The sequence below is a fragment of the Grampus griseus genome (genome assembly GCF_964374135.1).
Source record: "Grampus griseus genome assembly, chromosome: X".
NCBI lineage: Eukaryota > Metazoa > Chordata > Mammalia > Artiodactyla > Delphinidae > Grampus > Grampus griseus.
In genome coordinates, this window is record NC_138999.1 from 2,073,433 (window position 1) to 2,217,611 (window position 144,179).

The following is a 144,179-nucleotide window of genomic DNA, read 5'->3' on the forward strand; positions in this document are numbered from 1 at the left end:
GTAAACCGCACAGATGAGGACAGAGCACCGGTAAGCACGCTGTAAACCGCACAGATGAGGACAGAGCACCGGTAAGCATGCTGTAAACCGCACAGATGAGGACAGAGCACCAGTAAGCACGCCGTAAACCGCACAGATGAGGACACAGCACCGGTAAGCATGCTGTAAACTGCACCGATGAACCAGAAGGCTAGTGTGCGCCGTGGTGAACAACGGAAATGAAGGGGTAGAAAAGAGGATCAACTTCTAAGTTCACAGACATGATGGGAAAGAGAGCCGCAGCTTTTCTTCTAACCCCTCCCTAGTATTCGGTCCCTCGTGAAATCAGCAACACAGAGCTTGGAGTTCATGTGAGGAAAAAAAAAGCGGGATTCAGAGCAGTCACCTATGGGCTTCCCACAAAAGACCCAAGCCTGAAATGTGGTTTCATTTCTGGATGGTTCTGCTAAACATGCCAAATAGGTTTCCCACCATGACCACAGTAAAGGCTTGAAAAGCACGAATTAGGGGATCTCTGCTAAAGCCCAATTCTTTAAGATGACATTCTGAAAGTGGCATAAATTCCCCCGAATAGGTCACGGGGGCTCCCTCCCTTAGGAAGGAAAAGACAACAGATTCTCAAGAAAAAGCCAAGGATCTAAACATCCGGCCAGGGACTTCCTGGTGGTGCAGTGGTTAAGCATCCGCCTGCCAATGCAGGGGACACGGGTGCGAGCCCTGGTCGGGGAAGATCCCACATGCCGCGGAGCCACTAAGCCCGTGCGCCACAGCTACTGAGCCTGTGCTCTAGAGCCCGCGAGCCACAACTACTGAGCTCACGAGCCACAGCTACTGAAGCCCGTGCTCTGCAACGAGAAGCCACCACAATGAGAAGCCCGCGCGCAGCAACGAAGACCCAACGCAGCCAAAAATAAATCATAAATTTTTTTTTAATAAAAGGATATCAGTTTAAGAAAATAAATAACCATCTGGCCACCGGGAAATGGAGAGTTCTCGGGTATTAGAATGTACTCTGCACAAGGCCAATCCTCCCCCTTTGCCTTTTAGGCATTGGGTCGTGCTTCTCCACCCTGACAAAAATAAGCACAGTGGATAAGAACTGCCCAAATTCCGACCTCCGTGGGCCAAATTAACCTTTGTTCTTTCCCACTTACTGGAAGGACGTCCCTTTAAAAACTCTGCCTTTTGTGGATTTTTTATTTTTCGCTTTCTCTAAGGCACTGGTTTTAAACAGCCTGCACACAAATTCTGATTCATGAGAAAGAAGCATTGTTCAGCCAGTGGCTTTCCGAGACATCGCCCTCCCCGGGGGACTATAAAAGCTGACTGTGCAGCGGGCTCCAAGCCAGACCTTTCTAACCAGATACCAAAGCCAGTCTATTCTCCAGGATGTTCTTGAGAACTGGAAACATTTCGGGTGAAATTCGAGACCCAGCCCCAAAGGCGGCTGCCAGGGGCCAAGGGCAGTGGGGACAGAGGAGCGGTGGGAGGCAGTCACTCACTGTTCAACGGGGATAGAGTTCGGTTACGTGAGAGCAATACAGCCTAGGGAGCTGCTGGACTTGACGGTGCCTACGTAACAGGGGAAACCAGTTACCTGTTCCTTCGACCTCTGTGCTCTGTCGCCTGTGCTCAGTGATGCTGGCTCTGCACCTTTTGTAAAAGAATGTTGCCTGTGGCCTGAAATATACATAACGGCACATGCTCCGGGCTCTGACCTTTACCGGTAAAACACTTTTCGGTTCATATAGAGATAAAAGGTTGCAGAACAGAGAATAACATGTGTCTTGTTGGAGGCTTACGTGAACGCGGTGACCTGACCTACATGGACAGATGCAAGAGCAAAGAATTCCAGCATCCAGAAGGTGCCACAACCCCAGCCCGCCCTCCCCTTGCCTTTAAAAACGCTTTGCTGAAACCCTTCAGGGAGTATGGGATTTTCTGAGCACGGTCTCCTGGCAAGCCCTGCAATAAACCTTTCTCTGCCGCAAACTCCGACGTTCCGGTTTGTTCCGCCTCACTGTACGTCGGGCACACGAACGTGCGTCCAGTAACATCTATACTTGACGATACTGCACTTTGCACTTAAAATTTTATTGAGGGTAGATCTCCCGTGATGCACTTTTTAACCACCATTTAAAAATAAAAGTTTATCTGTGCTCGTAGCTTCACAGGTCTACAAAAGAGTCTCTCGCCTGCATTTCTGGAAGGTAATTTGCCTGTTAATAACTCTGACTTTCAAAAGGGTTCAAGTAGATCATGGTTTCCTGCCTTAAGACAAAGCAAAGCATGCAATTGTCAATGCTCTTATCAATCCACTGACCGGAGGTCTTCAGCATTTGACAGTTTGCCCGGCAACCAATGTTTTCCTCCAAATATAGAGAACCTGGTTCTTTCTTTCTTCAATGACGGTCCTAATATTTTTATTACTGAGATGTCATGTGGTGCACTGGAATGAGCTGGAGTCAGGTGGAGTTTGAATCTCAGCTCCATGATTTATTAACTAGGAGACTGTGGTGAATCACTTAGTTTTTCTCGGCCTCAATTTTGTTACCTTTAAAGGAGGGGGCGGATATCTCCTATTTTTAAATGTTAAATGGTAGCCACGCCCAGGAGTGGGATTGCTGGATCATTTGGTAATTCTACTTTTACTTTCTGAGGAACCTCACCTCCATGTGGCTTTCCATAGTGGCTGCACCAGTTTATATCCCACCCACAGTGTAGGAGGGTTCTCTCTTCTCCACACTCTCTCTGGCATTTGTTGTTTGTTATCTTTTTGATAATAGCCATTCTGACAGGTGTGAGGTCGTATCTCACTGTGGTTCTGATTTGCATTTTGAAGAGGTATCTGCACCCCCAGATTCACAGCATCATTATTCACGACAGTCGAGACACGGAAACCACCTCAGTGTCTGTCAACAGAGGAATGAATAAAGGAGATGTGGCGTACAGATACATACGACGGAATATTACTTGGCCATCAAAGAGGAAATCCTGCCATTCTTGACAACACAGATGGGCCGAGAGGGTATTATGCTTAGTGAAATAAGCCAGACAGAGAAAGACAAATAGGGTATGATATCACTTATCTGCAGAATCTAAGAAAGTCACATTCATAGAAACAGAGTTAAAAGGTGGTTACTGGGGCTGCGGGGTGGAGGGGTAATAGGAGAGATGTTGATCAGGGTATAAAGTTGCAACTAGTAGGTAAATAAGTCCTGGAGATTTAATGCAGAGCACGGTGACTACAGACAATAATATTGTATAATAAACGTCACCCTTACTAAGAGACTAGTGCTTAATTATCCCCACCACATACACACACACAGAAATGATAATTAGGTAACCTGATAGAGATGACAGCTATCGCTACAAGGGCAATCATACTGCAATACATAAATGTATCAACCAACACGTGGAACACCTATCAGAATGTTATATGCCAACTATATTACAATAATAATTTAAAAAACAAACCCTGTAAAGCAGGTATCTTACTGTCCTGTATGGAGGGGAGCTCCAAAAACAGAAGAAAGATTTTTTTTCTGCAGGCAATACCTGAGGCAGCCTGGACTGAGACCACACCTGTTCTTCCTTAACTTCTTGAGACAAGGTTGTTGGATTCTTTAACAAGAACGCAAAATGAGACTGGCTTCCAGACTTCCATGAACAGAGTATGGTTACGGAAAAAAAAGGAGAAAGAAAAGAAAAGAAGCCAATGAGGGCAACCAAAACGGCAGAGGAGACAGAAGAACTTAGCTGCTTCGCAACACAGACTCCGTGGACCATCTCCAGCAGTCCCTCAAAAACCCTTTCTCATTTTCTCCCGAAATATGCATGGATGTGCAGTGCATGTACACACTCACGTACACCACACACACACGTACACGCACGTACGCACACACACTCACTCTCTCTCTCTCTCCCAAACCAGAATGTCACCCCCTAAGCACCTACTCTATAGAAATTCTAGACCGTCACTCCCAGAAGGTTTGCAGCCAGACCCTGAGTTGCCGTGCCTGTCTGTGGAGACGTTCCCAAAGGAATTCCATGAGCAGAGGTGGACAAGGGTGGCCACCAAGTAATAAACAGGCTCGTACGGGACCCTCGTTTTGGTGTGATGCTTGTTACCTGGCTGTAGCAGTGACGTGAATGCTATAAATCACACACGGGTTGACTTACAGTGAGGAAGGGCGCATGTTTCAGCAAACTGCAGAGGTAGCGTGGAAAGCCGGGCGCCAAGCTACGTGACGGATGAGAATGAAATTTTAAAATAGTTCAGTTTTTGATGACAACGATGGAGGTACATTTTGAACAAACCGCAAAGGCGACTGGCAAAGACACCCTCGGGTACTAGACGAGAGGTTGGCAAAGCATGGCCAAATCCAGCCCCCCAGCCTCTCTTTATAAATAAAACTTTATTGGAACACAGCCATGCCCCTTCATTTACATACAGTCTAGGGCTGCTTTTGCACACAGCTTGTCCTGCAGTGCCAAAAATATTAACCATCTGGCCCTCTGCAGAAGAAAATACAATAATACTGTATCATATGTTTGAAACTTGTTTTAAGGGAGAATTTGAAAGTTCTCAGCACAAGAAAAACATGTTATAACTATGTAAGGGGACGGATGTTAAATAGATATACTGGGGTGTTTTTCTGCTACGTATACATATATAGCATCGTTATGCTGTAAACCTGAAACAAACAAAATTTTTTGGTCAATTATATCTCAGTAAAATATAAAAAATTAAAAAGAAAGACTTCCGACACCTAGGCTCGATGAAAGCAGAAAACCTACAGCTTTCCCTGTGAGCAAAGAACCAGACCGGAGACAGACTTTACCTTAAAAGATACAAAGTTTTATTAAACAAACCTGGAATCAATAGTATTATTCCATAAATTAGACAGCAGTAAAATTTTCCTAGGGTATATATACAAATCACAGTGATTTTCATTGTGCAAGGAATTGACAGGGTTTTTTAATCCACATGAGAAGCTGGGATGACCCGGCGGGGCTCCCAGTGTGACTCACTGGGGACGTGCCACGCTGGCCCAGGAACTTCATCCCGCAAGAAAGAAGGAAGCTCTGACGGCCCTGCAGAGCTGGAAAAGCATCTCAGGGAACCAGGAAAGACGGCCTGCGAGCAGAAAGGCTTCACATCCCCGTTGCAAAAACAAACGTGTAATGACTTGTACTTAAATAACAAAAGTCCACCATGGAAGATCAACAGGACATCTTAAGACACAATAATTTAGAGGAAACCGATACAGAGTATTTCCTTTTGATTATGAAGCACTGCTCCTTGGATGCAACCCCACAGGGTCTGCAAAAACAAGCTTGATATGAAAACATTATGCTTGGTGAAAGCATCCCCCCCCATTCCACCTCCAACAAGACAGACAGACACACACACACACACACACAACTACTCAAACACATTAAGACAACTGTGCATGTGTTTTTCTCTTTGTTTTTGGTAACTCAACAACATCCAGGGAAGTGGAACTAATTAGTCAGAAACAGGGCTAGAGGGTACATACAGTGCGTAGGATGTGCCCAACAGGTGTAAAATACACGCCAGGGAGACGGACCCCTGGAGAAAGAATAATGCAGGCATGTGTCCCTTCAAATCTTAATTGGGAGCCATCAAGGGCTCCTGTGATGGTGTAAATTTCGCGATGCAAAATCAAAGGGCTGGGAAAAAAAAATCCAATCTTTCCTGCACCTGCAGCTAACGTGAGGAATTTGATGTTCTGATGGGACCTGCTGCAGCCTGCAGCGTTCACCTGGGTGGGCGGCCCTCGGTGCCTACGGGGCGGTGCGTCGGGGTCTCGCGGGAACAGGATGGAGCTGTATTTCACAGTTCAAGTGGTTCCGAACTGAGAGGCAACTTAGGTTGTACGTAGACAGGGCAAATGTGTGTCACATCACCCAACTGCTCAGCGCTACTGGTGACGCTGTGGCTGGCAGCAGGGGAGTCCCGACATACAGACGGACAGAAGGAAACAAAACACTGCACGAGACCTTTATAAACAGCTGATGGTGCAGCTGCCTTAAAGCATCGTGATGGTGTGACGTGGACACCTGTTACCTGGTGACTGGAGTTTCTTTTGCGTATTTTGACATGTGGAGAGCATAAATCACGATTTTTCCATTGCTGGCACACGATACATTTCTGCTGAGGGGGATTCCAACTTCTGTGACCATGAACATTATGCCGTATGGTCAGCTGTGATTTCATCTCCTTCTCAGCTTTACAGATGCCTATCAAAGCAGGCTGGCGACAATCCCCTTAGGAAAACAAGACCCGCCTCAATCCACCTCTTGCAATACATGTGTGTCCTAAAGACTTTTTAAATAGCATTGTCATTTACCAACTTGTCAAAATTGCAGAAAACAAAAATCAATCTGTCCTTTTCCGGCTCTGAATGTTGTGCTGATGGATGTGAATTTTCTCCAAAACTTTGCACCCTGATTATTTTTGATCCGATATGTGAACGCGGCAGAAGGCCTCCAGGGAGGGAACAATTTTTCGGTTATACACGGGGAGCATGCCATGTGCTTAAGACTCACTTTGATCACACCCATCTTTGCATTACGTCAGACCATGTAATTTATGCCCTGGTCACCGGCAGGTAACGCTTTGTGTAATTAAATGGGCCCGAGGGTCTGGAAGGTGAGACAAACACCATGTGGTACTCTTGGAATTCCTCTTCACTTTCAATGTTTTGCGTGGCTGACGGTCAATGACAACGTTTTTAAAGAACCAAGTCATCAATGCATTTGAACTTTTGTCTTCCCTGCATATTTGTTCAAAATTAAGGCAGTGTGTGTTCATGCATTCTTGGACTCTTTTCATCTCATAAATTAAATCCTGGACAGGAAGCGCGAACCCAAAAAAACACGCATAGGGATCGTGTGTGTGTACAATTTTGCATTGTGTTCAAGAAAGGTGTTTCATTTATTTTGTATTTTTTTAAGCATAAACCTCCAAATAATAATTTTTTTTTTTTTTTTGCGGCACGCGGGCCTCTCACTGCTGCGGCCTCTCCCGCTGCGGAGCACAGGCTCCGATGCGCAGGCTCAGCGGCCATGGCTCACGGGCCCAGCCGCTCCGCGGCACGTGGGATCTTCCCAGACCGGGGCACGAACCCGCGTCCCCTGCATCGGCAGGCGGACTCTCAACCACTGCGCCACCAGGGAAGCCCTAATTGTTTATCTTTATAGTCAGAAGACACAGGACATGTTTTTCCTCGTGTGTCTACACCTCCGTGCAGGTTTGCTTTGCTCATTTATCCTTCTGACGTTCAACGATGAAACAGTGCAGAAATTACATGGTAAAATTTTAGCCCCTGTTGGCCCATGGCTTCATCCAAAGAGCACGGCGCCCGAAAAGTACAGACTGAAAACACAGTTCTGTGGGAACATTTATCCAAGCGCACCCTCGGAAAATAAATTTTTATTGAGCTACTCATTGTAACGGGTTTCTTTTACTAAATTTTGGACTCACTCTCACCTATGGAGTTGGTTTTTGAAGACGAGGTCATTTATGAGAAGGGGGTGATTTAGTGTCTTCAATTTAAAGCTCTTATAGGTGTAAGCTGCCTTCATGTCACCTTCAAACACACACAGCCCTCGTCTTTGGATTCGTGAGTGGAAACTGGCCAAATGTGAGAGGTGACTGCATCTCCTTGGACATTTTTTGCTGCGGTAAAAAAGATGTATGATTTTTTTGCAAATGGCAGCTCTCCACACCCCCAGATGTGCCTGCAGAAGAGATAGAGGTAGGAAGGGGCTATAGGAAGAAAAGCCTTCCTGGCCCAGCCCAGGAAAAACAGTGTTGATGGCAAAGAACCTGCCCGGTAACCCAAGAACACATGAGCTGCAGAGGCCGGGGAGGGGGCTGAGAGCTCAGGGGGCGCCCAACGCTTGACACCAACACACCTGTGGGGCATACTCTGCCCCATGCCGGCTGCCCAAGGAGCTGGACCTTTCTTGGCAGGAAAAGGGAGGATGCAGGAGAGGCGATCTCGGAGATCTATCGGGTGCATCCCTGCCGCCACTGAAGGCTCTGGAACCTACTTCTTAAACACACAGACCTCCACGGAGAAGGCCGTGGTTGGGCCCTAAGATCGGATAACAGGTTTGAGCAATGCTGTGTTTTCAGCTGACTCACAGCCAACAGAGTATGGGCGGCGCCATTAGATTTTCACAGCAAAGTTTGGAATCAGAAAGCAGAAGCAGAGAGGAGAGGAGGAAACGCACGAGGGACCAGACAGACACCAAGGCCCTCCGCCCAGGCACTGCTTCTGGGAAGACCCCTATTTACACAGCAACACACTCATGGCGACCCACTCAGCACGTGGCTTTCAAGATCAGTGCTAAGGGGAAGGCACAGCAGAGCACTCCTCAGGGGACCCTCACCATCACGTCCAAAGAGAAACGAATCTCACCCAACGGTTATGCTGCACAAGCCAACCAGGTCTATGACACCAGATGGACTGAACATTGACAAGAAGAAGCAAAACTAAGCAGAAACGAGGGAGGTTCAAACACTTCCATCGTACCCGTTTTGTTTCTTACTTTTCCTAAAACCAAAGGGAAAAGAAAACATTTGCATAACTTCATTGAGCCAATACAGAAAGCTACGAGTTTGCTTTGGGAGATGCCGTTTGGTCCACGGATTTAACCTGGAATATTAATAGATAGCCATCCCCCTACAGAGTATGAGATTTTTTAATGCAATAGAGAAAATTCCTTGAATAACAGTCATGGCCAATGGCTAGCCTTGCACTAAAGTCCAAAGCCACATCTCCTTCCCTGTCGTCCTGGATTCATGACCCAAGGCTACCAGACACAAAGTGTTGAAGATATTGGATATAGACCGTCGTATGATACTTTCTTCACATATAACCATAAAATGCACATAAGATGGTAAAAAATGCACATATCATACTTTCAAAATTTGTCCCCAAGAGAATAGATGCTTGAAAAAAAACCGGAAACATACAACACCATAGGCTCTGGAAAGTAGGAACATTTACTTCACTGCACAATTTCCCTGATCCAGGCGCACCGTCCTTTTTATACACACACAGACACACGCACAGGCACACACACGCAATTTGTGGTTGTATCTGAACAAGTTCAGCTCAAACTTGTAAAGTCGATGAGAAAAAAAACCCCAGGATATCCCAGTAGGAACACAAGCCTAAAAAGATAAAATCTACAACCAAACAATTTTTCAAAACGTCCTACTGTGCAGTCGATTTCCAGTTGCTTAAATAATTCTAGGTCCACAACTGTCAGCGGCTCTGCCATCTCTTCATACACATCCGGGTGCAGATAAATGTGGAAAAGTCCTTATCCCAGTAAGAAGATGCTTCTTCAGGTCCGCCTGGGGGCAGCCATCTGTCCCAGGCAGGCTCAAATCACCCTGTTTCTGGCATGAAATCAGACAAAGGATTTTGTTAGTTTTTAAACACCTGGGTAGAGTTTGTCATCCTAAGAACAACAGCAACAATAATAGCACGAAAGAAACCCAACTTTCCTTTGGAATTCTTACTGCAAAGACGCACAAGCCTGAATTCTAAGGAGAGAAGATGCCTAATAAGAGACATGGAACAATATTTGAAAGGTGGGTTTTTAATGTTCTACAGTGTTGACATGCACAGAACTAGCCTCTCCTCACCCACGATGAGAAGGGAGATTCATCACTCAAGCAAAAACAGATCCTAGGGCTTCCCTGGTGGCACAGCGGTTGAGAGTCCGCCTGCCGATGCAGGGGACATGGGTTCGTGCCCCGGTCCGGGAAGATCCCACATGCCGCGGAGCGGCTGGGCCCGTGAGCCATGGCCGCTGAGCCTGCGCGTCCGGAGCCTGTGCTCCGCAGCGGGAGAGGCCACAACAGTGAGAGGCCCGCGTACCGCAAAAAAAACAAAACAAAACAAAAACAGATCCTAGTTTCAATGTGCTTTGCTGTAGGATTATACAACCAGAAAAAAACATTTTATGATGAAGAGAACTACAAGGCACAGAGAGCCGAGAGGTCCGCTGCCAGCTGTCTTAACATCCATCTCCACCTGCTGAGAAGCAGGAGTCCACACACAGAGGCACGAGTAAGTCCCACAGCTGCAGAACAGAGCTCCGAATCCTGTAACGAAGCTGAACTCGGGTCTCACCTGTGGGATGAGATTTCGCTTCATGAAAGAATATCTTTTCGCATAGCATCATCACACCTGATCGCTCAGCGGACAATACCAGCCAGTAAGATGACTGAGAGAGATTCAAATATGAAAGTGTCTGGCTTTTAGAAGAGCACAATGCAAGCTGGTTGCATGAACAGGAAGCAATGAGATCATGAAATGGTCTCCTGACTTCCAAAGGGTCACCAAGAATGTCATCAAATACGGCCCCTGCCATTGGCCAAAGTACATTAAAAATAACTCCACTATAAATCTGGAAAAAAAAAATGATACAAATGAACTTCTTTACAAAACGGAAACAGACTCACAGACACAGAAAACAAACTTATGGTTACCGATGGGGAAAAACGGGGAGGGAATATATTAGGAGTTCGGGGTGAACAGATTCACATTACTAGGTATAACATAGACAAGCAACAAGGACCTACTGTACAGCACAGGGAACTATACTCAGTAGATTGCAAAAACCTACAATGGAAAACAATCTGAAAAAAAATCTATACATATATACAATGGAATCACTTTGCTACCCCTGAAACTAACACAATATTGCAAATCAACTATACTTCAATAAAAAATAAAAAAGAAAATAAAAACCAACCCCTAGATACCAGAGAGAAAAATAAAAGGCAATTAAACTAACTCAATAACTAACTAAATAAACTAGACCTTCAAAGTCAGACAGTCATATAGACCTTCAAAGGTTCGTGGAAATAAGGGGCTCAAAGTCATTTCTTTTCAATCTCAAACTGACTTTAGCAAATTTCCCACAAGGTGTTCTCAGGTGATTCCTTTCTAACAAAAAGAGACCCAAGAGCCCTTCTGAAAATCCTTGGGAAGTACTGTGGTCTGGACCTCGGGGATTCCAGGAAGCGGCCACAAGAGCCATGCTTCTCCAATGTGCAGGCGCACCGGTCTCCTGGGAGCCGTATGTGTTGGTACAGACCCTGCCCCGGCAGGTCGGTCCGGGGAGTGAGATCCTGGTGGTGAGGCTGCTGCTCTGGCCGTGCGGCCCACACACACCGGCTGTTTCTTCTGCTGCCCTGGAAGGGACTAGGGCTGGTTCTGCTCCATCGCTCGTGCCCGAAGCGGGGAGAGAAGCCCCACTCGGTCTATGCAAGACCTCCTGCACATGAGGTTCTGTCAACCTCGTTGATTTTTTTTTTTTTTTTTTTTGCGGTACGCGGGCCTCTCACTGCTGTGGCCTCTCCCGTTGCGGGGCACAGGCTCCGGATGCGCAGGCTCAGCGGCCATGGCTCACGGGCCCAGCCGCTCCGCGGCATGTGGGATCTTCCCGGACCGGGGCACGAACCCGTGTCCCCTGCATCGGCAGGCGGACTCTCAACCGCTGCGCCACCAGGGAAGCCCCCTCGCTGATTTTTAACTACTAAAAATAAAGATACACCTTGTCGTTTACCCATTTTAAATACAGCAGTGTGGACGTATCAATCCCGAACTCCCAATGTATCCCTCCCCACTCCCCCCCGACCCTCCCCGCCTCGTAACCATAAGTTCGTTCTCTGAGTCTATGAGTCTGTTTCTGTTTTGTAAATAAGTTCAACCAACGAGGACCTTCTGTAGAGCACAGGGAACTGGGCACAGTGTTATGTAACAACCTAAATGGGAAAAGAATTTGAAAAAGAATAGCTACATATATATGTTAAAAAAAAAGAAAGAAAGAAAGAAACAGAATTCAACTGATAAAATTAAGGCATGAAATGAGATTCCTTGGTATTTAAAAAAAAAAAAAAGATATACCTTCCAGGTGGGGAGCCCATGCTCAGAAATTCTTGAAGACTTCCAGATCTTTCTGTGACACCGGAGGGGCCATGTTCCAGTCGTTCTCGGGATAAGCTTCGAAGTTGGAGGTGTCGCCCTCGCTGCACACTTTGGGCACGATGGGAGGCTGGGGGATCAACAAGACCCAACACCGTGTTACAGAGGAACAGCGCGCGCCAGGATGTTATTACGCTCAGGGCACATTACTGCACTTTGCACAGACTGTGTTTTTTACAAATGGAAGCTTTGCAGCAACCCTACCCTGAGCAAGTCTACTGGGATCCTTTTTCCAACCACACTGGCCCCCTTCGGGTCTGTGTCACATTTTGACAATTCTCACAGTTCAAACTTTTCCACTATGATTATATCTGTTATGTTGATCTGTGACCAGGGATCTTTGATGTTACTACTGAAATTGTGTTTGTTTTGTTTTCTTTTGTACTTTGGAATTAAGGTACGGACACTTATTTTTAGACATAGTGTGACTGTATGCTTAATAGATTACAGGATAGTATATATTGTACATAACTTAATTTTTCTTTTTTTTTTTTTTAATTTTTGGCCACGCCTTGGGTTGCGGGAATCTTAGCTCCCGGACCAGGGGTCGAACCCTCACCCTTGGTAGTGAAAGCACACAGTCCTAACCACTGGACCACCAGGGAATTCCCTATACATAACTTTTATATGTGCTGCGAAACCAAAAAATTAGTGTGACTCACTTTATTGTGGTACTCTGGAACCAAGCTTACAGTATCTCCGAGGTCTACCCATACATCCCTCTATGTCTACAGCTTTCTGTGAAAATGTAAAAAGAACTGGAAAACAACAGAGTTGCTTTTCTTTGTTTATGAACAGGAAAAGCTTGGAATTAAAGATATTGCAAGTGAGGTGTCAACTATCAGATTGATGAATGCTTACACAGTTTGAAGAATTTAGGGAAGAAGGAAGGTACCCAGCACTTGCTTCTTAAATTCTAGAATTGAGGACCACCTGGACTGCTTGTTAAATTGAGATTCCCAGGCCGGGGACTTTCTGATGTAGCTGGTCCTGTAGCCATACTTTGGAAAATTCCAGAAAGATGGAAAGAGCTCCAGACTTGGGTTTTATTATCTCAAGAGGCCATACCACAATCCTGCATTGATAAAAATGAAGGCACTGGGATTGAGAAGAGGGTCAGCGAACTTTTCCCATAAAGGGCCAGTTAGTAAAACATTTTGTTTTTCAGGCCATACAACTTCTGTTGCGACTACTCAGTGCTGCCATTGCAGTGGGAAAGCAGCCATCGACAATCTTTAAACAAATGGATGTGGCTATGTGCCAATAAAACTTTATTTATAAAAACAAGCAAGGGGCCAGATTTGGCCCACAGGTTGTACTTTGCTGATTCCTGCATACATCCAACTCCAAGATTCTGTCACACACACAGACACCAACTAGTTTTCTCTAATCCTATGAAACTGTTATGCTTTGTCCAGAGCCTTTAACACACGTGGTGAGCACCACCCCTCTCTCCCTTCCTCTGCAGGATGGATCCTAACCTGGATGTTTCACAAGACACTTGAGGCTCATGATGCTAGAATCCTCAAGTCAAGTCCAGGATGAGGACCTAGATTTGTCCCTGTCCCAAAGCTCCGTGCTTCCTAACAGACCACAGCAAAGCAGATGCAGCTGGAGAATCCTGACAGAGCATGTGCTCATACGTGGATCCCAGGGGGAACATTTTAACCGCTATGTGGACACAGAAATGAGTCAAGTAAATTAAAAATTATTCATGTAAAAAAAAAAAAAGAAAAGAAAACCCTCTTGTCACTTGTATATTTCGGTGAGTGTATCAAAGTGCAAAGAGCATGGAGTGGTCAGCATCTCAGAAACATCAAGGAACTTCAGGTGAAGGTGCCACGTTCCTCATCTGACTCAGAAGTTCCGTGCCAGAAAGTCTAATTAGTGAGGTTCACGCTGTATACGCACAGCAGACAACTCCCATCCCCAAATGGGCCAAGCCACACGTGAATAGATCTTGGGTTGGCTCCATGAAAGAGGTTGAGGATTTACAAAGATTTTAAAAGTCACAGAGTAAGTTTAATGGTGACTTTTCCTTCATTCTTTCTCACTGCATTCAATAAATGAGCTATTTCTATAAACCAGGCACCACGTGGACAGAAGGTGCATGATTCTGGCTTTCAGAAACCTTCTAGCCCAGTCAATGGCTCCAGGGGAGTATCTCTATCCGGGTGGCATATTTGGAATCACTTGATGAGCTTTGAAAAAGCTATAAAAATAAAGTTACACAGAGATACCTCTTTTTAACCATCAGTTAGGCAAAACTGCAAAAGTTGTATAACTCACCACTCTTGAGCTGGGGGAAAAGAGGCATTTTTCAGAACGAGTCCCCTGGGAGCACAAAAGGATGCCATTTCTACAGGGACGTATGCTGCAAAAGTACCTAGATTTCAAACGCATTTACCCTCTGACCCAAGGATCTCACTTCTGGAAAGTCATCTTCAACACAAAAGAAATGTACGCAATTATTCCTTTTAGGAGACTGGAATCGGCATTAAGGGTCTGTCAGTTGAGGTCTGGTTAAGTAAACGATGGTAGAGACATGTAAAGGAGTTCCATGCGGTTTAAAAAGAATGAGAAAGCTATTCAGGCATATGGGAAGATCTCGAGGTTGTATCGTTAAATGAAAAAAGCAAAATTAGAATAGTGCATGTATAACTGTAGGTTTTCTGTTTTTAAAAAAGGAAGAAGGACTTCCCCGGTGGTCCAGTGGCTAAGCATCTGCCTTCCAATGCAGGGGACATGGGTTCGAGCCCTGGTCAGGGAACTAAGATCCCACGTGCCACGGGGCAACTAAGCCCGTGTGCTCTAGAGCCTGCGTGCCACAACTAGAGAGCCCGTGTGCCACAACTACTGAGCCCAAGTGCTCTGGAGCCCTCGCACCACAACTAGAGAGCCTGCGTGCCACAACTAAAGACCCGACACAGCCAAATAAATAAATAAAAACAAATACATTTTTTAAAAAAGGGAGAAAATAAGAATATGTGTATCCACCTGGGTTTACATTAACCTAAAGAAACTTTTAAAGGATACACAGAAGAATCTAATAAAAGTGGTTACCTATAGCCAGCTGGGAGGGGACAGCCTGGCCATGTATACCTATTAATATTGATTTGGTTTTTGAACAATGCGAATATGTTACTTAGGCAATTTTGTAAGTCAGTGTAATAGAATAAAATACATAAAAGTTAAAACCTTGAACAAAATGAATATCGGTTCCACCCCTAGAGTCTGGGCTGGGGGCGAGGCATTAGCATTTTTTAAGTCTCTCCACTGGCGCCCAAGTGCAACGTTGAAAACATTGCTGTTGAGGATACCCGTCAATCACATATTAAATTCAAAGATGGGCCTCAGAATACTTTCCATCTAAGCTACCACCATCACTGTGCCATATCCGTCCATAAGTATGAGACATGCGTCCTACCTGTGTTATTCCCCCTTAGAAAGGGAACAGATGAGATTCATCATCGTCTCAGAGCCAGGGACGGATGGAGCCAGTTCTCCAAAAACCCAACTGCAAAAGTGGGGTCTGAAGCCCCCATTAGGTGACTCTTTAGCTGAGCTCCCCCCTCAATAGGGAACTTGGCTTGTTAATGATTTGGGATGGTTGCCTGTACCGAATCAATTCATTATGTGTCCATCCTAAGTGAATGAGAGCTCAGGAGAGCTCCAGGCTGCCCAGGGACGAACTGCCCATTTAAATATGTTGTACCTTCAGTTTCCTTTCTGGGACAGTCTCCCAGTCCATGGTCCGGAACCACCGATGCCGTTTCACATCCTCTGCTCCATTCTGCAAAAGAAACATGCATCATCAGTGAACAGAAGGTAGACAGGATAGGAAAGAAAATATTCCAAGAGAACCTCTACGTGATGCCCTACGGAGAAAAACAAGAGTTTGCTACGTTTGCAGTCACTGTGCCCAGAGTGTGAGCTATTAGGGAAAACTACAGATGAAGGCATTTGAGTTTCATTTGCTTTCCTTTGTCGTAGAAAGAAATCCGGGCACGAGGTTCACGTGTATGCCGCTCTGGACCAAAGACCGAAGTATAATTATGATTCAGCCTCTTGACACAAAATTAGACTGACGCGCGGTCAGGTCTGAGTTTGACACCTGTTTTCATCTTGACAATTTCCTCAGGTGAAATGACGCTCATTTTAGGAATGTATAAACTGAGATTCATTAAATGATGTCATTTGCTCTGTACTGCCCAGCGAGTAAGTCTATAACTCAAACTGAGCATGTCAAACTTCAGAGACTTTAACAACTACCCAACGTTGCCTCTCAATTAACAATGTGTACAGCACAGGGAATGCTACCCTATGCTCCGTCATAACCTACATGGGAATAGAACCTAAAAAAGAGTGGATACATGCATATGCGCTCACTTTGCCGTACAACTGAAACTAACACAACACTGTAAATCAACTCTACCCCCCCAAAAATTTTAAAAAAACAAAACACAAAAACCAATGTGTACTAAGGTCTGTCTAGTTCATCCTCAGCTGTGGTGTCAATAGCTGGACGGGAGGCACCACCAGTACCAGGACCTCTGAAAATCCCTTCCAAGTTCTCAGCCTTCAGCTGCACCCTTCTTCTCCTTTTTTACGACACTTGTAGCAACTTTTTAATCAATTAAATGCATGAAGTTATAAGACAGAAACATGTGATGTCTGTGACACAGGAGCCAGTGCATCTGAAGTTAACTTTTTAAAACGTGTATCAGTTCATATTTTTTAAAGTTTTAAATGATTTATCCTCAAAAAAGAAAATTCTCTGTAACCATATCTCCAAAAGGTAGGAGATGGGGTGTCAATGTTTTCTAGTTTTTTTCTAGTCCTATTATTTTGAAAACTCTTTTTCTTTTCCTATTTCTTTCCATCCATATGTAAGTCAAATAATGACATCTTATGAGTGTTACCTTGAGGGATGCTGAGAGAAGGTAAATGGGACTGAAGGTTTACTCCCTAAAAGTTCAAACTCAGTATGGATACTAAGGTTTTATGGTATCTAGATAGATGACAGAGAGATAGATGTAGATGACGGTAGAGGACAGATGATGAGCTATTTAGATAGATACATTTATAGATGATAGATGAAAGTTAGGTAGATAGGTGTTCAATAGACAACAGACATATGATAGATGATGGAAGATAACAGATGATAGGTGATAGATACATAGGCAGATAGATGATAGATAAATTGATAGATAATGGAGAGATAGATGGATGAGATATCTAGATAGATGATTGATAGATGACGGATATATAGGTAGATAGATGATGGAATATGACAGACATATAGACAGACATAGATGATAGATAAATACAACAAATAGACAAAGAAGTGAAGGAGAAAGTAAGTGCTAGAAACTTCCCAAGTGTGGAGGACAGAGCAGTGTCCACAGAGGATGAAGGAGTTAAACACAATGGTCTGTTTGGGAAATAAAAAGAGAAACACTGCAAATGAAGGAGCGCCAGGAGGAGAAACACAGCCCGTTACTGGATGAACAACCATCCCGTTTCACAGATCTGTTCCTTTCACCAGTGATATCCAACCACTCAGCGTTTATTCCCCTCCCTTAAGGACCTCAACACGAGCCAATCTCCATGAGGAGCCTTAACTAGCCAACCGATTTAACTCGTTATGTATTGAGCTGTGCTCCCCACGAAAGGACATGTTGAGGCCCTAATTCTCAGCACCTGTGAATGTAACTTTATTTGGAAACAAGGTTTCTGTAGATGTAAACAAGTCAAGATGAAGCCATTGGGGTGGACCCTAAATGCAATGACAGTGTCCTTACAAGACACAGAAGAGGAGAGACACAGACACAGAGGAGAAGCCCCGGGAAGACAGAGGCAGAGACAGGAGGGAGGCGGCCACAAGCCCAGGGACGCCTGGAGCCCCCAGAAGCTGGAAGAGGCAGGAAGGACCCTCCGCTGGAGCCCCTGGAGGGAGCACGGCTCTGGGACATCTGGACCTCAGACGTCTGGTCTCCAGGATGGGGGAGGATGGATTCCTGTGGCTTTAAGCTCACCGTTTGTGGTCCTTTGTTACAGCCGCCCCAGGAAATGAACACACCCACATAAACAGAGGGCCCCACGAGACCTGCGGGGTTCAAGTCTCACACACAGGTCTCCTTTGTCCCTCAAGACTGCAACTGACAGGGTCAATGCACTGGTCCGCGTCTAAGTTTATCCACAGACGTCCAGAGCTAGAAACAGCTAAGAAGATGTCCCTGGTTTGTCTCAAATTCAGCAGTGCCAAAACAGAACCAAGACAGGCATACACAATATCACAGTTTATACAAGTCAGTTCCTTCCACGTGTCTCCCTCCAGATGAAAAGTTTGACAAAAGCACACATGGTGTACAGCTTCTAAAATGACGATGAATTCACACACCAACCTGCACATGCATGTTTATAGCAGCACTATTCATAACAGCCAAAAAGTGGCAACAGCCCAAGTGTCCACGGACGGATGGACGGATACACAGCACGGGGTCCATCCACACAGTAGAAGAGGACTCAGCCAGGACAAGGAGAAAAGCTCTGACCCAGGCTACCACGTGGATGGACCCTGAACACACGATGCTCAGTGAGAGAAGCAGACACAAAAGGTCATGTTGTGTATGATTCCATTTTCATGAGAGCTCAGAATAAGACAATCTATAGAGACAGAAAGTAGCCCAGTGGTTGCCTACCACCAGGAGGGATAGAAGGATAGAGAGGTGACAGACACAGGATACAGGATATGGGTTTCTTTTGGAAAGGATGAGCAGGTTCTTTAAAACTGTGGTGATGGTCGCCCAATTTTGCAAATACATTACAAGCCATCGGACCGTCCACTTTAAAACGGGGAAACTGGATGGTATGTGAATTATACCTCAACAACGTTGTTTAAAAATACAAAAGTAAATAACGTCATGATTCGTAACCTACAGATCACTGCTGAGTCACTAGCTCCTTTGGAGAGACAAGGAGATGGGGTGTAGACCCAGTTTGATTCTGCAGGCCCCAGAAACCCAGATTTGGAATCTGACCAATGACTGAATACGAATGTTCTGCCTTTGCTGAAGGGTGTGAAGTCAAATGACAGGCACTTATAACGAATACCACTTCACACGTACGGACGGAAACACTCACCTTCATGTTTCCCAATCTCCTGGTTCTGTCGACAACAAGCAATTTCTTAATGAGGTCTCTGTTTGGGAGACGGAGACAAAAACACAGACGTGTTGATACGGACCCAGGCAAACACAGCAGGTCAACAGTACTAAAATCCACACCGTACAATGTGGACAACGGGCGCAGCGGTTCACACTGGCTGAACGCTTTCTAACGCTTCTTTCTAACCATGATCTGTTCCTCAATACTTTCTGCGGCGCAGAGCTGCGAAAGGGACCTAGCTAAGGGGAAGAGGTTGATTAGATCATCGTAGAGAAGAACAGCCCCGGAGCCAGAGAAAATGTGCCTGCCCTGGGGATGGGGAGGCTTCATTTCAGACATACGAGTCCGGCCATCCCCGCCGACTACACGACATGCGCTTTCACCAAAATCGATGCTCTCGCTTTGCCCTGTGAGTCTGTTTATCTGTGAGATTCTTGTCTGGCCATCCTTGCCTTCCCGTAAGCACGTAAACTTATTGGATCCCTTTCGTGTGTGCCGGTTCACTGAGATCCTCCCTCTAGATAGCAGACGGGGGACTTCCCTGGTGGTCCAGTGGTAAAGAATCCCCCTTCCAGTGCAGGGGACACGGGTTTGATCCCTGGTCAGGGAACTAAGATCCCACAGGCCGCGGAGCAACTAAGCCTGCATGCCGCAACTACTGAGCTCACACGCCTCAACTAGAGAGCCTACGCCCTTTGGAACCTGCGCGCTACAACGACAGAGCCCACGCGCCCTGGAGCCTGCACGCCACAACTAGAGAAGAGGAAATCCGCACGCCACAACTAGAGAGAAGCCTGCACGCTGCAACGAAGAGCCCGCGCACTTCAACAAAAGATCCCGCGTGACGCAACTAAGACCCGACACAGCCAAAAATAAATTAAATAATAAATAATCTTGTTTAAAAATAAATAAATAAATTGCAGGCAGTACCAGAATACAGCAGGATGGTCAATTATGATGGGAAACTGGAGATGGTTTTCAAGACTTCCAGAAGATGGGCTAGCTCTCAGAGTAACAGTTAAGGAAATAAAAAGTATAATGTGTGTGTTTAAGTATCTAATACGCTGACCATGTTGTGTATACGTTAATATCCAAGGACTTCAAGCATATGAGGATGTTTTCCAGGACAATCAAACACCCCCGACTCAGCTTTAAGCATCTCAGCTTTCCTGAATCCAACGATGCCCCGGGGTAAGCAGCACAAACGCAGGCTCCAGCTACGCCCTGGGCGCTGTGGGACCCGCTAAGGAGGCTCAGCTGCGTCAGGTGATAAATGAGGGACCGGGGACCCAGGGCTCCTCACATCTGCACTGTGAAATCCCCCAGGTTCCTACTGATCCAACTCTGTTAAGGTATAACTGTAACACAGTTTCCCCACACTGTGTACCTTAAGTAGCACGGGAGTCCTTCTAGACGTTCTCCCAAATCCATCTCAAAGAGAAAACCCAAGAACACTGGCTCACCTAAGGCTAGCATGTAGCCTTAAGGCTAGGATGTTGATGTGTCCATCGAAAACAGAGGAAATGTACTCTTGTGCAAGGCACAGGGATACAGAGCACTGAGAAATGAAGGTACCTTTCCCATACTTAGTGAGTCTCCCCTTCATTATTTTGACATACCAAAGGAACACACTAAAAAACACAAGGTCACCAAACACCACACTCCCAAAACATCCCCAAACCCATGTGTTTTTTTCTTCTTCTTCCCTATTATTTACAGCACCCTTAGCCCTATGAGTGCATATCCTTAAAGCTGCCATTCCCAGGATTACAAGAAAATCAAAGATTTATTTAATATATAAAATCAGATCTTTGCGAAACAGCTCGATCCTGCAGGCAAAAGGTGCAAAGGAAAATGGGCCACCCGATATGGCAGCGCCACACAGGAACTCTGCAGGCATCCAAGACGCGGCAGGTGGGCACCTCCATCCTGGAATGCCTGTGAGTCCACTGGCAGGCCCTTCATTCACCGAGGCTGAAACTCTGAATCCTGCTGACTCCCCGGGTGCCAGCTGGCTTCTCCTCGACACTTTCAGACACAGAGAAACACTTGTAAATAAATATGAGTTCTACCCAGTCGGCACCAAGCCCCCAAGCTTCTACTTCCTTTTCCATGAAACATATTCCTGCAAGGAAACCCGAAACTTCATCCAAAGAGACATGTGCCCAGGCCAACACGCTGACACGGTCCAGCGCTGAGGTTGCAGGAACCCACCAAGGACCTGAACAACTTCAGTCAAAATTCTACCCTCAGGGCCACCTGGTGACAGTCTCTTGGGTAGGAAATCACTCCCTCGGGCTCTGCTTCTCAGCCAGCTCATGAAGATCTAGGCTCAAACGTGAAGAAGTAAAGCTTTACTCAACTATGGTCTGCCATCACCAAGGGCAGCAAAGGGTCCCAGGTTCCTGCCCTTGGTGAGCCCCTCACTGGGGACGTGAGAGGAAGCGCCTGGAGCTGCGCACGTGAGCCCTCGCCCTCGCCCTCACCCTCACCCTAACCAAGGATTCCAGAACAGCCTCTGCTGCTTCTCTCTTGAAAGTAAACTAGGAGAAAAAGACGGGGAGTTGGCAGCAGACCGGACGGAGATTACGTTTAGGTCTGTTCTCTTTCTATAACATCTTCTTGTTCACGAAATGTTGGAAACGTACTCTATATACGAACGTGAGTGTAAAAGAGAATGAAACTGTGCCGTTTGCAGTAACGTGGATGGACCTGGAGGGGATCATACTAAGTGACGTCAGTCAGAAGAGAAAGACAAATATCATATGATGTCACTTGTATGTGGCATCTAAAAAATGATACAGGGACTTCCCTTCCAGTGGTCAGGGCTCCGCACTTCCAATGCAGGGGGCATGGGTTCAATCCCTGGTCGGGGAACTAAGATCCTACATGCTGCGCTCATGGCCAGAAAAAAAAAAAAAAGATACAAGTGAACTTATCTGTGAAACAGAAACAGACTCACAGACACAGAAAACAGACTTATTGGGAAAGGGGGTGGGGGGAGATAAATTAGGAGTTTGGGATTAGCAGATACACACTCCTGTATATAAAATAAACAACAAGGACCTACTATATAGCATAGGGAATTATATTCAATATCTTGTAATAACCTATAATGGGAAAGAATCTGAAAAAGAATTTATATGTATATATAATATACATATATATAATATATATATACATATATATGTACATATATGTGTATATGTACATATATTATATATATACATATATATGTACATATATGTGTATATGTATAACCTAATCACTGCTGTACACCTGAAACTAACACAATACTGTGAAGCAACTACGCTTCAATAAAACAGAATGGATAAAAAAATGGGGGTAAAACAGAAATAAAATTTACTATTTTAACCATTACAAATACATACATTAACATAAGCAAATAAATGACCTAAGATTTATGGATCTTCCCTTCTCCTGGGGAAACACCTCCTGGAAGAATTTAAGTCCTTCCTTGAAAGAGGAAGGGGATCCAGTCTGATGATCTGTGTTGCCTGAGACCGTCACAAGTTTACCAAAGAAAGCAGCAGGCTATGAGGACACAGGAGGTAGTTCATCTTTATCTTGCTTGGAGCACGTGCACCCACGGCAGCAGTGACGTCACACCCATCACGGGCGGGTCCCGCCAACATGCAGCGGGTGTTTACAAGCCGCAGGTGTACCAGGAGAATTCCAGGGAGTCTACAGGGGCCGTCAAGTAGCAGCGCCCATGGGTGTGAGTAGGCGCTACTCTGATCATATCATCGGTCAATCGTTGATATATTTATAACTCAACTTTACTTTTTTCTCTTTATTTTGTCTTCTCTTAATACCCTCCCCCGATCCTTCCTCATCCCTCCCCACCCCTCCCCTATAACTCAATTTGTAAAGTGTTTTGCCATCCATTCGAAACATTGTTTCGAATGGATGGCAAATCTCAATGATCAAAAATAACTGGCAAATCTAAATGATCAAAAATAATTCTCGTGCTGATTCCAAATCAACTCCTCGCATCAACACTGATGGGATCTGGAGCCTGGGAGAGAAATCCTAGACCATATTTCTTCATTTCTTTCTAGAGCAATAGACTTTTGAGTGCTGTATGCATTCCCCTTGTCACCTTACTGTCGGCCCATTCAGGACTCAGAAGTCTCCCTTTCGGATAATTTACGTCTAACTGGAGCCTCCTTTTCTTGCTAAAATCTTTTGAAACCTAGCTGGCGGGTCAAACACGACACAAGCTGCAGCCACACGAACCAAGAAGAACACCATCCTTGGTCCATACTGAACATCGCTGTTTAAGGTGAAACAAAACTAGATGCAGCCAGTGGCCCCAGGATCACAGCTGATCACTGTCATGAAAGAAGTTTTCCCTGAACTTAACAGGTTCCTTTAAAAATACGTAGCAAAACAAGAGAGAAAAGTGTAGTTCTCAACTAAACACAATTAAACCCCATTTGGGGATCAGAAGAGGTTGGAAGCACCTATCAACGTATCTGGGAAATACAGTAAAACGGCTAGAAATTAGGACTCACAACGGTGCCAATGGCTAAAAGCTGACACACAGAGCAAGGTCGTTGGAAAAATCGTTGGAAAACCTAAAGCGTTCTTATCTTTTAAAAAATTTAGCTTTTCCTCCCACTGACACAAAAATGCACACCCAAAGTTTAACAATGAAGCAATGCGACAGTTCTTGAAACAACGAGGGCGTAACTCAACATTCTAGCAGGAGAAAGGACTTTAAGAAAGAAAATAATTTAAGCAGGAGAGAAAAGATAAACTCTGCTAAAGCCATCAACGCTTGTGCCAACCGCAACACTAGCTGGGAGGAAGGACACCCTCCTTGTCAAATAACAAAACGGCTCTCGTATTAAATATGATAACAAACGCCTTTATTCGCTAATTGTAAGTGTCATTTATTTTAAATGATATAAAATAGGGCTGAGAATCGTTAAAAGGTGAAGTCTCATCCCAGCAGAGTCATGAAAACCTCTTCCCTTTTGGTGGAAAAAAGGACCGGTCAAGACGGCTTCAGCCCAGCACAGAGAATAACACAGGATGGTACCCCGCTCGGCAGATGCCATAACTGGGGTTTCTTAGATGCTTTAAAAACAAACACACCCGACGAGGAGGGAACGGTTTACTTACTTGACACTGAAGTCCAAATGCCTGGGGAAATCGATCTTGCCTGCAAGAATTTTTTGGTAAATGCCAAATGCATTGTCATCAAAAAACGGAGGAAACCTGTTAGAAACATAAACATCTATTTTTAGTGCCGAGCAAGTGTGGAAAACATCCCTGCTGGGTAAGGAGGACTCTTTCCGCCTGACCCGGGCAGAACAGAATTTATTTCACGGCCGCTCTTTCCTCGCATCCTGGAGTCCATGGATGGCTCGAGACCAGCTTCGAAGACATGGTTGCGAGAGGCCAAGCGTGAAGCACTGCAGCCCGAGGACAGAGGATGGGCCGGCAAAGAAAAGGCAATGACCGTGAGGCCATCTGACCAACTCTGAGGTCACTAGAGTGCCATTAAAAATGTCTCCCCAACTGGACCATGAGTGGACCTCTTTGTATCCCTCCTGCGTACGGGAGTGTGGAGCATACAGTAGGTGCTCAATAAGTGTACACAGGCCAAATGTAAGAGGAGAGGTTACACTGGATCCTATTTTTTTTGGCTCAAGTACTTCATAACTTTACAGAAGCCAATATGTAGATCTCCACGGTCGATGAATTCACCTCCATCCTACTTTGGGAGGTGAGTGACAGCAGGGCTGGTTTCCAGTTTGCGATTTTAGGCACAAAGATCTACACTAGGGGTTGGCCAATGATGGCCCACAGCCTCTTTTGGTCAATAAAGTTGTACTGGTACACGCATGCCATACACGTATGTATCCTCTGCAGCAGTGTTACCACAATTAAAGACTATAGTCTAGTTAGAGAAACTAACAGACCTATCCTTTCTAACATCTGGAAATAGAAAAACAACACAACGTGACATAAGCTAAAGAAGAAATATACTTCCAACTGTGCGGACCACGAAAAATCCAAGAAACTCTAGAAGTAAACCACTAAATGCATACCAGATAGCCACACGTCCCTGGGCATGAGGTATACTTCTGATACTTCCTCAGAGTGTTCAAGGCAAAGACCTACTCGAAAGCAAAACCTCTATTTAGTTTCTTTAGAAGGAGGTCTTCTAATTCAGTAGAATAAGCAGTGGAAATAAGAAGGGGAGGTTTCAAATGATGGTCTGATTGATGGCAAATCTCAATGATCACCAATAATTCTCGTGCTGATTCCAAATCAACTCCTCATGCCTTTTTAGAGAAACAGTGTATCACGGGTGGAATGGTGGCCTCCAGAGTTACACCCGTGTCCTCACCCCGACTACCTAAATGGGACCTTATACGGAAACAGAGTTTTTGCAGATGGGATGAAGTGAAGGGTCTGAGATGAGGTCCTCAGGGAGAAAATGTGTCATACATACCTACCCACGTGCGTGGAGAATGTGGCACGCAGTACTCTGGGGGAGCTGGCATTACACGACACTATCATGGGAAAGGCATGTTAGCAGTAGTTTAGCGAGCGGAAAAAACAATAATAAGGGAGAGCACTAACACATCTTGCCTGAAGGAAAAAGCACGGAGAGGGCGTATCGGAGAACTCGGCGTGTGCAAAGCGGCCAGAGAAAGTGCCCTCAAGGCTCTGCCTTTAATCCAACAGAATCCTTCCAATTCTTAATAAACGGGTGCTTGTCATACAGAAGTGGGCGTTATGTGCACCTTGCGTTGTCCATGGTGAGATGTAGTCAGAAGGACAAGCTGCCCATCCCCGTGAAGGCAGGCTCGAGACTTTCGTCTGAAAAATTCATGCCAATTTTGCCATTTTCTCCATCATCTATCTGGATTCTTTGTATAGATACCGTCGACCTACCTAAATCTCCCAGTAAAAAAAATGGATTGTCCAGAAACAGGCGCCATTGTTGTGACCTTGCGTTTCTCATCAGACCCCAGAGACCCGTTACAAAATGATGCTCCTGGGACGGCCCCAGTGGTCCAGTGCTTAAGAATCCATGCTTTGGACTTCCCTGGTGGCGCAGTGGTTAAGAATCCACCTGCCAATGCAGGGGACACGGGTTCGAGCCCTGGTCCGGGAAGATCCCTCATGCCGCGGAGCCACGAAGCCCGTGCGCCACAACTGCTGAGCCTGCGCTCTAGAGCCCGTGAGTCACAAGTACTGAGCCTGCAAACCTACAGGCCGTGCTCCCAACAAGAGAAGCCACCGCAACGAGAAGCCCGCGCACCACAACCAAGAGTAGCCCCCGCTAGCCGCAACTAGAGAAAGCCCGCGCACAGCAACGAAGACCCAACGCAGCCACAAATAAACAAACAAATACACAAATTTATCTCAAAAAAAAAAAAAAAAAAGACTCCGTGCTTTCACTGCAGGGGGCACGGGGGGTTTGATCCCCGGTCCGGGAAGTTCTGCATGCCACAGGATGTGGCCAGAAAACAAAAACAAAATGATGGTCCCACACTATGAGCCCATTGTAACAGGGAAAGTACCTTGGAAGGCAGGTACTTTGGAAATGGCTTCAAGGAAAAGAAGAGTTTCTGGAGAGAGAAGTGAGAGATGGCCTGCTATAGTATCGCCCTATTTTGACTTCTCCCTCCAAGGTCCTCGGCCTCATACGTTCCTATAAGACAAATACCTGAGATCCTCAGAAAAAGGGGCAAGAACAAAGTACTGGGCCAGGAAACACCCGGGCAGACTGGAGCGTGAGAGAGAGCCCCGGGGCACCCTATCTTTGGCATGGCAGCCGTGATTCTCAAAGTGGGGTCCCAGGGAACCCTCGGGTTCCTCGAGGCCTTTTCAGGAGATCTGTGACACCCTTTTTCTGACTATAAATCTGAATATGGCTGCATTTTCGTCACATACCTCAACCAAAACAACGAATCACACCAGACAGAGTGTGAGACAAGGGAAGGACGCAGTGGCCCGCAATGAAGCTGGACATAAAATAGTGAACATGTGTACAACGTCACTGTTTTCTCTAACTATTTTTAATACTAGGAAATAGTTATTGTTTTCATTAAAAATTTGATTTATGTTCATCATTAGTCTATCACCTTATGCTTTTACGTATAAACTTATATACTTATATATACAACCTCAGTTTAACTTCCAAATGTGGTAAACGTTGACAGATAGAACCTGCATCCGTGAGAGCTCTTCGGGGTCGATACTAACGTTTAGGGGCGTTTTCATAACTTTTAGGAAGGGAGTCACTTTTAGGACAGATGGTTACTGAAAACTTTTAGGGTCCTGCGGCTGAAATGTTTTGAGAACCACTGCACCGCAGCTAATGTTCTACATGGAGGCAACTCCAAATGCAGACTAGTTCCATCTTCCTGAAAAACAGGCATGCGACTGAAACTCTCCACATGGGTGGACATGAAAGGAACAGATGATGGAAGACATCAGGGCTGAGTTGGGCGCTCCTGGAAAAGCCCATGAATGGTCCACCTGTTTTCAATCCAACCGAAACATTTCTTACTCGATGAAAATAAAATCCCAGTTAGGACATGCTCTCATACCTAATCACGGGGCTGGTTGTACCCAGCAAATGTACTTCTTGTACTTCATGAAACATTTCACCCACCAATGAAAGCAATAAGCAAACAGACAAGGCAGAGTCTAGCCTGATCTTGCTAAAGGTGCCAAAACAGAAGATGGAAATCCAACAGGCACGCGGGAGACGGGAACTTGGAAGAAAAGGCCACCTCCGCCATCTGTATGAGAACTCCCTCCCACTGGCCACCAAAGGCGTCTGGGTTCAAGGGGGTGAGAAGAGCAGCTTGCACCATCCAGTGATCTCGTGGGCAACGAACACACGGAACCAGATGGTTTCAGATCCACTGAGCGCTCCAGAGAGAACAGAAAGGGGTGCTAGGGCGGAGCGTGGCTGGAAGCAGCGGAGGAGGGCTCTGAGGGCAGGTTACAGGTGAGCCTGAATCGTGAGGACTGGAAGCGAAGGGACCGGCCGGGGGGATGCCCTCAGGCGGCTGGCAGAGAGAGGGACAGCAGTGCCGCATCGGGGGCTGGAGGCGCAGCAGGAAGGCCCGCGATCCCAGGAGAGGGGCCAGGCCTCCGTCTAAGGTGGGCAGATCTTCTACAGACCGACTCAGAGCCTCCTATAACGAGGAGCTCCGGGTCTGTCCCCTCGAGGGCTGCTAGGGAGAAGGACGTGGCCTGGCGGGTGTCGGTGAGGGACCCCTTCGGTGGCTGCCAGGGGAACGTGCCACGGGCAGGGGCAGCTGGAGGAGACATGAGGACACTCGGGACGGGTCCAGGCGAGAGCAGAGGCTGGCCAGACTTCAGGGGCAGCCCCGGGGCAGCCAGGCGTGCGGTGTGGGCAAGGACGGGTGTCTCTGGAAATACCACCCAGACAAGCCTGACTCTAACTGAAATGTGGAAAACAAAAATATGCCGACTGTGAACTAACAGTTCCCTCTTATGAAACGCAAAGTTCAGCTTACGGGGTTCTGGGTTAGGAGAGGGTTTGAATTATTAACCTCCAATTATTCTAATAATAGGACCTAGTAATAGATTCTAATTACACTATTTTCTACTGAATTCCTAATATTCTCTGAGAATACTAGAACTACCGTATGGCTAACCTTCTACTGGAACAGAATATTTTCTATTTTCTAATATTCTAATATACTACATGCCAATAGTAATGAGAATATTATTTTAATATATTATATCCTAATAGTATCTTAGTTACTATTAAAATAGCATATTAAATTATTAGAATTCTAATAATTATGTTTATATAATAACCCTCATAATAATTCTAGTATTTCCTAATATTATATTCTAATTCTACCCTATCCTACTCTATTTTAATAATTTTCTATTATGGTCTATCCACACTGTGTTCTAACAGTGTATTATATTCCAACCTTGCCTCTCCTAATGATATTCCGCATTACTGTGTTCTGTACTATTAGAGTCCAACCGAACAATAAAGACAAAACAGAGGACACGTGGACCCCATTCTGCTCAACATGACTGGGCGCCGGGATTCAATTCTCCTCGGACAAGGCTGCCCTCTCGTGGTCAGCAATGCACAGGAGGGAAGGTATGTTGCTGGCTTGAGCGTCGAAGCTGATCAAGTACAGGTGCAGAAAGATGTACAGTTTCTATACCTTCTTGGTGGATCGACCGTACATGCCATTTATTTCAGCGTGCTGCTTTGATGAGGACTTCCTGGGCTAGGGTGCATATGAAGAAACTTGGGTCTATGTGATTTGCTAGAGGTGTCTGACTAAAGAGCAATGGAAAACTGAAAAGATTTGATAGATTGATAGATATTGATCTATGATTGATAGATGTTGATCTATGATTGACAGATATTGATCTATGATTGATAGATGTTGATCTATGATTGACAGATATTGATCTATGATTGACAGATATTGATCTATGATTGATAGAAAGGCAGATAGCTAAAAATTAATAGATATACAGTTAGAGATAGATATAAATAGACGATAGGTAGATAAAAATAAATAGAGAGTTAGAGATCGATACAGGTAGATGATAGAATAGGTAGATGACAGATGATAGATACATAGAATAGATGACATACAGATGATAGATAGCAGATATACAGTTAGAGATAAATAGGTACAGATAGTAAGACAGACAAATAGGTAGACAGATGATGGATAAAAATGATAAACTAGATGATAGGTAAATATGATGATAAACAGGTGACAAGAGTGGGCAGATAGGTACATTATGTAAATAGATACCAGAGCTGACAACAGATACAACAGAGAAGATATACAAAGACGACAGATAGATACAGATGACAGATACACAGACGGTAACTAGATATAAACGACAGACAGATCATAGGTAGACGATGAAGAGATGGACGACTGATAGATGAATACGGACAGGTTTGCAGAGATTGCCCCCTGGTTGCTCACACACTCAATGCAGGAGAAGGCCTCTTTCCATCTTTCTTTCCAACTGAAAGCTGTGGACCAGCCCTGCAGGGAATCACACAGGCATGGAACAGGCTCCGGGTTTTATTAAAACCAGAGCAAACTCAGTGTCTGCAAAACTTACCAGCAAAAAGCACAGCCGCCAATGAAGGCAGGACACAGGGAAGGGGCGGGAGTGTGGACGGAAGGCTGCACGTCAGACAGAAGAGCCTCGCGTTCACAGGACGGGGAAGAATCCCCAGGTCCACAGTTTCTACGAGGGGGATGCCTGCTTTCTGTGTCCACCCTGCACGTCTCACGCAGAAGCCACACACTTCACTATTTAATCATGCCGACCCCTTGAGAAACAGTCCGGCTCTCGGCTATCTGGACGAGGGGCAGCGTGACTCCTAACCTCCCCCGAGGCACGTTTGGGATTCCAGGGAAGAACACCCTCTTTCCCTTCCGGCACACTCTCCGTTCATAACGTCCTCAGTTGCGTGATCCGACACGTACGTTACCCAGCTCCGGGAATCACTCCAGAGCGTCCGTGCGGGAGATGAACAGCATTTTCTTGGGAGACAGGGACACTTACAGACAGGACAGAAGACCTCGACAGCCGTGCCCTGCTGGTCCTTCAAGCCTCCGCTTTTGCTCTTTGGAAATCAAGCCGGACAGTCCGTTCATATCACCGTCACCAGCAGCGGGAAACTGCCGTGCGACCCGACCCCGAGAAGCTGCCCCCGACCCCCGGTGCCCCATCCTGGGGGCGGGCTGGGCACCCCAGGGCCAGCGAGGGGGGCAGGGACTCGCCGCAGACTTCTCCACGGAAACCCGACTCACCCCGAGAGCATCTCGAATATGAGGATGCCGAGCGCCCACCAGTCCACGGCTCTCCCGTGGCCCTTGCTCTGGATGACTTCGGGGGCCAGGTACTCGGGGGTCCCGCAAAGGGTCCACGTCCTGTGGGCAGAGAAAGGGGTCCACAAAACTCAGCTGTGCTTGGCCAGTGCATGCGTCTCAGAAGCACTGAAGGTTAGTCACTGAATTGATCAACAAGATGCCTTAAACCCTCGCCCGGTAGATAAAGACAGTAACCTCGGCTTCCCTGACGTTTGTCCTTTATAGCAAACACTCTGTAACCAAGAAAGAATCTGAGTAACGGCCCTGTTATCACGGCTGTGTCTTCTTCTTGGTGCTTACCTTTGCTGCTCAGAAGCAAAACCCCCCGTCCCTGTTTTCCCATAAAATGATGGAAAAAAGGATTCAAGGATTGACTCAAGGGAACGACCCTCAGAAACCCAGACGTCTGCTTTATGAATAAATGAGCTGGTTCTGTGCCCCCAGAGGAAACACCAAGCGACAGCTAAGTGCCTTTTCCACCTGCTCTGCAAAAGGCCTGAAGTGTTTTTGTGGGTTCGCGGTCATTTTAGTATCCGTGGTGGCTTTTGGAAATCCTCAGGTTAAGGGGCTCTGGGATGTTTGGGGTTTAAATGGGGCGGACAGCTTGGGAAAGGATTTTCTCCCCAGGAGTTGAGACTTCCAAAATATTTAGCTTTTAGCGCCACCTAGAGGACAGCTGGCTGAAAGCAAGAGATTCCAACCAGCCAAGCCGGACCCAGCGCAGAAAGCGGAGATTTCTGATCGCGTGGGTGGTTGTTTTTTATTTGGGTCGTCCCTTCCTTGTGCTCCCACAACAGATGGGAGAAGCAGTCTTCTTCTCCTTTTAAGAGAATTCTATTTATACTTTAAAAAGCCCCAATGTTTAATTAAAACTTATAATTTGTAACATTTCTGCTGAAATATCTAAATTTTTATGCCCTATGGAAAATAAAGAATGATTTTCCTAATTTTCTCTTTATTTGTATATCTCAGTATGGAGGATTTTGCTAACAAAAATTCACCCGTGAAAAGATAAAAACAATACAAACTTCCAGCTGAAAGATTAGGTCCTGGGGTTGTAACATATGTCGTGGTGACTATATAGTTAATAATACTGTATTGTACATTTGGAAGTTGCTAAGAGAATAGATGTTAAAAGTTCTCATCAAGAGTAAAAAATTGTAGGGCTTCCCTGGTGGCGCAGTGGTTGAGAGTCTGCCTGCTGATGCAGGGGACGTGGGTTCGTGCCCCGGTCCGGGAAGATCCCACATGCCACGGAGCGGCTGGGCCCGTGAGCCATGGCTGCTGAGCCTGCGCGTCCGGAGCCTGTGCTCTGCAACGGGAGAGGCCACAGCAGTGAGAGGCCCGCGTACCGCAAAAAAACCCCCAAAAAAACAAAACAAAACCCTGTGTCCAAAGCATAGGAAAATAACACGCTATGGTCATGTTCACGTTTTATATGACAGATCAGCGATAGTGATTAATATCCAAATAGGGAAACCACGGACTTCCCTGGCGGCCCAGTGGTTCTTTGCCTTCCTATGCAGGGGGTGCAGGTTCCATCCCCGGTCGGGGAGCTAAGATTCCACAGGCCTGGTGGCCAAAAAAACCAAAACATAAACCGGAAGCAATATTGTAACAAATTCAATGAAGACTTCAAAAAGGGTCCACATCAAAAAAATCTTAAAAAAAAAAAAAAGGGCAACCAAAGGAGATGCCGGGGAAAACACTGCTGTGACACATGAGCTATGAGCTCCATCGGCGCCTTCAGCCAAAGTCTGAACGGTGACTTTCTCTTCCCCAAAGTGCAACTGACACAGCTAGGCTGTTAAACCACTAAGAAGATCTGGAAACCGTCTGGTTCCAGCCCACGTTCTTACGTTGGGTAAACGTCCAAGGCAATCAATGTCATCTGCCTGTTTTGTGTTTTTGGTGTGTGTTTGTCATCATGATATACGCTAGATCCCCAGAACATATTTATCATATAACTGGAAGTTTGTACCTTCACCCATTTCCCCTTCCGCTCATCCCCTGCCCCTGGCAACCACCATTCTACCCTCTGGTTCTATGAGTTCAGCTGTTTTTTTAAAAAATTAAAGTACAGTTGATTCACAATGTTGTGTTTGTTTCAGGTGTACAGCAAAGTGATCCAATTTAACACATTTTTTTTCAGATTCTTTTCCATTATGGTTTATCATAGGATATTGGATATAGTTCCCTGTGCTCTACAGTAGGTCCTTGTTGGTTATCTATACAGTAGTGTGTATCTGTTAATCCCAAACTCCTAATTTATCCCTCCCCCACCCTTTCCCCTTTGGTAATCATAAGTTTGTTTTCTAAGTCTGTGAGTTCGTTTCTGTTTTGTAAATAAGATCATTTGTATTATTTATTTAGATTCCACATATAACTGATATCATATGACATCTGTCTTTCTCTGTCTTACTTTGCTTAGTACGATAATCTCTAGGTCCACTCATGTTGCTGCAAATGGCATTACTTCATTCTTTTTCATGGCTGAGTAATATTCCATTGTATACATGTACCACATCTTCTTTACCCATTCATCTGTCAATGGACACTGAGGTTGCTTCCATGTCTTGGCTACTGTAAACAGTGCTGCTAGTAACACAGGGGCACATGTATCTTCTCAAATTAGAGTTTTCGTCTTTTCTGGATATATGCCCAGGAGTGGGATCTCCAATTCAGCTTTTTTAGATTCCACACGTTAAGTGAGATGCCACAGTATGCGTCCTTCTGTGGCTGACTTATCTCACTTTAACGCCCCCAAGGTCCAACCATGTTGTCCCAAATGGCAAGATTTCCTTCTTTTTAATGGCCGAATAATATTCCATTTTATACACATCTCCTAGCTTCTTTATCTACAAGCCAAGAAACACGTGAGGCTACCAAAAGCTAGGAGAGGGGCACAGAACAGATGGTTTTCTAGAGCCTTTGCAAGGAACATTGCCCTGGCAACACCTTGATTTCCTACACTGGCCCCCAGAACTGTGAGGCTGTAACATTGTTGGGTTAAGCCCCTTCGTTTGTGGTACTTTGTTATGACGGTCTCAGAAGCCAAACACCCACCCCTTGTGGGCCATATCACATCAGCCCTCACCCAGTTCACCTCTGCTTCTAAAGCACCTGGGGTTTTCACACTCCACACTGGGTATTATAACTTGTGCTACGTGACGGGCTACAAGCTAAATGATGGCCAGGGAAACAAAACATTTGGAAACACAGCTTTGGAGGTCCAGAAAATTGTCATAATGATGTCCACGTTTATCTCTTTAAAGAGGCTGACCACCCAGTTGCCCCCTCAGGCTTGGAGAGATGACATCATGTCACGTAGACAAGGAGCTACAGCTCAGAAAGGGGATGCGATGGGGTTTCCATGAGGAAGAACTTCAGGTTCTCCTTGTGACTTTGCCCTGGGCTCGGCGAGAGGAAAGAGTCGAAAGTGCAGAGGCGACCACTTCACCCCATGCAGATGGCGACCATCAAAAAAACAGAGAACAAGTGGTGACGGGATGTGGAGAGAAGGGAGCCCCCCTGCACTGTAGGTGGGAATGTAAAATGGTGCGGCCACTGTGGAGGGGCCTCAAAAAACTAAAAATAGAATCACCGTTACGATCCAGCAATCCCACTCCTGGGCATATACCCACGGGACATGAAAGCAGGGTCTTGAAGAGATATCTGCACACGTGTGTTCATTACAGCACTGTTCACAACAGCCAAAAGGGAGAAGCAACCCCAGTGTCCCTCATGGATGAATAAACAAAAAGGAATATATCCAGACTATGGAGTATTATTCGGCCTTGAAAAGGAAGGGGACTCTGACACCTGCTACAACGTGGAAGAACCCTGAAGACATTATGCTCAGTGAAAAGGAAAACTACCTAATGATTCCACTTACATGAGGCCCCTAGAGGAGTCATATTCATAGAGACAGAAAGTAGATGGTGGGTCCAGGGGCTGAGGGTGAGGCAGTAGGGGAGCTGGCATGTTTTAACGGGGACAGAGTTTCAGTTCTGCAAGAAGAAAAGAGTTCTGGAGACGGATGGTGGGGATGGCTGTACCACGTACTGAATGTAATTCATACGCTGAATTTTACGCTTAAAATTGGTTAAGGTGGTATCTTGGATGCTATCTATATTTTGCCACAATTAAAATTTTATAAAGTGCAGAGACAGAAGAGGCTAAGAAAGGAGGGTGTCCCCGTGGGCGGGAGATCCAGGAACAGGTGTCTGATACCCAGAGTCAAGGTAAGGTAGCCTCGGCAGAAGCTGGACCAAGGGCGGGTTTGGAAAGGATCCGGGACCAGTAAGTCCAGACAGAGCTGTGTGGGACCCACGTCCAGCTGGCACGCTTCTGCCAACGAGCATGTCTCTGGGGCAGCCACTTAAAAACTCTGGGCTGCAGCCCAGGTCCAGACCACGTGTGCCCGGGTTGCCTAGTGTTGCCGTTGTGTCTGGCACCTGTCTGTAGACAGGGAGAAAGGAACGGCATCTTAGGAGGGAGAAAATACCCTTTGCAAAGAACTCCTCCAACAAGAGATGCAATGATGAAGCACTGATAGAAGAAACCCCTATCTTGCAGGTTTCATGTAAAGAAAGTAACAGTGTCTGCTCACTGATACGTCTGTCCACTCTCTCTGTTTCTCTGCCCATCATCGAGCTCACGCTGACCCTGCTGTGTAAGCAGTGCATCTGGTCCGAGCCCTCCACAGGTCCACTGGAGTGTTGGGGGTCTTGGGCGGGAGTGTTCAGCTCTCTCCAGGAACCCACCCAAAGGTGCTCTTGGGTCCCTGCTTCCCTTCTCCATGACACCTCTCCATTCCCAATCTCTGATTCTTTTTTCACATGACAGACTCTTTCCCATTTCCCTAGGACCCCCTGTGATACAAAGTACCATTCCACTTTCAAATCCTATGGAAGGAATGGAAGGTCACGTTACGTTGGTGCAGATAGAAATTGTATGGTCTGGTAACCAGCCAGGAATTTGGGTGCAGAAGGTGGCCGTAAGTTCAAGGAAGGAAAGGAGATGGGAGACGTGGGTTCTTCCCACACGGAGTCGAGCGGGAAGGGGCTCACACTACCTGCTGGGCTTTTTCAAGTGGCAACCCGTCAGGGTGCACAGAACCACCTGGCGGTCCAGCTGGGAGTTTCTTGTCCCCAAGATTTAAGCTTAGGAGCATCTTTCTTCCCGCCACACCCAGCTGAGTCAACTCAAAGTCAACCCTCGTCGCTCTGGCTCATGAAATTCATTAATTCTGCTGAGAGATCCAGGTACTGGCCCGTGAATGCTGTATTCCCAGGTGGGGCACATCCACGGTGGCCTGAATCTAGCTGGAAGCCTGGCGCTTAGCTGATGTCCTCACCAGGTGCAGGTGGGTGCAGATAATTGTATCTGTGTTAGGTGCGGTGTCTCCGCTTACATGTGGAAAGGTGAGTCTCTCCCTGGCTTCATCCTGGGGTATGGGGCACAGGTGGAAGGCTGTATGACTTTCTAGTTTCTCAGTAAACTCAGGTAGCCTGACCCCCTCATTCAAGGAAAAGCTTTCTCCAAAAAGCCCCCAGGCTTCTTGGATGTAGAGAGGCATAAACTGCTAGAAAGAGCTTCAGACTGCAGTGAACGTCCTTAAAGCCCTAGATTTCAAACAGTACTGCAGTTCCCTAAAAAGTTAAAGAGAACTTCCGTAAGTCCCAGAAACCTCAGTCCTTGGTTAAGGCCCCCAAAGAACTGAAAGCAGGGACTCTAACAGACATGTGTACACCCAGGTGCATAGCAGATGATTACTGTGCAAGGTGGAAGCAGTCTTCTCCTTTTAAGAGAATTCTCTTTACACTTAAAAAAGCTTCCTGCAAAAAGCCCCCATGCTTCTCGGACGTAGAGAGTCACAAATTGCTAGAAAGAGCTCCAGACTGCAGTAAATGTGTTACGACAAGACAGACAGTGGGGGATGTTACTGGGAGAGTGTGCCGGTCCAGGCTGTGAATTATCGATGCCCCTGATCTTATCGTTTCTGCTCACTGGCTCTTGAAGAGAGGGCCAAGTGACACCCGCCGTTCTCAGTTTTCTCACTGTTATCAGGTCCACCACAACTGGGGGTGGGAGACCGTTATCCAAGTATGCTCTGTGAAACAGACGTCCAATTGCTCATGTGTTCCGACTCCCCCACTGCCTTCCATGGCATCCCCACTGAGTTGAATTGTGTTCCCCCCCAAAAGTCCTAGACTCCGGTACCTGTGAATGTATTTGGAAATAGGGTCTTGCAGATGTAATCAGGTTAAGACTGGGACTAATCCAATGACTCGTGTACTTAAAAGAAGAGGAAGAGAGAGAGATCTCTCTACTGTATTAGAAGGAGGCCATCTACAAGCCAGGAAGAGGCCTCACCGGGAACCAACTCAGCCAGCATCCTGACCATGGACTTCCAGAACTGGGAGAAATACATTTCTCATAAGGTCACCAATCCTATGGGATTAGGACCCCACTGTCATGACCTCATTTGACCTTAATTACTTCTTAACAACATGATCTCCAAATACAGCCACACAGTGGGGGTTAGAGCTTCAAGACATGAATTTTGGAGGAATACAAGTTCAGTCCAGAGCAATGAAGGTGATGGTGATGGTGGTGATGGAGGTGATAATTATGGAGATGATGGTGGTGATGATGATGATGGAGATGGTGGTGATGATGATGATAGTGGTGATGATGGTGATGATGATAATGGTGATAATGAGGGTGATAATGAGGGTGATGATGACGGTGGTGATGGTGATGAAGGTGATATCTATGGGATGATGATGGTGATGACAGTGGTGGCGATGGTGGTGGTGACGATGACGTGAGGGTGGGCATGATAAAGTCAGAAGCACCTACAGTCTACTCAATGCTTACTACATGAGAGGAACCGTTCTTAGGAAATACTTTGCATCGAGCAGACCCATCCATTGTTACCAATCACCCTGCAGGGTAGGAACAATTCTCATTACACAGACGAGCAAAACCAAGGCACACGGGGTGACGACAACATACAACGTACTCAATCTCTCCAGCTGGAGAGCGGCAGACACAGGGGTCCAGCAGAGGCAAGTGGTCCCCATATCCACTCTTCATTCCTAACTGCCCCTCTGAGGTGCTTCCGTGAACAGAGGCTCTTGGTAAGGGAAACAAATTTAACCCGGAAGCCGTAAGGTACTACCACTTGGCAATTGTGGGGATACACGCAAACTGCCTTACCTCTCAGGGCCTCAGATTTCTCAGCTGTAAAATGATGACGGTTGGCCAAACTTATCACCGAGTGCATTTGTGAAACACTTTATTGGTTGTTTGTTTGAATCAGGGCTTCCAAATAAAATGATTAAAAAAACCCCAAAAAACTAGCAGGTGGACTATATACCACACGTTACCAATAGGGGGCAGCACCAATGCCATAAACCAATTTTTAAAACTATATAAAGTCCTCACACTCTTCTACGTAAAACCATCCCATTTTATTCTCAGCCATGAAATAGATGAAATTCTATAGGGGAAAATCAGATTGCATTTAACAGCAGCCTAGAACGAAACTGGGTCATTTGTAGAGACATGGATGGACCTAGAGACTCATACAGAGTGAAGAAAGTCAGGAAAACAAACATCGTATATTAATGCATATATGTGGAACCTAGAAAAATGGTACAGATGAACTTACCTGCAAAGCAGAAATAGAGACACAGACGTAGAGAACAAATGTATGGATACCAAGGGGGAAGGAGGGGTGGTGGGATGAATTGGGAGATTGGGATGGACATATATACACTATTGATACTATGTATAAAATAGATAACTGGGCTTCCCTGGTGGCACAGTGGTTGAGAGTCCACCTGCCGACGCAGGGGACACGGGTTCGTGCCCCAGTCCGGGAGGATCCCACGTGCCGCGGAGCGGCTGGGCCCGTGAGCCATGGTCGCTGAGCCTGCGCGTCCAGAGCCTGTGCTCCGCAATGGGAGAGGCCACAGCAGTGAGAGGCCTGTGTACCACAAAAAATAAAAATAAAAAAAGAAAGACAAGCTGTAATATGAGTTGGTGACGGTGTGGAGAAAAGGGAAAGCACGTCCACTGTTGGTGGGAATGTAAACTGGTGCAGCCACTATGGAGAACAGGATGGAGGGTCCTCAAAAAACTAAAAATAGAGCTACCATGTGATCCAGCAATCCCACTCCTGGGTATATATCTGGAGAAAACTCTAATTCGAAAAGATACATGCACTCCAATGTTCATTGCAGCACTATTTACAATAGCCAAGACATGGAAGCAACCTAAGTGTCCATCGACAGAGGAATGGATAAAGATGTGGTGTGTATATATATATACATATATATATATACACATATATACACAATGGAATATTACACAGCCATCAAAATGAATGAAATCATGCCATCTGCAGCACCGTGCATGGACCTGGAGATTGTCATACTGAGTGAAGTGAGTCAGACAGAGAGAGACAAATACCATACGATGTCACTTCTGTGTGGAATCTAAAGAAAAAGGACGTCACAGCGCAGAGGACGCAGAGCACGCTGCCAGAGGCAGGGGGCGGGAAGATGGGAAAACGGGGGAAACGCTCACGTACTTGTCCACCAGTTTCTTGGCGAACCCGAAGTCAGTGAGCTTGATGTGACCGTCTCTATCCAGCAGGATGTTCTCCGGCTTGAGGTCCCTGTAGACGATCTCCTTGGAGTGCAGGTACTCAATGGCACAGACGATCTCCGCGGCGTAGAAGAGCCCGGTGGAGCTGGGGAAGCGGCCCTGGTTGCGCAGGTAGCTGAAGAGCTCACCACCCGGCACGAACTCCATCAGCATGTACAGGAAGCGGGCATCGTGCCCCGTCCAGAACCTGCGGGGCCAGAGCGGGAGTGAGGGCTGCGCCTCGGAGGGACAGGAAGGGACAGGGACGGACGGATGCTGGGATGGCGCTTAGACGGAGGTCGTGTTCCATGAACAGGTCACGTTAAGATATATCTCTCGGTAAGACATGATCATACGAAGTGAAGTGAGTCAGACAGAGAAAGACAAATACCATATGATGTCACTTCTATGTGGAATCTAAAATGAGACACAAATGAACTTATCTACACAACAGAAACAGACTCACAGACACAGAGAACAGACTGGTGGTTGCCAAGGCGGAGGGGGTGGGGGAGGGAAGGACTGGGAGCTTGGGGTTAGCAGACGCCAACTATTATATAGAGAATGGATAAACAACAAGGTCCTACTGTAGAGCACAGGGAACTGTATTCACTCTCCTGCGATAAACCATATGGAAAAGAATATGATAAAGAATGCATATATACGTATAAGGGAATAACTCTGCTGTGCAGCAGAAATTAACACGACATTGCAAATCAACTATACTTCATTTAAATCTTTAAATCTCTAGGTCCATGTTAGGATACTCATATACATGGACAGATGCAAGACGTGTGTGGACAGATGTTAAGATTTGGTAGAGGGCTTCCCTGGTGGCGCAGTGGTTGGGAGTCCACCTGCCGATGCAGGGGACACGGGTTCGTGCCCCGGTCTGGGAAGATCCCACGTGCCGTGGAGCGGCTGGGCCCGTGAGCCATGGCCGCTGAGCCTGTGCGCCCGGAGCCTGTGCTCCGCAACGGGAGAGGCCACAACAGTGAGAGGCCCGCGTACTGCAAAAAAAACAAAACAAAACAAAAAAAACGATTTGGTAGAGATCGATGTTAAGATATGTCTATAGGTATTAGAACAGAAAAACCAACACATAAGCAGATGATTATTTTGTAAGAAAAGATACATCCCTAGGTAGATGTTAAGATACTCATACAGATGGACCGATGCCCACATTTGTGTGTGCGGCGATGCTAAGATTTGGTAGAGAGCGATGTTATTGGTACAGATACATGTTAAGACATGGCATAGACAGATGTCACGTTATGTGTATAAATACACGTTAAGATCGATCTCTAGGTGGATGTTAAGATACTCGTATAGGTGAACAGATGTTGAGATATGTGTGTGGACACATGTTAAGGTTTGGCAGAGATCCATGTTATGGGTACAGGTACCCATTCGATGTGCTAAGATGTGGCACAGATGATGTTAACGTTACGTGTACAGACACACGTTTGGACACGTATAGGCAGACGTTAAGATTCAGGTGCACGCAGATGTTAGGATACAGGGAGACACAATGCTAAGGGATGGCTATCCTGTCGACGTGCAAAGGTCTCAGAATGGCCAAGAGTAAATACCAACTTCTGACGATAAACTGGTGAAAGGCTTGTTATGGGCTGAACTGTGTCCCCAACCCCCAAATTCATATGTTAAGTCCTCACCCCAGGACCTCAGGAGGTGATTCGATTAGGAAATACGGTCTTTAAAGAGGGGATGAAGGTAAATGAGGTCACTAGGGTGGGCCCTGATCCCATAGAACAGGTGGCCCTATAAGAAGAGGAGATCAGGACACAGACACACACAGAGGGACGACCCTGGGAGGACACAGGGAGGAGACGGCCGTCTCCACAGTCTCAAAGGGCACCCACAAGGCCGACATCCTGACCTCAGACTTGCAACCTCCCCAAACATGCACCAATAACTCTGCTGCTACAGCCGTGCCATCTGGGGCGCTTGTCTCACAGCCTGAGCAGACTCACACGGGGTGGGCACACCTCAGGGATTACACCTGGTTCAGTGGCCCCAGGGTCGTCATCAAGACTGCAAATTTCCAGTCCATTCATGATGGCCTCCCAGACACCTGCTGGGAAAGGTGGCCATTAACAAAACCCCAAAGCAAGAGACTTCTAAGCAACGACGGGTAGGAGATGTCCCCAGAGAGTCAGAAGAGACGCGTCACCTTTAGAAAGGCGCTGACTGGCTCTGTTCACGGGAGCAAAGGCAGCAGCGAGAAACTGAGGAGAAGAGAAGAATCTAGATGCGAGAAGAGACAGAGTCCTGAATGAATTTTAGAGGTCACGGCAAAGAGGAAAAGCAACAGCTACATCCTGGGGAGATAAGCACTGATGGAGAGGAAAGTTTGCCTGTAAAGGAGATGTACCTACGTATGGCTGATTCACTTCGTGATACAGCAGAAACTCATACACCATTGTAAAGCAACTGTACTCCAATAAAGATGTTAAAAAAAAAAAAAAAAGATGTAGAAAAAAAGAGAAACGCTCTTTGGAAGTAAGGGCTCTGTTTCTGAGCGGATTAGGACACAGACGTGTGACTCACGCACAAGCATATAAAGGTCCCCCCGCAGGATCGGGACACACAGACGACGATGTGAAGCAACGCGAGGCTACTGTGCCAGCGGTGCCTGATCCCCGAACCCCCGGGCCGGGCATCTTCTCTGCTCAGGACACTGTGCTCCCCTCCAAGGCTGGTCCCAAAGAGCTGCGTCCCTCTGGGCTTCCATGAAAACAAAGGATGCTCGGAGGAGCCGGCGTCCTTGGGTGAGGATGCGCAGGGCACCATGCACCAGATGGTCCTGGCTGCTGGGAGGGGCTGTTCCAATAAAATAAAGAAAAAAACAGGCACGCCTCGTTTCAGTGTGTTTTGCACACACCGCATTTGTAACAAATGGAAGGTCTGTCACAACCCTGTTTTGCAAGCAACTCTACGGGCACCATGTTTGCCACAGCATTCGCTCACTTTGTGTGTCTGGGTCCCCTTTTGGTAATTCTCGCGATAAGGTCCCCTTTTGGTAATTCTCGCGATACTTCAAACCTTTTCGTTATTGTGGCGACCTGTGATTTGGGGTGTTTCTATTGCAAAAAAGCAAGTCACGGAAGGCTCCGAGGTTGGTGAGCAATTTTAACCAATAAAGTGTTTTTCACTGTGGCACCCACACTGCTTTTCTTTAGACACAATGGTACTGCACACTTAACAGACTACAGTCCAGCGTAAACGTAACTTTCAGATGCGCTGGGAAACCAAAAGCTTCGTGTGACTCGCTTTACGGCGATATTTACTTTACTGTGGTGCTGTGGAACGGAACCCACCGTTATCTCTGAGATCTGCCTGTAATCAACCGTATCGATATATACACAAAGCACTGGAGGAGATAGTTTGCAATGACCCAAAAACTAGCTGGAAGGAAAATCACGAAGCAATAACCGAGTGTGGCAGTGGTCAGGAAGGTGTAAGTTTATGCAATAAACAAAAAGATGGGGGACCTCCTGGGCGGTCCAGTGGTCAGGACTTGGTGCTTTCACTGCCGAGGGCACGGATTCAATTCCTGGTTGGGGAACTAAGATCCCCGTAAGCCTTGCGGTGCGTGCGGTCAAATTTGAAAAAAAAAAAAAAAAAAAAAAAGATGGGCTGCAGAGAGGAAAAACGCCCCCCGTTGTGGATGTGAAAAACTTTTCTATGCCCAAGCGAAGCCTTTTAAAAAGAAAAAAGGACAACATACTCTTCTGATGTTCAAATGAATGGCTTTTTTGTTAAGCACTATGGTTTTTATGTCTTTGCACAATATGGGCCACGCGTTACGAAAGGGTTTCTCTACATGCGCGTTTCCACGTGCAGACTCTTTGCACGACGGGTGCGGTTGGGGGATGACGGCTACCCTCCGATAGGGTTGCCATACATGCCATTCTTTCTCGGTGTTCCCCGTTGATTTCTGTCTCTCAGAGTGAGAGACGGCCCGGGGTCCTGTCTGTAAGAAGCACAGTGGCAGCCCCGTCTAGGCGTTGCTTTTCCCCCAGTTCCTGATAGCCGTGCATCTCTGGCCTGTTCCCCTTCTCACATCTGACAGTTCAAAGGCTCGAGATTTGCAGTGTTGAAACTTGAGGGAACACAGGACGCAGGAAGAGTGCTTTGGGGTTGTGGGTTGTGGCTATTGCTACTGGAGTGGAACACAACTTTGCTCCCCCCCGCAAAGTATCTCTTGGCATGCGGATTATTTCGACTTGAAAACAATCAAAGACTCAAAAGAGAAACTTTGACCTTCTCGCTAATAGCCTAAAAGAATTTAGACGGAGGAGCTGTTCCTGGGACCCCTATCCTCACCAGAGATGTCTGCCCGTGATATGGGCCACCCGTGGTGGGGAAACAGCAGGGCCTGGAGATCAGGGTCCACTCCGTGTCCCATTGTCTCTGCAGGCTCAGCAAACACTTGTCTACCAACTTTTTCTTTTCCGTCTCCATGTCGACGGCCTTCCTCCCCTTTGAAGTCCCAAGCCACTACCCCAACAGGCTCTTTTGTCTTTAGCTGAAGATGATAGCATTTAAGATGAGGGTTTGGACCATGTCTGTGAGTGACTCCGTTTTCCTGGGTCTCTCCCGTGTGTCCAGGGGATTCAACTTTCGTGTGACTTTCTCCTGTTCATCTGTCTCACGTCCATTTCATTCTCAGACCAGCCAGAAGAGCCTGGAAGGATAAGGAAAATGTCTTCCTCCCCGACATGGCTTTCTGGAGAAATCGTCTGAGCAGACGCCCATCCTCCTTCCATCATTTAAAATCGAGATGAGTCGTTATCTTTGGGCCGCCCGCCCTCCTTCTCCGATCCACATACCTACGTGTATGGCAAGGATGTTCCGTGCCGTGACGCTTGCATAGAAGCGCACGGTACCCCAAACGCATGACAGCCTCGCTGTGTTTTGCGGGCGAGCTTAGAACCCAGCAAGGGCTTTGCGGTTCTGACGGGGAGATGTGTTCTAGGGCAGGGGTCCCCAACCCCCAGGCCACGGTACTGGTCCGCGTCCAGTTAGGAACCGGGTCGCACAGCAGGCGATGAGCCGCCGTTCCGCCCCGCCCCCCCACCGCTCTCATTACCACCTGAAGCCCACCATAGACACACACCTTCCGTGGAAAAACTGTCTTCCACAAAACCGGCCCCCGGGGCCAAAAAGCTTCGGGACCACTGTTGTAGGATCCTGACACCTGACTGGTGAACTTGTACACCGAACCTCTACGTAAACTGGTGACTTGCTGAATTTCTCTGGGGCAGGGCGGATGGCCAATCTAGTTAGCACTCATCTGGGAAGGCCTGGTATTCTGGGATTTTGGGGCCGAACTGAGCCCTTAAGAAGACGTGAAACAGTCAATAATATCTAAGCAAGGGCACGACCATTTTCTACAGCTGTGAATTGGGTTGAAAAGGTAGGAGAAATATATATAAGCCTATCTCTCTGCTGCTCCAATGCACGCACGCACGCACACACACACACACACGCACCTGGAGGGCATCAGTGAGCTGCTAGGCAACTCACTCTTTGCGTAACTTCTGTAACTGCTCCCACAGACCCACTACCAGGCTAAGAAGCTGCCCTGACGTATTCCCAGCTCCGGCAAACAATGGATCACAAGGTTCCAAGGCAAACTCATCTCAAGTCTCAGGAGCATCAGATAATGAACAACGTGGGGAGGTGAGGACAGAACCCAGATGGGGTTAGGAGCGAGGAATGAGACGACTTTCAGGGTTGAGCAAGTAGGTGGAGTGCGTCAGTCCCCAAAAATAGCGTGGCTGGACACCAGGTGATTCGGGAAGGAGGCCGGGGTCACAGTCTCTCTTTCCGTCCCCTGGGCTCCAGGGGAACTGCAGTTTCATCCACGGGTAGGTCGACCGACACAGGAAGCAACTGAGGGTGAAGTGTCTGTTATCCGGCTCCCAATTCCTCACACGTCAAGCCCTTCTCGGATACCAGCTGGGTGTCCTAGAATTCAACTCAGTTCTGGTACTATGCACCCAGAGGTACCATCAGACCCCATGGGGTAAGGGCTCAGTCCCACAAGACCCCAACGGCAAGTCCAGGGGGCCACCTGTGCTTCTGACCGACCGGCTGCAGGTGGAAGGTTGCCACGACCTCTCCTTGGGTTTCATCTGCTAGAACGGCTCACAGAAGTCAGGAACGTTTACGCGCTAGATCGCCTGTTTATTATAAGAGGAGCTAACTCAGGAACAGCCAGATGGGACCAATGCAGAGGGTGAGATTTGGGGAGGGGGCAGGCTGCACTCTCCCCAAATCTCTACATGTTCACCGACACGGAAGCTCTCTGAACCCTACCTTCTTGGGGTTTTATAGAGGCTTCATTACGTAGGTCTGATGAACTCACTGGCCACTGGGAAGTGAACTCAACCTCCAGCCCCCCTCCGCTTCCCAAGGTCAGGGTGGGACTGACAGTTCCAACCCTCTAAGGGTTGGTTCCCCTATAACCAGCCCCCAGCCACAGGTGACCCGGGGGCTTTCCAAGACACCTTTATGGCTCTCGACACTTAGGAAATTGCAAGGGTTTTAGGAACTCTGTGCCAGGAACTGAGAAGAAGACCAAATAAATATTTCCTAGGGTAAATCACCGTATCACAATCTCAAATGTCACAAACAAGGGATCGAGTGGGGAGAACTATACCGACCGACCAAGCTGGATGAAGATGTTCGTTCCACAAATATCTAATGAAATCAAACAAACCTTCAACCAACCGCCATACCTACGAAAGCCACCGTATATTAAGCGGATAAGTCATTTTTGCCTTTGTAGATCACACGCAGAAGTGATCCGTCATCAGCTTGCTTAAGAAGCAATACTTTTCAAATAAAGGCCCCCATAACGAATAGAACTTACGGCTATAAAACAAACAAAAGTCCTGAGGGCCCTGACGCCACTTTCCTCCTCCAAATCACGAAAATCAGATACATTATCGAAAGGAAGAAAACAAATTCCTCCGATACATCTTTGCTTCAAAGCTCCACCAGTTAAGAGGTTTCTTGTATGGAAAGAAGTTGTAAAAAGTTGGGTATTATTAACGATCGGAAGTAAACGAATATTCAAACAGTTCCTGACATCACGACTCCAAGAACAGTTACAGTCATCGCTTGGTGCTTGTGGCTGACAGGAGGCAGTCCACGTGACCACAGAGGAATTCAACTCTTGAGTTTAGAGAATCAGAAGCGGGATGAACTGCAGGAGCTAATCTGTTCATCCCGTCATTCTCATCAACTGCAGGACCGAGTCTATAAAAAAAATAGAAGTTCGAGGGCCAAAAGCAAGGTTTATCACGTCGCTACGAGAAAAGCACGCATGTAGTGGATCTAAAAGGCGTGGGACCCACGGTTAGCATCACCAAGCAGCATCTCCAGTAACTCATGATCGCCCGTCTTTATTGACCTCACCACCCACTGGTTTTCTCTGTTTAGTGGATACATCTGGACAAGGACCCACTTCGGGGACTTCCCTGGTGGTCCAGTGGTTGAGACTTCGCCTTCCAGTGCAGGGGGTGAGGGTTCGAGCCCTGGTCGGGGAAACTAAGATCCCACATGCCTCACAGCCGAAACACCAAAACACATAAAGCAGAAGCAATATTGTCACAAACTCAATAACGACTTAAAAAATGGTCCACATCAAAAAAAAAAAAAAAGAAATCTTAAAAAAAACCCAACAAAGGACTCACTTCAAACCTGGCAATGTCCTATCTTGGACACACTGGAAAGGGCATCTCCCGTTTGGCCTGTCATGAGCCTTGTGGGAAGCAGGGGAACCAGCTCTAAACACCGAACACAGAAGGGGGTGTGTGTCCCAGCAAGATGGGAAGGGTTGCCCAGGTGTATCTGTGGTCGAAGGAGGCTGGGGACAGACATACAGGGAAGTTGGAAACTGAGGCACCAGTCAAACCCTAGAGCTGTGGATGCACCGTAGGGAGTCTGCATTTTGTTGACGGCAGGAAGGAAAGTCATTGACGGGACTGGAAAACAAAGGATGACAGTTGGGTTTTCATGTCAGAAAGAAGCCCCCGTCTCCAATCAAGAGTGGATAAGCCCTGGGGAGGTGACTGAGAAGAAAGAGAGGGGACCCAGATGAACAAAGGTGGACGGACTTTGGAGATGTGACTTACAAGAGGAAAGGGCAGGTCTGGAAAAGATGAAAACTCTAACTTGAAAAGATCCATGCACCCCTGTGTGCACAGCAGCAGTAGTCACTACAGCCAAGACATGGAAGCAACAGAAGTGTCCATCGGCAGAGGACTGGAAAAAGAAGACGTGGTACGTGTACATACAGTGGAATACCACTGAGCCATGAAAAAGAATGAAACAATGCCGCCTGCAGCGGCATGGATGGACCTGGAGATGATCATGCTACGTGGGGTCAGTCAGACAGAGAAAGACAAACGTTATACAGTATCACTCATATGTGAAATCTAAAAAGTAACAGAAATGCATCTACGTACAAAACAGAAACAGACTCACAGACCTAGAGATTATCATACTGAGTGAAGTAAGCCAGAAAGAGAAAGACAAATGCCATATGATGTCACTTAGATGTGGAATCTAAAATATGATACAAACGAACTTACTTACACAACAGAAATAGACTCACTGACACAGAAAATAAACTTATGGTCACCAAAGGGGAAGCGGGGGGAGGGGTTAAAAAGTAGGGGTTTGGGGTTAACATATACACACCACTACATATAAAATAACCAACAAGGACCTACTGTACAGCACAGGGAACTGTACTCAATAGCTTATAATAATCTATAATGGAAAAGAATAGGAAAAAAGTTTTATATAAATATATAAAACGGAATCACTTTGCTGTACACATGAAACGAGCACAATATTGTAATTCAACTATAGTTCAAAGAATTAAAAAAAAGGAAGAGGAAAGGGCAGAAGCCCTGGTGAGAGTGAACACAGCAGCAAAGAAAAGGAAATCAAAAACAGTGCCCGGGGGGTGGGGGGGTGGGGGGGGACCCAGGAGCTGGAAGGGCCATTTGGGGGGAGTCCAAAGGAGGAACTGATTGGAGGTGTGGGGCAAAGAGGAAGGTCAAGAATTCCTTTCCAACATGAGGACCCTGAACTGCCTGCAGAGACATCCGGGCAGAAGGGACCAGGCGCCAGGTGGGTGGATGAGTCTAGCTTGGAAGGAGCAGGTGTGAGTGAGAAGCTGAGCTTAGGAGTCTAGAGTGTCTAGTGTGCAGCAAGTGTGACTACAGTGCATGGTTTTGGGAGCACGTGCACACGTTCACACACGTCCGTCCCCTATACCACGTCCGCTCCCTGGTCCTCACACCTCTACCTTGCACGGCCCATGGCCCAGCTTCTCTCCAAGGAAAAGCTAAGAGACCTCCCTCCCTTTCTGTACGCCCTCACCCCTGCCCGGCCTCCTGGAAAGCGTCCACCCAAAATGCCCAGGAGGGATCTCTACGAAGCAGAGTTAAAAACAGTGAGAGGCAAAAAAATAATATGCTGTAAGAATGCCACACTCTGCATGTGTGTGTGCGCGCGCGCACAGAGCTCTTTAAGCACGGGGAGAAGGACAGAAGGCATCATACCAAACTGTCCACGTGGTGACCTGGTGATGATGGAGGGACAAAGGAAGAAAGAAAAGGGAATGAGGCAAGCCGAGGAAAAAAAATAAAAAAGAAAGAAAAGCAGAGAAGAGAAGAGAAAATGCTTAAGCACTCTCCACGGGCAGGAAAGAGAAAGAGATGTTGAAAATGCACTCAAGGAGTTGAGGCTGGGACTGAGACGCCTGTACACCTGTGTTCACAGCAGCATTACAACAGCCAAGAGGTGGAGGCAAACCAAGTGTCCGTGGATGCATGATGGATATAAACAAATGTGTTCCAGTCACACAATGGAATATTACTCAGCCACGAAAAAGGAAGGACCTTGTGATACAGGCTACAATGTGGACAGGCCTTGAGAACATGATGCTTGGTGAGAGAAGCCAGCCCCCAAAGGACACACAGTGTGGGATTCCACTCAGAGGAGGTCCCTAGGGTTGTCACACTCATCAGAAAGTAGATGGTGCGGCTGGGGGAGGGGGAGGGGGACGCAGTGTTTCATGGGCACCATGAGTTCCAACTTTGCAAGATGAAAAGGTTCTGGAGATGATGGTTGGGATGGCTGCACGATGTGGATGGACTTAATGTCACTGAAGTATACACTTAAAAATGGTCAAGATGGCAGACGAATGGATAAAGAAGATGTGGCACATGTATACAACGCAATATTGCTCGGCCATAAAAAGAAACGAAGTTAAGTTAGTTGTAGTGAGGTGGATGGACCTAGAGTCTGTCATACAGAGTGAAGTAAGTCAGAAAGAGAAAAACAAATACCATATGCTAACACATATATATGGAATCAAAAAAAAAAAAAGGTTCTGAAGAACCTAGGGGCAGGACAGGAATAAAGACACAGATGTAGAGAATGGACTTGAGGACACGGGGAGGGGGAAGGGTAAGCTGGGACGAAGTGACAGTGGCATGGACATATATACAGTACCAAATGTAAAATAGGTAGCTAGTGGGAAGCAGCCGCATAGCACAGGGAGATCAGCTCGGTGCTTTGTGACCACCTAGAGGGGTGGGATAGGGAGGGTGGGAGGGAGAGATGCAAGAGGGAGGGGATATGGAGATATATGTATATGTATGGCTGGTTCACTTTGTTATAAAGCAGAAACTAACACACCACTCTAAAGCAATTATACTCCAATAAAGATGTTTAAAAAAAAGTCAAGATGGTAAATTTTATGTGAGGTACATTTTACCACGATTAAAAAATTAAAATTGAAAAAATGCATTGGAGAGAACATATTAATCAATTATTCCATAAACAGCAAAAAAAAAAAAAAGTGGCCGTCATTGACAATGAGTAGGAACACACTGGCAGAGACGTCAGCTCTGAGCTCAAAGAAGCACTTTCCACCTTTGATTATTGTCTTTTATTTGCAAAGTCTGCAGTGAGCACCTCCCTTGTGGCATTTTAATTAACTTAAAAGGCAGCCTCATCTAGCTGGAGACACCTAACTTTAAAGTTGGTCACAATTTCTCCAGATGCTGCCGTAAAGCTGGACTCTGCCGTTCAAAAGGAGAAAACAGAAAGCCGCTCACGTCACCCTTTCTTGAGCCCCATCGCCCGGCGCAATCTGAGGTTCTGGAACATCCCTTCCAGTTTCCGAACCGGCTCCACGGTAACCAGTGCCCCCCGCCCGCACCGCCGAGGGGACCTGAACTTGTTTCCCCGTCCCCAGCCCAGGCTCCCCTTGTTGTGGATCCCAGGGGTCCCAACGCTCGGTGGCTACATCTGATGCCTTCCCAAGGACGACCGTTCGCTCTCTCTCTCTTCCCAGATGGCTCCCTGGAAACTGCCCCACCTGGAACCCTGTCTCTCCCGTCCAACTTCCCAGGCGTGTGCCAGGCCAGTACGCCGCTGTGGAAGGCGGGGACGGGGTGACCTCGTGCTCTGTCCTCGCACCCAAGTCCCCAGCTGAACGCACAGGGAAGCGCACCCTCCGAGGTGCCCGGGCGCACAGTGTGTCCATCTAACCTCCCCAGAAGCGCCCTGGGGGCCCGTTCCCATCTCCTACCCCCGCTCCTGAGTTACACACCAGCATCGATGCTGGAGCTCCCCCCCACGTCCAGCCTTGCGTCCAAGGCGGACTCAGATCCCTCCCCATGTCCCAGCCTCCTGGCTGACCCGTGGCCCCTGCACCAAGCATTCCCCCCACCTGTCAGCCACCAAATGCCTTCTCCTTCTGCGAGATTCTGCCGCAGCATCCTCAGCGGCTTAGGATCTCCGGCCCCGAAGGGCTGACGATTCCGTCCTTACCAACCACGCTGGCATCTACCAGAGCCTCATCGGGAACGTCACAGTTTCCCTCCATCAGGAGAATTCAAACCTCCCTTTTACAAGCATCCACCTTGCCAGACACCCCAAAATTCAAAATGGACATTTCGTTACGTTCGGACAAAGCACAGAACAAGGAATTGGGAAGTGGCCGTGTTCCTTCTGTCACAGCCGTCCCTTGCAGGCGATGGTGAAAGAGGAAGGAGAGCTATTTCTGGACTTTTGCTTCTGAAACTCAAGTGCAGAGGGGTCAAGGGAAGTCTGAACAGGGTGTTCTTTCCTCCTTAACTACCAGAAAAGCCAAGGAACAGGTTTACTAACTACCCGTCCATGTGCCATGGAGATGCACACGAGACTCAAGTCTGTGGGCAGGAAGAAAGACCTTTCCTTTAGGCTATGGGCTCGTCCTCTCCAGACTAAGACCCAAGTTCCTCTATGTGGAGATCCAAGCTGTCATTTCGCCAATAATGAGAAGGATGTGCCCCATGGGTGATGGACCTCTGAGTTCTTTCATACCCAGATCTGTAGCGGAAAGCCAATGAAACATGGCTGGCTAGCTGGGTCTTCTACTGCGCAATGAGCGACACAGCACTGGGACTGTTATTGGGTCCACAGGCTCATCACCAAGACGAAATGATGGAACTCCACGTGCAGGGGCTGGGACAGGAAAGTGAGAATGCACCCACACCCACCTAGTCTCTGTGTGTGCCCCTATCACAGGTGTTATCAACCAACCTTCCATCCATCATTCAACCCATCCATCCATCCGTCAACCTATCTAATCATTTGTCTACCATCTGTGTATCCATCCATCCATCCACCCACCCATCCATCTACCCAAATATCTACCTATCGATCTATTTATCTCACTATCTATTTCTATATCACCTGCCTATTCATCCTGTCTTCCTTTCTTCCTTCCATCCATCCATCCACACATTCTTTCTTTCTTTCTACCTACCTATCTATCTATCTAGGCAGTGGTCTGTAATCAGGACTATTTCACTCCCTGGGACATTTTCTGTCAACGTCTAAAGACATTTTTTGCCATCACACCACGGAGGGAGTGTGCTCCTGGCATCGAGTGGGTAGACACCAGGGATGCTGCTAGACCTCCTCTACTACACAGAAGAGCCGCCACCACAAAGAATTTCCCGTCCCCAATGTCAGTGGCGCCCAGGTGAGAACGCCTGTCCTGGATCCCACCAACTCTAAGATGCCATAGATTTCTATATGCACAAAGGGCAGGGAGCAGACACAGGGTCCCGGTCTGGGGGGGGACACAAGCCTTCCTCCCCGGGACACCTTGACTGTAACACAATCCTTCTACACTGAGTTTGTCAGCTCTTCTGAAATTATCTCTACGCTGGCTGAACCGGCCTTCAGGATGGCTTTATCCCAGAACAGAATGTATTCTCTGATGTGGACGTAATGAACGTCCTGGCCGACTTTCAACAACGCAGCCAGTAGCACTTCAAATACCGCACGCTAATGACACCGTGGGCGAACGTGCCAAACCGTTCACGTGGAAGTTGAAACTTGAGTCTTTGTTCGGCGTGATACCCGGGGTCATCGGTATTCCATGTGGCTTCACGGGAACATGAGTAAGGCTCACTCAACACTTCTGGATGGTATGAAAGGCAGATGTTGGGAGAAGCAACTCATTTCCAAGAGAAACTGCACAGCTGGGGGGATTCGATACCTGCTTCCCTCGTGGTCTCTTCCCACTAAATCTGGTGCCCCATCCAGTGGCCCTGGGCACCCCACTCCCCCTGTTCACGGGGCTGGTCAGATACAGCGCTCTCCCCATTACGTGTGGGGCACCTCTAGAGTCTGCTGACCCTGGATCAATTCAATCCCAGTTTTCAAACACCGCCAGGCCCCTCAAGTGATAATGCACAGAAAACTTCCAAAGGCTACAAGTACTTTATAATAAGACCCCTGTGCACTGAAAGACCTGCACTTAGCAAGTCACTAAGTAGTAGTGTCCACCCCAAAATCTCTATGCTGAAGTCCTAACCCCCAGGACCTCAGCATGTGGCTGGATTTAGAGATGGGGTCTTTAAAAAGGGGATGAACGTGAAATGAGGTCACTAGGCTGGGTCCTGATCCCGTAGGGCTGGGGTCCTTATAGGAAGACGAGGCCAGGACACAGACATGCAGAGGACAGCCTTGTGGACTAAAGGACCAGGAAACGTTCCTGCCTGTTGGCCGTAGCACAGTTGGACCTGACATATAAAAAGACTACACTGAGGTGTGCCTGCACCCAGTGAGCTGTATGGCAACAGGAATATCAAGGTAGCAAAGAGACTGTCAGATTACAGAGCCACCACAGTGCAGAGAGATCACACTCTTTAAAATTAGAGAAAACCCGATTTAGATAACCTGGGGTCAAATTGCATCCCACTGAAACTAGGGCTTACAGCCTTTGTGATGGAAACAATTCAGGTACTTATCCAAAAGCACGGAACGTCGGAATACACAGTCTGCGTCCCTCTGGATTCGGCAGTCTACCCTACCTGAGGAGGAGACCGCCTGATTAGCTGTCCAGGAGTCAAGGAAGCAGAGTTGTCTGACTAAAGCTCTGTTTTTCACGGTCCTCCTTTTCCCTACTCCCTTTTAACTTCCCAAAGCTCAAGGATTCTATCCTGGGGACTCCTCTGACGTAGTTAGAAAGCACCCCCTAGGCTGGTGCCCACTCCAGGAGACGACGGGGTGTGTGGTACTTTGCTGGGGCTGCCGTAACAGAAGACCACAAACTGGGTGGCTTAAACAACAGAAATGCATCCTGTCATAGTTCTGGAGGCCAGAAGTGCAAGATCAGGGTGTTGGTGGTTCCTTCTAGAATCTCCAGGGAAGGATCTGTCCTAGCTCCTTCTACAGCTTCTGGTGGTTGCCAGCAACCCCTGGGGCTCCTCGGCTTATGGCCGCATCACCCCCGATCTCCACCTCCGTCTTCACGTGGCCGTCTCCTCTCTGTGTGTCTCTGTGTGTCTTCTCCGCTTGGTACAAGGGCATCCATCACATCGGATGGAGAACCCACCTTACTCCTATAGGACCTCGACCTCCATCTTGATGACACCTACAAAGACCCAACTTCCAAATAAGGTCACATTCACGGGTACTGGGGGTCAGGACATCAACGTATCTTTTGCAGGGGTGGGGGGGGACACGACACACAATTCAACCCACAGCAAGGTGGAGTTCCCAGAATGGAAGCCGTCCCCCAAGGTTCCCTATAGCATCACCCTAATGTTTCCAGGGGGACATGCCTGATCCCAGAACATATGCGTTGAGGTGACCTCAGCAACCCCGCCAGCCGCCGGGCGGCATGCCCACCACCCACGCACAGCCCTGGGAAGCACTCCTCCCGCTGCCTTCTTCCCTCTTCTCCAAACTTGTGTCTTCTCGACACCAACGTCTCAGACTTTTCGTTTTCACCATCAATTCCACCTGCTTCTCTTCCGTGTTTTCCTAATTTCACTGCAGACACATAACCCATCACGCCACTTGGTCTCCAGAGCAAACCGGAACCCAGCGGCCAGGTGCCCCGTCTTCCTGGGAAAACTCAGCCACAAAGCACCCTGGGGGACACACCCTGGGGTCCTGGCTTGAGACTTCCTGTATTTGGTAAAAGCCCAAGACCGTTCTCCCAAATCACGTGAGAATGACTTGGCAACAGATGAAGGCGTCCATATCTCCTGTACAGAACGTGTCCTGAACACCCTAGCCAACTGAAGTTGTCATCCAGAATCACTATTTCAGTTTCTCGAAGAGACACCAGAAGTAGAAGCTTTTCTTCTTTCCAGAAGAAGATCTACACGCATGAGATTTTCTACCCATCTCCCCACCACCTCCCAGCGAAGAGGAGACTCAGACCTGAACAGGGAGGCGTGGTGGCTCTGCTGCACTGGCTAAGTTCTTTTTTTGTTTCGATTTTAATGACTCAACAGCATGAGACTCTACTGACCCGTCCACACTGGCCCAACACGGCCACTGGGCTTCATAAAAGGAAAGTAAGACAAGAAGTCAGCTGCTTCCCTTCTGTCACCCGTCAAACATGCCGCCCGTCCCTGCTCCGAGTGACACGCTGTTTCGGGCCCTGGGGACGTTGCTCCGGTGGCTGTGAGCCGGCAGGTGTTATCTCCCTGCACTGGGGCACAGGCAAGGTGCTCCAAGAGCAGGGTGCAGGCGCCTGTCTCTGTGAACAGGCAGGTGTATCACAGAAGAAAGGCAGGTGAGGGTGAGGGGGGAGAGGCAGGGGGTGGGAGAGGCAGATGAAGGGGGCACCATGGGGGGGCGGGTGGCCCTGCGGTGACAACATGGATGGTACCTCCCACCTCCTCCTGCAGGTCACTTTCCTGGGATGGAGGCAAGAGCGTCTGAAAAGAGCCAGAGCCCGGGATGAGCCGTTTCTAGGCCACTGAGCCCCTGGGGTCATTCCCTGAGGATGTGTCAGCAGAGACGCAGGTCATCAGAGGGCCGTGCGGGTGAAGGGATCACTACGGCTGTAGTGAAAGCAAAGAACGCCTTGAAAGAGGCAAGTCTGGGAGGCCAAGAACAGCTGGGCACTCAGGCCACAGAGGGGGGCCCACACCAGGCTGGGCTGGGAGGGGTCGGGGGCTGCGAAGGGGCGTGAGGGAGGCGGCGGAAGGGACAGGCCCCCGGGGATGGGGACGGAGAGCCCTCTGTGGACGCCCACACCTGAGGCCCCTGAGTGGGAAACGGCCTTACCCTCTGCCAGCAAAGAGCGTGGCAGAAAGAGGGATCCATTTGGTCCACATTGGGCACCTTCAACTGGAAGGTTCTATGAGGCATCGACATGGGGCCACTGAACGGCCAGCTAGAAACCCAAGGAACGATGTGAGCGAGCAGAGGTGAGCAGGTGACTGAGGTCCCAGGAAGACCGACTGGACCGGCTGTCCAGGGGGCTGGGGGTGGGAGGAGGGGACAGAGCCTCTGGCGGGCCCCAGGTGGCCCTGTGGACACGCGGCTGGTGCAGGGGGGGCAGCGCCAGGCGTGCCACCCTGGCAGGCACTCGTGGGAATGGCGCCTTTCTCCGCGAGACCGGGAGCTGAGATGTCTCAGCAGAGGGTGACCCGCTGTGACCGCACCCCATCCCACCTCCCGCAGGAGAATCCACCTGGGGGGCGGGAGGGTGGGGACCCGGCGAAGGGGACTCACAGCTTGACCAGGAACGGGTGGCTGACTTCCTTCAGCACGGATTTCTCGTTGTGCACGTGCTGTTCCTGCTTCAGGCGGATGACGTCCGGGATACTCATCACCTTCAGGGCGAAGAAACGTGTGCTCTGCTTCTCGCGGACCAGCTGCACGCGACCGAACGTCCCCGTACCTGCAGTGGGGAGATGCGGTGTCAGCAGCCACGGCCCCCAGGACGGGAGACCAGCACCCCGACCTCAAGGCAACCTGGAGGCTCGGACAGCTCAGTAATGGGCGATGCACCTGGTGCGAGGGCTGGGTGACAGGCACCTGTCTGGAACGGTCAACTGAACTGACACCTGGTGCGAGGGCTGGGTGACAGGCACCTGTCTGGAACGGTCAACTGAACTGACACACACACACGATCACTTGCCCCCGAATTGTTCTTTAATAGGGGCGACTGGCCATCCTTTCTGCAAATGAGTCGTCCCAGAGGAAACGCGCACACACACACACACACAGGGAAAGACAGAATGGAAAAGGATGCTAAATACATTCCTTCGACGTGTCTTTTTCTTTAGGTTTTCTAAATCAAGACAAGACATAGAAAATAAACTTACGGTTACCGGAGGGGATAGCAGGGGGTGGGGAGAGATAAATTAGGAGTTTGGGATTAGCAGATACACACTACTATATATATAAAACAGGTGAACAACAAGGACCTACTGTAGAGCACAGGAAACTCTACTCAACACCTTATAATAACCTATAATAGGAAAGAATCTGAAAATGAATAGATATGCATATATATAACCGCATCACTCTGCTGTGCGCCTGAAGCTAACACAACATTGTGAATTAACTCTACTTCAATTTAAAAAATTGGATTAAAAAATAAAAAATCAGAAGATAACTCTTTCCATGAAAACTTGTGAGTATCCCTGCCAGGTTCCTCTTTATCCCACAAAGCACTGTATGAGAGGCTAACAAACTCAAAACTCTAGTACACGTGTTGGTGATTGCCACCGTCCTGTTAAAACAAAACAAAACAAAAAAGGCTAAGTGTGACACACCCCTCCTCACAAGCTGCTTCCTTTAAGCCATTAATGCCAGCTAAACGCACTCAGTGTTTCTGTGAACACTTGCCAAGGGTTAGAACCAGTGATGCAGATACTAACAGAGAGAAAAATTTAAAAAGTGCAACCACTGCAAACATGAAAGGAAATCAACAGTATAAATGTAACAGGCAATCAAACCCTCTTGTGTACCATAGGCTGTGACACTGTCAACCCAATGTCTCCTCCTCTGTGGTCTCCCACCAGCCCTTCTTCATCCTCTGAGCCTCACTGTGGGGTGGGGTCCAGCTGCTACCCCTCCCCCCGGCCGGCAATCACTTAGGGCACCTCTGAGATTAAAGCTCCGAAGGCATTTTACCTACGGCCAGAGAAAAGGTAAAGTTGGGGGCAGAAAAATGACATCTGTCTGTGTGAGCCTCTGGAAGCTTACCCAAGACGGCTGTCCTTTCTGCCCCTGTTTATTGAAGAAATAACGCAGAGGAAGGGCTCTCCCAGGGGAAGGAGGTGTGGAAAACGGCCAACGAATTGGGACTCCCTGGCTGGAAAAATGGCCATCAACATGATGAGAAAGCAGGAAGAAAGGAATTCAAGGATGGCTCGAAGACGAAAAAGACCTTCAACGCAACCACGCAGCCACCTTCTCCTCTTCCACAGAGTTGGGAACGCCATTTACGGCACATGGGAACATGGAGAGGAAAACAAAGTTACACCTAAGCAACGCACTTGGGGGGAGGGCCTCTTCTACAAATTGAAATTCTCAAGCTGCAAAATACGTAAGTGCCTCTACTGGCTTACGCAGCTGGGGTGAGGGACATGGCTACGTCACCTTGGCTTTTAAAGCAAGTTCCCAATCGTGAATATTTTATTATCGCGCAAGTAGAAAGCGATGTACACACATGAAGGAAAGAAACTGTGCCAGAAGAAGCCAATGATGAGCCCCAGTACAGGTTTTAAAAATCCATCCTCATCAAAAGATGATTCAGAAGTAAACACAGAATTGTGTCACAGTGAGGCAGCGTTGACAACGTTCTGCGCAAGCAGGTTCACAGAGACGCAAGTAGGGAAAGGGCCCCGAGGAGAGTGAATGGACACAGGTTAGGGGTTTTCAGGAGATCGCTTGGCAAAGGGCGCAGGAACGGGAACTAAGGACACTGGCATGGCTTCTAGTGCACGTTGTGCCTTCGACTTGTTCTGTGAACCCAAGGCAAACAAATGAACCCGTCTGGACTCATACTGTTTTCATCTCTCTGATAGAACAGGTAGGTGACTAGATCACGTTATCAACGGTCTCGCCACACGCTAAAATTCTAACGATGAAAAGAAAGACAACACAGCTATGACTCAACAGATTTTTTTTTTTTTTTTTACCTTTCTGCCTGCAACATCTTTTAAGCTTTGCTCTGAGCTGTGTGTGCTGTAAACACTGAGAACTCAAAGCAGAGTGCCTGCAGTGCAGAGACGGGGGAACTCCCCCGGCACCACAGTCAGATTACAGGATGATACAGGGAAACCGTCTTGTTGACGGCGGATGAAACCAGCATGCTGTAATTTTTAAGGTGACCGGCTTTAACGCGCTAAAGACCAAACCAACATTCAATGGTGCTGGTATGAAGTCGTTATTGCAGTGGAAAGAAAAAGGACAAACATCTTTTCCTGCTCGCTGTTGGCAGGCTCTCCAATATACATCCCCAGCTCTCCATATCTCCCGTTGGAAAGTAGAAAAGTCCCCCTTTTAGCTTTGCTGCAGGTAAGGATGGTTACATGACCCACCTCCGCCCAATAAGAGACGAAATGGAATATTATTCAGCGTAAAAATGAAGGAAAGCCTTGTTGATTATCTATTTTATATATCTATTTTATATAACCTGGGATATATATATCCCAGGTTCCTGACTGATTCCTCCCCCTCACGTTTCCCCTCTGGTAAACATAAGTTTGTTTTCGAAATCTGTGAGTCTGTTTCTGTTTTGTAAGTAAGTTCATTTATATCATTTTTAATTAGATGCCACAGATGAGTGACAGCGTATGATCTTTGTCTAACTTACTTCACTTAGTGTGATAATCAACTATACTCCAATAAAATTAAAAAACGAAGGAAATCCTGCCACTTGGGACATCACGGATGAGCCCCGAGAGCATTAGGCTAAGTGAAATAAGTCCAACAGAGAAAAACGCACACTGTATGATCTCATATATATGAGGAATCTAAAAAAGGGCAAACTCATAGAAACAGAGTCGACGGTGGTCGCCAGAGGTGAGGGGTGAGCGATCGGGGGAATGGATGAAGGGGGTTAAAAGGTAGAAGGTTACAGTTACAAAATAAATAAGTCCTGGGAATGTCAGGTACGGCATGGTGACTACAGTTAGTAACACTGTATTGTTTACTTGAAAGCCGCGAAGAGAGTAGATCTTAAAAGTTCTCATCACGAGAAAAAAATGTGTAACTATGTGAGGTGATGCATGTTAACTAGATAGACTGTGGTGATCAGTTTGCAATATATACGAATATCCAGTCATTGCGTTGCACACCCAAAACTAATACAGCGTTATACATAAACACATCTCAAAAAAACGCGGAAAAAACAAACAAACCTATTTCTCAACTACACTCCAGTAAAAATTTAAAAAATAAATAAAGGGGTCACCTTGAACACAAGGTATCACTTTACTGTGAAGTCACAACAGAGGGGAAAAAAAAAAAGAACTGCAGAGTGAGGTGTGGGAAAGCACAGAAAATGCATTTCGCAGGGTCAGGAGGGACTGACCTGCCGTCTTCCTCAGCCCCAAACCCACAAACGGTCCCGACAGGAGGGAGGTCACACAGGGACCATGGCAAAGCCTTTGCCCCGCAGACGCCAGGTAAAAAAAAGCGACCACCTATTTTGTCTTTGAAAACCCATAATGTGGAAAATCAAAGCTACTAGGATTTAAGTTTGTGTGGGTCATTGTAAGTTTGCTGGAACTGAAAACACTTGGGGGGAAATCCACACAGAATGGGGACCGTAGGAGTAGCGTGGAATGCCAGGTAATTACAAAAGGAGAAAACGGAAACCACTCTGGGTTTTATCTCGGGGTATGGGGATCACAGGGGTAATGACAGAAATGATAGGGAGGCCACTCCCTCTGATTTCACCCTCCATCCCCCTCTGGTCTCCCCCCTTTTCCCACACCACGTTCTGCAGAAAAAATCCACTAATGGACCAACACACCAGAAAACCGACATCGCCCATGTGGACCCTACGCAACCTCTGTCCTGGGAGGGGACCCACAGTGGGCCTGGTCCTGTTTGCCTCACCTACACACAGTTTTTCTAACCCTCCTCCCACCAGTTGAGGGTTGAATTGTGTCCCACAAGAGACAGATTCAATTCCTAACCCTGGAACCTGGGAACGGGAGCTTATTTGGAAACAGGGTCTTTGCAGAGGTGATGAAGGGAAGGGACTGAGATGAGGTCCTCCTGGATGAGGGTGGCCCTACATCCAATGACAGGGTCCTTCCAAGAGACAGAAGAGGAGAGACCCAGACACAGAGGAGAAGCCCCGGGAAGACAGAGGCAGAGACGGGAGGGATGTGGCCGCAAGTCCAGGGACGCCTGGAGCCCCCAAAAGCTGGAAGAGGCGGGAAGGACCCTCCCCTGGAGCCTCTGGAGGGAGCGCGGCCCTGGGACACCTTGACTTCAGACATCTGGTGTCCAGGATTCAGAGAGGATGAATGCCTATGGTTTTAAGCTCCCTAGTTTGGTGGTAATTTGTTACGGCAGCTCCAGGGGTACAAATTCAACCAAGCAATGCAACGATTCTTCTAGCATCTTTATTATCTAATCACCTAATCCTATGTGTTCATGTTTTTGCATACAGAACCTAACAGGATTTTTACTTATCTTCCTCCCGTTTGAGAACACGTCTGGAAATGAAAATTTACGTTTTTCAAACACCCCAACAGGGATCTGCTCAAGTCTTTTGATACACTGATGTGGTTTGGGAAATCCGGGGAAATTTAAGGGCCAGCACTGAGGACACCACACTCAACTGTCTTTGTCCAGATAGTTGATGAGGAGATACTCAACGAAAACTCTAGAATTCATAAAATGAAAAGCCGGTCTGTTCTGGAAAAGTGATGAACTTTCCAAAAGCTTATCAAAAGAAGCATGCAGGGTTTCCCTGGTGGCGCAGTGGTTGAGAGTCCGCCTGCCGATGCAGGGGACACGGGTTCGTGCCCCGGTCCGGGAAGATCCCACATGCCGCGGAGCGGCTGGGCCCGTGAGTCATGGCCGCTGGGCCTGGGCGTCCGGAGCCTGTGCTCCGCAACGGGAGAGGCCACAGCAGTGAGAGGCCCGCGTACCACAAAAAAAAAAAAAAAAAAAAAAAAAAAAGCAGCACGCAAACCAGGAGTCTGCTTCAAGACAGAATAGGATGATAGCTAATAACAGCAACATTTTCTGGGCAAAGGAAACACTGCTGGGTTTCTGCTCCGGTGGGGTAAGCCCCGTGGCTGTCCTCACCAGGAACACGCCCCCGCCAGAAAAGGGAATTTCTCTTGGAGTCTCTGACACAGGCAGTTTTGCCAGAGAGACAGCCAAATTCCACATTCCCTTTTATGAACTGCATTTTCATTTCATGTTTTAATTACTGGAAGTGAGAAGATTCCTCCTCTTACAAAGGATTTTGTAAAAGTGTATACGCATAATGTCTCCTGCGAAAAATGCACATACTTAAGCTTACCGTTATGACACAGAAGTCTGGCTTCCCAATGACTGTTTTTTTAATCCTTGAGACTGCAGCAATCAAATGAAATATGCAATACCCCTCTATCTATTTCTAGATACCTTACAAAATTTAACCTTTAAGAAACACACTGCTTTTTTATGACTTTACATCGTGGAGACCATCGGCAGTGACTTTATCTTACACGCTTCCGTCTTGTGCTTTAAGGAAAAAAGACTCCACAAGAAAGGACGTATCCACGCTTTGATGATGAAAGGGGTAGAAACAAATCCTTTGAGGACACGTTTAAGGAGAACATTTATTTCACAAATAAAGGAAAAGACAACGTGAAATAACAGGATCATTGTAACAACCCGTGGAGCAGAATTAAGATAGAAACTCCACCAAGGTGGAAACTAGCCAAGACTGGTTAAATGTGCAAAGGGAGTCCTGTACATAAGAACCGTATTTCCTGTGTTCTGTTGAAAATTAGGGAACTGAACCAGTTTTTAACCTGACGAGAAATCACCTTTTCTTTTCTTCCTGTTTCGGAGATTCAGAAATAGTACTGGTTCCCTAAAAATGACTGAGTTCATGCTCTGAAGGGTCTGCTCTAAAAAGGATGAGCTCTGGGGGGAGGGGTAAATTGGGAGACTGGGATTGACATATACACAACTGTATATAAAACAGATAACTAATAAGGACCTGCTGTAGAGCCCAGGGAACTCTACTCAATACTCTGTAATGGCCTATGGGGGAAAAGAATCTAAAAAAGAGTGGATCTATGTATATGTATTACTGACTCACTTTGCTGTACACCTGAAACTAACACACTGTAAATCAACTGTACTCCCATAAAAATTTCAAACAATAGGGGCTTTTCTGGTGGCGCAGTGGTTGAAAGTCCGCCTGCCGATGCAGGGGACACGGGTTCGTGCCCCGGTCCGGGAAGATCCCACATGCCGCGGGGCGGCTGGGCCCGTGAGCCATGGCCGCTGAGCCTGGGCATCCGGAGCCTGTGCTCTGCAACGGGAGAGGCCACAGCAGTGAGAGGTCCTCATACCACAAAAAAAAAAAAAAAAAAAATTCAAACAATAAATCAATAAATAGGATGATGTCGTCCACACAGCAAGGGAGGGGCAGTTATTTGAATATGCAAACAATTCTTAAACACACACACACATTTTCCATTCTGGGTCCACGCTGGGGATGAAACAGTTCTGAACAGGAGGTACCACGGCTGTGGGGATGGATTCGGGGGTCTGAGATGTCAAGGCCTGTCTTTCACATCTGTGGGCCTAATCCAGCAATGAAAGACATCAGCTTCATCCTTCTAATCCATTCTTTACCCAAAGATCCCAGGGTGGCCTCCCGGGTGTTACCTTCTTACAAGGGACCCAGAATCAAAGCTCAGATTTCGTGCAGAGAGTCTTTCAGTTGCCTCCACTCTTACCCAAAGAAGGCCCACTCGGGAGATTCTGTAAAGCCAGGTCTTGGTTTTAACTTCGTCCTGTGTTTACGGAGGATGTTATCACTGGGGGTCCCGGAGGAGGACTCAGGGGGACTCCCCTCTGTGGGCTATTCTACAACTTCTCCTGCGTCTTCAACTGCTGAATGAATCGTCTTCAACTAGTTCATCATAAAAAGTTCTTGTAAAAAATCGCGTCTGTCGTACACCCTGGAGGACCCTATGCCCCACGAGACCATCTTCAAGAAGCCCTGTGTCCGAAATCCATAGATTCCAGGTTCGACCAGAGACACTTTGCTAAAGGCATCGGTCGAGAAGGACCGACTGTACCAGCTCACCTGCCTTCTTTTTCGTAACCTGACTGTATCCCCCCCACCCCTGTCAAAAACAGGAAGGAACGGATACACAGATACGTGGACAGATAGAAAGAATGGAGAGATGGACGAAGGAGAGACAGATGACAGATAGATACGGGCTTTGTAAGCCTATTTCCAAGAGAGGAGACAAAACCTCATCACAGTCCACCTGACAATTACCTGTAATCTCCATCTTCATTTAGTAACAGCCGACGCAACCTTAGGACAGTCCAAACCACTCTATCAAACCTTAAAGCACAGAGAGCTGGGAAGAGGATTAAATACACCCGTCACCCAGCTTCTGACGTCAAGAAACCTCACTCCTGAAGACTCCTGGGATCCGGATGCCAACTAATTTCAACTCACTTCCCACAGCCGTCTGATACAGAGAAAACTTTTTTTGTTTAATATTTATTTTACTTATTTTATTTTTGGCTGCGTCGGGTCTTAGTTGCGGCATGCGGCGGGCTCCTTCGCTGTGGCGTGCGGGCCTCTCTCTAGTTGTGGTGCGAGGGCTCAGTAGTTGTGGCGCACGGGCTTAGTTGCTCCGCGGCATGGGGGATCTTAGTTCCCCAACCAGGATCGAACCCACGTCCCGTGCACTGGAAGGCGGATTCTTAACCACTGGACCGCCAGGGAAGTCCAGAGAAAGCTATTTTTTTTAATGGAACTATAGGTAATTTACAATGTTGTGTTAGTTTCAGTTTACAGCAAGTGATTCAGTTCTTTATATATATATATATATATATTCTTTTTCAGATTCTTTTCCATTATACGTTATTACAAGATATTGAGTACAGTTCCCTGTGCTCTACAGTAGGTCCTTGTTGTTTATCTATTTTATATATAGTAGTGTGTACCTGTTCATCCCAAACTCCTAATTTATCTCTCCCTCCCATGACCCACTATCCCCTCTGGTAACCAGAAGTTTGTTAGAGGTAAAGCTTTTCAGGGGAGCATCTCAGGATCACAAAGAGACCAACTGCAAGAGTTCTCAGTACGTATCCACCCCATCCTGAAACAGTCTGCACCCGCCCCTTGTATACAAAGCATAATCATACCTGTTTATCCTGGCAGGAAGGGAGCTGAGCCAGAGCTCAGAAAGAGGTGACCCAACCATCTCTAAAGAGAGACCTGCCTTACCGGCCATCCCATCCCCTGCACCCTCCACCTCTCTGTAACCTGCGATCTCTCTTGAAGTTACGATGCTCAGTGTGCCTTGCACTGGTGTATCCCAGATGCTAACAAAACAGAACAGGCATGGCCAAGGGGACAGAGAGTGTGGGTGGAGGAGACCCAACCTGCCCTGAAATGCAGGAGAAAAGACAGCCGACAGGCCAGTGCGGGGGGGTGGGTAAAAATGCCACAGGAGCAGCGCTTCCAAGAAAGCACGGCATCTCTTCCCTGTGGCGCTGGGAAAGAGGATGCGGCGGAAAAGGCGCTTCAACCCAGGTCCCCTCAGCGGGAGCAGAATCCCCACACCCTGTGTGTCACCTGCTGGGCCAGGGGGTTGAGCTCTGCGTTGGGTTTCGAGGGAACACTCTTCTTCCTCACACTTCTATATGGTCGAGGTAGGTTAAGGTACAGAGGCTAACACAGGATGTATATAATATTAAGGGTTGCAACTGGGAGACTTCTGAGCGACCCAGCGACCCTCAAGGGGCTACAGAGGGGTCTGGACCACGCTTCAGAGCCGAGGCTGCCTGAGGATCACACACTGCCGGCCTCGTCGTACCGTGGCCTCTGATGCAGCCATTCTGCAAGATGGGGGCTGGACAGAGGGTGACATACCCCCAATGCGCTAGCATGCCCAGACGTGGGAAGAATTCAGCGGACCCGCAGGTGAGCCTGGGACACGGCAGGCAGCCTCAGCCTCAGCAGCGTCACCTGGCCACCCGGGGGGATCCGGGGGTCCCATCCAACTCCCTTCCACCACCCGTGCATCCCAAGTGTCATCAGCAGTCACCCCCTTTGCCTGGAACCCCGCCTGCAAGGTGTCAAGAATCACTTGTCTCCTCCACCCAACGGGAGCAAAGGTTTTATCTCCTCAACTGTTTAGACAAGTGAAATTAGTTTGCAGATGTTTAAACCAATTGAAAAAAGGATCTATAATTTCTAAGGAGGCTGAAAGAAGGCAGTATATGAAGAAAACGTCAATCCACTCTTGATAGTGATATGTGCTCCTCTATGTTGAAAAGACTTCTTTTAAAAAAATAAATAAATTTATTTATTTATGGCCGCGTTGGGTCTTCGTTGCTGCGCGCGGACTTTGTCTAGTTGCGGCGAGTGGGGACTATGCTTTGTTGCGATGCGCGGGCTTCTCACTGAGGGGGCTTCTTTTGTTGCGGAGCACGGGCTCTAGCCACACGGGCTTCAGTAGTTGTGGCCTGCGGGCTCAGTAGTTGTGGCTCACAGGCTCTAGAGCGCAGGCTCAGTAGTTGCGGCGCACAGGCTTAGTTGCTCCGCGGCATGTGGGATCTTCCCGGACCAGAGCTCGAACCCGCGTCCCCCTGCACTGGCAGGTGGACTCCCAACCACTGCACCACCAGGAAAGTCCCTGAAAGGGGCTTCTGCAGAAAGATACAAGATACTAAGCTGGGTACCTGGAGTTGGCTAGGGGATGTGGTGATGGAGGCAGATGGGGGCCAAAAACAGGGATGCATTTCCATGTATAATTTTCATTTTTTAAATCTGTGAGCTGTAGAAATGTTTCAGGTACATGATAGTTAAATCTATGTTCAATTGATCAATTCAATAAACATACATTATATAATTATTGCAAGATAATTACTACACCATAATGAAAGAATGTATCATTGTAAAACCCAGTTCTTTTCTTTGAGGTTTCCCCCCTTTAAGGTAACATCAGAAAAGCTTATAAACTACAATACATGACATCATGTGTCCCAAGCCTACAGTTCTCCTTTTCAAAGTTGGCTTTTGGAAATTACGGCTGCAAACTAGTACAAACTTCTGTTTTACAGGCGAAAAAAAAAACCGTTAGAAGGTGTTTATTAAAGAATGTGTGCTAACTCAGATTAAAATTAGAACTGTGGAACTGTACACTTTGAAAGGGTGAATTTTACGGTTTGTGAATTATCTCTTAATAAGCAAAATTTACCCCCAAAAATGTGTGCTTTGGACAAAGCTCTGAGGATTTTTTTTTTTTAAACTTGGAACCTTCAAAGATCAGCTGATTAAACTGGACACAATTCAGCTGAGCCCTGGGTGGGAGGGGTTAGAGTTGTGAGTTCACTAGTCTAGACAGATTTTAAAAAAACAAAAACAATCAGTTCTCTCAAAATGTTGCTGGGTCAAGCCACATTCCCTTTCACAGAGCCCTCCTGTAGAACAGATATTTCAGACACACAATTCTTCTATTTACAGATTAATTACTAAGCTACACTCTCTCTTAAGAAAGATACGAAGTGTATAATCACGCAAGAAAAAAGAAACACAGGAAGTCCCTCACACCAACCCCAACGCTAAGGAATGTAACACAAGGAAACGCCTGGAATCCCTGGCCCTGCACTGGGCTCCCCAGGAGCAGATGTGAGGGACCTGGAACCGCGCTGGGTGACTCTTCACCCAGGAGCACAAAGGCTGGTCTTTGTATTCTGACAACACCATCCGGGCAGGTTAAAAGTCACAGCCTGGTACTGCATCCAGGGTGGGATGTGATGATGTCATAGCACCCCGCAAAGTTACGAACAATGCCCCTCAGCGTAATTGACACTCTGGGTTAGATAATTCGGGGGTTGGGGGGGAGGGCGTGTGCTGGGCACTGTGGGCTGTGGAGCACGATCCCTGGTCTCCACCCGCCACATGTCAGTAGACACCCCCCCCCGCACGTGTGACACCCCAAATGCCTCCAGACATTGTCAAGTGTCCCCCCGAGGAGCAGAATCCCCTTGGTTGAAGACCACTGGTATAGACAGATGGATGACAGATGGACGACAGATAGAAGATAGATAATAGGTAGGTGGTAGATGATAAGTAAGAGTGATGACAGATGACAGCTAGATAGAAAAAGGTAATAAATGGATGGATGGATGGATACATGGATAGAAAGATACAGAAGACAGATGATAAATGGATGGGTGATATAGGTATAGATGGATACATACATACATAATAGAGAAATACAGAGATGGTAGATAGATGATAGAGAAATATAGACAGACAGTAGATGGATAAATAGATAATAGGTCGAGTGGTAGATGACAGATGGATAGATATGGATAGATGAAAGATTTATAGTTTTGATAGATGGTGCATAGATATAATAATGATAGGTGGATGGATAGATGATTGATAGACAGACAGACAGACAGACAGGGTCTCTCATGTCAACGCAGAGTTTCTCTGCCTCAGCACTACTGACACTGGGGCTGGATGAATCTCAGATGCGGGGCGTGCTGGGCCCAGCTTCCCTGGTCTCCATCCCCCCAGGTGTAACCATCAATAATGTCTCCAGACTCTGCCAAGTGTCCACTGGGGGCAGCATTGCCCCCAGTTCAGAAGCACCAACTTGGAGCAAGACAGCCCAGTCGAACTTTCTGTGGTGACAGAAACAGTCTACGTCCGTGCCGTCCAACCCGTGGCCACAAGCTCACAGCGGCTCCCGAGGCTGGGCGACTGGCTTTGATCGTCTTTCACGTGGCCAGCAGCTGTCATACCGGACAGCCTTCAAGGTGCCGCAACTCAGCTCACGCTCAATTCTTGCGTCAAGTGTCAACTTGCCCCTCTGGAAATGTGGAGAATGCTGCACCTCTGACAACAGATGGTTTTTGTGGCCCACGCTGTGAAGACCACCTAGCTCTCTAAGCAAAAACGGGGTCCGGGACTTCCCTGGTGGTGCAGTGCTTAAGACTCCGCACTCCCAGTGCAGGGGGCCCAGGTTCGATATCCGGTCAGGGAACTAGATGCCACGTGCATGCCACAACTAAGAGTTCGCACGCTGCAACCAAGGAGCCCACGAGCCGCAACTAAGATCCAGTGCAACCAGATAAATAAGTACTAAAAAAAAAACTACTGAAATATTGCTGTGTGTTGGACGCTCTGCACGATTCAGAAACAGCCACAATCCACACAAGGCTGGTCCCTGATATCTTAGTTTTGTTACCATCATGCGGGAAAGGCTGACAGTAAACGTTAATGACAACAGCCATCCTGACTCTGATGCGCTCATCTGTGTTTCAGGGGCTTCTAAGGCTGCAGGACTTCAGGACACAGGTGTGCTGAGGTACATACGGATGGACCTCACCTTGGGGTGAAGGTCGGGAAAGACGTTCGTTTTTGAGGAAGGGAAGTTTCCAGTGGAAATTGGAGGGTTGGGCGGACTGGAAAGTAGAGGCTCACTGAAGTTAAGGACGGGTGGGACTTCCCTGGTGGCGCAGAGGCTAAGAATCTGCCTACCAACGCAGGGGACAGGGGTTCCAGCCCTGGTCCAGGAAGATCCCACACGCCACGGAGCAACTAAGCCCGTGCAGCACAACTACTGAGCCTGCGCTCTAGAGCCCGCGAGCCACAGCTACTGAGCCCACGTGCCACAACTGCTGAAGCCCTTGCGCCTACAGTCCGCATGAGAAGCCACCACAGTGAGAACCCGCGCACCGCAACGAAGAGTAGCCCCCACTCGCCGCAACTAGAGAAAGCCCGCACGCAGCAACGAAGACCCAATGCAGCCAAAAAACTAAACTAAAATAAAGTAATTAAAAATTAAAAAAAAAAGGAAATTAAGGATAGCAAAGGCCACAGAGAGAATAGAGATTCGTGAGGATGGAGGAAACAGGGCAAGAGAAGGCGGGGATTCTGAAATCCTTCCACTGCGTTCTTTAGGCAACGGATTACAGGAACTCACGCGGCGGGCAGGGGGAAGTGACTGGCTCCTCTGAGTTCGGCGTGCTTTCCGTTTTGTTTCAGAGATTTCCCTGCGGTTGCAGAAGCCAGTAGGAAGGACGAAAGACTAGTGTGGAGCGAAAGAACAGATCCTGCATGAGGCTGGAGGGGATGGGCTGGGAGAGGGAAGGAGGAGATGCCCACAGGGTAGCACTGAGGCATCTGAGAAGGTCGTGATTTAAAACTTGAAAAAAGAGCCTGTACTTTTATGAAGATGTATTTTATATAACTTAACAACGCTAAAATATAGTAAGATCTTTTGAGAATGTTATTGTAATATATGTTATTGTTTGCACAGACTTTTATGCATAATTCACTCTAAAAGTATACAGTGTATGCTCTAAGAAAGAAAGAAAAAAAAAAAAGGACAGGAAACCCTGGCAGGTGTCCAAAGGGCCCACTGAGTTGTTCTGTTTTGGGGAGGGTGGTGACAAGTTCCATGTTGGACCCTGCGGATGTCTGGAGGAGCAGGGATGTACTTACTGGGTTCAATCGAGCCCCCAAAGATTCATGTCCACCCAGAACCTTAGGATGGGACGTTATTTGGAAACAGGGTCTCTGCAGATGTGATGAAGTGAAGAGTCTGAGATGAGGTCCTCCTGGAGGAGGGTGGCCCTACATCTAATGACAGGGTCCTTCTAAGACACAGAAGAGGAGAGACACAGACACAGAGGAGAAGCCCTGTGAAGCTGGAAGGCAGAGACGGGAGGGACGCGGCCACAAGTCCAGGGACGCCTGGAGCCCCCAGAAGCTGGAAGAGGCAGGAAGGACCCTCCCCCGGAGCCTCTGGAGGGACCACGGCCCTGGGACACCTTGACCTCACACGTCTGGTCTCCAGGACTGGGGGAGGATGGATTCCTGTTTCTGTAGGTCACCTGGTTTGTAACGATTTGTAACAAGAGCCCCGGGAAATTAATATAAGGGGCCCCCTGGATGTCGGGGAGAGAGAGACAAACCCACCCAACAGGGTCTGCCTTGGAGACCACCCTGCAGCTCGCAAGAGCAAGGCGCAGGTGACGGCTGTGCCTTTCTTTGGCCACCAGCTCCAGGATGATAACTACAGTCACAAGCATGGATCAGATCACCCTTTGGACTTTAGAAAATTCTCCTTTGTAATACCCAGCCATCCTGTTGGAAACTCTTTTGTTTCTCTCTTATTGGAACTTCCTATTATTGTTGATGGATACAGTATCTTGTCAAACTTCTCTGAAAATGACTCAAAGTGAGACTTTTAACAAAATTCCTTACGTTCCCTTGTTTTCACCTTCTCTTAGGTTCCCTAAATTATTGGCTTTCTCTGGGATCTCAAGTCTTCTGCTATCTTGATGTCTCAGACTGTGTAAACCGATTGAACAAGGCGAGTTTGGTGGCTGTTTCCTGTTAAGAATGAGGGTCTTCAGATGACCACTCAAGTTTCCACGTGTGAGTGAGGCTGGGACCCTCGGCATGAGAGCATTAGGAGAACGTTACCCTTAGAGGGCAACCACTGCCTTCCGTCTCTTTACTGAATAAACTGTTCCAACAGCGCTGATGGTTTTCTGGGCACCGTGCTCATCACAGGAGCTGTAGAGTTCTCCAGGGATCCCTGAGCTTCCTTACTCAAGCCTTACTTTTTTTTTTTTTTGGCCCCGCCGTGTGGCTTGCGGGGATCCCCGTTCCGCGACCAGGGATCGAACCCGGGCCCTCGGCAGTGAGAGCACCGAGTCCTAACCCCTGGGCCGCCCGGGAAGGCCCACTCAATGCTCACTCTTGTCACAGCTCGTCTGGGGTCTGGCGTGTCCCGCCCTCCCCATGCTGCTTCGTCCACACTGTCCTACACGCTGGCGTGTGCTCTGGGCTGCCCCAAAGTCTGATGCAACTTCTAACCTGTGCGTGACACCTGCAGCTCCTTCGTGACGACTGTCTGTACCTACGTTATTCCTGTGTTCCTGAAAATAAACTGTATTATCAGTTTAATGGAAACTTGGGAGAGGGAGACTATGAGGGGTGTGCGTGTGTGTGTGTGTGTGTGCGTGTGCGTGTGCGCACGTACCAGCAAGCAGGTGGCATCTGTGTGCAGTCAGGTTGCCACACGACATCAGACGTCTCTGCACTACTGATACTATGTATACGATCAACAACTAATGAGAACCTACTGTGTAGCACAGGGAGCTCTACTCAGTGCTCTGGGGTGACCTAAATGGGAAGGACATCCCAAAAAGGGGATAAATGGATACGTAGAGCCGATTCACTTCGCTGTACAGCAGAAACTAACGCAACACTGTAAAGCAACTATACTCCAATAAAAATTAATTAATAAAAAAGTCTCTGATGATATTTACAATGGAGAGAGGCCGGAAATAAATTACACACACACACACACACACACACACACACACACACACACAGGCAGACCTCAGAGACACAAGTTGGGTTCCAGACCAACTCAATAAATCAAATATGGCAATAAATCGAGTCACAGGAATTTTTCTGGTTTTCCAGGGCGTATAAAAGTGATCTTTCCCAGTTGACAGACTCCCCTGTAGTCTGTTAAGTGTGCAATAGCATTCTGTCTAAAAAAACAATGTACAGACCTTCGCTTTACAATAGCTTCTTGCTAAAAACTGCAAACCATCCTCCGAGCCTTCAGGGACTCGTTGCAGTAACATCCAAGTTCCCCGGTCACAGATACCACGACACATATCATCACAATGAAAACGTTTGAAATATGGCGAGAACGACCACAATGTGACCCAGAGACACAAAGGGAGGAAGTGCTGTTGGAAAAGTGGCACCAACAGGCTTGCTCGAGGCGGGGCTGCTACACCGTCAATTTGTAAAAAAACGCGGCATGTGCGAAGTGCGATAAAGTGAACTATGCCTGTGTGTAAATATATTTAAAACTGTAACTTTCGCTACATCTTCTCAAGGAAGATGTAGCTTGTCTTCTGCTGACAAACTCCATCTTCCCATCAGTGAAGGTGTTTTGCCCGTCTGAAAGTGTTTTGTTATGAAATCCTCAAGTAACCACAAGAATATGGTTCATATAGAAACAGAAGAGATGCTATAAGGGGTCCGTGTGGAACGTGCAACCAGAGATGTTTAGGAAATGGCATCTGGTATTCAATCACTTTTGGAAAATACACGTATGCCTCTGGACATTCACTTATACTAGGGAAAGCAGGTCTTTTTGACGTGTCATTTATCCCAGGTATCGTAATGAATCAGGGGACAGCCGAGAATTTTATTAAAGAGCTGTTTCCATTGGTATCCCTAACAGTGTCTGAGAAATCACTTAAAAACGATCCTGAGGTCGTGGCACCCCAGAAGGAAGGAATTCTGACGTCTGATTTTGTTGACCTATACGACTGCTGAGATTCTTAGGTGTGTAAGCTGTGCTGTCCAATGAGGTAGTCACCAGACACATGTGGCTTATTTAAAGTCCAATGAAGTGAGGTGGAGTCAAATAAGGAAGTTGATGATGACCCAGCAATCCCTCTCCTGGGCATATATCCAGACGAAACTGTAATCCGGAAAGACAATATGCACCCCTATGTTCACAGCAGCACTATTCACGACAGCCGAGACACGGAAGCACCTAACGTCTATCGACAGGGGAATGGATACAGAAGATGTGGTACATATATACAATGGAATACTATTCAGCCATAAAAAAGAATGATGAAATAATGCCATTGGCAGCAACAATGGATGGACCTAGAGATTATCATACTAAGTGAGGTAAGTCAGAAAGAGAAAGACAAATATCATATGATACCACTTATATGTGAAATCTAAAATACAACACAGATGAACTTATTTACAAAACAGAAATAGGCTCACAGACATAGAAAACAGACCTGTGGTTGCCAAGGGGGAGGGGAGGTGGGGGAGGGATGGAGTGGGAGTTTGGGATTAGCGGATGCAAACTATTATGTATAGGATGGATAGATAACAAGGTCCTGCTGTAGAGCACAGGGAACTCTATTCAATATCCTGTGACAAACCATCATGGAAAAGAATGTTACACATGTATCACCGAATCACTTTGCTTTGCTGTACACCTGAAACGAACACAGTACTGTACACCAACTATACTTCAATAAAATAAATTTTAAAAAAAGAAGCTGGTACCTCAGCTGGTCACCATAGCAACATAGATTCTAGGACATGGTCCTCACGGCACCCGGTTCTCTTGGACCGCGCTGCTCTATAGAATCCAAGAACAGGAGAAGTTTGCCATGAGAGAATCCAGGAGAGGCAGACGACTCAAGAACGAGGCACGCGAACTTGCTGAACTGGTCCTGCGGAGTCTACTCGGGAGCCTGGCTCATTTGCGTGATAGCGCTGAGGCCGCCATGCTGCTCCCAAACTACTGAGAATCATCCTTATGATAGGGGAGGGTCAGGGTTCAGCCCTAGACTTATTCTTGGTAACAGAAAACAGTACTAACGTTGCATAATAGTCTTTACAATGTTTAGACCGTTCGCATGATGGTTAATGGAAAGCACGGATCCTGCTGAAATATCCCCCAGCTGAGCAACTGCTGGGTTCCCGGAGCACAAGAAGCTTTCTTCTTCTAAAGCCCCGACCCCGATCCTCGTCTCTTCTCTCTGTTGCTGATCACATCCCTGAGAGGTGACCCTTCCATTCTTCCAACTGACCTCAGGCTCTGAACTCTCGCCAGGGTAACTGACAGCCAGCAACACATCCATTCTTCCAGTGTCTGGCTGGACAAATCTTCTGGGGTCCCTACTGTGCCCCAGGGTACAGAGTGATACACACACTGTGTGGTAGACATAGACCCAGGGCACCTGCAAGCCCGTCAATGTCCACTTCAGAGCCCCCCACGCTCAAAGCAGCACCTCTCAGACTCTCTGATCTCAGGATTTCTGGATGCGCTAGAAATCTATCGAGATCCCTGAGGAGTGTTTGTTGGTGTGGGGCGTGGGGGTGCCTCTCCATAGCAGCCATAGTAACAAGTAAAACAAAAATAAAGAAAACGCAAGAGCCCTCAAGGATGCATTTCACTGGTGGTCAAAGAGGCAACCATGATCCCAGGTCAGGCGGCCACTGGAAACTCCACCCAACACTCATGCGAGAAGGAGAGAGGAAAAAAAAGCAAATAATGCTTTCGTATTCTTACAAAAGTCATAGTGACCTCAGAGTCCCACAAGGAACTCCCATGGGCCCCAGGACCCCACTTTGAGAACCACTTGCATCTCAGCTATGGACCGACCGTAGCAACCCATCGCGTAACCGATGCGGTCTTTCAAGAGGCATTTCATTCTGCCTCTTAAACAGACTATTTTGCAAGAGCCAGCATTTTCCAAACTGGATAAAGAAATATTTTTACAGTCTTTTTAGTTTAGGCTCTGCAAAGCAGACACATTTTGAGTTGAGTTTGTTAGGTATTACAATCCGCCCTTTTCAGTCTCATTTAGTATCTATTTTGTGATCATTTAAGAGCTCACGGCACTAAATACGGGCATTCTGAAAACCTGAACAAACGACACATAATCAGATATAACTGTCTCCCATTCAAAGTCTTTCTGATGATTCCTACTTCAAACCACAACCTTCTCACCAAGATCAAAGGTGTCATTTGAAAGTGTGACGAAGACCCACTTTCCCTCAACCATCTTCCTCCAGGATTTCCTACCAGTCAAGGATATCCAATGCCCACAGCATAACCCTCATTCCCCAAAGACTAAGGGCGGAGACCAGGGGGTCTGGGAGGGAGCGACCTAAGGGTCCCCAGGAGTCATCTTAAAAGTCCCCCGTGGCCCCAGGTTGGGGTAAGCGTCCACCCTTCATCTTTGCACGACACAGGCGAACCACGTCCCGGGAAAGCACATGGAATCCAAACATCTACTAAGAAGACAGAAACGAGTGTCTCCCAATGCCCGTGCCTGAGCCTTGCCCAGCTGGAGCCAGAGAACACGTTCATAACCCAAAGTACACTCCTCTACAAGCCCGGGCACGGCCAGTCCATGCAAAGTCAGGACAGCCAGAGACCTGTTTCATGCCAGCCACTTGGCAAGTCAAGTTTAATGCTGGCAAGAAATAAAATCGATAGAAAGACAATGTCTCCAATTCCTCCAGAGCCTTGATAAAAGCTGCTCACTCCATCTCGACGGCCCCCCTGCAAATCTGTGGTCTTTCAGGAATCCACATGTAAGACTCCTGCTGTCTGTGCTACTGAGCGATTCCTGGGCTGGGCTGGCGTCCTCATTTTAGACTAATCCTGCCTTCTACTTTCCTATCACTGTGTGATGTTTGTCACGATTCATTACTCTTTTCTAGACTGCAAAAGAAGCAGCCTGGAACCTGGACCGCCAATGAAGCAGCCTGGAACCTGGACCGTCCGAGGTTGCACTGTTTCCAGAACAAAAATATTCTGAAGGGACAATTCAGAAACCACCTTCTGGCGCAGACTCGGGACTGTCTACCTAGGAACGACCTGCCCTGCTGACTTGACAGGAAGGCTAGGCAGCGGGCCTGGCAACAGGAGATGGCTTTTCCCGTCCAAAGAAGTGGCCGGTCTCAGGTTTCATCGAGTATTTGGCAACGTCCGGAGAACTGGAGTGTTTTCAACAGCCAGAAGGGTTCTCACCCCCTCAGCCAAAAACCTCCCAGTGTACGTGGGTGTGTGCACACCTGTGGATGCAGTCATGCAGGGAGAAACAGCAGCACGGAAAGTCACTGGACAACTAAAGAAAGAAGTCGGTTTCCCCTTTTACAAAGGTAGAAGACCTCCCGCCGATAGCCCAGGAGGTGAAGCACCCGGTCCACACCCCCACCCCCCACCCCTCCCACGGACGGTTTTGCCAATGGCATCCCCAGTTCTAGACGGGGATTGTAAAGCTGACGTCTAAAGCTGACGGCGCCCTCGTTTTACTTTTGCTTTTAAGGAAGCCGAGCGGCTGTCCTGAAATGCACTGCGCTCAGAAACAGGCTGGAGCAGGTGGCCGCCGACTCGCTGTTCTCCCTGCTTATTTCTGTGGCTGGTTCTCCCCAGGGAAGCAGCTGCGGGTTTTCATTCGTGGAGGGGGAACTGTCACGAAAGCAGCAGCAGCTGGGAGAGGGAAACAGACCTGCAAGAGGGTCCACCAGCCACAGTGCATAGAACACAAGACTCCCCCAACGACCAAGGTGCCCTGGGAGGGTGGGAAAAGATGACGCAGGCTTAGCGGTTCTCCTGGGTCACGATTCCCTTTCTTCCATGGCCCTCTGGGAGGCTCAGAGGAGTAGCCCAGAATCTCAATCAAAATACAACATGTTACTACCAGGAAAAGTAAATAAAGACCCAAAAAAGAAAGAAAGAAAGAAAGAAAAAGCCTACCCAAAGAAGAGTAACAAAAACCAAAAGCAAGCAGAAATAAAGACCTAACCCGCGTCTCTGTGTTAGGTCTTTACTGACTTTACAAGCAGAAAGCAATGAACTTGAAAACAAGAGACTTCCCTGGTGGTCCAGTGGTTAAGACTCCACGCTTCCACTGCAGGGGGCACGGATCTGATCCCTGGTCAAGGAACCAGATGCCCCGTGCCACGACTAAGATGCAGCGCAGTGAAATAAATAATAATAATAAAAGAAAACAAGAAATCAATAGAGAAAAAATAATCGAGGCAACGAGAAGCTGCGGCTTTGACCCAAATCAATACAACGGATACCTCAGAATCTGTTACCAAAAGGACGTGCTAACTCATCTTTCGGAGGATCAACGAAATGAACGTCTTCATGAGTATAATCCCTGCCAACAATGACTGTATTCAAGGAGCCAATACTCTGACTCACTGGTGTTTGGTTTTTTTCTGGGTAAATGTTTTTTTCCCCTACGGTGTGAGGATAAATGGAAACTAGCACCCAGGCAGAATTTCCACAAGAGGAAACTCTAGATAGCTGGCCTTCTGGGTGCCCGTTCGATTTAGGGGGGCGGGGGGGGAACCCTCCAAGCGAGAGTTTTCAATCTGTGCTGAATGTTTTTGGAATTGTCCGCAAACACCAGCTGGCTAACTACCCACCTCTCCTCGCTCCCTGCTAGCCGTCCCCCCCAGACTGCACACACCCAGGCACAAGCAGGTGTGGGCACACGAGCCCTGCTTCTGTCTGCCCCTGCAACCTCAGACCCCAGGTGCCCTCGGCGTTACAAAGGCCGTCCTGTGAGCAGCGGAGCCCTGCCCGCCACACCCAGCCCTCAGATCTGCCCGGTCTGGTCCTTTGTTCAGTGAACTGGCTGCCGAGATAATGAGGCAGCAGGGTGACATCATCGACCCAAATCACTGTCAACTGTGTTACAGGAACCCTGGGGAGGCTGCCCTCCAAACGCCTTCCATGAGCCCGCCTCATCAAAACCGTGTCCAAAGGACACGTCCAGAGGATGCGTATAGAGAGCAGCGCACGACGCGGGAGCGCTGGGTGCAACGATTTTCAGGAACTCCCGCGTTTGAGCAGGGACTCCGGGAGACGGTTTGTTTTTCCTGTAACTGGAGGGAAAGCCAGCGTGAATTTCCAAATGGTAAGTGGGGTGAACAGATGTGCAAGGGGCCGAAGGTGGATCTTTTTTTCAAGCATGGAATCACCCAGTGGGAGGGGACCTCGGACGCCCAGAGTATAGTCTTGACAGACCTCCTAGACTAAGCGGGAGGCACTGGGCCAAGCAGGCGCTGGGGAGGCCACGGCAGCACCTGGCGCGAAATAAAGGCTGGAAGGACGGCCCAGAGGGGTCCGACGGGAGCTCCTACATGGGGACAAGGTGACTCACAGGACGGGTGACAGCCACCCACACGGAGAATGTCCCCTTCACGTTCCTACGCCCCAGGGCAGCAGGACGGCCCGTGCCGGTGGAGGAAAGGACCTGCATCGTAGAACACACGCGCCCACTCCATCCGCGGCCTTGGCGGATACGGGGCGTTCCAATGGGACGAGCCTCGGGGACACTCAGGATGCGTGACTGGAGTCCTCCACGGCTAACTCCAAAGGCACTGAAGAGCTATTTGTAACATATGCTCTTATTTGGAGACGCAACCCAGATGCCAAGCGGACGTTTACTGGAGTGCCGTAGGGGTGTAGCGAGAGATGCAGCACCCTGTGCACCCAACCCAGCGCAGTATCGCAGATCCGTCCTCCCCGTGAAACGCAGGCGGGGCAGGACGCTGCTGGAATTAGGAGCTGCTTAGACGCATTCGTAGTGTTGCTTTTATTATTCTTCCAAGGGGAACCTCGGGGAGGCGGGGGGAGAGCCTGCCAAGTTCCTCAAAAAAAAAAGATAAATAAACGTCCCCGTGTTGTCCAGTCAATGAACACGCTCAAGCCTCCTTAAGAAACCGCCCGCCGCCGCCGTTACCTCCCGCCCCCGCGTGGACACAAGCTTGGTTTCTGGGATTCCACGTGGCTAACCACACCTGCCTCCGCACGGGTCACAGCCGTGTGTCTAAAGGTCCATCCCGGGGCCAGAAGCTCCTCGAAGGTCTGAGGCTTTGTCATCTCATCTTGGAGCAGTCCCGTCACTGGCCTTTCTCTTGCAACACTAGAATTGGTGCTGCTTGGCCGGGGACGTGGCAGTCAGTGGTGACACCATTCCAGCCCCTCAAAAGAGGGCAAAGATGTGACAGCCTCAGGTAACTCATGAATCCCTTCCCCAGCGTGCACGGGCACGCGCACACACACACCCAATGTCCAGCCCCATCTGTCGGTCAGTGGATCTCCCATTTCTCCTCCCAGGTAGTAACGGAAGAGCTTTTTATTGTTAACTGCGGTCCCTCCGTTTGTGGAAGTCAAGGCCGTCAGACCAGGGCTGAGGCCAGGCTGGGCGCAGCCATCCACCCGTCACGTCCTCCAAAGCGGTGCTGCGTCTCGGGTGAGGCGCACACAGAAGAGTAGAAGCATCGGTGCACGATACACAGAGTAAGATGTCCTTGTCGTCATCCCCAGAACCTGGGGACGCGTTCGTTTACGTGGCCGAGGGGAACTGAGTTTCAAGGAGCTAACCACAGAGGTGAATCAGCAGAGCCTTAATAGCGAGATGCCCCTGGGTTAGTTGGGTGAATCCAGCAACATCACCAGGGTCCTTAGAAGGAGCCGAGAGAAGCAGGAGAGAAATGGCACGAGAAGGGTTTGACCCGGCAATGCCGTCTTCAATGACGAAGGAAGATTATCGTAAACAAAGGAATGCGGGCGGCTTCTAGAAGCTGCGAAAGGCCAGGAAAGAATTCTCCCCTGGAGCCTCCCCAAGGCACACAGCCTTGCCCACGCCTTGGTTTTTAACCCAGCCATGCTGGGAATTCCCTGGCGGCCCAGTGGTTAGGGCTGGGGGCTTTCACTGCCGAGAGCACTGGAGAACTGAGATCCTGCGAGCTGCACAGCACGGCCGAAAAAGAAAGAAAGAAAGGAAAAAAAACAACCAGTAATACCATTTCCAGACTCCTAACCCTTGGAACTGCAGGTTAATCAATGCATGTTGTTTTAAGCCACTGAGTTTGAGGTCATTTGTTCCAGTAGCCCAAAGGTGGGAAAGGCCACGCGAGAGATCCCAACAGGAGACCACGGGAAGTGGAGCTTGCACTGGGCTCCCTGTGCGGGCCCTGCCCGCCCCCCTCCCCTCTCCGGCTCCCTGACTCCGGGGTCAGAAGAAGGAGGTGCTCTGAGCACCGGAGGGGTGGACGCACGACAGGTGTGCTGAGAGGAGTTAGCGCCAAATCCACGCAAAGACACTACCGTATGTCCTGGAACACGAGATGAGCCTGTGTTCGGAAAAGGTGATGCTGGTGATGATGAGGGTGATGATATTATGGTGCCTACTTTGGATGCAATGAGCCAAGTCCACCTGGGGCGAGGCTCAACTAGTGCATCATGGGAACGCCAAGGAGGCTGAGGTACCACAAGATGCGTTGAAAGGTTCATGGTGTCATGGGCTGAATTGCGTCCCTCCACCCAAAGGATTTCATCTTGAAGTCCTGACCCCCAGCACCTCAGGATGCGGCTGTATTTGGAGATGGGGTCTTTAGGTAAAATGAGGTCATTAGGGTGGGCCCTGATCCCAGAGCACTGGTGTCCTTATAAGAAGAGGAGATCAGGACACAGACGCGCAGAGAGAGGCGACCCCATGAGGACACAGGGAGGAGACAGCCGTCTACACGCCCAGGAGAGAGCCTCGGGAGGAACCCAGCCCTGCCCACGCCTGGATCTCAGATTCTGGCCTCCAGGGCTGTGTGAAAATAAATGTCTATGGTTTAAGCCGCCCAGGCTGTGGTACATTGTTTCTCTAAGCAAATGCATGCAACAGGAGAAACAAAATGGGGTCCATCCAGCACAATGAAACATGACTCAGCCTAGAAAGGAATGAGGCACTCACACAGGCTACCAGGACAAAACTCAAGACTGTGAAGCTCGGTGAGAAGCCGGACACGAAAGGCCAGACAGTGTAGGATTCCACTGACGTGAAACGTCCGGCACACGCAAAGCCACAGAGACATGGGTTAGCGTTCGCCAGGGGCCGGGGAGTGACTGCCTAACGGGTAGAGCGTGTCCTTCGGGGGATGACGAAAATGTTTTAGAACCAGATAGACGCGGTGGTTGCACAGCACTGTGCCACTGAATTGTTCACGTTAAAACAACCTTCTGTGAGTTTCCATTAAACGAAAGTTCCCCGAGGGTCACAAGTGATGCAGGTGATGCTGGTGGAGGGTGGCAGGATGTGGCAGTAGGTGGCGGAAGGGGACGGTGACGATGGAGATAACGACAAAGACGCCTCCCAGGCAGATCGAACTAACCACGTCCCGAACGGTACTCCTGGGCTTTTCCCCCCAACACTGCTCCATCGCTAACCCTCTCAGTGTCTCCAAGGGGTGGTACAGCTTTCCAATCATGTAACCCCCAAAGCTTGGATTTACCCCCGATTCTTTTCTCAGTCAGGTTCTCTGAAGAACCTTCCTTTCTCAGTTCTTTACTGTTCTTCCCAGCAAGAAAGAACATTTGTAGTTTTCGAAAAAAAGAGGAAAAGGGGAAACGTTTTAAATGGTGTGAAGGTGGTGACATGTGGGTGTTTGAAAATAAACAAACTTGGGGGAAAATACCAGGAAAGCCCCAAGAAGTTGCTCCTGAGACTGAAGGAGGCACTGAGAATCCTGAACACGTGTTTCTCAAGAAGAACACCGTGCTCACAAGCTTCAAGTGACCCCGGAAAGGGGAAGCGTGTGTCTGTGTCACGGGGTGCTTCTGCCCTTTTCTTGCAGTGACAGACATGGCCTCCTTGGTGGTCCCCAACTGTGGAGAGACCCATCCCGGAAACAGGTCTGAGACCAGCATCATGGCGTCATGTCCTCGTCCCCATGCATGAGCCAGGTCGGGACAAGGAGGGTCGTCCCCAGATCCAGGGAGAGAGGTGTCCTCCTGTAAGGAATCCAGGATGTGGCAAGGTGAGGCTGTTGCTCGGACAGCCACCTGCACCCCAAAGGCAGAAGCTCAGGAGAAAGAAGCCAGGGCGACATGTAAGGAGGAGTCAACCCAGTGTTATGGACTGGATGTCTGTGCCCCCCCAAATTCCCACGCTGAAGCCCTATCCCCTCCCCACCAATGTGACGGTATCCGGAGGTGCGTCTCTGCGAAGTAATTAGGACGAGATGAGGTCATGAGAGTGGGGTTCCCAGGATGGGATTAGTGTCCTTAGAAGAGCTTTCCACTCTCCACCATCTGAGCACACAGCAAGAAGACAGCCAGTGCGACCCAGGAGAGAAACTCTCACCAAAACCCAACCACGCTGGCACCCTGATCTCGAACTTGCGGCCTCCAGAGCTGGGAGAAATCCATCTGCATTGTGGTAAGACACCCAGGGGACGGTCTTCTGTCATGGCAGCTGGGCCAATCAAGACAACAAGGTCGGGATGGATTCAAGATGGCGAAGCTTGGCCTGACCACATGGGAACTAACTCTGCCCCATCCAGCGCGGGCGATGACCTCTGTCAAACAGTGAGCTCTGCTTTAGCCACACCCACATGCTGCGTGGGATGAGGACGCCCTCGGAAAACACATGTAACCTGGTGTCCTCCACCTCCAAGGATGTGAGGAAACTGCCTTATGGACCAAGCTGTAAGGCCACACAGAAATCAACTCTGCAGTCCTCTCTGGCAGGTGAATTAGTTTCCTGGGGCTCCCACAAACTGTGAGCTTAAAGCCAGAGGCATCCGTCCCCCCCAGTCCTGGGGACCAGATGTCTGAGGTCAAGGTGTCCCAGGGCCACGCCCCCTCCAGAGGCTCCAGGGGAGGGTCCTTCCCGCCCCTTCCAGCTTCTGGGGGCTCCAGGCGTCCCTGGGCTTGTGGCCGCATCCCTCCCGTCTCTGCCTCTGTCTTCCTGGGGCTTCTCCTCTGTGTCTGGGTCTCTCCTCTTCTGTCTCTTAGAAGGACCCTGTCACTGGATGTAGGGCCACCCTCATCCAGGAGGACCTCATCTCAGACCCTTCACTGCATCACATCTGCAGAGACCCTGTTTCCAAACAAGGTCCCGGTTCCCAGGTTCTGAGAGGACATGAATTTCGGGGGAGAAGGGGACTCGATCCGACCCAGGACAGCAGGTTCTGTGTGCACGTGTCTGTGACTCGTTGGCTCACCCCTGCCTCTCTCACTGCCTGCACGTTTCTCCTCCTGGCTGGTCTTCACCTGACCGCCCCCCCATCCCACACTTTCTATCCTCTGGCGCATTTTCCTTTTCTCCTCCTGAGCAGGGAACTATTGGCTGTGTATCTCCTAAGCTTCTCTTCCCGAAGTCCCCCCCCCTCCCCCCACCCCGCCGTCCCCTTGGAGATGCGAAGTAAGGAAGCAGAGTGTGTAAGATGAAGACGACACGAGACAGACAGATCCATGGAGACAGAGAGCAGATGGGGGTTCCCAGCAGCCGGAGGAAATAGGGGGTGACTGCTCACAGATTTGGGGTCGCCCTGCGGGGGCAGCAGACGAAAATGTTCTGGAACCTCACAGAGATGAGGGTCGTGCGACTTTGTGAACGTGTAAAGCGCCACGGCACGGTTCCCTTTGAAATGGTTCCTTTTGTGTTATGTGAATTTCACTACAATTTTTTAAAAATGAGAAGGAACAGGGGCTTCCCCGGCGGTCCAGTGGTTAAGACTCCGCGCTTCCACTGCAGGCGGCCAGGGTTCGATCCCTGGTCAGGGAACTGACATCCCACATGCCACCGGCAGTGGCCAAAAAACAAGTAAAAGTTTTTTTTAAATGAGGAGGAACAGCCTGCAGGACTTCTGTAAGACGAAATATTCTTTTCCAGTATTTTCCGTAATTTTATAAAAAGAAACATTCTTTTCTCGTATTTTACCTAACTTTCGAAGTTCCTCTGATGCTCTTAAGTTGAAACTACCATTCACGCCCACTCAAGGTAAATCAGATTAAAAGGTGAACACAATTTTCTGGCTATCACTACACCGTAAGCAACATTCCCTTCTAAAGGCTTCTGTCAACATCGCCCCGGGAGAAGCCATTCACATGCAGTGGGAAATCTCCCCACTGCGGATTCCACCCGCCTCCAGGGCGTGCTGCTCCCGGTGATGCTTTGGGAGTCCAGGTGGGAGAGAAAAAAATTAGGGCCGGTTCTGGGGAACCAAGGGTGCATGAGACAATCTTATCAGCAGGGAGGAAAATGAAAGTAAGAGACAGCAGTGCAGGTTTAATTACTCACTACGGAAGGTCTCCTCGGTCTAAAGAAAATACAACTTTCTGACAGTGTGACGTGATAGTAAAAAAATACAAGTGTCAGGCGTGAGCGCGTTTCTGTGGTCAGGGAATGAGCTTTGTGCCTCGATCTCGGGGCTGGTGGCTGCCCAGACGGATGTACAGGATAAAACTGCACAAAACCAAACGCATGCCCGCTCCTCACAAGCTCAAAGGAGTTCCCATGAAAGGTGGGAGCACTGATGAAGGTCTGTGGTCTCTTAGCAGGATGGACCCCACGACGGCGTGCGTCCTGGTTTTGATATTGTGTGACACCTACAGAAGACATCACGGGGGAAACTTCATGCAGGGTGCATGGGACTAGGTGCAGGTTTTGGAATCCCCCGTGCACCTATCATTAGTTCAAAACCTTTATCTTTAATGGCGCCACTGTTCGTGCTCAGAGCGAGAAATCAAGCTCGGTCACCCGGACCAGGAAGGTGGGCCGGGGCTGCACGCCACTCCTTCTGTAACTGGGCCTGTTTTTCAATCGATGAAATCAGTTTGGCCAAGACAGGACCCAAGGTCCCTTCCACGCTCTTTAAAAAATGCCCATGTTGGGGCTTCCCTGGTGACGCAGTGGTTGAGAAGCTGCCTGCTAATGCAGGGAACACAGGTTCGAGCCCTGGTCTGGGAGGATCCCACATGCCGCGGAGCAACTAGGCCCGTGAGCCACAACTACTGAGCCTGCGCGTCTGGAGCCTGTGCTCCGCAATAAGAGAGGCCGCGATAGTGAGAGGCCCGCGCACCGCGACGAAGAGCAGCCCCCGCTCGCCGCAACTAGAGAAAGCCCTCGCACAGAAACGAAGACCCAACACAGCCAAAATAAATGAATAAACTAATAAACTCCTACCCCCAACAACAACACCACCAAAATGCCCATGAGATTTTTCACCAACATAAGCTAAGCTTTCTTCCAAGCTGTCTGAATTTGTGGAGGGCTAATCAACCTAGAACACGGACAACTTCCCATAGACAGTTTATTCAGGAGCACAGAATAAGAGCATCTGAGACCTTACTGGTCACTGACTTTCCTCCTTATTCTATCTCCAAGGTGTCATGGCCGCCCCGTGAACTGGGCCGTCGGCTTCCAGCTGGGTCTCGGTGTCCTGGTGCCAACCCTCCTGGGGGGTCCTGCCATCTGAACAGCCACTGCCGGTTTTGCTAAATCATGGAGAAGCACATCTGTGCCCACCTGCTGCGTTCCACCTGCGCTGATCGTCACAACCGTCCTTGGGGGATTGCGAGTCAGCAATTCTGTCCCACAGGCGCCTCCCCCGGGGCCCAGCTCACAGGCAAAAGAAAAGGATGAAAAAAACACCTGTTGGTGAGAAAAAGAAGAGCTCACACACCGGAGCGGAGATCAGACCAGGTGAAAATGCACAACTGTGTGAGGCCAGAACTTCAGGGTGGAGGACAAGCCCAGCCGGCCCGGTCCTTCCACCCTGACTCATTCTGGAAGGTTCCAAGGGCGTGGGGATTGTGGTTATGTTAAGAAAGGCTGAGAGGTTTGTCAGGATGTTTTTTTTGTCTTCTGTTTTGTGTGTGGGTTCGTTTCAAGTTGTGGAAGACAGCCTTGCTCAGCTGGAGAAATGCATACAGATGGCCTCAGACGATTCAGAGCCACTGGGGGTGCCTGTTTGCGATGGGGGACAGTTAGGGATGGGTCCGGGGCAGTCAAAAGGAAACTTAAGTTTCCTGGGCCCGAAGCTTAGGATGAAGAGGCACCATGCTGGCCCCAACTGCGTTCTAACTGTGGGTAAAGAGCCCAACATAGCCCCTCACTTTTGTCCATGACACCTCATGGTCTAACGTTACTGGAAACTCTAACACCTCTGATGGGTTTGGGATTTTTTAAAAGCTTATTCTTACTTTCTTAGATTAACCATGCGCAGATAAATCTGGAATATTAAAGAAAGTTCTGGCAAAAGGTGATTTTAAAAAGCCACCAAAACTGCAAAGCCACACACACACACACACCCTGGGTCCCAGGCCCCTGCTGGTCCAACATCCTGAACACGTGTGACCTGGCTCTCCCTTCACACCCTTGGAACCCACAGGAAGTTATCCTTGAAGAGCAAGTATCTTCTTCATTAAGAAAGGGAAAGACAACTGGAGAGCTCATTTCCCCCCCACCCGGCCCTGCTCGGTCCCCAGAGCCAGTGACTTTCTATTTTTAAGGACAAGATGACTCACTGGGCACCCTATGCCCACTAGGCAGCGCCCAAAGGGCCCCCAGGCAGCTGCAGACACCGGGCTACGCCACGTCCGCAGCCCACCCACCAGCCCACGCCCCGCCTGATGCCCTGGCACCTTTCACAATAGACTTGCTTAAGTGCCCAAAACAGATCCAGTTGCCAGCGCTGTGTGCCAAGGGCCGCCGGGTCCTCCACCAACTTTCCATTGTTGAATTGTGTTTCCACCTACCGGTGTGACTGCACTGGTCTAGGTTTCTATCCTCGTCTCCTACCCTGCAAAACACAGCCAGCTTTTAAAGCAGCCCTGCAGAGCGCCCCAGAGGGAGGGAGGGAGGGAGGGAGAGACAGAGAAAAAGAAAGGGAGAGAGAGAGAAGATGGAGAAGATGAGACAGAGAGACACACAGAGAGAGAGAAAAACAGGAAAGGGAGGGAGAGATGGACAGAGAGAGAGAAAGAAGATGAAGGAGGAGATGGACAAGAAGGCTTGGAGGGAGAGGAAGAGAGAAACAGGAGAGAGGGAGGGTGCCTCCTGTCCCCTCCGTCCCAAACGAGGCTTCCTGGGCACCTCTTCCTCACAGCCAACTACATACGGGCAAAAGGCTACTGACGGAAAAGGGAAGGTTTCAAGACCACTCTGAGTGGTTTTAATGCCACTCTGGCTGTGCCCCTTGGTCATATGAAACCCCAAGCCATGCCCTTGAGGCCAATGCTTCCTCCCTTCCAAGAGAGGGTGGGGAAGGGCCCGAAGAAGTACCTGGGTACCCCTGCTCCAGGGTCATTTACGGTATGTGCCCCCTTCCCCACTGATTCTTTCCTGACAGGTTGGGACAACTCCCTTAGCAACAAAGGGTTGCTAAGAAGCCACAGGCTGGCTTGAGCCCACAGCCTGAAGGCAGCGCCCTCGCGGAGCCGGGATATTCTGACCCACTCAGGGCGGGCTCCATACACCAACACGTTTTGGGATCCAGGCACTCATGGGACTGGAGACTTCACGCTTCCAGCTGCCTAGGAGTGGTCAGGTTCAAAGGAGGACGACAAAAAGGAAACCAGTGCCGGATACAAGAAATGCCCAGTTCCGGATACACAGACGGAAAATACGGCAGGATAAGGAAATGCGTAATTCACCCCCAACGCCGCCCCGCGCCCCTAAAACGCCACGGGACACCTGACCTCCCAGTTCCAGATACGCTCTCAAGTCCAGGCGGGAGCATCCTGACGCGGGGGAGAGGGGGAGCCCGGCCAAGGTGAGGTCTGCAAGGGCCTCCGCGGCCGCCGCCGCCCTCAATGTGACGTGACCCCAGCAAGTTCTGTGACGTCGGGGGGGCCCAGACACCGGGGAGGTTGCTGGGGGACGGGAGGGAAGGTCTAAAACAGGAGACTTCGGAGGTGCGGGGCAGAGCGCCCGCAGGTGGGGAGGCTCTCGGGGTCCGGAAGGAAGCCCTCCAAGTCTCGGGGCGTTCGGCGGACCCAGGGCGCACGGGGAGCCCCGCGCGGAGATCCCGAGCAGGCGGGACCAGGCAGGGCCCTCCCCGGGCGGCGGCCGGGCGACCGCACACAAGCCTTTTGTCTGACGCCGGCTTCCCGGGCGGCGCCGAGCGCCCCAGCGGGCCGGGTCCCCGCGCGTCGCACTCACCCACGGTGGCCAGCGTGTCGAAGTCCTGCGGGCGGTAGGCGGGCGGCTCCGGCGAGGGCGCCCCGGGGCCGGGGAAGTGCGCGGGCGCGCCGTCGGGGGTCTCCTCCGAGCTCTCTCGGGCGTCGGCGTCCGCCGCGGCCGCCTTGGCCAGCCCGGGCGCCTCCATGGGGGCGCGCTCAGGTCCGGGGCGCCGGGCCGGGCCGGGGGGCGCGGGGGGCCGGGCTTCCCGGGACGCAGCCTCGGAGGGCGGCGCGGCGGCGGCGGCGGCGGCGGCGGCGGCGGCATCAGCGGCGCCCACCCATGCGCGGCCCCCGCCTCCCGGTCGGCGGCCGGGCGCAGCAGGCGGCGCGGCGGGGACAATGGCTGGGCGCGGGGCGGCGCTCAGGGCAGGAGCGGCGGCGGCAGCCGGTGGGAGTAGCCAGCGGCTTCTGAGGGCGGGCGCGGCGTGGCCTGGGCGGGGGACGCGGCCCGGGCGGGCGGGCGCGAGGCGGGGTCCTGGCCGCGGCCGCCCGGCCGCCTGTTCATTCCTCTCGTCCCGCGCCCGCCGCCGCCGCGCGGGCGCTGCGTGCGCGCTGCTGGGGGGCCGGGCGGAAGCGGCCTGGGCGGGGCCGCGCGCTCCCTCCGCCCGCCCGGGCGCCGGCCCGGACTCAGCCCGCCCGGCTGGGGGTGTGGCCCGCGCCGCCGCGCCCCGCCCCCTCCGCGCCCCAGCCCTGGGACCTCAGGGCCCGGGCGCCAGGAGCCTCTCCCGCCATTCTGGGGCGGGGGCGGGGGCGGGGGCGGGGGCGGGGGGCGAGGTTGCTCGCGCGGCCTCCGCGCCCCGGGGCGCCCCAGGGATGGGGTCTCGGCCGAGCTCCCCCGGGAGACGCGCAGGCCTGTCCCCGCGCCCCCTGCGCCCCAGCCCGGAAGGCTGGGGGAAGGCGGGACCGGCTGGGGAGCGGGAGGGCGTGGCTTAAAGAAAAGTAAAGTTAAAAAATAAAGCTGGAGTTGGATGCGGATGAGGCGCGCTCCGCCGACCGCGCGGTGCCCGCGAGTCCCGGCGGGCGGCCGGCCGCCACGTCTGGCGAATAACCATCGGGACCAAGGCCGCTCCCAGCGCTGGCTTGTTGGACTGCAGTCATGTAAGATACGCACCATGGGGGAGGCGCGGAGCCGCGCTCCCGGAGCGTTTCTTGACAGCTTCCGATAAATCTTTAATTATTTCAAAAGAACCATTTCTTAAAATACTGAGGCAGGTAACAATCAGACAGCTACCAAATACGGCGCATGCAACTTGACGGGCAGCTGGTGTAAACACACCAGGGACGATTTCGGAAAAGAAACGCAGTACGGTCACAGACAACTACACAACGATAGCGTTAGGTTTTTCCTAATGGGAAGTGTGTCCCAGGCCACCTTTGGTTATAGTTATACCCCCAAAATGTCGGGGCTGTATCTGAAATGCAAATGTAACTAGACGGATGCGGCCACTGTTTTTCCGGGGATCTGGTTAAAGTGCTCCTTGGACCACAGCGGGCCGGGCAAGGAACGCCTGGAATCGGTCTTTCAGAGCAGCCCCCAGGGCTATCCGGGCCGCAGGTCCGCGGACCACAGTTTGAGCAGCGAGAGGCACCGAGCCTGCCCTATTGTTTGGCGGGATTCCAGCGATTCCGCCCTTGAAAGGGAGGGTCCTGCCCCTGAGTCTTCTAGTCGGCGTGGGGACGGTCTGTCGCAGAGGCCAGAACTACAGAAAGGCGTTTTACGGGGGACCAGGCCGGGCCTGCCTCGCTTGGCCAACTGGGAGGGGGTGACAGGAAATCAGAACCGGCTCTGGGTGTGGTGCTCTGGCCCCCGGCTGCCAGCCGCGCCCCTGCCCTCCTCTGCACACTGTGGGTGGCTTTTTCCCCGGGCGAGACGCCTGCTCTCTGCTGGTTGCCAGATCTTGAGCTGGAATGCGAAAAATGCGCTCCAGGAGCGGGCCGCGTGCGCCCCAGCGGCTGCTTAGACAAGGACTGGTCCCCCGCGCTCAGGCCACCAGGCCGTGCCCCGCGGAGGGGCGACCGGGACGGTCCACGCCGGGCAAGGGCGCGACTCCACGCGGAGCGCGCGCCCGCTCCCCGCGGACGCGACCTTGTGACTGCGGTCGGGCTGGCTAATTAAGGTCGATGGTCAAGGCTAGGGTTTCACGCCCAGTGAAAGGCACGCCTTGCCCTTCTAATGGCAGCCGGGGAGGAAAAAGTAACAGAGACGCTTGCAGAGTTAAACTCTGGGTGGCGGAGTGGATCTGACCCTTCCTCGCCCGCCCGGAGTTTGACCGCATACCTACCTGTTCCTATAAATATCCCGGCGGGTTTCACAACACCTTGATGAACAAAGCCGCTTTCATCTGGAAGGCTCATAAAAATTCTTCAGAAACCACAGCATATTTCTTGAAAGGCAAAAAAGAAAAAAAAAAGCCGTGCAAGCGAGGCATTACAGGGGCATTTGTACCGCCTTTGGGATGAGCATTCGGTGGTGATGGGGCAGGGAAATACCGAACTCTGTAACCCAGCGGACTGAACGCTCCCCGTACGCAGAATGAGCTCTAAAGTCAACGCCGGAACAGGTGTAGGCGGGGTTGAATGAGGGAGAGAGAAAAAGGGTGGTCCGTGAGGGCAGCTGGACACGTCTTTTGGAATTGCATGTATTTGGAAATGCGCATGTCTATAAGTAGACAGGTAGATATGTGTGCGTGTGTGTACTGAGTGAAAATAAAAAGCGCACCGTTGCCTTCCCGAAGTTTACAGTCTCTCTACATTATTATATCTATATTACATTCCAATGTGTTCTGATATATATTCTAAAGTGTTTACCAGCCTTCACAGACTTAACAATTTATACGTGTATAACAGATATTAAATATCACATATTATATTCTAATCTATTCCGTGATACATATGTTTTACGGTATATATTCTATTTGATTATGTTCCAATATATATATTCCAAAAGAAGTGTTCAGCTGCCCTCACAGACTTTATCTATATTAGATATTATTATATCACATATATTCTATTCTGAATATATATTCTAATATGTTTTATTATATGTTCTAATATATATATTCCAAGAGGTTTTCAGCTGCCCTCACAGACTTTACAGTTTTTAATGTATATAATATGAGATACTATTTATACCCCACATATTCTAATCTATTCTGAGATATATATTCTCATGTTTTATTATATGTCCTAATATATATATTCCAAAAGAAGTTTTCAGCTGCCTTCAGACGCTACAATTTATATATAATATTAGGTATTATTTATGTGACATTACTACATTCTAATATATTCTGGAATATACATTCTAATATATTTTATTATATATTCTGATTCAGAGAAGCGTCCAGTTACAGGAATACGGTTTCCGACTTCCGTGGTCAGACTTTACTGTCATTCAGGTGAAGCCGTGGTTTACTAGGAATAGCCTAGGTCATGTCTCATGCTCAGTGATTTTGTTCCCATTTCTCAGGTGAGCTGCTGCATAGCCCTGTAGGGGGGTTTTGTGCTTTCATTCGGCACCAGTGAATGTTTTCCTGGCAAGGAGTGATCCAAGCATTTATAAGCGCTCACTTTTAGTAGGTTTGCAACCCTCTGCTGCTTCTTTTTCCCTTGTCCAGACGGCCCTATGGTGGGTTTGCGTTGGTTTCATGCGCTAGAAATTCACGATAACCTAGTTAGTTGGCTACGTTCTATTACAATCCTGGGCACTTCTGCCTCCACGGATGGACCGCTGCTGGCATGATGAGTCACAGATGATGGTACTTATTTTATCATTACGATCAGTACACCCACAGTCATCAGAGGCCTGCCCCGGTGGGAGCCCAGCTGAATCCCCACCACTCACAAAGCGTCCCCACGCACCCCAAGGCTGTATTTTGGCGCCTGGCTCTCTAGAGATATTTTATGCAAAGCGGACCCCCTTTTCCAACAGCTTCAATTTCACTTGTTGAATAAGTGTTTGACCCAACATATGTGGCTAAGTTTTGACCTAGCAATGGCCTTCCTGCTGATGGAAATGAAGTTTTCACCACGGAGATGTCACACACACTGCCCTGGTTAGGGAGGTCATGAACTCCAAACGGACTGAGAGCAATGAACTCATCCAAGGTAGAATCCTGGATGGTTAAATATGTGCACATTTGGGTAAAATGAAGCAATCCACCATCACTAACATAAAACAAAACCCTAAGCCACCCTCTCTACAAACTGAAGTTTAAAAATCTGAAAAAGTACAAGGACATTTGACTGTCACACTGCTCTTATTCATGTATGGAGCTCCAGCGTCTATGAATAATGGTTTTGTTTTGTTTCTGTTTTTGTTTTTTGTGGTACGCGGGCCTCTCACTGTTGTGGCCTCTCTTGTTGCGGAGCACAGGCTCCGGACGCGCAGACTCAGTGGCCATGCCTCACGGGCCCAGCCGCTCCGCGGCATGTGGGATCCTCCCGGACCGGGGCACGAACCCGTGTCCCCTGCATCGGCAGGCGGACTCTCAACCACTGCGCCACCAGGGAAGGCCTGAATAATGTTTTTATACGTGTCTATTTACTCGGAGGCTTTTCTTGAGAGATTTCAAAGGAAACTGTAGAGGACCGTGTTGAGAATAGACACATTGCCTGGGATAGACCAGCCTGTAATTAGAAGATGGTGCACTTACTCATCACTGAAGATTTGCAGGAAAGTTTTTACTTGTCAGATGCTGAAGAGATTCATGGAAAATCTAAGCTGTGATGCTGGAGGAACACAGGTGGGTCACGCTTCCCGAAACGTGAATACATATGGTGGATAGACGCATCCTTCACCCGAAAGGGAAGTTAACGTTCGGTGCCCCTGTGGCTGCTGTGTAACTGGACTTCTGAACTTGAACTTTAGAAGTCACATGGTACCCAAGGAATCATAGTGACGGTTAGAAAGCAAAGATGATTAGGAAGTAAATATGATGACTTCAGAGAGATTTCACCAAGGGCATCGATCATTCTGTTCCATCATATGTTAACGCAGTCTCCTTTCCCTACCTAAAATCTCAAGTTGCGAAAATGAATGAGTGGGGTGGCCCCCATGAGCCACGGTGACCTGCATCCTAGAATCCACAAACCAGACCTTGTCACTTGGGTCAGGCTGTCCTTTTAGCTCATGTGCTAGTGTCTGGAGCTTTCCATGAATTCCAAGTACCACAAAGGAACATGAGAAATATTATACCAGATCAAGTCGTATATGTCTCTAGACATTATAAATAATATTCTAGTACCAGCTGTTATCTACTTTGGATTAAAAGCGTCTTTAGGTTTTTAGATTCTCACCTTGTATGCTACTAAAAAGTACCACGAAGACATTACCACGAAAGAAAACTAAAATCCATTTCAGAAGGACTAGATTTAAAGATAGGGGGAAAGTATAAGACAGGTTCAAGGTTGTATTGTACCACACAGGGCATATAGCTAATATTTTATAATAACTGCAAATGGAAAGTAACCTTTAAAAATTGTATAAACATTTAAATTTTTTAAATTAAATAAATAAAAAAATTTAAATAAAGAAGTGGGAAAACAAACAACACAATGAGACTAGGGACTTCCCTGGTGTTCCAGTGGTTAGGAGTCTGCGCTTCCACTGCAGGGGACACAGGTTCAGTCCCTGGTCAGGGAACTGAGATCCCCCAAGCCGTGTGGCATGGCCAAAAAAAATAAAACAACAAGACTAGAACATGATAGTGGAGTGGGGTCAGTTTTCCAATCCCTGGATGGTCATAGGAGGACCTCCTAAACTTGACAGAGACAGAATCACAGGGGTAAACAGATAAACAGATCTGACAGCCTAAAAATGTAAGAACATTATGGAATTATAAACAAAATAAAAACACATTTACAACAAGAATGCAAAGTGCCTAAGACAAGTACATGAGGCAAACTGATATACGTTCAATGGGCATTAACAGACAATTAACCCAAAAAAGGGCATAGCTACGGGTCCTTCACACAGGGAGGAAACAAAAAATCTTTAAAGTAGCTAGTAATCAAAGAAACTGGACTGAGAACAAACGTGACGGCTTTTTTCTTTTTGTTTTTAAATCCACCTGACATGGTACAGGTGAAATGTTCCATGCTAATGAGGGAATTCTTATACACTTTTGGTTGTAATGTTACGAAATGATCGTATGTTTTGGTGCAGTCATTCTATGTCTAGAAATGTACTTTTCAGAATTAAATTTTGGAGAATATCAAAAGCCTCATGATCAGAGTTACCCATGATTATGGGATGAAGTGTGCTCTGCAATCTCACACAAATTCAGAAGTTGAAGTCCCCACCCCCAGGACCTCAGAAAATGTGGCTGGATTTGGAGATGGGGTCTTTAAAGAGGGGATGAGGGTACAATGAGGTCACTAGGGTGTGTCCTGATCCCGTAGCACTGGTGTCCTTATAAGAAGAGGAGATCAGGACCCAGACACACACAGAGGGACAACCCTGTGAGGACACAGGGAGGAGACGGCCGTCTACACGCCCAGGAGAGAGGCCTCGGGAGGAACCAGCCCTGCTGACACCTGGATCTCAGATTCCAGCCTCCAGGACTGGAGACCATAAATTTCTGCTGTTTAAGCCGCCCAGTCCGTGATATTCTGTTTTTGTGACATGATCTGACAATGACACCAATGATTCAAGGCAGTTTTTATTATAGAGAAATAAATAGACATACTTTCAACACCCAGAAATGTGGGAAAGTATACTGGTCTGTTTACGTAAGGGGATTTTCAAACTCTTCAGAATGGGAGCATTATGACCAGATTTTAAGTATCATAGGCAGCCGTCCAAGTTTTGTAACACACTCTGATCTTCACTATATAACAAGACGATGCCTCCCCCGCCCCAGAAAGGGAGGGAAATGTCCCAAAAGGCTGTGTCTGGATTAGGAGAATCGTTACAAAGATTTTTCTAATGCTGTACGCCAATTTCTTTTTCATAAGGACAGAGACCTCAGAACACACAAGATTTCACAGGAGATACAGAATGAGAGTTATCTTAGGGCTTGCCTAGAAACTGTGGTTCTGTAGTTTATCTTAACTTCCAGGAGGGACGTAAGAAAACATTAATTCTTATCGCAGAAACAGATTGCTGTAGTTGGTCATCAGTATTTATCGGTAGGAAGAGGGAAGTTGAAAACTCGTGAAGGACGTGAGGAGGATGTGACTAGAAGTAGAAACACACCCCCTGATCTTGGAGGAAGGCATTTGTGGCTGGAATTCTTCCTTAATGGAGGATTCAGGCCAGCCTCACAGCATCATCCCCTCCGAGGCGTGGTGGCGGGGCTCTAAAAATCCCGAAAAATAAGACTGGGAATGAGGTGGCAACTAGCTTTTCTTGTGATAAAGCCAGGATTTAAAAAAAATAGTTTCCTATTGCAGAGGAAAGAAAGAGATTGAGAAATGCATTTCACAGGAGTCCAGAATGCGTATGCCGTTTTAACAGGGCAAAGAACGTGGGTCACCCAGTAAACGTTATTCGGAAAACTGCAGGGTGACTTAAACGTAAATAAAGCCGGCCTCTTGGTCCGCTCTTGACGCGGAAATTAATTCTTCACGTGTCAAAAGGCATGTGCAACAATAAAGCCCTGGAGCGTTAGATGAGAATATGGATTTTAAAATACGATACTCATAATAAATACATTTGTATCATCTGTATAACGTATACGTTTTCCATGGTGTATATATAAGTTATATTGGGGTGGCCAAAAAGTTTGTTCAGGTTTTTCCCTAAGATTTTTTTTTTAATTAATTTATTTTTATTTACTCAGCTGCATGTATCTTTTCGAATTAGGGAAAAGGGGGTGGGAGGGATAAATTAGGAGTTTGGGATTAGCAGATATAGAAAATAGATAAACAACAAGGACCTACTGTACAACACAGGGCTCTGTACTCAATATCTTGTAATAATCTATAATGGAAAAGAATCTGAAAAAGAATATATATATATATATATATATATATATATATATATATATATATATACACACAGACACACACATATATATATAACTGAATCGCTTTGCTGTCCACCTGAAACCAAAACCTTGTAAATCAACAAAACTTCAATTTAAAAGTACATAAGTAAAGGGAAAAAAAAGAAGTGCTGTTCAGAACAGTCTTAGAAAATGTGGACAGACTTGACTAGAAACAGGCGATACTGGACATATCCAAAAGGAGCCCTAAAACATCCCATCCCATAACCTTGAAAGAGCAGATTCCACCCATCCCCAGAAAGCAAGGATGCCACCAACACCTCATGCCTGGACTTAACATCAAACACCTGTCCACAGGATAAAAGGCACAACAGGTGGTATCCATCACGCATACATGGGGTATATTTGGGGTCACCACCACCAAGAACAACAACACAACCATGTGTTTGTATAATGAACAGTGGAACTTTATAAGAAAACGAGGGTTTGGTATCACTTGTTTTGAATTTTGCTGAATTCGTGGCTGCCCTCTCGGGCAAACAGAAAGATGATACAAGTGTGACAGATAAGCTTGAGGTTAAATACAAAAAGACCTTCATGGGATAGGAATGTTCTGTGGTGTGAAATCTTTGAGGGACACAGAACTAAGAACAATTTAGAAACAAATTTAATCTGCTGTGTGGGCACACAGAACTGGAGTTCACTGAATATCAGATACAGCACTTCAGCTCTTAAAAGGGGGGCAGTAGGTGTGGGCTTGTCTAGAGACAGTACAAAGAGTTTCAAATTTCCAGAAGAAACTATATTCAATATCCTGGGATAAACCATAATGGAAAAGAATATTAAAAAGAATGTATAGATATGTATAACTGAGTCGCTTTGCTGTATAGCAGAAATTAACACAGCATTGTAAATCAACTATAGTTAGTTCAATAAAAAAAAAAATTAAAAAAATTTTCCAAAAGATTCACAACAGAGTGTTCAATGGATGAAACTGTATAGTTTGGGGGAACATTGATCCCTCAATGGGCCCAGCCTTCTGTGGGGCATTTTAATACAGACCGTGAAGTCATTTAGGCTGGAGTCTGTGGGTCTAAATTTTAGGATTTGAAAATGTCAATCAGTCTAATATTTCTACTGTGTGATCACTAAGGAATCTGAAGGTACCTGGATAAATGTGAATTCCTGGTAGGGGATTCCACAATCTTTGGCCAAAATGATGAGATTCCACCATATTCTTAAAAAGCCAATGGCCAAGAAGCTTAGAGGTTGTCTTTCATGGACCAGGTACTGGGTTCCATGGTGGCCCCCCCTCTCTCCCCCCCCCCAAAAAAATGATATGTCCTCTTACAATCCATCAATGGGATGTTATTTGGAAAAAGAGTCTTTGTGGATGTCACTGAGGATCTCAAAATGAGATCAGCCTGGATGAACCAGGTGAGCCTTAAATCCAGTGATGCATGGACACATGTCCCTACATGAAAAGGAAACACAAGAGGAGAAAGCATTGTTTACAAGGAGGCAGAGGTTGGGGTCATGCATCTACAAGCCCAGGACCACCAGAAGCTGGGAGAGGGTATGGGACAGCTTCTCCCTCAGAGCCTCCAGAACTAACCAGCCCTGCCCACACCTTCCTCTCACACTTCTGGTCTCCAGAACTCAGGATACATTTCTGTTGCCCTAAGTCGCCCCAGTTTGGGGTAATTTGTTACAGTAACCCCAGGAATCCAACACATCAGCTTGTCTTATTTTAGATCCCCCTGAGAATTTGATGAACTGGAGGTCGTACTGTGGAGGGTCTGTTTCTGTAGACACTCCCATTTGTTGCCCCAGGGGCACGGGATAAACCTTTTACAGAAAAACTCTAAAAATATGTATACATCTGTCTACCTTTAGCCAGTTGGCAGGTTGCCTTCCTCTTTGCAAAATGACAAGGTTGTACCGGTGGGGGGGGGTCTGTCAATGTGTCACATCCCAAACTGATGGTGCAAGAATGTTCCACAGTCCAGCCCACCCAAGATAAACTGTGCACTTGCCACAGATGATGGCTTCAATTGGCGAGGGTGTGGAGAAAAGGGAACCCTCGTGCACTGTTGGTGGGATTGTAAATTGGTGCAGCTACTATGGAGAACAATATGGAGGTTCCTTAAAAAACTGAAAATAGAGCTACCATGTGATTCAGCAATCCCACTCCTGGGCATATACCCAGAAAGGATGAAAACTAATTGGAAAAGGTACATGCACCCCAATGTTCATAGCAGCACTATCTACAATAGCCAGGACATGGAAGCAACCTAAATGTCCATCAAACAGAGGAATGGATAAAGAAGATGTGCCATATATATATATATATATATATATATATATATATATATATATATATAATGGAATATTACTCAGCCATAAAAAAGAATAAAATAATTCTATTTGTAACCACATGGATGGACCTAGAGATGATCAGACTAAATGAAATAAGCCAGACTGAGAAAGAGAAATACTGTATGTTATCACTTATATGTGGAATGTAAAAAACATAAGAAACTAGTGACTATAACAGAAAAGAAGCAGACTCACAGATGTAGAGAATGCATTAGTGGTTACCAGTGGGGAGAGGGAAGTGGGGAGGGGCAGTATAGGGGGAGGGGAGTAAGAGGTACAAACTATTAGGCATAAAATAAGCTACAAGAAAATAGATAGCTAGTGGGAAGCAGCCGCGTAGCACAGGGAGATCAGCTCGGTGCTTTGTGACCACCTAGAGGGGTGGGATAGGGAGGGTGGGAGGGAGATGCAAGAGGGAGGGGATATGGGGATATATGTATACGTATAGCTGATTCACTTCGTTATACAGCAGAAACTAACACACCATTGTAAAGCAATTATACTCCAATAAAGACGTTAAAAAAAAAAAAGCCACAAGAACACATTATACAGCACAGGGAACATAGCCAATATTTTATAATACCTGTAAGTGGAGTACAACCTATAAAAATCGTGAATCACTATATTGTACACCTGTAACTTCAGCAACTATACTTCAATAAAAAAATTTAAATTAAAAGAAAAAAGAATGACAGCTTCAAAACTCTGACCTCCTTTTGGAACTATTGCTACCGATTTTCTTGCTCTCAAAGATCTTTCCAGAATTTTGCAAGGAGCAGTGAGAACAAGACACAGAGGACAGAAGCAGCGTCCCTCATACTAGCCGCCAGTGTTCATAAGAGGCGCGTGTTATTATTTCCTGACTCGGAGGTGTGAGATGGCTGCAGGCTTTTGTGGTTGCAGGCTGGGTGTTTGTTCTTCTGAGCTCCTGCCTTGTGAGCCGGGATGCTTGCAGGTAGAGCCTACGCGTCAGAGCTCTGTGGGGCCACAGGGAGCCGTCTGTCTCAAGGCTACACCTGGTGCAACTCCAGCTTGTCAAAAGTAAAGTAAAGGCTGCCGGGAAATGGAATCTCGGAAGGAGGTGAATGCAGTTATTTCAGAAACAGACTGGATTTCTGGCTCCCTCCTGCATAATGAATACGAATGAAATAGCACAACTTCTGCCCTCTCTCTTCCCAATCTGCAGGTTTCTTCATGGTTTTCATTAAATGGGATGAGGTCGGTTGCATATTTAGATGGATGGGGTGCTATTCTGGAATGAGCACGCAGCGGTCATCAAATCGAGAGCTGAGGAGCGGTGACCTGAAGCTGGCTTGCGCTGGGGCTGTCCGCAGGACCCCGTCCATGGGGCTTCGGTTTCCTCCCAGCCCTGGGAGCATCCCTGGAGAAATGGGAGGAAGGTACAGGGGCTTTCCTAACCTCTTACAAGTGCCCCTTCCACCCCCATTCTGTGGTGACATGGACTGAACTGCGTGCCTTTAAAATCCATATGTTGAAGTCCCAACCCCCAGCACCTCAGGATGGGGCTGTGTTTGGACATGGGGTCTTTAAAGACGGGATGAGGGTACAGTGAGATCACTAGGGTGGGTCCTGATCCCTTATAAGAAGAGGCGATCAAGACAGAGACGCGCAGAGAGGGACAACCCTGTGAGGACACAGGGAGGAGATGGCCGTCTACACGCCCAGGAGAGAGGCCTCGGGAGGGACCAGCCCTGCCCACACCTGGATCTCAGATTCCAACCTCCAGGACTGGGAGAGATACATGTCTGATGTTTAAGCCCCAGTCGCATGGCGATTGGGTGCAGCCCCAGTGCGTCACCCAATCAGTGGTGCATTGTTTTGGCAGCTCTAGGGAACTAAGACATGTGAGACATAGTAAGTTTATCTCGGATGCAAGGGGGAGGAATTTAGGCTCCACTTCTTGGGGGAAAGGCAAGATAAGAACCTGTGCAAGGGAGATGTCAGGTCACCTCCGGGGCTGCGCCATCTTTAAGGTGCTTGTTTTACGGGGACGGTGGGAAAAGGTGATGTCATTCGTTTGAAGTACCGTGACTGCACTCTGACACGCACCGGATCAGCTGCCGCAGAGCAGTGAAGCAAGAATCTTCAACTGATACCCCCCCCTTTTTTTTTTAATACCCTTTTCTTAATACCATCTTCTTGACTTCTCAAACCACTTTGGCCACCGAGCCGGGGCCCCACCCTTAACACTTCCTGCTTCAGTTTGCAGTCAAAAGCCATCTGAGTGTTTTACTAAACCTTGGGGCGTAAACAATTCATGCTCTGACGTTGGAGGGGTTCCGGAGAGGTTCCTTAACATTTTTATGCCGCCATAAAAAAACAACAAACTTTTGCCATTTGCAACAACGTGGATGGACCCGGAAGATATTACGCTCAGCAAGACAAGTCAGGCAGAGAAAGACAGATACTGTAGGATCTCACTTATATGTGGAATCTAAAAAACAAACCAAACTAGTGAATATAGCAAAAAAAGCAGACTCACAGGTACAGAGAAGAAACTAGCGGTTACCAGTGGGGAGAGGGAAGGGGGGAGGGACAAGATAGGGGGAGGGGATTAAAAGACACAAAGTATTACGTATAAAATAAATAAGATACAAGGGTATATTGTACAGCACAGGGAATAGAGCCATTGTATCTTGTAATAACCTATAATGGAGTTTAATCTGGAAAAATTGTGAATCACCATGTTGTACCCCTGAGACATATAATATTGTATATGTATATCAACTCTATTTCAATTTAAAAACAAACCCCCAAAAGCCCTGGCTCATCCACCCCCCCCAAAAAAAAGACACTGTAAAAGAAAATACATAATTTATTGGAAAATGCATTAAAAATTGTTTAGGGACTTTCTAATTTATTTCTCTTCTAGAATAGGTGGTACCTGGAGTTATGTTCAACTCCATGTATAGGGCACGCCACCGGGTGCAAAGACCAGAGATGTCAGGTGAGAATGACACTAATCAGATCGTTCTACAGCGTTTGTGTTGTTCTGTCCATCACTCCGTGGGCACCCTTCCCTGGTGTGCACATTTCACGGGTCCCGCTGAATAGTTCCTCATCTATAGCCCAGGGTTCTTCTTCCCTGGCACTGTGGGTATTTAGACCAGATAATTCTTTGCTGTAGGGGAGCTGTCCTGGGCACTGCGGGCTGTGGAGTAGCATCCCTGGTCTCCGCTCACCCCATGCCAGGACCATGTCCTTTTCCCCAGTGCTGACAACCAAAAATGTCTGCAGACATTGCCTCTCTGCAGAAGGAGGGCATTGTCTGTGGTAGAGAATCACTGTCTTAGCACCATGTATAGCTGCTATTCCACACAGATGATAGATATAATTTTTGTACGTGGGTGTGTATATATACGTTTAGATAGATAGGTAGGTAGGTAGATGCTAGATGGATAGGTGGACAGATAGATAGAAACTATGTACCAGACATGTATTGTATAATAGACAACTTAGATAGATAGATAGGCCCACATCTGTCTTTTTAAATTTGGCTACAATTTTCATTTAAAGAAAACATCCCCAAAAATTGATTTGTCTCCATTTAATCTTTTTTTTTAATTAATTTATTTGTTCTTATTTTTGGTGGTGTTGGGTCTTCGTTGCGGTGCATGGGTTTCTCATTGTGGTGGCTTCTCTTTTTGCGGAGCGTGGGCTCTAGGCGCGCAGGCTTCAGTAGTTGCGGCACACGGGCTCAGTAGTTGTGGCTCGCGGGCTCTAGAGTACAGGCCCGGTAGTTGTGGCGCACAAGCTCAGCTGCTCCGCGGCATGTGGGATCTTCCCGGACCAGGGCTCGAACCTGTGTCCCCTGCCTTGAAAGGCAGATTCTTAACCACTGCACCACCAGGGAAGCCCAGTCTCCGTTTAATCTTAAATAATACTTCTACAAACTTAGCTACTTTCCTGGTATCTGTTCCATGACAATACTACTCAACCAATTTATCATGACAGCGTAGGGGGAAGCAAGTTTCACATGCTTTGTGAAACTCTCCAGTTTGAAAGAAACTCCATTCAGGGAAGCTGAAATGATATTTGTATAGAAAACAGTGCAGTAAGAAATCCAATGCGGAAATCACAGTGACCAAAAGAAACAAACAAATTGTTGCGTTTGTATTTTTTTAAGTTTTTCTTAAGTAAAGGTCTATAAGCATAAAGAGCTTTTTTTAGACCTATTTTTGTTTGCACCTACGTGGGTAGCGTAATCCCAACACAGCATATGCGGGAATTATTCGCATTTGCAAAGCTTTCTCAGAGAATCTGAAGACACATTAACTTGATACTTCTAAAGCTCTCTCCAGCTCATTTCATTAATTCCTTAAACTGTCCCTGGGCTAGTGCAAACACTAGAACGCAACTTTGAGAAAACATCACCAAATGCAGCTTTTCTCTGGAAACTGCAGCTTCCAAATGTAAAAAGTCCTCTTTCCGACATAACTCCTTCCAAACGAATCTTGCCTCAGTGGTGAAATTACTTTGTATAAAAGAACAGCTTAAAATTAGGTTGAAGCCAGGTAATGATTACTCTTAAGAAAATAGTTAGACGCTGATGCTGACATTTTAGGTATTTTTAAATGTTTGAGCTGATCACCCCTAAGGCATCTGTGGACACATCCATATTCTTTTCCTCGTGGGTGTTTGTTTTAAATTGAGCAATCTGGGCTTCGAGGGGAGAAACTGTGTTCATCCCGTGGAATTTTGATCTTGTCTGTCTAATCAGATATCACTGGGAGAGTCTGTGCAGTTCCTGGGGGTTGAGAGGGTTTACGTCAGCAGACCTCACTCTTCCAGACGTTATTGCTTATCTCAGTGCCTCAGACGGGAAAATCTGGGGTCAGGAATCTCACTCATCTGTCTTTTATTGACCTGGAGGTCCTTTTAACACCCGGACCAAAAAAAAAAAAAAAAAAAAAAACCAAATGAAAAAAGCACCCCCAACTTCTATGAACAAAGAGATGTCGCCGCCTATATTCATTTAACGTTTTGTTTAAACATAGTTTTTAAAAGGAAGAAGATGCAGACATAAGTTATGTTGATTATTTTAATAAAGGATTTTAAAAATATAAAACAATCTATCGTTACGTCTGTACTATTTAAGTAGACTTTTATGAAGACATGGGGGAGGTGGGTGTTTTCCTAAGCATAGAATTAGCAGCTAGAATGAATACTCCTTCCTTGATTTAAGATGGAATTGAAACACGTTGTAGTTTTAATGCTGAGTTTAGCTTTCATCCCCAGTTTTCCCGAGATTTCTGGGACCGCGGTGTTCCTTCAATCGCTTCTGAAACACCCACTGATTCTAATAAGAAGTCTGATCTTCTGTTTTTTTACCTAGAGAAATACAATCGTGAGCTCTATTCCAGAGGCACTTATCCGTATTACAAAAACATATTTGCAAACCCAAATGCCTTTCCTAAAATACGGTTTGGATATTGGAGTGGAATAAAATGCTTCAAACGAATCAAGCCAAAAAAAAAAAAAAGTCTAAAGTGTACATCCTTAAGAATTAAAATTTTAAGTATTTTTTTGTACGGTCCCTTCGAAAGGCGTTTTATGATTCAAATGTTGTCCTTGTCCTCTGGCAAGCGATCGAGAAAATTGCACAAACATTTTATCTCTGGACAAGAAGATCTAAAACACAGCAGTTACTCAAGAGACGAGACGTGAGCACAGAGAAATGGCACGTGGTTCACTTCCCCGCAAAGGACGCTCATTTTACTGTGTGGGAAATCACTGTCTTCTAGCCTCAGTGCCACTGACTTTTGGGGCTGCGTGACTCTGTGATGCGGGGCGTGCTGGGCACTGTGGGCTGTGGAGCAGTGTCCCTGGTCTCCACCCACCACGTGCCAGCAGCATCCCCTCCCCTATAGCTGTCACAGCCAAAATGTCTCCAGACACTGCCAAGTGTCCCTGGGGAGGCAAAATAACCCCCAGGTTGTGAATCACGACTCAAGAGACATGAGGACGATACACAAACGAACTGGAAATCGTGAACACTAACCTTAGCGGGACTGACTTGGGATCTGCTCGGCTGGACCCCAAGTTTCTGGTTGGGTGACTATCTTCCCCATGGGTCTTCATGCTGGGGTGCAGGCCAAGGGTCAGCGGGTACTTGGGGTGTCCCACTCTTCTGGCAGAGAATGGGAGCTAAGAAGATTAAACAGACGAGGCTGCCTCATTTAGAGCCCACACTTTGGTCACCTGTTACTGATGCATTGGCCAGTCACATGTTTGAACCCAATACAATGGTGCAGGAATAGTTCCTGTGCTATAAAAATGATTCTAGTACCAATTCCAAGGTGTATGTGTGTGTGTGTGGGGGGAGGGTTCCCCGCATCAATGCTTGCACACCAGTTGGGTGTCCTACAGTTCAACTCAATTCTGACACATCTACCTGGAGAAAAGGTCGGACCCCACAGGTGAAGGGCTCAAGTCCTGCAAGACGTCCTCCACTTCAGATGCCAATCCAAAATCCAGGGTGACGCCTGTGTTTCTGAGCGACCACCTATTCTGGGTGGGATTCTATTAATTTGCTAGAGTGGTTCACAGAATTCAGGAAACCTGTTTATTCTCTAGATTACCGGTTTGTGACAAAGGATATTAAAAGGTACGAATTCACAGCCAGACGGAAAGGTCCCAAACAAAGGAGCTTCTGTCCCTGTGGAGTGTGGGGTCTGGCATCATGTCACGTGGAACTGACCTCGCTCCCCAACTTGGAAGCTCTCTGAATTCCACCCTTCTGGGTCTGTAGGGAAGCTTCATTACTTAAGCACGACAGATTCACTCATTGGCCATGGATGACTGATTCAACCTCCAGCCCCTCTCCTCTCCCTGGAAATCAGGGGGGTGGGACTGAAAATTCCAACCTCTAATCACAGGGTTGGTTCCCCGGGCCCCCATCCTTAGGCAAGTTAACAAAAGTCGCCTCATTAGCATAACAAAAGACACCTTGGTCTCTCTCCTCACGAAATTCCAAAGGTTTGGGGAGCTCCATGCCACAAAGGGGGGTGAGGACCAAAGACATATTTCTTATAAATCACAATATCACATCTACTTTTGTGGGAGACTCTACAAACTCCCCGAGTCTCTGAGTCTCTTGTTTCTGCCTTTTACCATCTTCCTTAATACCTGGGCAGCCTAGTGCTAAAATTACAGGATGCTGCCTTTGGCTTTTTTTTTTTTCCACATCTTTATTGGAGTATAATTGCTTTACAATGGTGTTAGTTTCTGCTGTATAACAAAGTGAATCAGCTATATGTGTACATATATCCCCATATCCCCTCCCTCTTGCATCTCCCTCCCACCCTCCCTATCCCACCCCTCTAGGTGGTCACAGAGCACCGAGCCGATCTCCCTGTGCTATGCGGCTGCTTCCCACTAGCTATCTATTTTACATTTGGGAGTGTATATATGTCCATGCCACTCTCTCACTTCGTCCCAGCTTACCCTTCCCCCTCCCCGTGTCCTCAAGTCCATTCTCTACGTCTGCGTCTTTATTCCTGTTCTGCCCCTAGGTTCTTCAGAACCTTTTTTTTTTTAAAGATTCCATACATATGTGTTAGCATACGGTATTTGTTTTTCTTTCTGACTTACTTCACTCTGTATGACAGACTCTAGGTCCTTCCACCTCACTACAAATAACTCAATTTCGTTTCTTTTTATGGCTGAGTAATATCCCATTGTATACATGTAGCACACCTTCTTTATCCACTCATCTCTCGATGGACACTTAGGTTGCTTCCATATCCTGGCTTCAGCTTTGGTTTCTCGGTGAAAGACTGCACATTCCTTTCAGTGATGAATCCCACACAGAACTTCCCTCTTCCGATAATCAGTGGTCCTCAAAGCCAGCCTGCACCAGCAGTGCTGCATCATCTGGGGATTTTCTGGACATGCAGAATCTGGGGTCCCTCCCAGACGGGATGAACAGAAAGCTCTGGGGGTGTGGCTGTGTTGAACGAGCCTTCTGGGAAATTCCCAAGCACGCACCAGGCTAAGAGGAGAAGGCTGCTTCTTCCCAGAGACGCCCAAGCTTCACCACCTGAATCCCTAGGGAGGATGGGACCCTTCTTCTGGAGCTTCTGGAGCTTCTGGAGTTTTCCAGCTAATAGGAGCACATTCTTTGCAAGGAAAGGAGTGTGTGTGTGTGTGTGTGTGTGTGTGTGTGTGTGTGTTTGCATTAGTAATTATAGTGCTGTCGCAGTGCTTTGAAAAAGAAAAGTGGCTTTGGCTTTGCTTTGTTTCACTCTAGGTACCCTTCATTAAATAAAGTCTGAGGTGTGTATGTCACAAAGAGAAGTGAAGAGTCATCCCAACTTGTTTTTTTATGATTACATGAATATTATTTGCTGTGAGCCAAGTTGTAGGATGAGAATCCTAAATTGGAAAATAATTACATTTTCCAAGTTCAAGGGTTTACATTGTTTAATCCTTGGAAACATCAGGAGTGAGATGTCTTTCACAGAAATGTTTTGAGGCTTAAACAACCTGTGTGAAAACATTTTGTCAACCAATGATCAGGTGGAATTGTTATTAGAGTATGAAGTGTTGCAATAAGTAAAAACCAGGAGATCTAATCCAGCTGGGCAAATGTCTCATGATGGCGTCAGGCTTGAATTGGGCTGAGGTGCTAGGAAAAAAAAAAGATTGCCCTTGCATGGTGCCTGAAATGACCTTCTTTGTGGAGACCCTTGGGATTCCATCATCTTCCAGAAGGTCCCAGTTGAAATACAAACAAAACTGAGAAAGGAGATAAGTGAAACCAGCAGAATTCACTATTTTTATTTTATTATTTTGTATCATTTTAATTTTAGCTACGGTCTGCAGATGGGAAGAAGAAAATTCTAGTGCTTTTCCGTTTTCACAGCTTTTGGAGATACTATTCACATAGCTTTCAATTCACCCAAGGTGTACAATGGGATGCCTTCAGTCCATGCACAGAGTTGTGCAACCAGCACCTGTATTTAATTCCAGAACATTTTCATCACCCCAAATAGAAAGCCCGTCCCCATGAACATTCAGTCCTCACCCCCTCCCTGGTAAACACGAACCCACTTTCTGTCTGTCTGGATCTACCTGTTCTGGATGTTTCCTATCAATGGAATCACTCTGTGTGTCCTTCCGCGTCTGGCTTCTCTCACTGAGCATCATGTGTTCAAGGTCCAGCCGCGTTATAGCCTGTGTCAGGGCTTCACTCCTTTTCATGGCTGAGTCATATTCCACGCATGGGTGGATCCCATTCTGTTTATCCATCAGTCCCTCCTTCCCTCCATCCATCTGTCCATCCAAGCATCCACGGACACTTGGGTGGTCTCCACCTTCTGGTGGTTGTGAACAGTGCTGTGAACGTGTGTGTACAGATGTTTTCATTTCTCACCCTGCCACTTACGTCAAGCAAGTGCGTGCAAGCATCTTTCAAAACAGATGGTGCCACGTGTATAGAGGCTCTCCCCGCTGAGACCCACCGTGGTTCAGATAAAGTCTGAGAGGGCAGCAGGGTGGGCTGGGGGGTCAGCCCGGGGCGTCAGGTGACTTGCCAAAGAGCAGGGACATTTATTATCCACCCGTCACCACTGTTGCCTTCATAGATTTGATGGTGTCTTCATGGTCACCTGCTTTTTCACCACCTGACCCTGAACAGGCCACGCGGTCTCAGCAACGCCAGCAAGTGTAAAATACATGTGGGTACCACGTTGGGTAGGATTCATTTCCTCTGCAGGGAACAGAAAGCCCAGTGCACAGTGATGCAGAAGAGATGGATATTTTCTCTTCCTAGGAAGGAGAAAGTCCACCCGGATGCAGCCCAACGCCCGTGGGGTGCTCTGCCCGCTTGCAGGCTGGTCTGTATCCGGATAGCCCAGGACGGTGGCATCTGGCTTCTCAGAGGGAGGCTGGAGACGTCAGAGAAGAAGGTGACAGACACCCAGCTCTTCCGAAGAGGCTCATGGGAGCTGCCCCCGGGGGCTTCTTGCTTTCATTATGCCCAACCGTCATCCTACGCCCCTCCAGCGGCAAGGAAGCCTGGGGTCGTTGTCCTGAATCCGAGAGGCCTTGTGCCGGGTTCCAGACTCTTCGTGGCGGAAGGAGAGTGGAGTGAATACTGCAAGCGCCCCCAGGCGGCCGTCCCACGGCAGGGGCTGCATTTTGGTCCCTTGTATGTGTGTTTTGGGCGAATAGAAAAAAAGAAGTTATGTTGCAGAAACTAGACGAGTGCGGGAACAGTTGAAGCTTGAAAGACGCAGTGCTCGGGCGGTAGGGAAAGAATAACAGAAGAGAAAAGAAAAAACCAGCCGTTATAACGTAATCGATGTGAAAAATCAGTGAAAGGATGGACGAGGCAGACAGGTGGGTGACTGCGGCTGGTGAGAGGGCAGAATTCCCTGTCGTGGTTACTAGACTTGAGATCAGTGATTCTCACCTGGGGCTGACCTTTTCCCTCCACCCCCAGGGGACACTTGGCAACGTGTCCGGAGACACATTTGGTTGTCACAATTTGTGGAGGGGGGAAAGAGGGACAGGGAGAGAGAGACACAGAGACACAGAGAGAGACTGTGATAGCACCCACAAGGTTTCCCACTTGCTGTTTTAACAATCATAGAGCATACAACTCAGGGGCAGTCAGCACACGCACAATGCTGTGCACCCCCCATTTCACCCCAAAAAGAGACCTCGTACCCATCAAGCGATCACTCTCCGTTCCCCTCCTGCAGCCCCTGAGGATCTGCGTCCATCGTCCCATGTTTTTTTTCCCTGTGTCTCCACTGGACCATCCTGTCATCAAAACACCAGCTCTATGAAGAGGGGGGCCCCGCCCACTCCACTAGGACCTGACGTTAACTTGGTTCTACCTGCCAAGACCCTATTTCCAAGGACGGTCCCGTTCTGAGATACTGGGGTTAGGATTTCAGGGTATCTTTGGGGGAGGTTGGGGGTATAATTGAGCCCACCGGAGTGCTCAAAACTCAGTAATGACGATCCATGCATTTTTTAAAAGGGAAATAATATTAAACTTTTATTTATATTTGGTGTACTTATTGAAATTAAACTCTTCCAGCAGGTCAGAACAGTTTACAGTTCATCACTTACAGATGGTTTCTTTTGTTTTAACTGAACTCAAAGGGAAAAGAAGGGACTTCCCTGGCGGTCCAGTGGTTAAGACTCCACACTGCCAAGGCAGGGGGTGAGGGTTTGATCCCTGGTGGGGGAATTAAGATCCCACGTGCCGTGCAGAGCGGCCAAAAGATAAAAAAGGTAACAATATTAATTGTTTTAAAAAAGGGACAAGAAGCTTAAAGAAAATACCCGAGAAGAAAGTACAGATGGACGTGTATATGCTATGTCATGAATCAGGCCTGGGTATGCGTGTGTAAATGTGATATTAGGGTTAGCAAGACTTCAGCCAGTGTTGGCCAAGTGGCAATTAGGGATGTAAGGCTGGGTTCAAGGGTCATGAAAAATACAACACATGGTGCACGTTCTAAACGAAAAGAAAACCCGATTCCTGGCACGATTCTGCGTGATGCGGCAGCAGTCAGCTCCCACGGACACCTCAGGAGCTGACAAAGATGACACGCAGCCAGGCCAGTTAATCCTCCCCCTGCGTCCCGCCTGGGGAAGCGCACCAGGTAAGAGGACACCCTTCCCTCAGCATCGTCGAAAAGGCGCAAGGGATACAGCACCAGGGATGGACCTGGATGGTACGATGCCTAATGAAATAAGCCAGAGAGACACAAATACTGTAGGATGTCACTTACATGTCGAACTTACAAAATACAACAAAGCAGTGGCTATAACAAAAACAGAAACGCACTCACAGACCTAGAGAACTTCCCAGTGGGGAGAGGGAAGGGGGAGGGGCAAGATAGGGGGAGGGGCAAGATAGGGGGAGGGGAGTAAGAGATACAAACTGCTGTGTACAAAATAAATAAGCCCTGGGACTTCCCCGGCGGGCCAGTGGTTAAGACTCTGTGCTTCCGCTACAGGGGACGCAGGTTCTATCCCTGGTGAGGGAACTAAGATCCCACATGCCGCGCGGCACAGCCAAAAATAAAATAAAATAAATAAGGTAAAAGGGTATATTGTACAGCACAGAGAATATAGTCAATATTCTATAATAATAATAAATGAAGTATAATCTGTAAAAATTATGAATCATTATACTGTACACCTGAAACATAACATGGTACATCAAATATATCTCAATTAAAAAAAATTTTTTTAAAGAAAAGGAAAGATGCAGGGAGCTTGGGAGGGGCCACCTACGTGACCCTCCCTCTTCAAAACCAGCACAAAGCAAGTACCCATCTCCTCCACCCAGAAGATGGTGGGGCACATATAGCATCGGCCACGAATCATCTAATCTACGTGCAAAGACACAGGCACGAAGGCTAATTCCCTTTTGTGCTTTCCCACACGGGTCTCGTTTGTGCTATTTTGGGTCACCCAGTCATGCGGTCACGGATGCTTTGAGCACAGGCTAAAGGCACGGGGAATCCATCTGCCTACTTCTTTTGTTGCAAGGACAAAAGTCTCCCCGAAGGGGCTCCGGGAATCTTGTAGCTGCTTCCAGCTCCCCGACAGGGAGCTTTGCTAAAAACGCAACAAAGTGTCCGTTCTTTGCAAATTCACGGAGGAGTAGGTAGCACAGAGTGACCTTCACATGGGGCAAATGTTTATCTTTGAAACGCGACTGCGCCCTTATATTTACATAGACAGTCTCCATGTCCTGAGAAAACATTGGCGAGTTCCATTTGGGGCTACTTGGTACTCTCTTCAACAGTTCAGAGGCTGTGGGATGCAGAGAGGTTACATTGAAAGGTACAGTGTTTGTGCCAGGAAAGGAGAGACGGCACCAGATTAAAAGCGCACAGTGTCCGACCTGGGAGGTTAGAAAGAGTACAGCAGTTGAACACACACAAAGGAAAGAGGAAGAAAGAAAAGGGAAACAGCAGGGTTCGTTACATAAAAAAAGAAAGAAAGAAAAGAAACAGAAGATCCACGTAGTCAAAATTAAAAGCATTTAAAACTTTTAAATAAAATCCATTTTAAGTTAAAATTGAATTTTAGTAAAATTAGTGTTATTTAAAAATTTACATTTGGAATTCCCTGGCAGTCCAGGGGTTAGCGCCCCGTGCTTCCACGGCAGGGGGCACAGGTTCGATCCGTGGTCGGGAATCTAAGATCCTGCAAGCCAGGACACGTGGCCAAAAAAAAAAAAAATTTTTTTTTAAATTTAATTTTATTTTTCATACAGCAGGTTCTTATTGGTTATCTATTTTATACATATTAGTGTATATATGTCAATCCCCATCTCTCAATTCCAAATAAAAATTTACATTTAACACATTCAATTATTTTAATTTAAATTTTAATTTGTAATATAGCTACAAGCACACTGAAATAGAAATAGTAGAATCAGCAAAATTCTGGTAAGATTGAACATAAAAAGAAAATAGAATGTGGCAATGAATAAAAAGCAGATATAACTTAAGATGCAGCAGTGTTTATAACAACAACAAAAAAAAATCCAAGAAGATATCTTTTTTTTTTTTCGGTACGTGGGCCTCTCACTGCTGTGGCCTCTCCCGTTGCGGAGCACAGGCTCCGGACGCGCAGGCTCAGCGGCCATGGCTCACGGGCCCAGCCGCTCCGCGGCACGTGGGATCTTCCCGGACCGGGGCACGAACCCGTGTCCCCTGCATCGGCAGGCAGACTCTCAACCACTGCGCCACCAGGGAAGCCCAAGAAGATAACATTTTTAATAACGCTTTTCCCCGTACATTTAAGAACTTGGACACAACAGATGCATTCACACTGTACTATGAATTTGGGTTTTTTTTTTTTACCAAAACTGACTCAACTACCTATGTAAGAGCTGAAAAGTATTATAGACGTTTAATAAATCGAATCAGTACTCTAAAAGCTTCGCACTGAGAAAATACTCGGCTCAGGTAGTTTTATGAAGTAGTCGAAAATTCCAGTATTATCTAAACTACTCCAGACAACAGAAAAACAAGCAACATCTTCAATGCATTTTATGAAACCAGTAATATTTCTATGCCAAAACTTAAGAAAGCATGGGAAAGAAAATCACAGATCAATCTCACTCTTTGTGAAAAAAAACTGCAAATTTCAAAGCAAAGTGTTGGCAAAACAAGCTAGGTAAGCCATTAAGTGAGTTTGTTTTATGTTGCACGTTAAATGTGAACAGATTAAAGGAAAGAATAAAATGAAGTAAAAACAAGCCCTTCTTATACCACCTGATGCAGAAAATAACTTGGGTAAAACTGAACATCCATTCTTGATTTAACAAAACAGGAATAAATAAAAACTTCCTTAATTGAATAAAGGCTTTCTACAAAACAACTGATTGTACATAATACCAAAGAGCGAAACTTTGAAAGTGGTCTCCTTAAAATCAGGAACAATTCAGGGATAACATCATTTCTATTCAACACTGTCTTGCAGGTTCTAGCCAGTACAACCAGACCAGAACAAGAAAAAAATAAAGTACAAGAACTGGAAAGAAGGAGGATCATATCATTGGCAGAGGGCATTTTCTACATGTATACAGAAGAAGACAAACAAGTTTCTAGATAAAACATAGAATTAATGAGTTTAGCAAATTACCACTTATAAAATCGTGAAGCAAAGTCAGTCTCCTTTCAATACACTGGAACAAGAATATTTCATAATATGAAAAAAATCCCATTTATAATAACAAGAAAAAATAAAGTCTTTTGGATTGTTCTACCAAAAGAAACACAAGAACAAATGAAGAAAATTGTACAGATTTAGTGTCCTGTTGACAGACATAGCTGAAGAATATAATTTGAGAAATGTACCATGTTGAAAGTTTGAAAAATTGGGTAGCATAAAGATGCAAGCAGTCTCTCTCTCTCTCTCTTTCTCATAGTTATAGCAACATTTTTTTCAAAAGCCTGACTACCTGACTTTAAAACTGATACACCGATAGCCAGTATTGCTAAAATAACTGTGAAGAAGAAAAACAAGGGGGAGATGATTCTTGCAGATGTCAAGTTATCTTTAAGGATGCAATGGTAGGAATGCAGTGGCAACTGGGTGCTGGGACTGAAAACAGTCGATGGAAGGCATGGTAGTGCGTGACAAATCCATGGGTAAACCATGACGTAATCAATATGGCGCTGGGACCGCTCGTTCTCCATAAGGACCAAGCGATACTTCAAAATCAAAAGTTTCAAGTAAATCAACAATGCTTCAAAAAAAAAAAAAAATCAAAGGTTTTAAGATTAAGCAGTTAGGTTTAAAAGGTGAAACCTTAACACGCTTTAGAAGAAAATACAAGCAAAATATATTGATGACCTTGTGGAAGAAAGAATTTTTTAACCAAGAGACAATCGGCAGAAACTCTGAAAGGAGAAGACTGCTGCATTCGATGACATGAAAACGAAGGACTTCTTTGCCTCACGACTCCTTGCCTGCCTCACGGCCAGGCAAGACACACACTGGGGGAACTTATTTGCTATACATAATCCACAGAAGATTAGTATTCATAATACATAAAGAACTCCTACACGTCCACTTGAGAAGACCACATGATTATAGAAAAAAGGGTGAAAGACTCCAACAGGCATTTCAAAGAAAAGGAAACCTAAGTTATAAATTAAACAAAGGGAAGCAGCTCACTCAGTGGTCATCAGGGATATAAAATTAAAACCAGCACTGGTATCTCATAGTGTAACCAAGCGGGACCCTATGGGGACTTCCCAGACAGGTCTCCCCCACCTCCTCCCACCCCATGTCCTCCACCTGCCTTTTGTCTGTAGAAAAACTTAGGCAAAGATTACATTTAATCAGAGAAGTGAGAAGATGCAGAAAGAAAACAGTCAAGCAAGACAAAATAAGAATAGTTTGGCCATTAAACAAAGTCAAGGACCTTTAGTTCCTCCTCAAGGGCTATAGATCATATTCTGAGCCATGTCCTGTGAGCTGTTTTGCAGATACTGAAACCTCCACCAGGTGGGAGAAGTCACCTGCATGCTGCCCACCAGCATGGAGACCCCAGACCGCTTGGAACCAGAAGGTTGATGATGTGGACTGCCGATGACCTCACCACCAACCAATCAGAAGGTCCATGAGCTGACCACACACCCACAGACCCCCTCCCTCACTCTGTCTTGAAAAACCCTCCCCCGAAATCCATCAGGGAGTTCGGGTCTTCTGAGTACTAACTGCCCGGACTCCTTGCTTGGTGCCTTTCCTTCACCACAATCCCGTGTCAGTAGATTGGTTTTACTTCACGTGGGTGAGGGGACCCAACTGTGGTTTGGTAACAATAGTAGCAAGAGCTGAGCACAGACATGGAAACATGGGAACACGCATACTCTGCCTGTAGATGTGCTATGGCTACTTGGAAAAACCATGTGGCATGACTAAATAAAGATGAGGAAATGCATATGACTCAGTAATTCCACAAATTACTTACCCTGGCAAGACTTTTACAAACGTGTACTAGGAAAAAAAGACGGGAACCCTCCAAATGGTTATCGAGAGGGAAAATATAGTAAGTAAACCACGTGATATTCAGATGGTGGAATAATACACAGCAAAGAAAATGAATAAAACACAGCTAAGTACATCAACAACGTAATTCTCAGAAACAGTGTTGAAGGAAATAGGCATGTTGGAGGAGAAGACGTGTAACCCAATGCCATTTATATAAAGATCAAAAACAGGCAAACAACATACTTTACAGTTTAGAGATGAGACCCATGACAAAACTACTTATAAAACAAAATAACGAGCGGGAATTTCCTGGCTGTCCAGCAGTCAGGACTTGGTGCTTTCACTGCTGAGGGCCTGGGTTCAATCCCTGGTTGGGGAACTAAGATCTCGCAAACCGCATGGTGTGGCCCAAACAAACAAGAACAAATTAATGAGGATCATACGTTCAGGATATTTTAACCGCGAGGGCTTTGGAGGGACAGACAAGAAGCTTATAACATATGGGATGTGTGTCTTGCTTTATACTACATTGTACATGCGTATTCATATTATTATTTTTTAACTCTACAAGATATTATATACTCATGCATGCGTGAAAGGAAAAGAAAATAATTCTATCGACTGGTTTATTTACACTCTGTGGTGAGAATTTATCGGTGATTCTGTAACTGCAGCACGTCAATCAGAATTTAAGACCCAGAAGAGACCAGAAATACAGAAATATGCATGGAGGAAAAAACCCTCAAAGTCGCAATTAGTGGTAGAATAGGTTGACAACCAGCTTTTTTTCTCTCCTTCTCTCTCGTTTTACTAAGCAATATATCCCATATATGACAGGACATAGTTCCAATATGTTGACCTTAATCTTTCTCTAGGAAAGACGTCAACTAGACTTCATGTATGCAAAGCTAGTCTAAAAGTATCTTGCCCTCTTTAAAATGAAAATTATTATTTGTTCATTTTAGAAGTGTACGTTCTCATTCTTTTTATGTATTTATAAAATAACCCCCAATTGAACCAATCACCAACAGAAGGCATCTTATCTGGTTTTGATGAAACGTGAGCGTCTTGACTATTAAAGCAAGTACATGTGCTTTGAATATGAATATGAACATGATTTTAAAGTGATAATTGAAAGATCTGTTCATTCTTATTCCTTCCTTGTAAAGGCTCAGGGTCGAAAATTGATTTTCTAGAGTAAAAATAGTAACAAGTGAATTCATTGCTACCACATTTTGCCCCCATCACCCAAGCTGGTGGTTCCCTTTCTCAATATTAAAAAATATATATATACACATTTCTGTTCAATCCTGCTGAGTCCTAATTTGGACGTTATCTCTGCCTTTCTTTTCTTTTTTCCAAATGCGGTCTGTCACCACATCCTGTTGACTGTGCACTTATCAGGTCCTTCAAACTGGAACCTTTCTCTCCTTATCTCCCTCATCAATCTCCCATCCAGGACTGCACGGGGCTTGTTACCTGTGTGCTCACCACAGCCTTCCTCTGGGTTTCTGTTTGGACCGTCACACGCCCTGACTGTGGCAGACGGAATTATTTTTCTTAGATAGTAGGATATGCTCATGCAACAACTCACAAAAGTTTTCTTGTTCTGCAGGAGGAAACCCGTCCATGGGGCATCCATTTCTAGACCCTTCCAGACCAAGGTACATGTTCCCCCATGCCGTGGCGGCCCATATTTACCACCTGGCCCTTTACAGGAAGAGTGTGTCAACAGTCGGTGTGGACAAACCCCGTTCTTGTCCTCAGAGAGGTCACCACGTGAGGATGGAGAGAGATGAATGCATGATTATAACCTATTGTGATACCTACTAGGTGAGGGCAGAGCAGAGTAATAGTGTTGCATTCAGAGACTTCTGGAATGAAATCTGATACAGGATGTGATGGGTGGGACCTCAACCGCTCAACGACCCTGGCATGAATAAGTGCACCACACACTTCAGACACTACAAAGAACTCCAATACGTGATCCCAATCGTTCATTCCCCCTTGAATACCTCCGGTTGGAGTTTTTGTCTTTTTTGGTTTTTTTTTAATTAATTTAATTTTTTTTGGCTGCGTTGGGTCTCCGTTGCTGTGCGCAGGCTTTCTCTAGTTGCAGCGAGCGGGGGCTACTCTTTGTTGTGGTGCGCGGGCTTCTCATTGCGGTGGCTTCTCTTGTGGAGCACGGGCTTCAGTAGTTGTGGTACGCGGGCTCAGTAGTTGTGGCGCACAGGCTTAGTTGATCCGCGGCATGTGGGATCTTCCCGGACGATGGCTCGAACCCGTGTCCCCCGCATTGGCAGGCGGATTCTTAACCCCTGTGCCCCCAGGGAAGTCCCTGAGTTTTGTCTTTTTCTCACTTTTTCTAAACCTTTTTTTTCGTCAAATGATTTGCGTGCACTTCAGAGAATGGAATTTTTAAAAAAATCTCAATTCGGTAAAACGTTACTAAGGGCTTATGATGTGTGAGGGGTATAAGGGTCGGGGTTGGTCTTAAAGATGCAAACAGGTGAGGTGCTTTGTATTTGTCAGGTAGGGCTGCAATAACAGAATACCATTGGTTGGGGGCTCCAGTAACAGAAATCACTGTTTCCCAGCCCTGGAGGCTGGACATCCCAAATCAAGGTGTGGGCAGGGCTGGTTTCTCCCGGGGCCCCTTGCCTTGGCGTGTGGACGGCTGTCTTCTCCCTGTGTCCTCAGGTTGCCAATTCTCTGCACATGCCAGTAGACAGACAGGGAGAGAGACATACAGAGAGAGACAGAGAACTGTGGTGTCTCTTCCTCTCCTGACAAGGGCACAGCCCTGTGGGGTTAGGGTGCCACCCTGATGCCCTCATTGAACCTTAATTACTTCCCTAAAGTTCCTGGCTCCAAATATGTCCTCAGAGGGGTTACGGGAAGACACAGTTCAGTTCATAACAGCCTTACTCAGAATTGCATGCTGATTGCATGGGACCTAGCAGTTCCTTTCTTCCTTCCTGAAGAAAAATTCAAATATATATTACATCACTCATTATTACTAATAATGGACGCTATGGGAGAAAATTACCACGACTCTATGAAGATAACTAGTAAGTCACTTATTTTCTTCTCATCTTGTCGCCAAACGTAACGAATTGGTCTTGGCTTGTAAATTTGTGATACACGTGGTTTTCACGCTGATTCGTGGTTAGCATGCTTCTCGTGGTCAATGGTTCTACATGTCTCACTTCCTTTTTCTCAGGGATAAACAGGCTAAGAACGTATGGAACAATCAGATGATTTTATTCCTTTGCTTTTGAGTGAAGGTCACTGGGGGCCTTTGCCTGGGAGGCTGACGGAGACACTGAGAAAACAGAGCAAGGCCTACATACTCCATTTTTCCTATATCCCCAGAAGGGGTGGGGGAACGAAATACTTCAAGGTAATGAGCACAAAAATGGGACAGCCCCAAGCCTCAGAAAGGTAGCCACGACTCCCTGCCTTACTGAGTGCGGCCAGATGTACGGAGGAGTCATCCAGGCTTAGACATTCCCCTTCTTTGGGGTGAGTTAAGGACTGTGGGTGGAAGTCCAAGTGGATGATCTTAAACGCCAGTTTCCTGTTCAAAGAATTGTGTTCCAGCGACTGCCTCTGTCCCCGTGTGGTGGACGCCGCCCTGGAAGGGCAGGTTGCAAGACAGGGAGGTACAGACTTTCCCCGCAGGTACCCCGTGCAGGAGGGCGCATCCCCGAGCTCATCCCGGGCACAGCCCAGATGCCCGCCCGCCGAGCACCCAGACCTGCCCAGGAGGCAGCTGTCTGCTCCCGGGCTCTGCACAGCTACTGGGAGCAGGTGCATCCAGCCCGCAGGGACCCCCCCCCCCATTCCCTCTGGATGCCTGTGTAGCCTCAGCTCTGGATTCCCTGGGGCCTGATGCGTGCGCTTCGTCTTCTGGGCCTTCCTGCTAATGCTCTGCGTTTTGATCTGTTTCCCGTTGGTTACGTTTTATGACTTAGACACGAGACTCGATGAAAAGAGATTCAACCAAATGTATGCTGAGGAATGGAAGGGAAACAGAAATAAGGGAATAGAGTGGGAATTTTAGATTTCCTGTAAATTTTGTTCCTACAAATTCACATTGTTTTACACACACACACACACACACACACACACACACTCCGTCCATCCACCCATCCATCTACCCAACCATCCATCCATCCATCCACCCACCGTCAATCCATCTATCCATTCATCCATCTACCCATCCACCCATCCATCCACCCACCCATCCATCTACCCAACCATCCATCCATCCATCTATCCATCCATTCACCCATCCACCCATCTATCTATCCATCCACCCATCCATCTACCCAACCATCCACCCACCCATCGATCCATCCACCCATCCATCTACCCAACCATCCATCCACCCATCCATCCATCCACCCATCCATCTACCCAACCATCCATCCACCCACCCATCCATCCACCCACACATCTTTTATTCTGTTTCTCTTTATTTGTGTATTTTGAGGCCAAAATTGAATTTAATACTCCTTTTCTTCTGCCTTCCAGGGAAGGTGGAGATAGTTTACAATGGAGAAATGCACACACTTTTCCTCTCAGCTGAAGCATCCCATTTGTAAATAGCTTTTGGCTTCCTGAACTGCTTCTCCACTGATTCTGAAAATCCATCCTGCTCTCCCCAAGGCACATATCCAGGCCCTCCTAAGACCCAGAAGAACGCCAAGATTTCTATTTAAGGAGCGTCCCTCTCCTTCAAAGGTGGCTGTGGTTATAAATAGCAGCATTTTAAAACTTGAATGTTTATGTTTTCATCGGACTGTCAAGGTTAGGAAAACTGGCCTTCAGATCCAACCACCCTGGAGTTGGCTTCTGGCTATGCCTACGTAACAAACTCATGTGACTGTTGTGAAACCAGCACAAAATATTTCACGTAAAGAGCTTATTATAATGTTTGCCATTTAGTGAGGAACCAATAATAAGCACTGCTTAACAATAACAATGGTAATAGATCATCTTATGTTTTGTATACTGAATAATAATAAATTTAATGTTTGGTACACTGCTTAATAATAATAAGGAAAACTTCGTATGTTTGGCCGTTAGTAAATAATTGATAGTAGTTTAATTCAGATTTATAAATAAATTTAATGATAACATTTATTACTATTTTATATATTTGTAATAGTTCTGTGTGCCTAACAGAAACCGATCCTGTTTTGCTGGGTGTTGCAGAACATGGCATCATTTTTGGTAGGTATGGGAAAAGAATACTGAAAAAAAATGATTTCTCCATTTGCATGAAGAGTCATGAAAATGTTAAATGTTACCATCCGTGATCATGCCCCAGCTGACTGAGACACCATGACTCGGATCCTGTGAGCTGCTTGGTGATTTTCTGTTTTTAAAAAATTCAGCATCTAACTAAGTAAACCTACTTCGGGTTATGCAACCTGGGATGTTATTTGTCATTAAGCTGTCATCCGTTTTCCCAATATTTATCAGTCCCTTTCATAGCACTAAGACCCACATTTGGCTTGTTTGTGGCAATAAAGGACACTGGCTAAGGAGTTTCCAATCATTTTAGATAAGTACTCTGGTTTATCAAAAGATTTTGTCATTCTTAGAAAAAATAATTTTAAAAACAGATCTCTAAAAACATATATAGAAAACAGCGTGCAGTGTGCCCTAATGAAATGGAAGGACAATTGTGTGCTAAGCACATTTATGTATTTGCTATGAGATGTCTCCTTTTAGGATGTCAGTTCATTTCGACGTTGCCGTCAAACTTCTGAGCAGCCAATATTTTTTTTCCCTTTACTGAGGTATAATTGACATGTAACATTATGTTGGTTTCAGGTGTCCAGCATAATGACTTGGTGTACGTATAGCCTGAGAAATGGCCCCACAATAACTGTAGTTAACTTCTGTCATCACTACACAGAGCTACCATTTTTCTCTTGTCATAATCCAATACGTTCTTTTTTATTGAAGTAGAGTTGATTTACAATGTCGTGTTAATTTCTGCTGCACAGCAAAGTGATTCCCTTATACATACATATGCATTCTTTATCATATTCCTTTCCATATGGTTTATCGCAGGAGAGTGAATACAGTTCCCTGTGCTCTACAGTAGGACCTTGTTGTCTATCCATCCTGTATATACTAGTTTGCATCTGCTAACCCCAAAGTCCCACTCTATCCCTCCCCCACGCCCTCCCCCTTGGCAATCACAAGTCAGTTCTCTTTGTGAGTCTGTTTCTGTTTCGTAGATAAGTTCATTTGTGTCATATTTTAGATTCCACATATAAGTGATACCATATGGTATTTGTCTTTCCTTGTCTGACTGACTTCACTTAGTATGATCATCTCTAGTGCATCCATGCTGCTGCAGATGGCGTTATTTCCTTCTTTTTGAGGGCTGAGCAGTATCCTATTGTGTATTTCTACCACATCTCCTTTATCCATTCATCTGTCGATGGACGCTTAGGTTGCTTCCATGTCCTGGCTATTGTAAATGATGCTGCTATGAACACTGGGGTGCATGCATCTTTTCGAATCAGAGTTTTCTCTGGATACATGCCCAGGAGTGGGATTGCTGGATCATATGGTAGCTCTTCTTTTAGTGTTTTGGGGAACTGCCATACTGTTCTCCATAGTGGGATAAGCCAATATGTTGATTTCAACATTGAAGGAGTTGTGAGGGGCAAATGGAGGGGGCAATTCGTAACTTAAATTTGCAGAGCAAGACGTTTATTTTATTTCATTTCATCTTTATTTTTAAGCTTTATTCTATTTTTAAAAATAGAGTTTATTTTTTAGAGGAGTTTCAGGTTTACAGAAAAATGGAGCAGGAAGTAGAGTCCCTATGCACCCTCTTTCTTCCCACTCATGCACAAGAGCTCATATTTTTAAAATTTTGTTTATTGAGATACAGTTGATTTACAATATTGTGTTCGTATCTGCTGCACAGCAAAGTGATTCAGTCATACAGATATATATGTGTATATATATATATATATACATTCTTTTCCATATTCTTTTCCATGATGGTTTATCACAGGCTATTGACTATAGTTCCCTGTCCTGTACAATAGGACCTTGTTGTTTATCCATCTTACATATAATAATTTGCATCTGATAATCCCAAACTCCCAATCCATCCCTCCCCCAACCTCTGCTTGGCAACCACAAGTGTGTTCCCTATAACATTTCATTCCTTTAACATCTTGCATTCGTGTGGTTCATTTGTTATAACTGATGAACCAATACTGTTACATTATTATTAACTGAAATCTGAGATTACATTAAGGCTCACTCTGTGTAGCGCATATGCTGGAGGTTCTGACAAATGGATGACGACATCATCTACCATCACGGCATCATACCGAATCATTTCAGGGTCCTAAAATCCCTCCCTCCCCAAGACCCCTGGTCACCCCTGATCTTTGACTCGCTCTGTGGCTTTCTGTTTGATGGTTTTACGTTTTTAATCTATACCAATTGGAAAGTCAATTGGAATTACTTGGTTCCAGCGTGGTACCTCGGTGGCGTATCTATACCCCAATGACTATTTTCCCATAACTCTCCAACGAAGGAGACGATAAAACACACAGCGTCTACTGCAGCCCGTTTTCATTCATTTCCCTGCATCTGTAGGGATGGGACAGTCCGTCTCACTGAGCCAGCCCACGGGCTCTCAGCTCACTGTGGGCATCTTTGCCAACGTGGCAGATGGAAATCCTGGCTATCGCACGAGCCCTGCTGCTTCAGGGTCTGTGGGTGGGGCTGCCACTTGCCTACGATATATGGAAATTATATGTGATTCACGAACGCAGTCAGGGTCAATATGATGAGGCAAATGGCTGACGGATTTGTATTTCATACCTGCTTCTTCTGATCACGGTTCCGGACAAGGCAGGCATGTAGTGTGCCACTCCTTTTTCTTTTTTTAAATCGAACAGACTTTCACGTAATATGTAATTAGCCACTGTGAAGGGTACAGTTCACTGGCATTTAGTAAGCTCAGGACACGGTATCACTGTCCCCTCTATGGAGCGCGAAAGCAATTTCATCCCCCCAAAGAAGACATCCATCGCACCCGTGGACTATTCACTCCCCATCCCCCTTCCTGCAGCCCCTGGCAACCATTGACGTGCTTTCTGTCTCGACGGATGTAACAACAGAATTCAATTTCTTTTTGGAACCATTAACCATCGACGAGTTACAAGATGATGACCGTTTCTCTATCCGGTACTCAGTGTATAGATGGCAAAAATGGATATCACATACCTGATACATATTTGCGTTAGAAACTGGCTTATAGGGATAGCGAAATTGCCACATGGGGTTACGTGTTGGGGTCTCGATGTGGATTAGCTAATCTTACCAACACTTGAATCTCACAGTCTTTTGGTCATGTTTTCAGCTCACACGAAGATATTCAATCTCAGAGAGAATCAAACAAGTTTGTTTTTTTTCTTTGCTTATTTGGTCGTGCCGCGAGGCTTGTGGAATCTTAGCTCCCTGACCAGGGAGTGAACCCGGGCCCCTGGCAGTGAAAGCACCGAGTCCTAACCACTGGACCGCCAGGGAATTCCTTCAAACAAGTTTTTTCTATAACTTATGAGTACACAAGTATAGTATGATTGAGATCAGCATGTAGACACACTTACTATAGATGAGCACCCATCCTCGGGGTGACCTGGTGGAAATCACAAATTTAAGGGGTACGTCCACAGCCCCGAGAGTCAAGGGGCCAGGGATGGGCTGGAAGAATCGATCATTTTGATCGAGTCGGCTGATAAAAGTCACATGGTTCTCTGGAGTTGACCTGGTGGCTCCCACTGTTGGGGAGACCATTGCCTGAGTCCCGAGAAGGGACGACTGGGCAGGTTCTGCCTCACGTTCCTTTACTGATGCCAGCAGCACAGGGTGTCAGGAACAACCACTGAGGTATTCCTGTGGATATCTGTACTTAGATACAAATATTTGCACTCAAAACTAGAGAGGAAAGATATCTGCTTGCAGAGAAAGGTGTAAGTCTTACATGGATATCTGTATATCGATACAAATATTTGCGCTCAAAACTAGAGAGGAAACATGTCTGCTTGGAGAGAAAGGTGTAAGCCTTACAACACAGTACAGATTCTGGGCAGCTGAGTGCCTGACTCCCGGATCTGAGGAAGTAAGGTGTCACTGTACTTGGGGTCTTCCACTGGCAGAAGCCCCTCAGGATGGGGATGTTTTGGGGGGTTAGATAACCTGTCTATTGGCCGTGTTGAGACAGTCTTCAAGGTGCCCATGGATTGCTACCTTCTCTCTCCCCTCACAGACTCTTCTAAATTAGTGGTTTAAAGTATGGAGTTTCCTTAAAAAACTAACAACAGAGCTACAATGTGATCCAGTAATCCCACTCCTGGGCATATACCCTGAGAAAACCGTAATTCGAAAAGATAGTGCACCCCAATGTTCACAGCCGCGCTATTTACAGTAGTCAGGACATGGAAACAACCTAAATGTCCGTTGACAGATGAATGGATAAAGAAGATGTGGTGCATATATACAATGGAATATTACTCAGCCATAAAAAAGAATGAAGTAATGCCATTTGCAGCAACATGGATGGACCTAGAGATGATCATACTGAGTGAAGTAAGTCAGACAGAGAAAGACAAATATCGTATGATATCACTTATATGTGGAATCTAAAAAAATGGTAAAAATGAACCTATTTACACAACAGAAATAGATTCACAGATGTAGAAAACAAACATACAGTTACCGGGGGGAAGGGGGTGGAGGGATAAGTTGGGAGATTGGGATTGATACATACACACTACTATATATAAAATAGATAACTAATAAGGACCTACTGTCTAGCACAGGGAACTCTACTCAATACTCTGTAATGACCTAAATGGGAAAAGACTCTAAAAAAGAGTGGATATATGTATATGTATAACTGATTCACTTTGCTGTATACCTGAAACTAACACAACATTGTAAATCAACTGTACTCCAATAAATAAATTAAATAAAGAAATAAATACTATAAAATCTGCTATTGAACCACAAAAAATTTTTTTTCTAATTAAAAAAAAATATTAGTGGTTTAAAAAGAAGAGTATGCACTCTGCCATTGAGGAAGAAAGACGATTTATTTGGATATGGAAAAATATGATAATTTCTATTTCTATTTATTTTATTTACTAAACGGGAGAAAATAAACCTTACTAATATGTAATATGTTGACAGGTACATCTGCATACATATTGAGTGTGCGCTTAAAAGTTTTAAAACGTTGAGCATAATCTAAAGAACAAATGTCGCCACCCTCGCTCCAGACTTTCCATTTCATGTCCTCACTTCCTTTTTCTGTCTCTCAGAAAACAGTCGATGTTTTTTATTTTTGGTAACCTCCTACCTCCACCCACATGCTTTTTTCACCGTGCAGGATTTTTGTACTTCCATATTTTCGTTTCAGGGAGGCTTTTTGGTTTTTTTGTTGTTGTTGTTTTGATTTATTTATTTTTAGTTTTGGCTGCGTTGGGTCTTCATTGCGGTGCGCGGGCTTCTCATTGCGGTGGCTTCTCTTGTTGTGGAGCACGGGCTCTAGGCGCGTGGGTTTCAGTAGTTGTGGCTCACGGGCTCAGTGGCTCCGCGGCATGTGGGATCTTCCCGGACCAGGGCACGAACCCACGTCCCCTGCCTTGGCAGGCGGATTCTTAACCACTGCGCCACCAGGGAAGTCCCGGTACCGGAGACCTTGATGGTTAAAATCCAAGATTCTAGAACGGAGAGCTGTAAGAGCAGCCGAGGAGATGCTTCATGGAAGAGTCACCCCCATTTGCTGACTGACAGGTGAGTTCTCATCAGAGCTATCACTTCGTCCTGAGGGTGCTGACCTGCTGGGCAAGGCAGTGGGTGGGCTGGGCTGATGGAATTGCTTTCAGCTAAAGCCAGGAAGACACCTGTCACGGATGATTCCTTTAATGGAGCTAAGATGGGCTGTCCATTTGTGCATTTGCAATTTCTCCTCTTACACTAGCATTAAAGCTTCTGGAATCCAAAAGTAATCTTTTCTTTTTTTTTCTTTTTTTTTTTTAAGACATCCTTCAATAGCGGCTTCATTATAGAAAAAAAAAAAAAAAGACTGATGCAAATCAGAGCGGAAGAATCAGACCGTTACCGTATCTGCGAATTTCCGAGGGTCTCGTTAGGTGGGATCTCTGCATTGGTTCAGATTTTGTACGTATTTTTTAAAAGTCATTTTTATTTTAGATTGGAGTATAGTTGATTTACACTGTTGTGTTAGTTTCAGGTGTATAGCAAAGTGACTCAGTGATACATATATCCATTCTTTTTATATGTATTTTAAGAAGCGGAGGCCGAGCACAGACAACACTCCCTTTGATGGGTTTGACTTTAATTGCTGCGTACAAAATGCTCAGAGCTGGAATTTCAATCGCTGGTAATGGCCAGGGTGTTGTTCTGGGAGACTCCTGGGAAGCTGTGGTCATTAATGCAGAAGTCAAAGAGAACAGCAAGCTCATCCCTGAAGGTTTCCAGAACCTTCCTCATTAAGAATTTAAATAGATTTGTAGTCAAGCTCTGGTGTAGAGGCAGGGGTACCTGCTTTGGAAGTGAAATGGAAAATTGAACTGCGTATTCGGGAAAAGGATGCTCTAAATGAGGTTCCATTGCATCACATATAAGCTGCAAGCTTGCAGTAAACTCTTAGAAATGGCCACATTGCTCTATTTCAAGTGTCAGCAGGCTATGAACCGTGGGCCAAATCTGGCCCACGGTCAGCTTTTATAAATAAAGTTTTATTGAAACACAGCCACATACATTCATTTGCACATGGGTACTATCTGTGGCTGTTTCCTGCTACAACGACAGAGTTGGATAATTTCGAAGGAGTTTGTATGGCCTACCAAGCCCGAAGTATTTATTCTCCATTTTTTGGCAGAAGACATCTGCCAGCATTTCTCTATTTGATAAACTTTGCTACCTTTCAGACAGAACCCTCACGTGCCCATAGCTTTGGAGATTAAAAATGATCACTTTTTGTATATAAAGTTTGAGTAGGTCTTCACCTTTTTTCCCAATACTTTCCACATCCACAGAGCTGCAGTGAGATGTTATAATGCAGTGGTTGAATGCCATGAAAGATGGTAAGGGTAACTTAAAGACTGAGTCATTTTAGTGTTCACTGCGGGGGGAAATAACCAGAATAGCCATTAATTTTATCAATACGCAGGCTTGGTTTCCCATAGCAGCCTCTTTAAGGTAGGAGCTTCCCTACTACACGACTTTAAAGAGTCACAAGGCTTGGGCTGCTTAAGTGTGCATGAATTTCTCAAGCCTTAAATCTCTCAGGATCCAGTGATAGTTCTCCTGGGAGCCCCTGCCTGGGCTGAAAAGTTTCAAGTCCCTACCTGTGACCCACTGGTCTTAAGAACCAAAGCAGAAATCAGAGCATGACTGTAGAAACTGTTCTTTATTTCCTGCAGTGAGCATCGGACTGTCAATTATATTCATAATTACAGGTTTCATACAGCACATAAATAATGCACGGGCTGTCCTCGTCAAGCAAACCTTAAGTGCTTCTCGTCGAGAGTTTCCCGTAAGTCATCTGAAATCAAAACACTCTTCAGACACCATCTCCAATCACCTAACAGCGTTTCAATGGTCGTTGCGATCATCAGAAAGAAACCACAGTCAACAGGCTTACCTACTCATACGGCAGAAAATGAATGTGTTCGCAGCCAATGGGTTTTACATTACACGGCTATAATCACGCAGCTTGGTCTGCGTCTGAACACCTAAATCAGCCCGCGAGTTTTCTTCCAAACGCGGTGCAGACTAAGGGGTGCTGTGGGGGGAGAGTCCTGCACAGGAAACCATGGCAGCCTCAAGTTCTGTGATTGGAGAATGATTGTAAAAAAGGAACGAGTTTCCAAAGTACGGGAAGGATATAGGGAAACTCCAGGCAAGAATGCAAAAATCTGGGTCTTGAAGGAGCAGAAGGGAAAGGAAACACCGGAATCTCGAGGCTTGGAAGGCTCTGTGGGAAGGGGTACCTTGCACGGGGCAGAAGTGGTCAGCCTCCCTCTTCTTTTTCCCTCCTGGCTTCTGCTGGTGTACCCCACCCTTCTGATTGGAAACCAGTGGGTGAGGTAATCTTTTCATGTTATCCGTCCAAGTCAGTCTCTGGGAACTTGGCTCGGGGAGGAGGAAGTTAAACTGAGTCATAGTGGATCCCAAAGGCAGGAGATACTCAGCAAAGGTGGTCAGACCCCCTGTTCACATGGATATTGCCTTTTGTTTTGTTTTGGGTTTTTAAAAAAATTTGTTATGTGGATTTATTATGAAATGATCACCACAATGAATCTACACATTTTTTTTTCTTGTGATAAGCACCTTTTTCTTTTTTCATGGAAAGACATTTTCTTTTAAATATAGCAGTGTGTACATGTCAATCCCAAACTCCCAATCTATCCCTCCCCCCTGGTAATCATAAATTCGTTCTCTTAAGTCTGTGAGTCTGTTTCTGTTTTGTACATAAGTTCATTTGTATCATTTGTTTTAGATTCCGCATATAAGCGCTCTCATACGATATCTGTCTTTCTCCATGTGACTTACTTCTGTTAGTATGATCATCTCTAGGTCCATCCATGTTGCTGCAAATGGCATTATCGCATTCTTCTTTTATGGCTGAGAAATATTCCATTGCATACATGTGCCACATCTTCTTTATCCATTCATCTGTTGATGGACATTTAGGTTGCTTCCATGTCTTGGCTATTGTAAATAGCGCTTCTAGGAACACAGGGGTGCATGTATTTTTTGAATTAGAGTTTTGTCTGGGTATATGTCCAGGAGTAGGATTGCTGGGTCATAGGGTAGCTCTATTTTTAGTTTTCTTAGGAACCTCCATACTGTTCTCCATAGTGGCTGTATCAATTTACAATCCCACCAACAGTGCAGGAGGGCTCCCTTCTCTCCACACCCTCTCCAGCATTTGTCGTTTGCTGGCTTTTTTGTTGTTGCTGTCCCCTCATTTTTGCTTGTGTATGTCAAAGCAATCTCATGGTTGACCTAGCTTCGAAGTCAAAATTGTATGTCCTCTTGTGGAAACGGTTAATAGTTAGTGACACTGGTTTCCACTTGTCTTGACAGTGTCTGCTTGAGGGTAGCTTCAAGCAGGCTTGAAGGCAGAATTGAGAGTTTTGAAAGCAATATTTGGTGGCAGGTTAGCTCTCTTTCATGTACCTAGAGAATGCAGCCAAGATGCAGGGTTTGGAATACGCAAGAGCGGGATCATCTCTGCGACGGTGGCCTGGGGGCAAACGGATAGATCTTTCACCCAAGAAAAGATTCTCAAACGGAACTGTGATCCTGGGTAAAAATAAAATACCAAATGCATGTCTGCCTTCAAGTGCAAACTCAAATGATGTCTCTTTACTCACTGTATTTTGTTTTTTCTTAGATTAAAAAATACTTCAATTTCCATTAAAAATTGTGTATATTAAACGTATACAAAACGCATACAACGTTTTGATAAATAGCGTACACGTTTTGATATAATGTGTACATGTTTTGATACGTAGTGAAACGAAGACCATAGTTGAGCTAACTAATACATCCAACTACCCATAGACTTAGCCTTCGACGTGTCTGGGGCAGGACAGAGCACAGGATTCATGTACTTCACGAACTCCCAGGATACAGCACAGAATTGTTAACTACAGTCACCATGCTGTACATTCGATCCTCAGAACTTATTCAGCCTACGTAACTGAAACTTTGTGTCCTTAAAGGAAACTCTGTATCCTTCAACCAACATCACCCATTTCCCCCGACCCCTCAGCCCCTGGCAATCAGCATTCTACTCCCTGCTTCTACGTATTTGACTTCTTTAGATCCCACATAAAAGTGGAATCATGCAGTGTCTGTCCTTCTGTACCTGGCTCAGTCCACTTATTCATTCCAGTTGTTGTAAACGGCCGAACTTCCTTCTTTCTTAAGGCTGAATAATACTGCATTATATATACACCCCATCATTTCATCCACCAACACACGCTCAGAGTGTTTCCACATCGTGACTGCTGTGAGTAATGCTACAATGAACATCAGAGTGCAGATGTGTCTTTGAGATCCAGACTTCATTTCCACCTCGATTTGTTTAAAGCAAGGGACTGTCGCCCCCTGTACAGTTAGGATAACCACGCCAGGTGAGGTCTGAGGCTGAGCCAGGCTGCAGGCACCATCAGCTAACCTGGGGAGGAAAGGTGCCAAGGAGGTCATGCCCATGACCATACCCAAGAACCCCTCCAACCCCACACCTCCCCACACACAAGTTCAAGGCAGAACATTTTCAAGATGATGCTTTACACTGGAAACGCAATTTGTTTTGCCCCAGCCTTCTACAAGAGCTCTCTTCTCTCCGCCTGAGCACTGGCTTCCTTACTGGCAGGCGCATCTCACCAGACACACGGACATCTGAGTCATTATCTCGAGAATGGCTTCTGCTCATCTTACGGTTTCCGCTGTGCTTGAACATTAATGTGATTCCAGAAACCAGACGCCAAATATGATATGAACCTACTTACGAGAAAGTGACACCTAATACGGTGGTTCCTGGACTTCAGGGTGGGTCAGAAACACTCCGAGCGCTTGTGAGAACATAGTTTTTGATTCGGTGGGTCTGGGGGTTTGTACGTGGCTTGACGATTGGCACCTGGAGCAAGTTCCTAGGTCGTACTGAGGCTGCTGGTCCAAGAACCCACCTCGAGAACCACTGCCTTAGAAGGTCTTGTGATTCTTTTTTAAGCACGGTGATGGGATTATTCAATGGGCTCGTGATTGGATTTTTGGTTCCCACCAATAATGAAAATATATTCGTCTGTGATAGAAAAAGTTTCCCGAGCAAAAGTGTTTGAATACACTGAGGTTCTGTTTCCCAGCTGGCATGCTGTATCCAGCGTTGCGTAGCACATGGTCGAAATTTAGAATCTGAGCTTTTGCACCTGTAGATGGAAGAGTCGTCCTGTAACCTGTGCAGCTGAGACAATGGTAAAGCCCCAAGCTGTGCACGAGGGGCGACGCTCAGCTGAAGGATTTCATTGCTTCCTTGGAGGCATTCATTTCCGAGCTACGTCCAGGTTTCTTTGGAAGCAACGGAAGCAGGTATGGGCTGACAAGAGTCCGTTCATATAACACGCTTCAGCCATGTCATCTATTTCCTGGAAGTCAGAAGATAAGAAACGTAGAAGGGATGAGAGGAGGTGGAGAAAATAAAGGACCTGAGGCTACACATGCTGGTCTTCCGTTGGCTTTATTCGGAGCGGCTCAGACGTGTCAAGTATGGTGACGTTCAGAAAACGTTTCTCTTCTTTCTATGCACTGGGCGTTCTGACTTGGGAACGAAGGCTTTATGGATGTGTGTGTGATTAAATAGTCCCCTCTGAACACTTGGGTGAATTAAAAAGATTTGTCAACAACTCATACTGATGTACGGGCATCCACGGAGGTAAAACGTGGCACGCTCCCCGTGGACACTTTTCAGCGGGGAGTGGATGGGTCTTCTAGGGAGTTCTTGTGATGAGCAACTGAAAGCTTGCCCGGACCATCAAACGACTTGCCTTGTGGAAACAAATGAAGACGGAGGAATATAGCAACAGCGTACGAAGCAGACAGTCACGTGTGCTTTCATCTCTCAGGGCTCGGGGTGAGCGTGAGGGTGGACGGTTTTGCTCTCAGGAGATCACACGGATGCAACACCTGGCCCTAACCACACGCTTTCTAGAAAGGAGACCCTCACGGTTCTCCAGGGTTCCTGGAAAAGCACAGGAGGCGGACGCACTCTTCCAGAACCGCCCAGGGAGCGTCTGTGAAATGATGTTTGCTACAACCCTCTTCCTCCCCGCTCGAGCTCAGAGGATGTTTACTGACGGCACGATACTTATAAAAATCAATCAAGTGCCTATCTAGTACGCTCTTACTTATCTATTATGAAAGAAAATCAGGGGGTGGGCGAGGGATAAATTAGGAGTTCAGGATTAACATATACCCACTACTATATATAAAACAGAGAACCAACAAGGACCTACTGCAGAGCACAGGGAAGCCTACTCAATATTTTGTAATGACCTATAGGGGAAAGGAATCTGAAAAAAATTGATATATATGTAACGTAGAGCTGAATCCCTTTGCTGTACACCAGAAACTAACACAACATTGTAAATCAACTACACTTCAATCAAATAAATAAATAAATACAACTTAGAAAAACTAAAAGCCAAGACAAGAAAATCCCACGCGCCTCCGTAAGGCAGAGGCTTATTGTGGGGACGCACTGAAGGAGACAGACCAGGGTCCGCGTGCCAGTTACACTGTCATCAGAGACCAGGATACTCTGGTCTTTCCTGTCCAGTCCTCTTGACTCTGTGCTTCCGACCTCACTGTCAACTCATGTTTCAAGATGGTGCCTCAAGCTTTCGTCGTCGTGTCCAAGACGCTGGACGTGGAAGACCAGAGGTGCCCTACGTTCAGAAGCTCTCAGGCAGGAGCCACTGCACGGCCTCTGCTCACATGTCATCAGAGACCCTGCAGTGCAAGGGGAGACCGTGGGGCTTAGTCTTTAAGCTAGGCCGACGGCCACCTCAAATAAACTAGGCTTCGGATAATAGGGACAAAGGAGAACGTGGATGCTAGCTGGGCCATTAGGAGTCCACTGCAGGGTAGAAAATGGACCAGGTAAAGCTCAGAGGGAGGGCAGGCAGAGTGGGACAAAGAGAGACAGAGATGCTTAAAGAATTCAGCAGTTAAGAGGGGATGCAGGGGGGAAGTCCCTGGTGGTCCAGGGGTTAGGGCTCAGCGCTTTCACTGCCGTGCCCTGGGTTCAAGCCCTGGTTGGGGAATGAAGATGTTGCAAGCCACTGGCCACCCCCCCCAAAAAAGGAGGGGATGCAGGAAGACAAAGGGGAAAAGTGTAACAGAGTTTTCCCACATCATCTTTCAGGACCCAGAATCCCACAGCCCACAGGACACTCTTTGGCTTGAAGCCATCCTGAAATCTAGTCTTTCTTTGTGGAATTAGGACTGGGTAATGCTCTCCACTGCCCTCGTCCAGGACGCACTGGGTTAGATCCTCCCGGGCCATGATGTGAATTCAACTTTGTTCTTCCCCAGGGAGAAAAGATGCTCAACCTGCGACCTGCTGTCCGTCACACAATGACTACTTGAGATCCATTGTTCGGGCCGGGCTTGCTAAGGTTTTTTTTAGCTACCATTTAATCCACGTGATTATATTTTAAATGACGAAGGGACCCAGGGTTCTTATCCATTTGGGTATCTTGTTTCCTGCTCCTAGGCCGGGTGAGTAGTTCAGTTCTTGAAAGTTTCCTGAGGTTTGTTTTTTTGTTTTGTCTTGTTTTTTTTTCAGTTCTCAGAAAAGATCTGGGGCACAGATACCAGGGCTTATTTTTGGAGAAAGAAAGAAAGACCTTGGGACTGCAGAGGTCTGCTTTTAATTTATGGGCAAAATGACAGGCAGGAAGGCTGGTTTCTGTTGACCTGCTATCAGTTAGGGGGTGAAAACTAGCAAAGGAGCCCAAGGCTCCTTTATCTCCACCTGCACATTTTATAGGAGGACTGGGGCCGGTGTGATAGCAGTGAACAGTGAGCTTGAAGGGGCTGAATGTCTTCTTATTTGCAGGCTCATCACTGGAGAGCCGGGGAACTCTAGGAAAAGAGTCATCAGGAGGGTCTGTGACTGGGTAGAGATCGGCCCCCGAGAGGATTTGGAACAACCTGCATTCCAAAACTGATTCAGGAAGGAACCAATAATTTGAACAGACTGATCACTAGAAGTGTAATAGAATCTGTAATAATAATTAAATTTAAAAAACTCTGCCTGCAAGCAAAAGTTCAGGACCAGATGGCTTCACTCGGTAATTCTACCAAACATAAAAGAAGAACTTAACCTGTCTTTGTCAAACTGTTCCGAAAGACTGAAGTGGAGGGAACCCTCCCAAAGTCGTTCCATGAAGCCACCATCACCCTGATACCAAAACTAAAGACACGACCGAAAGAAGAAAATTACAGGCCAATATCTTTGATGAATATAGATGCAAACGTCCTCAACAAAATACCACCACACCGAATGCAACAACACAGAAGAAGGCTCAAGCCCCATGATCAAGCAGGATTCATTCCAGGTCCACAAGGATGGTTCAACATATGCACATCAACCAATGTGAAACACCACCTCAACGGAAGAAAAGACAAAACCACGTGACCGTCTCAACGGATACAGAAAAAAACAAAACAAAACACGTCTGTTTGTACAGCAGATGGAGAAGCCAACAGGGACTTGAACCTGCAGAGTCACAGTCTGGGGTCTAACAGTTGCGTACGGGATGTGCTTTGGCACTTCTGTGGAGTTTATCCCTGCTCTGGGCTGCAATCTTGCCAGCTTCCTGGAAAGCATCCCAGGCTACATTTTATTTGAATTCCTCCCTACCCCTAGCTAGGAAGAAGAGGACCAGACTGAGGCAGGAGATAGATGGGCTCCAGGCTAGGCGTTGACATCGGCCTCCTGTTTACATTTCTTGGGGCGAGAAGAAGATGGGCTTCCGCAGGGGAACACTTGCAACTAGCCTTGTTTGCATTTCCTGAGACAGGAGATAGATGGGCTTCAGGTTAGATATTTACAACCAGCCTCGTGTCTGCACTTCAGAATGGAAATAACAACAGACACAGGGTAAACAGCCAGGCTTTGTCTCCTGTGGACGCCGTAAGATAGCAGTCGTGGCAGGAACAGAAAGAGGCTAAACCCTGTCTCAGTAAAGGATCAAGAGGTTGTGCATGTCCCATCCTTGGGGCAAGGGAGACACTGCACATGTGCAGAAAGGCTCCTGGGGGCTCAAAAAGGAGGGATGCTAACGCTGTCCCATAGGCCTCTGGGCTGAAATCCATCTTGGGAAAACGTTTTGCACGCGTGTTGAGGAGGGTCCTAGGCAGGGCAGGTGTGGAAAAAGAAACCAGGTAACTGGCCAAAGGTAAACAGAGACGGGGAAGAACTGCCCTGTATGAATGAGCTAACCGCCTCTTTCCTGGGCTTCTCCTCATTACGGGGGACGCCCACACCCTTGCTCCCTGGGTGTGCATCTCTGCCCTGCTTCTGTCTTAACTAAACCATTTCTCTGTGTGCTGTCCCACTCATTGTTGTGCTGGGTCTCTAATAATAAACTTTCCGTCTGTTTTTACAGTTTTGCCTCTGTGAGAAATGCATTTTTCACTGGGGTTAAGAACCAGGGGGACTCTGCTTCTAGCCTCTAGGCCTTGCTGGTCTAGCGGCTAGGATTCCTGGTTTTCATCCAGGCTACCCAGGTTCAATTCCTGGGCAGGGAACTAAGGTCTCGCTTCAAACCACTGCTCACTGTGTCTTAGAGATCAAGAAGGCTTATTTTCTCTTATTTTTCATTTTCAGAGATGACATTGCTGGTCTGGGTGAGCTGTGTGTGTGCAGTTGTTCAAAATCAAACGTAGAGTCAGGAATTGCTCTTGGACTTGGTGTGGCAAGCACTGTTTGATTAGTCTCTGGTATCGGGAAGCTACGGCTGCTGCTTCCAGATCTGTGTTAGCCTCCAAGCAAATCCAGTCCTTGTTCAAACTGAGGGATGCCTTTTCCGAGCTGTGAGCCTTCCCGGGAGCGTGGGTGGAGTTCAGATGGAGCCTCAAGCTTTTTTCCCTTCCTTATTGATTTGGGGATATTTAAACATGCTTGGCATCACGCGTTCTTTTGTTAATAAGTAGGAAGTAAAAGCTAGGTAATAATTATGCTTGTGATACACATATTCTAAGATGATCCCCCGAATCCTTACCCCTTGGTCCACACACCCTGTCTAATCTCCCCCTGAATGTGGGTGGCGCTATGACTAGCATGGATGCCACACCTGTGATTAAGTTACATTACACAACAAAGGTGAAGGGGTTTTACAGGGGTAACTAGAGTCTCGAAACGGGTGACGTTCTGTTGATCAACAGGGATGACTGTCCTGGGTGGGCTTGACCTAATCAGGTGAGCGACTTACAGTCAGAGGGATGTGAAGCAGCAGAGATGTTCTGTTTTTGTCCTTGAAGGAGCAAACTGCCTTGGGGTGGAGAAGGCTCGCGTGGCAGGGAACAGCCGGTGGCCTCTGGGATCCTCAACCCTATAACCACAATGAACTGAGTCCTGTCCACAGCCAGCAGGCTTGAGAAAGGACCCGGAGCTTCAGAGGAGAGTTCAGCTCTGGCCGACACTTTGATTTCATCCTTGTGGGACCCCGGGCAGAGGACCCAGCCATGTTCTGCCCGGAAACCGTGACAGAAGAAATGAGTGTGATAATTTGGTACACGGCAATCTCTTAACTAATACACTGCTCTTTTCGGGTAGAAATGAGTCCGCAGTCCTTTTCTAGAAGGAGACAGCCTGGACAGCCCTTCCCACTTGTCTGAAATAAGACATTCCATCTGTCTGACAGCAGCTACTCAAATGCCAAATACCCTGATGTGGAAGAAATTTTGTTCTATCATGCTAGCTTAGCAAATCCAAACCTTGGGGGGTTTTTTGGTTGTTGTTCTTATTATTTTTGTTTTGTTTGTTTCTGTTTGCTTGATTTTTTGTTTGTTTTTGTTTGTTTGGGTTTTTTCCTTGTGGGATCTCAGTTCCCCGACCAGGGATCAAACCCAGGCCCCCAGCAGTGGAAGCGCAGAGTACTAACCACTGGACCAACAGCGAATTCCCCAAAGCCTGTTTAGACAGAGATGAAATATTCTCTATCAAGATGCTTTTTGGGATACTCCCAGGTAGCTGCTTAAAACATGCTGTGTGAGGGCTCACTCTCTCTTGCGTGGCCGTTTCAGTCCACTTGCACTGGAAACTGCGTGTATTTGAGGATATGGACCGTTCTGATAAGACACCATCCATTCTGTCGACCGCGTACCTCGAAGGTGATAGGAAGGTAACAAGAGTCCCAGGAAGGCTGCCCTGGATGATGAGTTTTACAGCCCCGTTCTGTCAACGCTTTACTTTTATTCTTGAAATTGATAAGCAGTTTCCTACCCTTTTCCTGAATCTGCTTTTTAGTCGAGAGCAGTGAATTCCTGTTGTACCGTGGGCCATACGAAGAGTTCTGAGCCAGGCCATGGCCGAGGGTCATTTCTCCCCATCAGACTTATCTAGTCACACCAGGACGCATAGGATAAAGCAAACCTCAGGGTCAACGTCAATTCGTTCATAATTTTTTGGATGCATTATTTCATTGTCCTATTTCATTGTGCTCAAGGAGAAACACGTGCCCGATGTTAATTCCCCGGCCCCCAACCAGGTGATGTTTTAAAGGAACCCAAGAGGAGTAGCAAGGAGACACTTTACAAGGGTTACGAGGGATTCTGACTTATCATTTTCGTGAGAACGCTTGCATGTCCTGAGTTTGCCTCTTGGCCACCCTCTGTGAGGCACGTGAAGGAGCTGGGACATTGGGTGGGTACCCCTCTCAGCGACCTAAACTTTAGTCCTAATGCCTTTTGCCTACACGGGTGCCCTGCAGGCGGCTTTGGTTTATTTCTTTGTCTTGACAAAGACTGGCATTGTGCTCGTCCCTTAGTTCCAACAGCACCTCTTCTCTGGCTCCACGGGCTTTCCTTAGCAACCTGGCCTCAGACGTCACCGCTGGTCGTATTGGGGAAGCTGAGCTGCCCTAAACTTCCCTAGACACCCCCCAGGATGTGCCCCAGAACTTTCCGGAACGACCCGTGTAATTAATGAGACTGAGAATTCACTCTGAACAAGGACCTATCGTACAGCACAGGAAACTACATTCAGTATCTTGTAATAACCTATAATGGAAAAGAATCTGAATCACTTTGCTGTACGCCTGAAACCAACACCGCATTGTAAATGCACTATACTTCAGTTGTTTAAAAAACAGTTAAAAAGAGAATTCATTCCAAGGAAAGGCAATGGGGGACTTGTTTCCCAGTATGAACTTCTAATCATGGAGAAGCATGTAGAGGTGATTTGTCACGGTGCCCATGTGATTAAGCAGACCTTGCTCTTGTAGAACAGATTGGGGGCTGCTGTGTCTAGGTCTGCCCACCATGGGCCCTTTGGGGATGCACGGTGCCGTGCCCGAGGTGAACACAGCATCCTCTGTGCCGCCCGTCCCTCGTTAAGAATACATGGGGAAACTCTACTCGTAAAGCCTGTGTCACCATCTTTCATATCAAGTCCTCCTACCTTTCCAGGGTTTTGAGGGAGTGGTTCCGTTTCATGAAGACCTAGTGGCACTGACATACTTTGAGCTGATGGAACTTCAGGGCACGCAACAGGAGTGTGGCAATGCATTCAGGTCACGTCTCCCCATCCGGAGAGAACCTTCTAAGAAAGCACTTGGGTAGCCACATTACAATATGCATATTAGGGTCCACACAAAGTTCACGTCAGTCCCACCCAGCTGCGGAAACGGAGCCTCCTGGTGCCTGTCTTTGCTTGATGGGTAAAACTTGCCTAGGGATGTTCCAGGGATGCCTAAGGCATCCTGTTTGGTTTCTTTGATTCTTGGAAGAGACGCTTCGCTTTCAGAAGGCTCAGAAAGCCCCTGGGAATTGGGTAAACAGTCTTGGAAGTCAAGGTAACCGTCTCCCAGGAAAAGGTGTGCCTCAGGTAGAGAATGGATGACACAGAGCTCTGCCTATGGGCATCCTGGCTGTCTGCTGGGGATTCTGTGGGGTTTGTGGGCACACCAGGGTCTGCCCCATGGAAGGGGGAGCTCGAGTGTGCAAGAGGGTTGACTTCCAAGATGGCCCCATGCACTGGCCTGGATGCACGGGTGGAAGCTAGTGGCTCAGCTGGGGATACTGCCTGGGCTTGGTTCTCCTCCACATGGCTAATTCAGGCTTCTCACGGCATGGGGGGGTCTCAGGGCAGTTGGACTTTTCACATGGAGGCTGATTTATCCCATATCACAAAAGCGGAAGCTTCCAGCTCTTCTTAGACTTGTCACGGGTGCAGCCACCCTCGGCCGTGTTGTGTAGGTAGGACAAATCATGTCACAGGGTCACCCTAGCTCCAGGGGAGGGGACCCACGGGGGCATGAATGTGAGGGGTCAAGGTTTATCTGGGGGTCCTCAAAGTACAGTCTGTCCTCATTACCTGTGTGATCCTCTGTTTGCAAATTGGACTACTTGTACACCAAACCAATAAACCAATATGGCCGCACTTCCCCGGTCATTCGTGGACCTGCACAGATGCGGGAAAAATGGCAGCTCCCAGGTGAGGTTGAGCAAGGTGACTCTCTGCCTTCTTGTTTCAGCTCTTCCTGTAAACAATGTCCTTTTCTCATCTATTTAGTGCCAACTTATTTGTTGGCATTTTCGTGCTTCTGGTTGGTGATTTTGCTGTTTCAAGCAGCGCTGAGGTTCTGTCCAGGGCTCCTAAGGGGGAGCAGGTAGTGACAGGGCTTACAGAGAAAACAGGTGCGTTAGATAAGCTTCCTTCCGGCAAGAGTTATAGTGCTGTTGGCTGAGAGTTCAAGGTGAATCATCGAAAATAAAGATTATATAGCACAGGGAGGTCAGCTCGGTGCTTTGTGACCGCCTGGAGGGCGGGTGGTGGGGAGGGAGCCGCAAGAGGGAAGAGATATGGGAACATATGTATACGTATGACTGATTCACTTTGTTATAAAGCAGAAACTAACACACCATTGTAAAGCAATTATACCCCAATAAAGATGTTAAAAAATAAAAAAATTAAAAAAAAATAAACATTAAATGAGGAGGCTTTTGACAAGCAGAAACACACACAAAGCCAGGTTATGTACTGATTAGCCGATGAAGAGGTTGTGACCAGTGGCTCGCGCGAACCTAACCGAGGATGCCCCCAGGGATGGTGGTTCGGTTTCTGCTCACGTAGCACCCGCAGTGACTTTACAGGACATAACTGGCATGAGTCATGAGAACAGGCTGCAACAGTCCACTACAAACACCCACTCAGCTGTACTTTTGGACCCACGTCTGAACCAAGCGGTCAGGAGACCCCAGGTATCCTGAGAACGTGTCTATGGGGCCGGTGTCCGTGGGTCCCTCACTGCCCTTGAGTTGAGCAGGTCTTAGAATAGACTGAATGGACATTTTTCTGTTCAGTCGATTCTAAAATGTGGGTGTGGACCAGCAAAGCTACTTCACTAGATGTTTTTTAACTTTTGCTTTGAAATAATTGAGGACTCCTGATAGGACAGGAAACATGTTTTTGTCCACAGCTCTTACCCCCAAAAAGAAACAGGATAAATGTGTAAGGTGAGGGATGTGTTAACTAGACGGTGGCGATCTTTTCACCATGTCTACGTATATGGAATCACCACGATGTATACTTGAGATATCTTATGATTTTATTTGTCAACTACAACTCAGTAAAGCTGAAAAACGTTGTCGCATATTACGATAGCACCAAACCGTACTGAATAAAGAACCCGTATGTTATGACTCTGTAATCTCATTCAACGCATAACATGAAATGAAGGCTTTTAAGCAGGATTTATGCCCCATGACAAAACCGATTTTAAATATGCAAGCCATTGGAAAGACACTTTAACGCCAGCCAAGAAAGCACTTTCTGGTGTCTGCAAAATGATTTACTTGAGTTTGAAACTACCTATAGAAAGGGTGCATGAAGAGAAGAGTCACCAGGGACTTTGGCTTTGTCCCCCTTGTCCCCTCGTGCCCCGGAAAGCTTGCTTAATTTGCAAAGAGGGACTTGGGCGTGAAGCGGTAGCACCTTAAATTACCCGTGGGCGAGCTGAATGCTTCACTGGAGGAATTTTCCACACGCGTTGGCCAGTTTCCCAACGTAGGAAACAAACATATCCAAGAAAGGTGTCTCACAGCAGCTCACTTCTGCCGACTAAAAAAAAATGCACAACGTGAGAGCTGTGAGCTGTTTTATTTGGGGTAAACTGAGGACTACAGCCTGGGAGACAGCATTTCAGACAGCTCTGAGCAACCGCTCCAAAGGGGTAGCAGGGGAGGGGGGAGGTCAGTATATATGTGGGGTTTCGGTGAAGGGGGAGTGCATGCAGTCAAGCACATATTTTTGCAGGTTTCTGCTAGTCTCCTGCAGGTTACTGCTAGCCACACGGAACAGACGTCACCAGAAAGGATTTTAGTGCTTTTGTGGTTACGAGGAGGTGCAAGCATTGGGCTCATAAAACCGTTTCCTGAAAATCTCTAACTATCTGAAGACCTGTCCCGCCAGTTTTTGCCAGAGCACAGAGTTCCTCATTCCTGGTCTCCACCCTGAGCTCCCTTCCGGGGGTGTTGAAGGTCAGCAGCTGCAGCGGCTCTTGATTTAATCCTTGTAGAGGTGACAGCAAGGGCCAATATGTAGTTGACAGTTCTAAGGTCTGGCCCTTGGAGAAGCTCAGGAGTGAGGGGCCCCATTTGTCCGGCGCTGGGGGTCAGGGTGTGCTGGGTTTTCCATCCGTTTCTGCCCAGTGCACAGGATGTATGGGGCAGACATACCAGCCAGAGCTGCCGTTTCCCCTGAAATGTTGCTCTCCTATTTCCCTCCTGTGCTCTGTAAGCTGATGCCTCTCCAAAGGCCTGAAAAACGAGAAGGGAGAGGGCGGGGGCTGTGCCAGGGACCTGGCTCCTCCAAGCTCCCCCCGCCCCGTGCACCCCCGCAGTTCTCCCAACAAAGCGGGTGAGCCCTGGACGGAATCCAATCTCACAGGGGTCCTGGAGCGGGGACCCTTTTGAAGACTGGCCCTGAATGAATCTGTCTGCAGAGACCCAGCTGCTTTTTTGCAGACGGGTGGGGCCAGCCCCCGATCCCCACTCCAGGGCTTTGAAGGAAACGATGACCTCCTGCAGGTGATGGGGGTGGCGCGAGGTCCCCCCGCCCCTGTCTCACAGGTAACTGTAGCGCTTGTACAATGAGCGCTCTCCGACTCTGATGGGCGGCTGCAAGGGGTTCTTCTTCAGGTGGATTTTCTTGTGATTGAGGAAAGGGGCAGTTAGGGGCTGGTAGGAAGGACGCACATGGCTTTCCCCGGGCAAGCCTGGTGCTTCCACCTGTGGGCGGGAGGGTGCAGGAGAGCATCGCTGGAGAGCAGTTCCATCCAGCGGAGAGGAGAGGCAGTTTAGGAGATGCTCCGGGATTGAAATGATAAACTTGGGGTCCTGTTATGCCCTTGGGCTTCCCCCTGCCGGCTGGGGAAACAGGACCCTCAGGAGGGTGAGCAGATCCAGGCGGACAACCTTTCCCGCTAGGCAGGTGTGCACACGTGGGCTCCTGGCTCCAGAGGCTGCCGGGAGGGTGACGGGAGGACACCTGGGTGGCTGCCCTGAATGGAGGGTCTGCAGCGCAGAGGAGCTCAGAAGACAGATGAGATGCAGGTACTTCTGGGAACCAGGAGAAACTTAACCCCTGAGGACCAGTGTCCAGGCTTCTGTTTCCTTTCAGCGACTAGCTCCTGACCTAGATACGACGAAACGCTCGGCTAAAAGGGCACGGTGACTGCACCGTGGATAAACAGGCTGAATAGGAAACCACACTGAAACCTGTGCCAGCACGGGACATTCTCCCTAGCCTTCTGAGGCTGGCGGGACTTGGCACACCGGGGGAGGATGGGCGTCCCATCTCTGAGACCCCGTGTTTTCGTTTTCTGTTTTTCTTGTGGTGACATGCACACACGTACGGCTTAAAGGTTGAAGGGCTGTAAAGTGGACCCTCCTGTGGCAGGGAGCACATTCACAGCATTGTACCGATTTGAGAACATATATCCTACGCGTTGGTGGTCACCATGCCCCAATCCTCCCACTTCCCTGCCAGCTCCCGGGAACCACTCCTGCCTCTATGGATCTGCCTGGGGGTATTCAACGCAGATCCTACCAGCCACCCGAGCCCTCGGAGATGCATTTTCTCCCATCTGTCTGGTGGTCTTGGTGAGGGCAGAAGAGATGCCACCCTGTGCTATCTTTTTTTTTTGCGGTACGTGGGCCTCTCACTGTTGTGGCCTCTCCCGCCGCGTAGCACAGGCTCCGGACGCGCAGGCTCAGCGGCCATGGCTCACGGGCCCAGCCGTTCCGCGGCATGTGGGATCTTCCCGCACCGGGGCACGAATCCGTGTCCCCTGCATCTGCAGGCAGGCTCTCAACCACTGCGCCACCAGGGAAGCCCATGTGGTAATTTTTTATGGCAGCCCTGGGAAACTCCTACACTGTGGTACTTTTAGAATTGCCTGGGGAGGGACGTGTCATGGGGACTGTGTGCTTTTAGTGTGCTGACCAGCGTCCCCGGCTCCCAACAGATGCCAGTAGCCCCTCTTCAAGTTGTGACACTAAAAATGTCTCAGGGCATCTCCAGGTGTCCCCATGGGGGCAGGACTGCCGTCGGTTGAA

The 144,179-nt window shown here is 47.5% G+C and overlaps 1 protein-coding gene across 1 annotated transcript; it reads right to left on the reverse strand.

Moving 5' to 3' along the window:
* Positions 1-8,721: 8,721 nt before the first annotated feature.
* Positions 8,722-89,048, reverse strand: LOC309839702 (cAMP-dependent protein kinase catalytic subunit PRKX; the record flags this gene model as incomplete). Its single annotated transcript, XM_082681595.1, has 9 exons — positions 8,722-9,445; positions 11,967-12,114; positions 15,760-15,837; positions 19,191-19,248; positions 24,366-24,461; positions 31,061-31,180; positions 39,726-39,989; positions 56,876-57,044; positions 88,883-89,048. The coding sequence occupies 8 exons, from the start codon at positions 89,046-89,048 to the stop codon at positions 11,989-11,991; spliced, it is 1,077 nt and encodes a 358-aa protein (XP_082537721.1). The 3' UTR covers positions 8,722-9,445; positions 11,967-11,988.
* Between the last annotated feature and the right edge of the window lie 55,131 nt (positions 89,049-144,179).